This window comes from Macrosteles quadrilineatus, unplaced genomic scaffold (assembly GCF_028750875.1).
Source record: "Macrosteles quadrilineatus isolate MER2022 unplaced genomic scaffold, UCM_ALF_1.0 Scaffold_3__2_contigs__length_128488019, whole genome shotgun sequence".
NCBI classification, from domain to species: Eukaryota; Metazoa; Arthropoda; class Insecta; order Hemiptera; family Cicadellidae; genus Macrosteles; species Macrosteles quadrilineatus.
This window is the reverse complement of record NW_026542596.1, coordinates 98,677,322-98,799,217: the sequence shown is the minus strand read 5'-3', so window position 1 is coordinate 98,799,217 and position 121,896 is coordinate 98,677,322. Positions and strand designations below refer to the sequence as shown.

At 34.0% G+C, this 121,896-nt stretch overlaps 4 protein-coding genes across 8 annotated transcripts; 1 reads left to right on the top strand and 3 right to left on the bottom strand.

Moving 5' to 3' along the window:
• Positions 1-866: 866 nt before the first annotated feature.
• On the bottom strand, positions 867-28,311 carry LOC128988437 (acyl-CoA Delta-9 desaturase-like). 2 transcript variants are annotated; one of them, XM_054409713.1, is made up of 8 exons: positions 28,219-28,311; positions 18,422-18,471; positions 15,439-15,504; positions 12,230-12,380; positions 11,561-11,691; positions 11,116-11,321; positions 6,182-6,367; positions 867-4,511 (listed from the first exon to the last, which is right to left on the bottom strand). In XM_054409713.1, exons 3-8 carry the CDS (start codon positions 15,502-15,504, stop codon positions 4,208-4,210), a joined length of 1,044 nt encoding a protein of 347 aa, XP_054265688.1. In that variant the 5' UTR covers positions 18,422-18,471; positions 28,219-28,311; the 3' UTR covers positions 867-4,207. The 2 variants fall into 2 exon arrangements, with proteins under 2 accessions (XP_054265688.1, XP_054265689.1); XM_054409714.1 differs by lacking the exon at positions 28,219-28,311 and adding an exon at positions 19,505-19,514.
• Positions 22,556-24,280, bottom strand: LOC128989405 (uncharacterized protein K02A2.6-like). Its single transcript, XM_054411294.1, has one exon. The coding sequence runs from the start codon at positions 24,278-24,280 to the stop codon at positions 22,556-22,558; it is 1,725 nt and encodes a 574-aa protein (XP_054267269.1).
• Positions 24,347-25,876, bottom strand: LOC128989404 (uncharacterized). Its single transcript, XM_054411293.1, has 2 exons — positions 25,063-25,876; positions 24,347-24,579 (listed from the first exon to the last, which is right to left on the bottom strand). The coding sequence occupies exons 1-2, from the start codon at positions 25,874-25,876 to the stop codon at positions 24,347-24,349; spliced, it is 1,047 nt and encodes a 348-aa protein (XP_054267268.1).
• Positions 28,312-46,324: 18,013 nt separating the features above from the next.
• Positions 46,325-95,544, top strand: LOC128988610 (acyl-CoA Delta-9 desaturase-like). Of its 4 annotated transcripts, none has more exons than XM_054410060.1 (6): positions 46,325-46,435; positions 70,283-70,567; positions 89,427-89,763; positions 92,036-92,218; positions 92,810-93,080; positions 94,860-95,544. In XM_054410060.1, exons 2-6 carry the CDS (start codon positions 70,300-70,302, stop codon positions 94,938-94,940), a joined length of 1,140 nt encoding a protein of 379 aa, XP_054266035.1. In that variant the 5' UTR covers positions 46,325-46,435; positions 70,283-70,299; the 3' UTR covers positions 94,941-95,544. The 4 variants fall into 4 exon arrangements, with proteins under 4 accessions (XP_054266035.1, XP_054266036.1, XP_054266037.1 ...); XM_054410061.1 differs by lacking the exon at positions 46,325-46,435 and adding an exon at positions 50,894-50,984; XM_054410062.1 differs by lacking the exon at positions 46,325-46,435 and adding an exon at positions 60,020-60,037.
• Positions 95,545-121,896: the final 26,352 nt, after the last annotated feature.

Here is a 121,896-nt window from a genome sequence, read left to right as displayed (position 1 = left end):
TGTGATAGTAATGATAAAGATTCATGTTGTAGCACTTGTTAAACTGCTAATATGATTTACACCAGTGAAACTATTGACTTAATTGCAAAATGCACACTTTGAAATATAACGTTAATTATTGTTAACATCTACAGCTAGAAACATGAAGGTACAGTTATTGTTCCCAGAGTCAGTGGTATCCCCGTACGTACACATATAACTATCAAGAATACAATATATGTTTTGCATAAAAATATTAACGCTAAACTACACTTTAGTGATCACATTTAGAAGGCAATACATACAAGGCTTTTACGCTACCACAACATGTTTTAGCCGGGGGGAGATTTTCAAGTTCTAAGCTAATAAATCTCAGCATTATCACATAGTAAATTAAAATCAGTTATTGATAGGATTTGAAACCAGGATTTCACAGTTAAAGTCCTAGACCAGCACGATAACACAAACTGACTTTATTGATCGACTCCTTTGGTTTCACAACTTTCTTTTATAAATGTTTGAGATTAACATGAGTAAACTTTTTACCACTTAAAAAAGACACATCTATTTTAAATAGATAAATAGAAATAGTTATTTGTGCAACTAGTGAGCAAAGTGAGCAATTGACTCACTCGAGAGAAATCCTTAGGAATGGTTTCTCGAGTGAGGCAATTGCACTTTGCACTCGAGTTGCACATTATATTTTTCCTACAGTTACAATAAAACAAATAAATTAGTAAAGAAACGTGACATATTTTTACACAGAAGTGAACTTTTAATATGACATTTAATGATCAACACGATCAACAACAGTACAACAGTTGACCAGCTGATTTACAGCCAGTCCTGCCAACGTATTTCGCGCGCATACGACCTTGTCTGCATGTTACACACTCACTATTTCGTGCCTTCACGTTGCAAATCTGGAGTGAGACAAAGTAATTAGAGTGAGACAATGTTAACATTGTCTCACTGATGAGCGAATTGGCCACTTTGCTTTCTAAAATCAGTGAGAGAACATGTACATTGTTAGGTAACTGTAGGAAAATGTCTTTAATCATACAATATTCGTTATTTTAGTCGTGGTCCTCTGAAAATGGCCATGTCTCATCATCACTATTCCATGTAGGCAGACTTGACTCCTGCACAGTAAAATCTTAAACTATAAAGTGGTGTTTGCAGGGAGATGTCGTAGATTCTATCTGGTGAGATGGGAGTTAGGATTTCCCTCATCCCCAGAAATGTGCAGTGGATATAACAGGTTCATGGAAAGCCCGACACCCACCCCACCAGATATAACCTACAACTTCAGCCTGCAAACCACATGAAACTTCACTATGCAGAAGTCAATTCCCTTTAAGATCATCCCATTCAGCCTTACATCGAGGCTGAAAAATTGGTTAGTAATCATCTAAACTGTTCCACGGCCATTACCCAAAGTGAATGAATTACAATACATGTCTAAGGAAGGTTAAATGAAATCTGTTCAATAATCTTTGACATGTTGTGGTTGACGTTGCAGTCTTAGACAGGCAAGTAACAAGTAAAACTGGCCAATACTATCTACTACACAAGTTACACTGGGTAACTGGAGCCTGAAAAATAAACACAATACGTTATTTTACCCGTAATAGAAACCCTCTGTAACCCACATGTTCACCATATTGTGGACATTTTTTATGACCTTAGAAAATATTAAGTACTATTTTCTTCTCAAAGAGTAAAGTAACAGTTAATATTTGCATCATTTAAAACAGGTTAAATTTCTTATTTGAATTTGCACATTCCAGCTGTACAAAGTGAGGTAGATGAAGATTGTTAAGGTTTCTACTATTGTTAGAAAAACATCGCTAATAACTGCAGAGCTTTTAATGCTTGGTTAATAGCAAGGCACTGTGAACCCTTTTCACCAACTACAGGTGCCAGTGTAAGGAAACAACTTGTTTAGCAACACGTTTTGAAGGATTTGCCAATCAATGTTCCACTATGATTATCATTATCAATACTTTTGAAACAGCAACCTAGGTGGGTATTTTAAGTTCAAATGAATGCAAGAAGAGTGTAAAATTATGAATGAGATGAGTGTAAACTGACTAAGATCAGCTGTTCCTTCATCCAAAACATTTATTAAAAGCCCGATGTTCAAGGTCAGCTAGGCCCAGTTTGGAACCATCAAAAATCTAACTTGATGTTTTCAGAATAAAATAGACACCCTTCTGATTGATTGTTAAACAAGCACTATAACCACTTAGTTACCCAGCCGCTCAATAACCTTCAGGCTACAACAATTCTGATGCAAGATGGTAAAAAACACAACCTCAAGGAAACGTAAACAATATCTTCACCACACTACAATGTTTTTAGCCGTTTTACAAATTTTAATTGGAGGCTGAAAGCTACATATTGCTGTCCATTCCACGTTATTGTCATTTGGTGACCGAGCAGGTTTTGGCGGCACTAGGGCCGAAAATCAGCTGTTCGCCTATTTACTTAAAAGGGGTTTGCAGCTCTCGATGATCTTGAGCTGGCAAAACCTCATTTTTGGCCCTAGGTATGAAATATACTATTGAAAAAAACTGTCTACAGTAGTGTACTGATTCTAAACAGGCTACACAGTGATGAAGTTTATAAAACTTAACTGACAAACATTTTCAGTCATTAGTTTTTCACGGTTTAAGGCACTGAAAATTTGATAGTTTTAAGGCTCCAGTTTCCCTGCAATGAGACAGATGAAATGTAATAAATAAATTTGTACATGAAATATATAGACGACGACAACAGAACAAAGCTATAGAAGAGTTACACAAGTCAAGAGTTGGCAGTTGCTTTAGAGACATAGCCTTCTCCGGGAAGGGACTAGACTAACATAACAGACTACCAGGTAGCTCAACACTTACAAAATATAGTCTCAAAACAATTCTTATAAAACTATAAAGTTTATCAAACAGTGTGTATACTTGTTAAAATATTTACAAACATCAGTTTTTCATAGGTAAGGCCAGCATTTAAATGAAAAACTGTATTAGCGTCAATTCCATATTGAAAGCTTTAACAGTACTTTTCAACAATTCATCAAGCACATATATAGGCATTTAATGGTAATATTATATGTTTAAATGCACAGCGTTATCCTGTATAGTACGGCTGTTGAATAAAATGTGGATAAACATAAACAATGATTAAATAGTAGTGGTAAAATTACTGATTAAGTAACATCAATCACATAACGTTAACGATAACTATAAAACAAACAAGGTTATAACAAGTTATAGAGGGATTTAACATTAGTTTAAATGCTTGAACAATTCATCAGATTAATTTAAAATTGATTCAATATATTTATTTGGTATATTAGTACTTATTGGTTTGTTAACATACAAGTATTTTAATTAATTTGTTATTTTATTTAAATGCATCATAAATTAAATTTTTCTTTAATTGGTAGACAATAGTTACAAACATAAATATTAATCAGTTGCACATGGTTATAAACACAACAAATTGGAACAGAATGTCTTATGCTAATTCCTAACAATTGTCCCTCACACTGGAGAAACCTAGCCTATAGAATGTGTTAAAAAAATTGAGATAAATATTTAACTGGTATTTTATTATAGAAATAAATAAAATAGGAATGCTTTCTTCCCTGAATTAAAGTGAGGTTATTTACTTCTCTACATTTTCATAAATTAAACCTAAGGAAATCATAAGCCGGGTGTCTACCAGTTCCCTTAAATACAAGATAATGACTTTTCAGGGGCAATTACAGAATTACAATTCAGAACTATCTGTTGTCATTGTTTATCTGCTATAACGAGAAAAAAAACATCAAATGTTAAACTCATGATTTGACCATTCAGTAAATCTTGAAAGAGTATACATGTAGGACAATTTTTTAACAAAATAAATAACATAATTTAAAAACAATCCCACTTTTCAATTGTAGCTTCCAATTTCCATGAATGAAAAATCACATTCAGCCCTTGTAAAATCTGTGATTTAGCCTTTTAAAATAAAATCGCTAAAATCTGTGACTTCTCAGAAGCACCCTTGAGTATAATTAGTCACTTAGCAATGGTTTCTGTAACTGGCAGACTGAACTTATCGCTCTATTGGATACAATGTGTGATTGATAATCTTAATCCATGGCAAGGTGAAGTGACAATGACAGACAATAGAGTCGAACAGTTGTTATACAAGAAACATCTGAGTTACTGCGGTCGCCACTCTACCTGGAGGCGTCCAGTTCCCTGCGGTCAGCTTCGTCCATCTCAGTGTCGCCGTAGCCCCACAGACGACTGCCGTCTCCGCTACGGGCCGCTCGGCGCCTCACCATCGACTCACTCACAGTCTTGCAGTCGTAGGCCCAGCCCAGCCGCGCGAACGCATCTATGAACGCTGTCGTCCAGTTGAAGCAGTACTTGCCCAACTCTGAGGTCTTGTAGTCCCAGGGGAACACGTGATGGTAGTTGTGCCAACCTTCGCCCAAAGCTCCCAGAGACACCAGTACGTTCTCTACGGGACTGATGCTCCTGCAACAGAAACAATGACTGAGTGTAGTGATACACAACATTTATTTGTTCATTGTGATTAGCCACAAAATAAAAGCTTACAATGGTGATTTCAAAGAAAAAATAATATCACTGCTCTAACTCATCCCAGTAGTGGATGATCTAAATGTTGACGTCCATATCAAGTCCAAGTCACTATCTCATCCATTAGTGTCTTAATCTATGTTGTGATTTTCTCAAAAGATTCACATTGGATTAAGTTGAGAGTGACATTTTAATTCCCATTATTAAGAAAAAAGAGGATAATCTTTTAAAACTTCCTATCCGTGAAATGAGAAACCAGCATGTTTACCATGCAAACAAATGCATAGTGAAATAGGCATGAAAAAGGAACTGTCGTACTTCAAATCAAATTAGTCATACTTCAATTTGGTTAAAATACTGTTTAGATATTGATTTAGAAAATTTGTAAAATATTGCCACACTTCAAATATATTTTACAAATAAGAGTACAGCAGATCCTTTATCAACAGAAACACTTTTAATACTGACTAACCGCCAAATGCCATAGAGAAAATTAAAATACCAAAATGTATCTTAGACAAAGAATGAGAAAGTGAAGTGACGGACCAAAGGGTGGCAGAGGGTTGGGGAAGATTGTTGACAGCTACACAAGCTACAAACACACTAACTCCTTGCAACATCTGCCTGCTAGACAGAAACATACTCCAGCTGATTTGTTACCAATGAAGCAGTGTAGGGATATTGCTGCTAGAAAACGGAGTTAAATAGTATATTTCGTACCTAGGGCCGAAAATGAGGTTTTGTCGGCTCGAGATTGTTTTTAAGTTCGAGACTAAGTCGAGAACTTAAAACGAACGAGAGCTGCAAAACCATTTTGGTCCGTGGTACGAACGCTATTTTTCACCACACTATACCCTATTACCACTATTCACCACAATAATAATGCACACTGATAGTCAACGCAATTACAACTTTAAGGTTATGTAAAGAAATAATTTGAGGAATCAGCAAAAATAATAAATAGTTGCTAGGCAGCAGTGACAATAAAACAATTCTATTGCAATGCTATGGATACTGATTGTATATTTAATATGCATTCATGTTTTAAGAAAGTAAGCGGGCAGCTGATTTTGCGGCCATAGGGATGTAAAAACCTGCTCGGTCCCCAAATGACGATGACAGCTGGCATGGCCAGCAAAACGTAATTTTCAGCCACAAATTAACGTACCGTTATGTAAAACAGCTAAAAACATCATAGTGTGGTGAAAAATTAATAATTGATCTACATGTACAACTAATTTGTATACACATACTATGCCTTATTTTTTATTAAAATGTTATATAATCTTAGTGCTTAACTTTGTTTTCTTATTCTCATCACTTTAAATATTGAAAAAAAAAACAGCCTTTCTTTTCAACTGAAAATTTAGTTATTCCAAACTACCTCCACTCTATTTTGGTAAGAAGAGATACTAGTGATCTTCATTAAAAATACTCAGAATACCACAAGCAACACCATTACCAAGACACAAAATTCAATTAAGAGTAAACATCTCACCAAGAACCTTGGGAATATACCCAACAGGTCAAGACTAAATAATAGAATTTATGTTAATGTTGGCTACTAATTCAAACTGCACAATTTCAAAGAAGTTTTCTCAACTTACTTGTCGTAAGGTCGAGAACCCCACATGTGAGCGAAACTGTTTACAGCGAAGGCCATGTTGAGGGTTAGCGAGAAACGGAAGTTGAAGTTTATGAAGAATGAAATCCACAAATCTTCATTCCAGTAATAACATGGGATCAGCACTGGGAGCCCGATGCAGAAAATAGCGAAGAGAGGAATGTAGAGCCTAAAAAAAACACAGAATAATACAGTATCTCTTAGAAATAAATATATAAAAAATTACATTTGTTTTCTCATTCATTTGAGTATTCTTTTCTTAGGAAAATAATCATACACACACTTTTTTACATATGCTAGCTCTAATTTTATGAGACCAACATTACAACCCAGACTTATATCTGCTCCAGTCCAGTATAGTGCCATCATTATCACAATACAATCAACAGCAATAATTGTATTTTTGAAATATTTTCACCATTATTAGTTTATAAACAGGTTATAACATCAGTTTGAGTGTCGTTACAATTTGGGGGTTTTAAAATAAGAAACCATGAAGCCCTGGACTACTGAATCAGATTTCCATGATCGAGGATCAGCAAAGCAAAAGAACTCATAAAATTTGAGTGTAAAAAGTATGGGGAAAAGATATTTGAAAATTTTGCATGTGAAACAAAATTTTTAGGTCTAACCTTGGACAGTCACTAAATTGGACCTCAAATGTCGATAAAACATGTAATAAAATTAGCTACGGTATTTTTACTTTAAGACGACTATATTTCCCCTTTGCAGTAAAGAAATTTTGTGTGTGGTTTATTATTCAAATATATACTCCCATATTTCTTATAACATTGAAATTTATGGTGGAACAAATAAATCTAACTTAAATGAAATTTTACATTTACAAAAAGAGACCATAAGGTGCATCCTGAATTTAAATAATACCCCCGTCGCAGCAAACCTGCATACTAAGCGAATTTCCATTTACCCGGCTTGATTTTTACTAAAATATTCCCTATAAATTTTCAGATTTATTTCCTATTTAAATAACATTAATTTTAGTGAGTAGTTAGGTTTGCTGCTACAGGGAAGATGTTGAGATGTGTTTTTTTCAATTGAAATATTGATAGCTTAGTATGAAATAAACCAAATTGCCAAATTTGATTAAAATATATCCATAAACAAGCAAACTAGAACAGTTTATTTATTCTCCATAAGAATAACATGGGAATTTTAAATTTTCTCCGTAGTCAATGAACATTTAAAAACACTTCAATATACCAAATTATTTGTTTTTTTAAGCTCTTCAAATTGGTCTAGAGAGAAATTTAGAAATTTTAAGTTTTTAGGGTCAAAAATGAGAAAAACCCATTTTTACCCCAAAAAACCCCCCATAAACCTCTGATCCCATGGTCCGATTATGCTGGTTCGCGAACTCGTTCGAATAAATGTAGGTTTACACGTTTGTACCAAATTTCATCAAAATCGGATCAATTTTGCTCGAGTTATCGCGCTAACGGACACATATATAAATATATATATATATATACTAGTGGCCTATAGGGGCCATAGCCCCTAATTTAGACTACAATAAAAAAAACCATATATAAAATGACAAATATTCGAAATAGGCCTATGTTTTTAAAATTATCAATTTTATGTTACTTAAAATTAACAGTGTTTTTTGTTTTATATATTGGTTTTCCTTCCGTTGGAGTCGTATATTAAATGCTCCTGATGTGCCAATGAAATACAATTGTAAAATAATGATTAAATCAATAACACAACATATTAAGAAATGGAAACGTGCACACGGTTTGGCCTGAGCCCGGAGAACGACGAATCAGAGGTGAAATCATACAGCCAAACATTGCACATCTTTTCTAGTTTAAAATTGAAGATTTGTTTTATAATCTTACGAATTCTGTTATAGTTTCCATTTTGAGAACCACATGTAAAGGTCAAAATTATTATTAATTATTATTAAGGCGACTCCCCATTTCGCGGTAGTAAGTCAGAAATATATCTATGAATTTGTCCCTGATTTTTAAGACGGTAAGGCCCATTTCCCGGAATCTCTTTTTGTGTAGCGGAAAGCGATGGCTTTTGCGTCGCTTTCCGCTACACAAAAAGAGAAGGAAAGCGGTGCAAAAGCCATTGCACTGTTGTATTGCCTTATGTTTTTTATGAAGTTCGAATCATGTAAAAACGGTTTTTTTAGTTCATCATTTACTTGTGGTTGTGGCATGTCCATTGTGGCAACATGCGTTGAAATGGCCTCCTCTGCGAAGTGAAATGCGCCACAATGCATGCAAGTGCTTTAAGAGGACCTAGATTGTGAGAAACAACAGTCAACTCATTTCCAGCGTTCTTCTAAAGACAGGTTGTAAAACAGCTTCTGGATTTCACAGTTAGTCCCTATATGACGTTCTCTTTTGCATTTCTTAAGTCTGTTGAATTCCTGGACACTCTTCCACGTCTTGCAGGTCTTCCCCTACCCTGTCTAGTTACTTCACTCATTATAAAAACGGAAAACAAAAAAAATAAACACAATTCATTATGAAACATTATTTACCAACATTGACTTTCGGAATAAATGTAAACATTGCAAATAAATAAGTAACAGCTGATAGAATGCAGACGTTTTTCAGTCCCCATGCATTTCTTATGGTAGATATTTTACGTTATATCTTGTTTTCTGACAACTTTATGGGAATTCTGCTATTTTTCCCGAGTCCCTGGGGTCAAGACCTTCAATTTAAGACCTCGCCCACTTTTCTGCGACTTACCAGACGTCCACAATTTTCTGGTAAAAATTTTGCCTTACAGAATTATATATATAGATATAAATATATATATAAATATATATATATATAAATATATATATATATAAATATATATATATATATGAATTTGAACGGATGGTGTTTTTGGCCTCTGGGGACCTCAAAACGAAAAAGAAAATCGGTCCCGGGTCTAGGTCTTACCATGAGACCTACGGTAATAGCTTATTCCCTATATGGGAAATTCGCTAAAAATGAATCATGAAAAAATTGTTTCAAAGAATTAGAATTTCTTACAGTTTATAGCCTCTACATTATTTATAAGACTATATTATATGTTAAAAGCTGGGAGTCGCAACTGCAAAGACAGCAAGATGTACATACTTACAATACTAGATACAAACAAAATTTTGTAATGAAAAAGCATAAAAAAGAAAAAAATTAAAGAAAGCCCTGATCATATTGGGGTTAAATTTAATAATTCTCACCACCTTGTAGCATCAGAAATGAGGAAAACAGAAATAAGTTAAAAAAACCTTAAGAATTTTCTAATTAGTGGAGAGTTTTATAATTTTGAAGAATTTACTGCACTATGTTCAAATATATAAATAAACATGTAAATATGTAAAAAAAATGGATCCAGAAAATAGTTTTAGTAGGCCTATTAGTTATAGTTTAAGATTAAGACACATTCATGTACACATTGTTGTATGTCTGAATAAAGATTTATTTGACTTGACTTGACTCATAGATTCCACTGTCAACAAGGCCTGACTCCTCCCCCCCCCACAAGTTATTTCCTCCTGAAACAAACCCTTTTAGCAAATTTCCCTATAGGGAAGTAGCTATTACCGTAGGTCTCATGGTAAGACCTAGGCCCAGGACCGATTTACTTTTTCATTTTGATGTCCCAGAGGCCAAAAACACCATTCGTTCAAATTTTTATATATGTATATATATATATATATATATATATATATATATATATATATATGTGTGTCCATCCGCACGATAACTTGAGTAATTTTTGCCCGATTTTGATAAAACTTGGTTTGAAGGTGTAAGGCGGGATAAACTTGAACGAGTTCGCAAACCAGCATGATCGGACTATGGGAACGGGGGTTTATGGGGGGTTTTATGGGGTGAAAATAGGTTTTTCCCATTTTTGAACCAAAAAACATAAAATTTAGCAATTTCTTTCCAAACCATTTTGTAGAGCTTAAAAAAACAAATAATTTAGTATATTGAAGCGTTATTATGCGCCTAATGGTTACGGAGAAAATTCCAAAAAACTGTAAATTTAAAATCCCCGTGTTATTCTTATGGAGAATAAATAAACTGTTGTCGTTTGCTTGTTTATGAACATATTTTGATCAAATTTGGAAAATGTATTCATTTCATACTAAACTATTAAAATTTTACAAAAAAAAAAACCTTTTTACCTTCCCTGTTGCAGCAAACCTAAGTACTCGTTAAACTAATGCTATTTAAATAGGGAATAAAAGTGATATTTTTAAGGAGACATTTTAGTGTAAATCCAATCAGGCAAATGGAAATTCGCTTAGTCTGCAGGTTTGCTGCGGCGGGGGTATTTATGTTTGACACTACCAAGATAGGATCCCATTAAATTCTGTGCATTGTGGTATTTAACTGCTTTAGATTGCACCACTGGTGCTGAAGTTATCAGCGGTTATTTTTTGTGAATATGTCTGACTAACTAACCTCAATCTCTGACCAACAACTAACATGTCGAGTTTTGGTGTGATTTTACTTTATCAGTTTACTCCGTGATTATAAGTTGTAAATTTGTAAATGTTTATTTTGATATTATATATTGTCCCTTGACTGAAATGTGACATTACTTTTAGAAACTTGAGACACTATTTTAGGCCGGTTTTTGTGAACTTTATTGACTGTTTACCAACAACCAATATTGCGGGTGTGACTTTTATCACTTTGGATATTTATTAATTGTAAATTTGTACATATTTAGTTTGTAAACTGTTTCTTATGGATAGATTTACCAAATTTGAGGTTTGGGACATTACATTTAACCCGTTTTTGAAACATTTTGTCATAATGAAAAAACAATTTGATCACCACGTGAAAAAGGTGCAGCAGCATTTTGTATAAAACACTATAAAATATTTATTTATTTATATTTGATAGCAAGCCTAGTGGTAAGTAGGCCTACCTCTTCTGCCACAGTACGATGGGGTCGTTGTCCAGGTCACTCATGTCCACAGCCTTGCGTCTCACCTCCACATCAGGGTGAGGTGTGAGTACGAGCCAGCCTACATGCGAGAACCAGAACCCTCTCCTAGCGTCATGTGGGTCTGAGTCTGTCTCACTGAACTTGTGATGCACTCTGTGGTCAAGGGCCCATGCGTACACGTGCCTCTGTAATAAAATAATCAATCAATAGTACACTACAAAGTACAAATACAAACTTTCGTTTTTGACAAACGTTGTCTCTGACAACTGAGTCAAAAACGGGGGCGAACACTACTCCTTAAAAATATCATTCAGAGACTTAAAGAATCATTTAGTACAGTAATTTTCTGCAATTACTAAGAACTACAATATTGATACAAAGTTTACCACTATAAATTACAAAATTTAATCACGTAGCGGTTTACCTGGCCTGCAATGGTGAACAAGAAGCAGAGTAGAAGCCGCAGAGGCCACTTAGCCTTGTAGGCTCTGTGAGACCACAGCCTGTGAGCCCCAGCTGTGATACCAAACCCTGACGTGTAGACCATTGCGAATGCTGCGGAAAACAAATCAGTTCTTACATCAAACCTTATATACTGGGTGCAAAAACAAAAGTTCTGGATAAAATATAAGGTGGTGCAATTGAAAAGGAATTGGCTCATTTGTTCAGTCAATTGCACTGAACATAATGTGATTGATGTCCATAACAACAGTTACAACTTTTGAACTGAGTGAAAAAGGTAACACCTACTTTGTACTCAAATAAACACTGCCTATATGAATAATGACCAGTTTTTAATCATTTCATGTTTATACTTTACATGAATCTGTATACGAATGTAGCATGAATAATGCATGACATTGTATGTCTGTATGTGTGTTTTTTTTTAACTAGCCTATCCTGATATTCTTGTGATAATTGAATATGGACTTGAGAAGCCTGAAACTATAGTAGTGCACAAACAAACATGTAGGCCTATTGAATTACATAGCAGGTAACCTGAGGTACATTTAAACTATTCCATGAGGAAATGTCTGTATTTTTTTGTAAAGTAACTGGAAAATACAAGGCTTTGCAAAGCACTAGTACCTACCCCAAGGGACAGTGTACCACTGGGCCCTGGTGATCATGAGGTAGAGGCCGTAGAGAGCTCCGCCATGTACAAACAGCTGAGCAGCGAGGTCTGGCCAGCGGATACGAGGAATGTACTCCGGCTTGCGTCCACACTGGGCGTCTCCACCCACCTGTCAAAGCAAAATTTATTTTTATTTTCATTTATTCAATGCTGACACATCATGGTGGGTTCTCAACCGAGAAGATGAGTAAACGAATGAAATGATAGCTTTGTTACTGACTAAGATCGACTGGTTCTTTAGCCACCATTTGAAAGCCCTATGACCCCACACAATTGGGACCAATAACCATAAAACGCATCTTACTTACTCAGGATCAGTCAACCTTCTAACCAAGCAGCACTATAGATAAGCTACCAGGCTATCCATGTCAGAAAAATATACAAGAAAATTATTTTGATGTTTTAGTAGAGGTATTCATACTGTAAACATGTAGTGTTTCCGAAAAAGTTCAAGTTGGCTGAAAGTGTTGTTAACCAATAACTTGTTAATCTGACTGTCAAAAAGGCTGTTCCTTTGAGTAGAAGGTATAGTTGATCTGAGGGACAGTTGGTAAGATGGCATTGTTTGGGTGTTTGGGGAGGACAGCTATCCCACTGGAGGAGCTGGACCCCAAGATGGTCTTGTCAAAATCCCAAGACCATATACTTTAGTCTTGGGCCAGATAAGGTTGTGTGTTTTACTATATAAGAGTTAAGTGTTCTCTCCCAAATATGGGTTTGGATTATAAATTTAGTTTATTGAGGTGAAAGCACTTGCATTGCGAATACATTCAAATCAAATCAAATCAAATCAAAATTTTCTTTATTCATTATGTACACATAGAGTACAGAATGGCGTCAACAAGTACTATTATAAACTAGTAAGTACAAGTATATATAATACAATAATAAATTAAAATTATAATCACTGTAAGAAATTAAATTAACTGTTACAGACGACATATGCTTAAAAAAATTCATTAAAACTGTACAAAGGTTTAACAATAATAAATGACTTCAATTTCTTTTTGAAGGACCCAAAATCAGTTATACATTTTATGTTTTCTGGTAATGAATTATAAAATTTGATGCCTGAATATGTTGGCTTCTTCTCATAAAATGTTCGCTTATGTCTATTAAAACAAAAATTATTCTTATTTCTAGTTTCATATCTGTGATTAAAACCTAGCATACAATGACTATTTTGATTTTTTTTTATCCACAGAATCAGATAATAGATTAATTGGTTGTAAACTGTCATTATTCCTAAATTTGAAAAATGTTCTCTGGCTGACTCAAACCACTTAAGTTTCATTATTATTCTTATTGCTTTTTTTTGTAATATAAGTATCATGTTTACATTTTCATTAGAGGTGTTACCATAAACCAACAAACCAAAAGAGACATGAGAGTGCACAAAAGCAAAATAAACTGCTTTAAGGGTTTTAATATCACAAAATGGTGATAATTTTCTAAGGATGAAAATACCTGTTGACATTTTTTTACAAACTTGAGATACATGAGTGTTCCAGCTAAGAAGTCTATCAACAGTTAAACCAAGGAATTTTGTTTCCTTAACTTCATCAATAAAGGAATCATTAAGACAAACATTCTTTACCACAGACCCACTTTTCCTATTTGAAGCGGAAAAATTAATATATTTAGTTTTTTGTTTATTTAATAAAAGGTTTAAATCAGCTAAATGTTGTTGGATTGCATTAAGTTTTATAAAAGAAGATATTTCTATATCATTTGCATGGTATCCGGATAGTTTTATATTTACATCATTTGCATATAAAGTGATTTTACTTTGATCACTGAAATTAGCTAAACTATTGATGTAACATAAAAAGAATAAAGGTCCCAATATAGATCCTTGTGGTACACCATATTTCAACGGACTGTTACTGGAACGGCAAGATATAAGTTGATTATATTTGTTTACGTATTTCAGTTCAACAAAAGTAGTTCGATTACATAAATAAGATTTGACAGAGGAGGAGCGTTTTAGGTAGTCGATAGTAGATAACAATGTCATGAAAGAATTAATTTGATATCCACTCCTTCAAGAAAGCTTCTTCAGAAGGAAAGAAGAATAACTTTTAGAATAGCCTTGACAACTAGGGAATAAGAAACACCTAGTTGAAGAAATGTGCAGTAAAAACTAATAATCTCAAGGAGCAGTGTAATTCTTTAGTTTGTTCGATCATCCATCAATCAGTTTCTTTTATATAAACATTTTCCATACAAGCAACATACAAAGTGGTCATATATGAAGACCTTAGAATAACTATCAAGAAAGATGTATCTTATCTATTTGTGTTTGTGGTATACAGTTAGGTAACTGTGGTCATAGGCTAGCCAGTGGTGATTGCAGTGATATGACAGGAGCCAATGGCCGCACCTCAAAGCAGCAATGTCCAGTTTGTCAGACACTACCTCCGAGCCATTGTGATTAGTCAACTAGTATCACTGTCATTCACAAGCTTAAGTAAAAGAGGGAACAAGTTCCCTCCGTAAGGCCGTCGACACACGGGAAGACTGTTTTTCAACTGAAATCGGCGTTCCGACCAATGTAGATAGGTGGGACAGTACACACAGTGCGACTGCGATGCGACTAGTTGAGGACCATTCGGCGATCAGTCGTAAGCATCCGGACCTGCCGGTTGGAAGGTGATTTCAGTCGCCTGGTTTTAACAACTTTTCGCTTATTTGTATTGCGCTTTTCAAGGATAGGGCATCCCAACTGCAATAACTCCTCATAAGTACTTTTTGACATCCTGTACATAGACTGAAATTTTGTGTCTGTTTCTTGTAATGCAGCTACAAAGAGCCTACATTGAATATTTGTTTTAACATAAGGATGTACCCAATACCTTCTACATCCTCTACGCTTTCTTGATTGTCTATAAAACACCAGGGCTTCTTCATCACTACTACTCATTTCGAACACCACACACAGTACACAGTATCATTATAACAAAATTAGAACTCATTCACTGTCTCAACTCAACTACAATTATTTCAGTCACGCCCGTGTGCGGATTTAACCAACGCAACTGCAATCGTAATCGCGTCACAAAACAGTTGGTTCAACTTTAGTTCGGTTTCAGTCTTCCTGTGTCAACCGCCTAAGTCCTAAATCTGCCTGAAAAAATAAAGACAATTTAAATTTAACTTTCTCTTACCTCTGCGCTAGTATCATTGTCTGTGATTACTCGGTGAGTCACCAGTGTCTCAGTCCGTGACTCCATCTGTACAACACAAGGTAAAACATATCAAGTTTATTACAAAATTACTATACTTCAGGCACAGATTAGTTCTAAAAAATTGATATCAAACAGCTTACATTGTACCATAGAAGATTTTAAAACATTTCACTAAAGTAGAATCTCTCTTGTTCGGAACCGTTTGGTTAGTGTTTGAATGGTTCGGATCCCACACTCACAGACTCACTTGTCTTTGTCTGTAGCCACGTAAAGAATCAATTTACAACCTGTTCAATGCAATTGTTTTTCATTTAAAGATATACAATGAGTATACATGAATGTTGTATTGACATTTTGTTTAGCACAGCTCAGTACAAACATGTTGTGAACCCCTTTATTGTTCAGTATAACAGCTCGTTTTACTTATTTTGTTAAACGTAACGTGTAATTTTGCAATGTATTTATGTTGTGATAGTTTGTGGTAGTCCACACACTTTTTTGTTCAAACGTTTGAACAAGGGTTTAGAACCAAAATGTCTGAACAAGAAGAACTCTTTAAGTACGGTATTTACAAAGTGATAAAAATTTTTAATTAAGTTTCTTTCAATCCTTTACATTTTTTTCTCTGCAAAATGTCCTTAAAAAATACAACAAAAATATAACATAATCGACGTTTATCAACCAACCATGTACATACATGTCATGTGCATTTTAAAAGGCAGGACACTGTTTGGTGTGTAAATTATTGTCAGGTCTGTAATTTGCTTCAACCTTGAACTTTCAAAGTCGAATGTGTCAATATGTCAGTGGAAGGGAATAGACAATGCGATATTAGAGAGGACCTCAAAATAAACTTTAATAAATTCAAACATGTTTTAAACTAATTATATATTTTGTGTGACTCTGTAACAAATTACATGGTAGCCTATAAACCATTATTCAATACAATGCCATTAGTAAGATAACAAATGAAAATGACTCAGTAAGTGACTCACCCACTAACTGATTCAATAATATCTAGTGAGTCAACAACAGTAAAACATGTGGCTGGCAGAAAATGTTGAATAACCTATACAGTACAAACAGTTTAACTTATAGACACTACGTTCCAAAACTGCAGGCTTCACTAGAGACTTAACCGATCCTAAAACTACTCGACTCATTAATTATTGGATGTGTGGTAACATATCATTCCACTTTGATAATGTCCAAGACTCTGCTACCTACATTTTTAGTTTATAGCTTTGACAATGTCTATTACAAAACTGTCTCTAATGACAATAAAGGATTCTTATTCTTATTCTTTACAGAAGAATTTCAAACAGATTTGAAAACATTGTTTGTAAGTAAATATTTGGATACAAAATACATAAATAAATGTATTTGCTCCAGGCTAAAAACTAATTTTAATGTGATACTACAAAAACTGGAATGTATTTTTTACGACTTTAATACCGTACCACAACTATCAGAGATGGCATAAGATCTCAAAAGAATTGTCAATTTTAAACAACAAACAATAATGTTTGCCAAAATTTAAAAGGTTTATATGTTATGTATATTAACAGAACTGTAAGTTTTGTTCATTTCTATGCAATAGGCCAACTGTTTGATGCATTTAGAGCCCTTATCCAACACTTTATACATAACTAGTGGCTTGTAAGGACATAGGTCCCTATAAAAAGCTCAAATGTAAAACAAATTATTGTAATATTTAAACAAACTCAGAATTAAATTATCTATGTGTCAGAATAGATATCTCTGTACACCATATCTTTTGGGTATAAAAATTTGTTTGTTTGTCTTTGTTTGCTTTTATTGACATTATTTTCAATGACAATAAATAATTTGAATCACTTCAGAGGTTTAACTCTGCCAGAGGCAGCTAATTACTATTTTTGGTATATAAATAATCAAATATTTTTGGCCACGCACTTGTTTATGTTATCATAGAAAATGAAATGTTGTGAGCAAATAAATTATTTATGTCTCAAAATAAAGCTTGACTAAATTATAAGGATCAAAGTTTGATTAAGTAAAATCTAAACATACAAATAGATTATTACAACAAAATTGGCAATTAGTTTGCAAGTCTTATCTGGTGTATTGCGATTGTTGAGACTTGAACACTACCTGGCAAGCTTAAATATTGAAGTACCGATAAGATAGCATTGGCAAACGAAGGCTTGGTTACCAAGAACGGCAAATGATTTATGTGTACTGTACGGTAACTAGCCTGTATTGATCCCTGGCTATTAAGTTCGTTTACATGTTCTCAACTTTTTTAAAAGGGAAAGATTGTTAAGAATGTCCCTAAGCTATTGACAAGATGAAATTAATACTGAGATGCAAGCTCTATTCTAATGACACACAAACGGTATTTAAAAGTAATCCAAACGGTAGATTGTTAGAGTTAGCCTATCTAGATGTAATCGATAAATACAATTAAAAAAATAGTAACTAACTTTATACCAATATCATCAACAAATTTGTTTCTAATCACATACAAAATGATTATCAAATTTCTTGTACTTGTAGGCTAATTAAAAAAACTTTTAGCAATAATATTTTTGTAACTATCAAATTAGTTTATAAAATTGTCTACCGGTACTGGCAATCAGTTTTTAATTAATATTTAAGACCTCTTAAAAAAAGAATATTCCATATCTAACAGTTAAACTTTAATAGCATAATAAAATAATAAATAGAGATTGGAAACAATTTTTCAAACGCTGTATATTGTATAACTAATTTTTATTTAATAACTTGGCGTTTGGGATGTATACAAAAAGTTCCTTCAGCACTTTGGTCAAAATAGAATAGACCTGTTGATAATCTATAAAGTATTTTACCATAACTTCCTAATTTTAATTGTACGTTTCAAACCCAAAATGAAAAATATTTTTGCAGCTAAGCACTATACTTACTGCCAATCGATATTGTCTCCCAACGAAATACTCACATTGAATTGCGCAGATCAATCGTTGACGGAACTAATGACTCATCGGAGACCTAAAACAAAACTATTATCAGTTAATGAGACAGGCGGACACTTGACAGTGACACACAACACACTGGTGCCGCAACTGCTTCACAAAGCCACCGGCCGGTGCTGGGTTACAATCAATAATCTGTTTACACATATCATATCACATCAGAGTCTTGAGTATCAATGTTGCTGTATCAATGATTACTATCAATACTGCTATATCAATGTACCCATATCTAGGTAGTGATTTTGTTTAAATATAAATGTTGCTGTATCAATGCACCTTGTCAATGCCGCTAAACAATTAAGCGATATAATCTTTTAAATTGTTACTGTAGCCTACTCTAATGCAGAATCAATGTTGAAATATAATTAAATGTTGCTAAACCGATTTCGATTTGCAATGTCAATGTTGTTATATCAATACAATTGTATTTATAGATGTTGTTAATCTTATCAATGCTGACTTATAAATGATTATCTAAATCTTTACTGTATTATTGCAGCTTTACCAATGTTTCTACATAAATGTATATTACTATCCATGCAGATTAAAAAAAAATGGCTTTATCAATGTAGCTTAATCACTATAGCTGGCCCACCTATTCACTGATGTTGTCTAAGATTTGTGTGTTCTGTTATCTGATGGTGTGTGCTATTCCAAACAATAACTTGATCTAATTGGCTTTCAAGTGCAACAAAATCTCACAAGACTTAAAACCCCTTTTTAAACTATGATTCAAACTCACGATTTTCCATTTCAATTTGAAGACCTCATGAGTAAGTTTTAAAGCATATTTTCAACCCCATCTATCTTATTTTGAAAACAAATTGATATGCTTAATTAATTATTTGTCATCATGCATAATAATCTATTAAAAAATAAATGCTAAAATTGATAGGATTTATCATTAATTGATAGGAACAAAATCTATAGCCTATAGGCAAGCATGTTTCTTTAACACCTTTTTACTCAGCTCAAGTGCACCGCAGAGAAAATCCATGCATACTGTTAGATAGTATATTAAATTACTAGTCCTGAAAATAGGTGTTTACCGGACGAGTGTGGTCGTTCCCGTGCGAGACTTAGTCGGGTGCAGGATTACCATACGAGATCTGTAAACATATTTTGGACGAGTGACATACGATATTTTACGCCATACCACTTTAAGCTGGCATAACAATAAAAAAATCTGTACAAATCCCCTACCGACTATATGATTATTTTTCACTAATCATAACCCCTCTTTATGTTTTTGCATATAAACCACTCATTACAAAAATTTAATCAGCTGATTGGTGTCCCGTAAAAACTCATTACAATACAGTTAGTACGTAATGAAACCCCATTTGATTAAGCTAGCGACAATCGGCTGTTTTCTGGACTAAATCCTTGCATGGAAAATTTGTTAAAACAGTGTAGTGTGGTGTAAATTAAATTTACAGTTTTTGATCGATTAATACAGTATATAAATGAATGATGATGCTTGATGGCAAATCTGTGTAGGCATACCTTTAATTTAAGACCAAAATGATTAAAAATAGGTCAAGTAGAAGAGCTAAACCGACTCAGAAAATAGAAACCAATATTTTTGAACAAATAGATAATAAATAATAGATAATAAATGGGATGAGTTAACTCGAATTGAAACAAATTATATTCAAAAAAACAACAATTATTGATTAAGATCTATAGAGTTGATAAAGTTATTGATTGTTCTTTATTTATTTGATGATTAAAGTAGATGCTAACACCAACCACTTTCATAGATACACATCTAATGTGTGTCTATGTAGACAGCAATGTCCACCGACAGTAGTTTCGAGCCATGTCTCAAGGGCTGGTTCTGCTTTGTTTTATTTTGTATTTGTATTAATTATCTTGTATGTCCATTTATGGCTCTCACAGTTGCGAATCGATAAAAATGATCCATTTAGGGAACAAATGTAGGCTATATTAAGTGTGAGGTACGGTGAGTAAAATGCAAATTTTCAGGAAAATGTTTCTCCGGCCGGACACCAAGGAAGATAAAAACCCAGAACATTCCAAAGCCATATCCTTCCATCCCAGATGGTCATAATTTTTTTTTGTGAGAGTATATTCATGCCATTCACATTTCTTAGGCCAGGCGCACACAGAAGATTTTGAGTCTAGCAACAGATGCCTGACTAATTGGGGGACTGTTGCGCAACCCACTCGGAGACTCTGAAGTCTTCTAGCGACAGTCGAGCTGGAATGCGCATACAGGCAACTTTTTAGTCGTGAATCGTAAGACGTAAGTTGGACATTACATTCGTTAACAGCGTTATAGTACCGAATGGATTTCAATGATGCAGCCGTAGTAGGTGCTTTGTTGTTGAAGTTTCGCGCGTGAAAGAAGAAGAGAAGATACTGGGGTTCATCCCAAATGTAGTCAGCAGCCTGTGAATAGTCTTTCAATGACTTAAAATACAAAGGCAGCCTCTTCTCGACTTCATCAATTAATTGTTCCATCACGGACACTCATATTTAAGTAATTTTCTAAAAACTTCAGACAACAAAAAGAGAGCAAACACTAGTGACAGTTTAGGCCACGAGTAGCTGAATTCCTGGGGTGAGACTGAGCGACACAGCGACAATTTAGTCGCATATGTGCGCGTCTACCTTTGTTTCAATGGATACCAAACCTGGAGCGACAGTCCCACGACAATTGAGTCGCAGAGCTGTCTCTGGCAAATTGGGTCCGGGAACATCAGTTGCAACAGATGCGCGACTGTCCCTAGACTGTTTCCTTGGTGTGCGCACTCCAATTTAAAACAATGGTGAACATTTTAGTCGCGCAACTGTTGCTAGACTCAAAATCGCCTGTGTGTGCCTGGCCTTAAATGTTTTGAAGGGAAGGGTCCAAACCCTGGTCTTGTTGGGTGTATACAAACGACGCACAATGTCCTAATCCCCGAAAGGGTACCCCTATCAACTAAGCTGAACCCCGCACATGACCCGCAGGTGCCTCAGAATGTCCTCAGCGTCTGCCTCAATGACTCTCTAATGTCTCATTCCCTACATAACAATACATTGGCAATAATAGAATGCTTTAATGGAAAGCAATACTCAACCACTAACTTATTATAAAATACTAGCCGCTATACCCACTAAGTATATTACTAGGATATCTAGTACGATATACAAGTGCCATTAATGCACGTGCAAAATACTATATTATCAGGATAACATTATTGGCACTTAACCCGTTCCACAGTTTCAAGGACCCTACATTTCTTACCAATGATTATAGTTGTACTATATGGAACCTTAAGTTGAAATTATGGTTTGGAGATTCTCATCCTCTAAGCATCATCTCTCGTTCAATAAAGGAATCATGAAAATCACCAGTAGGTGAACAATGTAACGTAATTATTTCTCGGTGTAGTGCTGTGAGTTAATTATGTAAAGTAACAAGACATTTTCGTAAGAAAAGTTATATTTGAAACACCAAGTAACTCTGTTGTTATGTCAAACGTAAACAAACAACAATGTAAACAAAGTATTGAAAACACATTTAAATTGTATCAGCTGATTCAGTACACTACATCGTCCCCCCTTCTTCTAAGAGTTAAGCCAGACGAAGTTGATCTGCGTGGCATCGTCTATTTAGTCCATTTGTATTTACTACATATGAGTAAGGACCATTCACTTTCACAATCGTTCCTTTCTTGAACCCAGCTCCAGATTTGTCTAGTACCCATACATTGTCGTCCTCTTTAAAAACTTTTTCTTTTGATCCAGGTTTTTGTAGCCGCTGTTGAACCAACTCTTCGTCGTTTTTCTGCTCAACGTCAGGAAACAACATGTCTAATTTGGAGCGTAATTCGCGACCAAACATCATAAATGCTGGAGTTTTTCCAGTAGATCTTCTCAGTGACGTTCTGTAAGCAAATAAAAAGCTGTTGAGTTTTTCTTGGAAAGTCCCAGCATTTCCTTTTGAAGCATTCATGCGTTCTTTGAATGTACGAACACATCGTTCCGCTAACCCATTGCTTTTTGGGTGATAGGGGGTGATTCGAGCATGTTTAATGTTTAGGCTCTTACAAAAGGTTTGAAACTCGTAGGATGTTAGCTGTGGTCCATTATCGCTTAAAATTACCCTTTGGATAGCCAAATCTTGAAAATAACTCTTCTAAAGCTTTGATCGTTGACTTTGTTGAAGTTGACGACATCGGGAATACTTCAAGCCATTTTGACCGAGCATCTACTACAATCAACCACATTTTCCCCATGAAGGGTCCGGCAAAATCGATGTGGATCCGTGACCAAACTTCTCCAGGAACAGGCCATGAGAATAACGGCATTTCAGGATCTTTGCTTCTGTTTTCTTGACATCCATTGCAATGTCTAGTGTGTTCTTCCAAGTCCTTGTCCAGTTTAGGCCACCAGACTTGAAAACGTGCCTTCCCTTTCATAGCTACAATACCTGGATGTCCCTCATGTAGTATTTCCATCACTCTTGATCTAAGTTTCGCAGGTATGACCAATCTCCCAAACCAAAGTAGAATTCCATTCTCAAAGGAAAGTTCTTCACGTTTGCTGTAGTACGGTTGTAGGTTAGTGTCTTCATTATTTTCCAAAGGCCAACAACCCCTTTTTAAATAGTTTACTACTTTTGAAAGTATTGGATCAGTTTTTGTCGCTTCTTGCAAACACTTTGTCGATATTGGTAGATCCTGTGAACGCAAATGGAAAAGGTGTGCTTTGTTACTGCCACCCTGGTCTTCCTCTGTAGATTTTATCGTATTTTGCAAGGGAAATCTTGATAATAGATCGGCTGTTTTGTTATCTTTGCCCTGTTGATAGTTGATCGAGTAGTCATAGGCACTCAGTGTTAATGCCCATCTAGCGATTCGATTTGAAACTACCTTCGGAATTGAATCATGTTCACCGAAGACTTTAACCAATGCTTTATGGTCCGTTCGAACTTCGAAATGTCTACCATAAAGGTACTGTTCAAAACGAGTTACTCCAAAAACCAAACCTAACGCCTCCTTTTCTATCACGCTGTATCGGCACTCAGCATGATCAAGGCGCCTTGACGCAAAAGCTAAAGGTTTTTCAGTCCCATCAGGATACTTTTGGAAAAGAGCAGCTCCAACACCAATATCACTCGCATCAGTTGCGAGGATGAGAGGTAGGGATTCGTCATAGTGAGCCAACGTGTCTGTTGTAGTAAGAAGATGCCTCAATTTTGCTGCTACCTGTTCATGGTTTTCGTTCCAATGCCATTTCACGCCTTTCTTTAGCAGTTTGTGTAATGGAACGCACAAGGACTGTAAATGGGGAATAAATTTACTGTAGTAATTGATCGACCCAAGAAATGATCTTAACTCTTTCACATTTTTCGGTGATTGCATGTTTTTCACTGCTTCCAGATGTTCTGTCGTTGGATGTATACCAGCTCTATCAATTCTGTGACCCAAATAGTTAACGGAATCTTGAAACCATTTACATTTTGATGTCTGGACACGAATTCCAGATTCTTGAAAACGTCTTAACACTTCTTTGACACGTTCGATATGTTCCTCTCTCGTTGGGGCTGTGACTATGACGTCGTCAAGGAGACAAGCGACTCCATGTAAGCCTGCCAGTACTTGATCCATCTTGCATTGAAAAACCCCGGTGGCAATTTTGATTCCGAAGGGTAAGCGTTTGTACTTGAAAAATCCTTTGTAAGTAGAAATAATCAGGTACTGTTGTGCCGATGGTTCGACCTCCATCTGCAGATATGCATCTTTGAGATCTATGACGGAGAATTCCTGGCCACCTGTAAGTTTTGAGGTGATCTCTTCGAATGTAGGCATAGGATATTTATCGGGGAGCATATGTTTGTTTATAGTATTTTTGAAATCCGCGCATATGCGGATAGCTCAAGACGGTTTTACCACTATTACTATGGGCGAAGCCCAAATGATAGGTTCATTCCTGGCATCGACTGGTTCTAAAACTCCACTGTCTACTAATCGTTGAATTTCATTTTCCACAGGTTCCCGTAAAGCAAAAGGAACTGGCCGTGGTTTTGAAACTACAGGAGCTGCATTTGAAGCCATGTGAAAAGATACCTTGTGATTTTTAATCGTACCTAAAGAGGGACTGAAAACTTCTGGAAAACCGTTAACAATGTCATTAACAATCTGTTCACTTACTTGTTCTGTTTGCTGTTTGGACAATGTACATATTTGAGCCCCAGGTGGCAGTGGTAAGTTAAAATCAAGAACCCAGTCTAGGCCGAACAAAGGTATATCGTTTTTCTTAACAACAATTACCGGTAACTTACGTTTGGAACCAAAAGCTTCAACTGAAACATACGTTTTACCCATAGTTTCAATTAGAACTCCTGTATATGCATTAAGATTTTCTGTGGGAAATAGTTTAGGAGTTCCTAGATCTCGCCATATGTTTCTGCTAATGATACTGAACGCTGCACCTGGGTCATACAACATTGAAATTGTATGATTGTTTAACTTGACTGAAAGCATTACTTTCGACCCTTTATTAATCGCTTGGATTTGATCTGTATCAGAAAAAGATTTAACACTAGAGTTACAAGACGAGTTTTTTGCCTCTAACATGTTAAGTCGCTTACCTTTGATAATGACTGCATTACCCACTTTAAGACAAGTGCGTGCAAAATGATTCAGTCCTCCACAGGCGTTGCAAGTGGCATCGACAGCGGGACAGCTCGTTCCTTGTGTATGTTTCTTGTAACCACACCGAATGCAGTCAGTTCTCTTGTTAAGATGTAAGATGTTTTGTTTCGAAGTGTTTCCTTTTGTTTCTTGTTTCAACGGTATCGTTTCGAAAGCATTCTTCTTGTTCCTGTTGCTTATTCTGTTGACTGAACGTGTATTACGGAATTGTGACTGTTGATTGTCAACATTTTCCAATAAAGTAGCAGTGTTTGTGACTTGTTCAAATGTAGTATCTGTCGTAGCATGTAAGCGCAAAAGTTCAAGTTGCCAGCGATCATTGTTGATGCCCAGAACAAACTGATCTCTCAGCCGTTCGTCTAAGTTGTCACTAAAGTCACAGAGACCTGCAATTTCGCGCAAAGCAAATTCAAAATGACTAACAGATTCACCTTCTTGTCTGAAACGGCGACTAAAGATAACCCGCTGTGATAGTGGTGCGGATTTTTGTGTGTAGTATTTCTTAAGTATATCAATAACTCCTGTAAAGTGAAGATTACTGATGGGATCAGGTCGTGCGTGGTCAAATACTAGCTTGAAGGGTTGAGGTCCAAGGTTCCCTAGCAACAAGTCTCGTTTTGTATCCTCATTCTTGATTCCTCTGTTTCGTAATGCAATCTTGAAACGTTCGAGCCAGTAAGTCCATTCTTCAGAATGACCATCAAAAGCATCTATACGTAAATCGTCGGTCCGTTTAGTAGACTGCGCCATTTGTAGTGCTGTGAGTTAATTATGTAAAGTAACAAGACATTTTCGTAAGAAAAGTTATATTTGAAACACCAAGTAACTCTGTTGTTATGTCAAACGTAAACAAACAACAATGTAAACAAAGTATTGAAAACACATTTAAATTGTATCAGCTGATTCAGTACACTACACTCGGTAACCGGGTAATACCACACTCCGTTGATCTAGTGAGAATTTTATAACGTACTTTGCACCCGACCAGACTAATCACCAATAACCAGGAAATTTGACTTTTATGTGTCAACATTATTCCTCAGTTACACTGGACTGTCCTTCAGTTGCTGCTTAGAAGGCTAACTGTTAACATAAATCGTTACTTTCAGTTTTATAGGTGTATTTCCATTTGTAATTTTTGAAAAATAATCGATTAAGTCAGACAAGTAGTGCGGCTTAACACAACAAAAGTCCCAAAGGGCAGGAGGAAAACTAACGAGATTGATTAATTAAACAACGACAAAAATAGGTTAGTAAAAATTTTTTTAATTCATAGGATACAAAAAATACTACACTACCGTAAAGGTATTAAATGTATAATGACAATAGTTTTTATTTAAATCAATCATGAGATTTCTCAGGAGGGTAGATGTGCGTAGTTTAAGGAGGCGACCTGAGGGCTATCTCTACCCCATGTGCACAGTTTATATGTCGACCTCCATTTTGGTGCGTGATTTGAGTGCGCCTCTCTTGTTACTACATTGGCCTTTTGTTAGGTAAGTAAACAAAACAATCTCTAAATATGCCTCGTGTTGGTGTTGTGTCCTATCAAGCATAGCCTACACACGTGTGTTGTATATTCAGAAGCTTTATAATGCATGCAGCAGCAAATCTGATTCGTCTATTTCCTGTGGTTACTGGTTGGCTTGGAATGAACCCAAGTCGGGTAAGTTCTATCCTCAGGATGTCATTTGTCATTTGCGTACCAATTACTTAATGAGGTAAAAAAAATTCTAAAACAAGGAAAAGCTTAATATTTATGATTAGGCCTAGATGATTTTTTTAAATGTATCGCCATGTAGCATCAAAAGTTTAAACACATCTGATTTATGAAGGTGGTAAAGTTTAGGGTTGTGGTGGAGCTAGGGCTATCCTTTTTCCAAAAATACTAAATACCAGCAGGGGACCTGTGTTTTTTTTTCAAGATGGTGGTGAACAATTATTGATCTTGACATTAGTCTGGTAAGTAGGCCTAATGTTCATAAAGTAACTTAGAGAATCAATCTTTTAGGCGTAGCTTAAACTTAATAAGCTACCTAATTTGTCATAAGTTATTACTTACATTGTTTAAATGGTAATAAAAATTGTTAGGGTAGGCGTATTAGTGGTTATAGTACCCGCCTTATCATAAGGGAGCTGGTTCGATCCTTTTAAGAAAGATCCATTGTGAAACCAGATGCCAATAAGATTATAAACGAAGGGAGTAAATTTTATGCTTAATCTATAGTCATACACAAAATTAACTTATCCCTAACCTAAAAGTTTGTTCTCTTTTGATAAAGATGCCTAGGGTAAAAAACATTAATTTACCACAGGTAATTTTATGTTAGGCTAGTTAAGTATAAAAGAAAACGTTTGATAACTTTATATAATACTTTCTACAATCAAGGCATTTTTGATATTTTTATCTGCGGTATGCTTTAATGATATTAACTTAGGTACCATCTTATTGGTACCTAGGCCTACCTAACATATTTGTAGCCTAAGTTATTCTTTTTGTTATTTGGATAGACATCATAGTCTCCTAGAAACAGTATACAAAGATAGACATTTCAAATTAATGTATTAACTAGGTAGCCTATAGGTAACATTTCATAAATGTTCCATAGAAAATCCCTCTTTGTAGATATGTTAACTATTTTGTGAGGAAAGATTCCATGAGCCTAAACCTAAAGGCATGCAAAAAGGCATTGACAAAATAAAAACAGTGCAGATATTTTCATGCAAAACAGTACAATCTGCCAATGTCTTACTGTAATAATGGTGTTTCTGTATGAAATAAATAAATAAAGATTAATTTTTACTTCATGATTTAGTTACCTAACTTTAAATAAGGTGTACAAAATTTATCACATACATTCTATTGAGCAATCAGGATTAAATAATTTGTAAAAACATCTAGAAAATGTGACAACACCCGTGCACCCCCCCGGTAAGACACAATGTATTTGTCAAATTTGTCTAGGATTAAATAAGTAACATGGTTAACTTATCTTAAACACTTACTTATTAAATATAAAACTAACGAAAGTAAGTCAAAAAGTTTGACGAAAGGTTTTAGTATAATTGTTTCTTGATCAAACAAGACTTACCAAATAAAAATAGCATAACACAACTACTTATCCACCATTCGTTTAGCGTCTTCAGTGTTTTGGTTTTGGACGGTTCGGTTCGGTTGATGTTGATAAACTTCTGAATTGACTGACAGACAGACACGGGCTACGGGCAATGGGGCAATCTTCCTTCATTCGTCACTCAATCAGCTGGAGTTTGAAACGTCAGTGCTATTTAGATCTAGAAAAGTGTGTCCATGAGTAAGACACCAGTACTATGTAACATTATCTTGTTAAACACGATTTTTTCAAAACAACTTTTCATCATCATACTACGTATAGATTAAATATACTCCTTTATAGATTGTCATCCCTATGGATCCCGCCCTTATAGACCTCCTCTTTATGGATCAGCTGAAGACGATTGTAATGTTAGTGCAGTCCGGTCTCCGGTGTCTATCGGGGGGTGTTTTATTTACATTTTGGTCGTTGTTATTTATTTTATTTTAATACTAATTTAGCAAAATAACTCGACCTAATTATAAACAATTGCTCGCCCTCTGGTTTCGTAACAAAAAGGTAGAGCACAAATACAAAATACAAATCGTTAAGTGAAACCTGTAATGAGAGGAACAACATTTTGTCGACACTAGCGCTCAGTGTCACCAACTTGAACCAGACATAATAAGCTTCAGACATAGATCATAGATGTTTCAGAATTTACAGTGGGCCGAGGAGTCCACTTGAATCATGTATACGTTGGATCATGTTGGACCTTCGATTCAAAATGCTATCATGTAGATTAGTAATAATTTTTTTACTCAACCAATTTTGATCATAGATATAACATTATAACATATTCTTTTAGAATTGTGTCGGTTTGTCTATGTTATGATATTGAGTTATGTTTCTGCCCGGTATTTGTAAGAAGCACTTTATTGCTCGATATCTATTTTCATTTCAACGACTTTAGATAGGTACGTTTTTACAAACTAAAACAATTTACAAATCATTCCTCGTCCTGCAACATTAAAAAGAAAATAGTAAAGGACGGAACTAATGGAAAATATGCCCAAGGGAAAAAATGTGTACCTGCTAGATATTCGGCACTCCAAGGTGCCAATCAATAATAAAAACAGTCCTCAAATTTTACAGCATATAACATTGTTTACTTTCAGAACAAATACAATAAGTTTACTTTTAGTACATGCAAGGTCAACGACGAAACAAGATGCAGCATCCCCGACACATGTATAGTAATACAGTAAAGAATAATCCGTTTGACTGACACATATAAAGACAAACACTATTTGACGTAAGGACATGTTGACAGATTGTAGGCCTACTCTGCTGTTGGTTAAGATTTAGGTTGCTAAGTGTGTCCTCCGGTTGATGATTAAACACGTAGTAGAAATCCCTATTTATGTGTATTTCGTAAAAAATATATATCTCGTTCAGAAGTAAAACGTTGAAATAAAGAAAACTACTAACACTGTAGACAGTTTTACCAACTGACACCCCAGATTTTATGTTATATAGCCCAAAAAAATATAAAGGACTTGGATTAATCAAGGCTCAATGGGAAGCATATATTCAACAACTTAATTCTATACAAATACTCAGACGGGTTAAAAATTGTTATACAATAAATGAAGACAAATTTAAACGGATAGAAACAATTTGTTTAAAAAAATTACACCTAGAAGAAATTGATCGTAATCAAACAATAAATACCCAAAAATTAAGAAATGACTTAAGAGAAAAAGAGTTTGAAAATTGGAAAAGCTTAAAACAGAAGGGTAAAGGTGTTGAACTTTTCAAGGACTATACTCCGGGAAATAAAAGTATTAATAATAAAGAAGGTTTGTCAGAATCTGAGTGGAAAGACAGTATAAAAATGATTGCAAATGTGGTGTCAGTGCGTGTTCTCCACGGCAGAAGTCAGGGCAATAACCGCTGCAGGCATGCCTGTGGTGAGATTGAAACCCTTGCACATGCCCTTGGCTTCTGTCCGTTTGGTGAACTTCTAAGAAACACAAGGCACCACAAAATAAGAAGTATCATAGCAAATGCCTTCCGAAAAAGGTATAATACATGGGAAGTGCAAGAAGAAGTACACTGTCTTTCTTCTAACGGAAGCACCAGAAGAGTTGATATTTTATTGATTGAAAGAGAAACTAACAAAGGCATAATTCTCGATCCTACAATTCGATTTGAAATAAACATAAATCAAGCTAACGAAGTAAATGAAGAAAAGAAAAAAATTTATGATTCTACCTTTGAATATTTCAAGCAAAATTTTAAAATTTCGAAAATTGAGGTGATTGGATTGTTTATTGGTTCTAGAGGAACATTATCAAAATTTTTTGTGAACTTTTGGAAACAATATAATTTGGACAGATCCTTTTTGAAAATTATTATTCATGAAACATTAAGAGGTTCATTGGCCATAATGAGAAATCATCTATATGGAAAACATCAAAATTAATCAGTCTTATAGCTGTATAATCCTTCGATATTTTATGTTTACTATTTTTCTGTGTCTTTGGCAACCTTATTTTTTAAGGCAGAGGTATTTATTTTTACAAATAAATTCTTTTCTCTCGTTTGATAATATATCAGATTTGATCCCAAGTAAGGTCAGTATATCTCAAGGCGTTGAGTATATCTATTTGAAGGTTCGAAACTATACCCAGCTGTCCTTATCGATGGTTTTTTGGGGGCCGTGGTCTTATAACAGCTGAAGGTTCCATTTAATCGCAGGTTACGGTGGATGAATTTTACTGTGTTGGTGATTTCTCTATATCTATCTATCTATATATATAATACGTGAAGCCGTTTTTTGTTAACGCAACTCCTCCCTTATTTGTGGACCAATTTCAATGTTTAAGGTGTCAAAAGATTCGTCTCAATATGTAGTTTTGCAATAAGGTTTTAGAATTTTGAAATTCCCACTCTTAAGGGCGTGAGACCTTCCCAAAGGTCGGATTTTCCCCATAAGAAATACATGGAACAAATTTTAAAACAAAAAACAGCTGTTTATAAAAAGAAACTCATTAGCTTTTTGGGAGTAAATATTAATGTTTGTAATATTCAGGAGGTTAAGACCAAGTAAACAGTTAATCAGTTTTGTTGGAAGAACAGAAAATACCTCAAGTTCAAAGAAGAAATATTTAAAACGGGAGAATGAGACAATTAATAATAAGATATCTTATGCATATGAAGAGAGTGGAAATAGAGAGGCGGCCTGGTCTAACAGATACCTATCCAGATATACATTCACTTGGTTAAAATAGTTAACCAACTTTCAATGGTGTTGCTTTTTTAGCCTATTCAAAGCAGATTATGGCTGTCCAGTTGGTAACCCAGAGTTTGTAAGTAAAAAATGGAGCACATGAAATGGTTGATTCTGTATCACCCAACTTGTTAGGATTCTCTAAGGAGAAAATTTGTTTTATTAGGAGGATGTCTCAAATCAAAGAAATAAAATAACCCAACTTAAATTACTTAACACAGGTTATCAGTAAGGCAACAGTTTTCTTCAATTCACAATGCTGGAAAAACTTTCGCATCATGTTAACTCGAATTGAAGGAGATCGTTTAGTATTCATTAGAAGTTATTTATCAGTTAAAACTGAGAGCAGAAATAATGTAGGTGAACCTTGACGACGCAAAATATAGATACCTATTTAAAATTAGTTTCTAACAAGTGTTTAAACAACTCTAAGATTTAACTAGAATTACTCTAATTTAAGCATAACGTTAACGTTTTCCTCGGGATTATGTTTCATACTATGCGGCTCATTGAGCCGCACGGGTTCTCTAGTCACTAATAAACCTTGTTGGTTGGGGGTTGTCGTAAAAAATACAACACACCCGTAAGTTTGATCTCACACAGCATTGTGTTTTCTGGAAATCAATTACGTTTAAGGCCTCGTGGGGACAATTGTCGATATCAAATATCGCGTGCAGGGAACGAGGCAGTTGAAGACGTCCTCCATCGGGGAATAATACATGATCGGCGGCGGGCGGGAACGGCTGTTCATCAAATAACTACCCTTCAAGAACGAAGGAGAATTACAGTAAATTATACATTACAAGAAAATACCAAATTTTACAACTATTTGTGTAAAATATTATATTTAATTTCTTTATATCAGCTGTCTGAAATTGTGAAATATGCAATTTGGCAGTTCAAGCTTGTTTACATTGAACTGTCTAACCAAAAGTACCTAAACATTGTGAGTATTCTCTTTGCAGCCATGGAGACCAATCCAACTTACTTTTAAAATTCTCGCCTCAGGACTTTTAAAGACAAAGGAGCAAAGCCCAAGGTCAGTATTGTTGTGTTTTTTATTACCATTCAAGCTATATTTTTGTAAAATTTAAGCTCAGTCGGTTCAGTAGTTTTTGCGTCTATAAGTAACACACATACAGACAGACACCATTAGATTTTTATATAATAGGTAGTATAGATTACTACCTATTCGAGATGGGACACTGCTAAGGCGTATTTCAATCTAAATGGCAATGAAATATGTATTTGCAAGCCAAGTAGTAATAACGTCACGGATTTCTGTGCAAGAGTGACGGGTTCGATGCCCGGTATCAACACAAACATTTCAGGGGTTCGAACAGCTTATAGCCCTTAGGGTTTGCCATTCTGCAATACAACATGCCAATGGCGTAGAAATGAGTGTGGTTTGAGTAAGATGCCTTGCGTAGCTTTGTTACTAAAATTAACAGCTTAGCTATATACTAAAAGTTCATTAAGAACAGCTAAGCCAATGTTTCGATCATCAAAAAGTGAAACTTTCTATCTAAAATTTTGGTACCTTTTTCAGAATAAATCCGGTAACCGTCAGATTCTTAGGAGAGCACCACAAGGCTATTGGATTCTGAAGTATTCAATGGTTAAATGAAAAAAATTCAGTGATGTTATTTAATATTTTTTGGTATTTTATGACCAAACAAATATTATCATACGTATTTGAAATATACTAAAATAAATACAACGTTTAAAAATAAACACTCAATTTTATGAGACCTACGGTAATACCTTATTCATTATATGTAAAATTAGAAAAAAAAGATACACACATACAAATTGTTAAATTCTTGGAAAATTTCCTTCATATGTGATTCCTGTGCATGCGGAAGGAGTTAATCATCAAAAACATAAGCTTGATGGTGAATTAAATATGAATACAAGAAATCAGACAAGTTAAATAATTATTAAAATAAATATTAAATACAGAAGAATCTGTAAGAATCAAATGAGTAATGTTTAGCAATTTCACACAAAATGTTATACTTTGTGTTATACTTGAGATAATTCACTGAGAGGAACCAGTGAGGGTTAAAAATAGTTTTAACCTACATAGATACACTCTCACTACACACCCATACACATGATTAACATGGTTAACTCACAGAGGCTCTGGCTGATATATAAACACATCTGATAAAATTCTAGCACTATACATACCAGTAGTATAGTTGGATAAATGTGTACGAAATTAGGCTGTATATCCACTATACAAATGTTTCTAATGCCAAGTTTCTGCTCGATTTCAAACTTTGTGCCTACTATATGTACTTCCATTGAAGTATGCGTTGGTAGTTAAGTAGCAACTCACGTGTTCAGTGATCACATGTTACACCTAGCTGAATGTCAAGGTCTTCTGGTTAACCGCCATAAGGGTAGAAAACAATCTGTTTATTGTACCTACCTTGAAAACACTAAAACAAGATTCTAGAGATGAAAACATCACTAAGCTATTAACAAACAGAAGAAAACATGATAAATTTCATTCATTAAACGTGATGTATAAATATATATTGCTTAACATGTTTCAATGCTAACACTATTTTTGTATTAACATTCTTTTTAATAAATTAATAAAACTGTTAAATCATCAACCATTTATATCGTAGTTGACTCAATGTAAATATAACATCAACAACTAAATTTTAATTTATAATAAGGTTTTTTGTAAATCGTTGTAGTAGGTACTTGTGTTATAATTTATAATCACTTTTGTATTTTTAAGACATTAATTTAGTTACCACATAGCAAATACAACGGACGTGAATATGTGAGCCATGCGAACGAGCTCATCTTGAAAATAAACGAGCATTTGACATAAAACCACATTAGGACAGGACGACGTCTGTCGGGCCAGCTAGTGCTAAATAATTGACAAAAAGAGTCCCGACGACCAATAAAGTAATCAGCGTGTATTTGAGAAAGATGTTGATGATGTGATTTTTGCTGATTTCCCCATGAATAAAGCCAATATAACCACAGACTTAATGGAAATACAAGTTGCATTTTATTTTAATACCCTCATAGGGTTCTGCCCTGACAGCTTGCAAGGTTTCTATGTTATTCTTATAATTACACTTAATATTAGAATTGCCAAATTGATTTAAACCACGTTTTTGAAAATGATTTCGATGCCTGTTGATGCTTTATCAAAATTGTGGGAATCTATTTATGAATTAATTCACATTTATAATATTAGTAAGATAGGACTTTCAGTTTATCGGGAGAAGCCCGCGGGTAACAGCTAGTATTCCATAAAAGATTTTGTATGTTAGTCTCTTTAATCTTGAACAAAATGGTAGGACCACTAACACTGTAAACTTTATGGTTCAAAAGTTATTACCATTTTTGTGATTTTCCCCACGAAACCCTCGGCTTACCCATTATAATTATCCTGATGGGATAAAGAATGTATCAGTTTGCTGATACAGTTTATTTTAAATTATGGATCAACAGAATTACTTTATCCCAACACACCCTTACACACTAACATACCTAACAATAACTTTATATGATCAATTTAGGGACAGAAAACCTGTGTTCCCTGAACAAAACCGATTCATCAATAGGTAGTTGGTTTCTAAGATGTGGCCAACTTCAAGCCTATTGTTAGTCACGTGATGTGGTCCACTGCCCCACAATGCAATGCGAGCTCCAGATGCGTGTAATGTGGTATTGTACGAGTACGAGATATGTTTCATGGGGTGACTGGCACTTGTACGTCCCACTGCCTCGCTTTCCCTGGGAAACACTCAGGGAAAGTGTCATCAGTCAGTGGAATCAGGGAGGATAGCATTGGAGTTGGTTGCCAAAACGCTTCATCCACTTGTTTTCTTTTACCTCTTATCACTACTAACTACAGCGTTTGTGTAACTAGATTCACATGTAAAAGATGTAGAAACTTAGAGAACAAGAAGGCTTGTTGTTTTCTGTCGATCGTTCATTTGAACCAAGCCAAATTTATAGGATAACTACTTATAGTAAACTATATCATATTAGATAGGTATAATGTTAGGGATCTCAAACCTTCGGATAGCTTGTGTGAAAGCCAGACGTGCCGCTATGAAAGCCAGAAGATTCCCGGCCTACAAGGCTGCAAGGAAAGCTAGTCTGAACGGCTAGACACGGAGTAAGCCCTTTTGGCTTAGGCAAACTCGGCCTAGTTCTGACGAAGTGCGACAAGTGTTCCCAGGCTAGTGTGCGAAAAGTAGAGGAGGTTTTTAGTGGGTAGTCTCTGGGCCTTAGTGTTGGAGTCCCACACTACAGGCTAGCCACCTGGGTACGTAAATGCATTTTCCCACCTCTCCCTAAAATATAAAATTTAGGGTAGAAATACAAGGTTCAATCTAACATGTTTTATTTCAATAGAGAGTTCACTGAATCTGGTTCACTTAAGTTGGACAGTCAATTCGATAAACGCTACTAGCCTGATTTCGCAGATTAAAAGTCCGCTTTACACGTTTGAATCGGCTCGACGTAGAACGGCAGGTTTAAGCAACTGAACTCCCACACACACTATCAGATGTATGGCTTTATCTCACACCTTTTGATCAAACTTGTGTATACACACGGACAGTTTGGCCTACGTTAAACAGATTAACCGAACTGAACGCGTGTAGTAGAAATTGCAAAAGAAAATTCAAATCACCTTCATAACAATACAAAATAACCACAACAACCATATAATAAGAATCGACAGCTAAAAGTGAAACACCTTGAGCACGTCTAGTTATAGTAGAGGAACTAGTGCTCAGTGTTGTGTGCTGTGTGCCTGTTGAAATGACACGTAGGCAGGTGCAGGGTGACTCACGTAAACTAGACGAAAACATATGCGTTTATATTCAATGGCAGTTGCTCAGACACTGGCAGTTTAACTATATGTATACATTACAACTGTATAACCACATCCCCTTAAGCAGCGTAATAATGATGTTATCTATATATTAATAGGCAAGCATGTTTCTTTAAAACCTTTTTTCTCAGCTCGTGTGCATTGCAGGGAAAATCTACGCATACTGTTGAAAAGGTATTTTCCTGTAGATGTGCAGAATCCCTTTAAAAATTAAAATAGGCTTAAATATAAGCACGAAAAATAAATTTGAAATTTAAAAAAATATAACATGGGCTTTACGCGTTGCCATGCTGGTGACGAAAATATCAACGAAATATAAACAGAAAATGAAAACAAATGGAAGAAATTACAATCACATGTTTTATTTACAGCGTGGGATAACAATAGAGAAGCATGTACCTTTGAATTACAACTAGACATTCTTCCCCATGTTAAAGTTGTCGCCAGTTCGTTTAATCATAGATAAAACATACTGTGTTGGTTAGTCTATGGTTTAATTGAATTAGTCGTAGTTGATGTGAGCCACCAACAGATTGCGCTGATCTAAATTACCATTTTTTGTCAAATAAACGATGTTTTTACCAATACATGAAATGACTTATTATGATCATGGCAACTGTTATGACCCATCAACTTTGTCAGCAACAAAAAAATAAGGTTGAAAATATCATTTTAGACATGCATTCTGTTATAAGCTCACATAACTGCAGGTTTTTTTTTTATAAAAAATTGCGACAGCTGGTCCATTTAGATGGGATGTCTACTTCAGTATCCAATAGTCAATGCGTGTACATTACATATTTTTGGTCGATTTACGACCACTGGACGACCACTAGTATATATGGATATATGGATATGGATATTGCGCCAAATGTTTTTTGAGAATATATAAAATTAAATAAGGCTTGAATTTCAGTACTTTGGGAGAACGCTCGCAACTAAAACGTCAACGACGTGACGACGTCAAGGATCGTTAGTGAAATATTTTGATTTTAGGAAAGGTTATATAAAGTAAGTTAGCTCGAGGAAACGTTAGATTCCAATTTCCATCAAAGTTCGATCACAAACAAGGTCAAAATATAAGACAAATTGAAACTTGACGCTCTAATCCCATGGTAATAGTCCTGTGCTTACTTCTAATACTCTTTAAAGGTCCATTCCCATTGAGGATTACAATGTTTGCATGAATCAGCTCCCGGAATAGCACGAGGTGACAGGTGGCGTTATATAAGTAAAAGTTAACAAAACAATCATATAGAGAGCAATCAATTACATTTCATTGAAAAGTATCAAAGTATTAAGTATTAATCGCTTTTTGAACAATCGAGTATAGTATTTGATTTAAACCCGTAAGATGCATTGTGCATGTATAAGAATATATTTTAAGTGTACTCTCAATGGTGACATAAGTTGTGGGAAGACAAGTATATATACAGGGTGGTCAACTCATGTAGGCCACCATTGGGATATCGGAAACGGCAAGAATTAGATTCTTAATTTTTTTTGTGACAGTTAAAAATATGGATTTAGTCCAATATGGTGGCCAACTTTGGCATTTCTTATGGAACACCCTATATTGTATCATGTTTTCAGATAGAACAGAATTTTAAGAATTTTTTATCTAAGAAATCTTTTTTATAAACTTCAACGTATACCTGATAGGAGTGCTAAAGGTTTTCATAATTTTTTAGATCAATAATTTTATAGTTGTGTTACCAAGTACGTATTTCAACCCAAAGACTTAATCATTCATATTCAGCTAAAAATACCATCAAAAGAGTGGCCCGTCTCTATAGGGTATGTACTATTAAAAAGGATATTACAAAAATACTGATCGTGCCAATTATGTGTGAATGCAAACCACATGGTTGCTAGGCAATTATCAGCAGTTTCATTGTTGTATTTTTCGCTTTTGTTTTTCCTTTTCCTCCTACACCATAGCATATAGAGAAAGTATTCTTTTCGTAAATATTTTTGAGCTCAATAATTATATCCGGTTTTGCCTCCCCCCCCCTGAACCCAATAAAGTAATTTTCGAAGTTATGTCTAACTGCCTGTGAGTGTGTCTGTATTTGTATTTGTTAAATTTGTATAAGTCAACAATAGGTTATTTATTATGTACTGGAATCACACCGGGGAACTTAATTTCAAACCTTTTTTGGCATAAAACCAATGATTTATCATATGGGGAACCCCATATTGTGTCTTATTTACAATAAATTCCCAATAGCACTAAACCTCAATAATAATAATGCAACCACCCATGTTGGCTAATCAGCAACGAAAGTATCAAAATATAAGGAAGTTTTGTCAATAAAATGTGTCTCGCAGTAATTATTATTTGGGTTGCGCTTTTAAACAGTCTGAACAAGGAAATCTACATCATATGTTTAGAATACTATCATTGAGTTATTCACGTATAGAGGTTGCATGTGAACCAACTAAAAAAATGGTCCTGATTGAAGAATCTTACAATAATTAAGAGTACAGATTGGTAGCCTACAATTCTCTCTGATCTAAAGCTCCTATGAATTGAAAAACCTCCATAAATGTGTGAAAATTTGATCTTCTATACCTTATGATTTTGATGAAATTTTCCAAATCTCGCTATTGTACGTAAAACAGAACTATACGCTTCAATACAAATCATGAGATTGCAAGGTCTTTACGATAGTCCCTGGCTTCAGTTCCACAGGAAATTCACTTAAACAAATAGATCGAATTTGTAAACACTCAATACTTCCGAAGACATCGCCAATATCCTCGTATTGAGTTTGTTGTCACATGATTGGTCACCTGTGGTAGCCGTGGCTGAAGTGTTTGGCGAATCTTCGCTTTTACCATTGAACATCGACCACGTGACCGACGTAGAAGAGTCACTTCGGGCAATAAACAAACATGAAGATGAGGCAATATTGACTGTCAACCTTCCAAGCCATCGGGAGGTCACCTAGCACCGACAGTTCAACACGAACACGACAAATGAACATGACAACATGAACATGACAACATGAACATGACAACATGAACACTTCGACTTGCCACGTTTACATGTATAAGTTTTGACTTATGTGTATCTATGAACGCGTTGATTGTACGAGTTAACATGAACATATTTATATGATCACTTCCACATAGTATGTTTGCATGGACTCGACTTAGAACGTTTACATGTTTTTCCACACTACACATTAAGCAGCTGGATTCTGTACTATTTTAGTCCAGATAGTAGCTGTTTACGGAAATGGACCTATAGAGCCAGCTGGGGTACGGAAAATGATGCTTAATTACGGTAAAATCAGCTGGAGTACGGTAAAATTTACCGGTCAGTTTTGCAATAGATACGTTTGCGTTAGGTCATAAAATCAGTTGTAGTGGATCATATTAAATTTGCTTATGGATGCGTTATTGTCAAAAATATCCGGATGTATTCATTTAATTTGAATTGAAAACTTGCTATTGTTGATGGTAAGTTGCCTTTAACCACCCAAAATAGTCCGGAGGAATTTGCAACATCTATTCATAACTACTATTGTATTCAATTGCAGATTTGACTATAAAGCAGACTCGTGCTATGAAGTTTGTTTTAATGTGTGTTTCGTGTTGGTGACGTTTGAGTACATTGATTTTTATTTTGAAAATTTCATAAGTTTGTTTTATTTAAATAGATAAGTTAAATAGATCCTCAAATTAAATTTTCCAGGAGTACAAAACAGTATTGCTGGAGTCGTATTAACTGTAAAAATAGACGCTTCATAAACCCAACAGTAATCTATCAACGCCAATGGACAATCGGTTTACACTCTCTAAATCTAATTGACCTTAGATCAATCATGATTAGGGTTTAAACCGTTCCCTCTTGAATTGTTCACAATAAAACCGGAGTAAATAATAACTTCACCGAGCAACAGACAACAGGAAGATTGAGTGTTATTATTTTCGGCTGTGACAAATTCTATGAGAGTACAATTTAATTTCTTATGTAAGTATTTTTATTTACACTCCATGAGACTATGTTACTGGCTAAGAACAGCTGTTTATTCAATAAGGATGTAGCCTAAATTGACTATACACCGAGATCCAAAGTAAAATTTGAAGCCAAGAAAGTGGAAGTGAAGGACCATTTCACCAGACCAGAGTATACCAGCTTTAATTATTGATAAAACAGTTTCCAATAGTCGATGATACTGGGTTGAAAGTTAATTAAAATCAATGCAAACAGCTGATTGATCACTTGACACAGAATATTGTCATTATATTGTTGGTAGAACATCTGAACAGATTGCACCACATTTTCAACTTCAAACTTTTGGATGGTGATGTGGATTATATTTAAACCAAGAGCTTATAGACTATTTTTCATTTCAACTTAATGATTTGGAAACGAGAAACCCCTTGCTTCGCATCTTTTATACATGCGTGGTTAAAAATGCATGATATGTTTCGTGATATACCACAAATAAAATAACAAATTGACTCATTTTATATACGAGATTATCACACATGAATGATTAGAAAATTATTGTAACACATCCTGCAGGTTAATTTTTTCACATTTTGTCCTAAGATGTGTACGTTTACATTGTAATCCATGGAATTAATTTCTAACCTACTGTATAATATAAAGTAAAAAAAAACAAACAAAAAAACATTCTAGGTATTTCTGTGAGTGATTGTTATGTTTAGATTCTGTGACTAAGCTATTTACCTCGTCTCAACAATTCCTTTCCCTAATAAGTCACATTTTCCACTACTGTTGTAGAATCATCAGAGATGACACATTAAAAAATAATTAGCTCGTTTAACAATAAATTATAAACCTATTTTATTTTATTATTGAGTGTTGAAGCTACTGTTGTAATTATGTAAAAAAAAAAAAAAAAACACGCTAAAGAAAAGTTAAGACGATATATTATATCAGTCATAAATAATACAGTTCATATTATAGGATGTTAAATTCTTTTTTATTTCATAATCCGTCAAATTTGTTAAGTCCTTTTTCAAACACGCCGTATTTAGTGTGATTAGTCGAACTTGACCGAAAATTCAAGTGTTTGGTACACCTTGCCAATTACTGTGGCCGTGAACAGCCGAAGACGTACAGGAGAATCTGCAAGGTCATGCTAAGAAGAAAGTGGCTGGCAGAATTCTTGATGTGCATAGAGTAATGTACCTTAGGTGTACACTACGCCTAAAATACACCTCAGTCAACAAGACTTGGACTTGGCTGTTATACTAGATGAACTATAAATATAACTTTCGTCGTATTAGACATGAGAGTATTTTCATTGCCTTATAAATTTACGCCACTTACACAAATAAATCGGGAATCCTTAAAAAGAAATAATATCAAAAAAGACAACTAATACAACCACTATTATTAGAACAGAAACTGTATAGTAAAAATTAACGTCACTGGCCCGAATGTGTATACTTAGCCGTACCAGCTGGTTTGAGCGTTTTTGACAGTTGCGTTAAAATATTAATCAAACATATTGTTTACTTTCGGGAAGGGTGATTTCATATGTTTGTTTTGTCCGTTTCTGTTCTAATATTTGTGTAAAAAATACACCAACTCTAAAATTACGTCTCTGAATGATTTTGGGCAGGAACTAAGTCTCTGCATGATAAAAAAAAATGTACAACACGGTGATCCATATATTTTTACAAATATTCATAATGATTTTTATCCCCTGCAAAGAGAAAGAACCGAATTACTTTAACAAATTTAATATATTTATTTATTGTATTCATACGACTTTGACACACAAGGGTGTGTATTTAATGATGGAGAATAATAAAGAATGATTGTGGAATTGATGAGATGACAGCTGTGTCTTATCAGCTGGTTCTGTAGCCAAAGCCATTAAATAGCCCAAAGAGCAAGGCCAACTAGGACCAATTTCGATCCATCAAAAAGCCTTTAACTTTTCTTTGGATTGAATAAGTAGCCTAGTGATTACCAGACACTGTATAATAGTGCAGTAGAAATAGGGTTTGAGGTGGAACTAATTGCAACAGAAATTATTCCAGTTAGAAATGGTAGGCAATACACTTTTAAAAAACATACTAAAAATATACATTTGTACTGTTACGCAAAATACGGTTTTTTGGTCGCCATTTAAAAAAAGTGTAAAATTGTAAATTATTGTTAAAAAATCTGGTTTGGTATCAAATTATAGAACATTTCATGCTGGAAAAGAATATAATGGTTGAATTTAAAATATACTGTTAATGGTGATGCACTATGGGCGAAAAAGGTACGTTTAAAAACGTGGCATTTGAAAAGTTTTTTATTTATAAGTTATTTTATACTTTTAAAATTTTTTTTTAATTTTTGACCCTTAAAACGTAAAATTTCCCAATTTCTCTCTAGACCTTTTTAAAGAGCTTAAAAAACAAATAGTTAAGTATATCAAAGGGGTTTTGTACGATTATTGGTAACGGGGAAAATTCAAAAAATTGGAAATTTAAAATCCCCATGTTATTCTTATGGAGAATATGTTAAAAAGTTGTAGTTTCCTTGTTTATGGATATATTTTGATAAAACTTTGAAGATTTATTTATTTTATACTAAACAATTAATATTTTACTAAAAACACACTTAATTGGTTTCCTTGTAGCAGCAAACCTTGGTACTCGTTTCGTTAAACCTAATGTTATATTTATTTAATAGACTAGCAACAGAGCCCATTGTGGTTAAATTAATGCAACGGTCTCTAGTAAAATAGTGGTTATGAAATCCATACACCACTTTACTCACTAATATTTGGTACATATTAAGCTCATAACATTAGAATCACACTCTTAACATAAGAAACACACTTTAAACACAAATGCAAATTGTTAACAACAATATTTAATCAAAGAAAATTTAATTAAATAACAATATAACAATAAGCTGTTAAATTATCAACTCATTTTTCGTATAGTTAGATTATGCATACTGGTAAATCAATTATTGCCATCTATAAAAATAATTGGGTTTTCTTTTCCGAGTCGGGTTAGCTCTTCTACAAGACCGATTTTCATAATTTTGGCCTTAAGCCGGGTTTACACTATGTAGCTAAACCTGCTATATTGCAGATTTGTGTAACATCTAGCAATGTTATATAACATTTGCTAGAAGTAGAAAATGTAACTTTACAAAAGTGCTATATAACACTGCTATATGTAGCAGATCCTGCTATATATAGCTAAAATTGAGCTATCCATCGGGAGTCGGTAAATATCAAAAGAAATACGTGCTACATCTAACATTGCCATATGTAGCAATGATATACATATATTTTTCGTCTAGCATCTATATGTAGCGCTGAACGGTTTAGCCACAGAAAACGTACTACTATAACCCAGAATACCATGCGGTTGGCATTCTGGGTTATAGTAGTACGTTTTCTGTGGTTTAGCTTAGCGATCTTTGTTTACAATGGGTGGACTGGAAACGGAAAGTGGCAGTGCCTAAGATCGGGATGATATTATCGGGGCTATTGCTCCCCTTTATTCAATTTATACAGGTGTTTGTCTTTTTTTTAATTTCTAGTAGATGTAGGTAATAGCATAGAACAAATTTTAAATACTTTGTATATTGCCTAACAATGGTTTACAAGAACTCTTCCCCCGATCACAGATCAACAGTCTATCCGGAGGAATAATTCCATGTAATATATTGTTCTATTATTGTACTGTTTAATTTTTGGAATAAAAGTATTTTGATTTGATTTGATTTGATTGATATTATAAACTTAATTGAACTGTTCCGTGGACAACCGGCGTTGTGATCATACGTAAAACGTTTTTGAAGTTACCGTCGCCTTATTTAGCGTTTTAATTATGGATTGTCAGGTTATTCATAATCATTAAGGTCCCGTAGTAAATCTGCTACACTGTACTTATTTCAAGCGGTCAAACCTAAAACTTGCTAAAATCTTCGCTCCTGTCTGTCTCTCTCTCTGACTTCCAAGATCACCACGATAGCTGCCACGAACAATGTCTCTTCAGCGCACATTTCGATACGGAATGCGAATGAGGTTGTGCTACATATAACATATAGCACGAGCACCAGAATCACAAAAATTGTTTGTAAATTTTTCATACAGCAAAAGTTATAAAGCAATGTTATATAGCAAAAGTTATATAGCAGGTTTTGCTACATAGTGTAAATTCGGCTTTAAACTAAAGCTATAGACACACCATAGATTTGCTATTAAGCATCAGCACTCTTTTTGACGTATATTTTGAGCTATGCACAAACTGCCTCCCTGTACATTACTTACTGGAGTTAAATTTGTTTTTTTCGAGTTCGTTTGGCTCTTCTACCAGACCGATTTTCATAATTTTGGTCTCAAAGCTTTGCAAGCACATATTTGTCATAATTAATCTATCAAATGTATAACCCTACGAAAACAATTAAATTGAATGTTTTCAATTTATACTTCAATTAAAAATGTATTCCAGCAGTTACATTATCCTATATGTTTTTATCTAAAAATCTTCAGTGAAATACCAGATTCCATTGGAATTATTGATTATTGAGATTGGACGTACCTAAAGCACACTGCTAAATTATTATAAACGACCCAAATTGTTTAAAAATGGAGTTATCTATCATCGATTTATAGTTAAAAGATCTTACTTGCAAACTCAACAGTACCTAAGCTAATTGTCGACGTTGACGGGTTTCACCAAGCAAATCTTAAAAAATCAAACTTTAATAATTATTTGAAAATCTACACGAATTCCTTTCCAATGACCCATTAGGTTATAAAATCGGTCCAGTAGAACTCTAGATTTAGTTGTATGAAGATTTTTAAAACTGAATTACTAGATTTAATTGAAAATCAATTAAGACAAATGGAAATTCGTTTAGTCCGCAGGTTTGCTGCGGCGGGGGTGTTTTGTACTACGATCGTATTTCTAAATAGTGCTTATAACCACTATTATAACATTTTTCAGCATTAAATTTCCTATAATTTGATACCCAAAAAGTTATTTTTACGAATATTAAAATTTTGACACTTTTTTCAAGATGGCGGCCAAAAAACGTATTTTGCGCCACAGTACGGATGTATATTTTTAGTTTGTTGATTAGAAGCATACTACCTACCATTCACAGTAAGAATCATTTGTGTTGCAATTAGTTCCACCTTAAGCTATATTTTCGATTATTTCTACTGCACTATAAGTAGAGAGAAATTTTCTTATAGAGTAAAATGAATTAGATTTTTGTATACAGCTATAAAAACATTACAAAAACTACAACCAGCTACCCAAAATTAAAATACATTCCTTATGAAATTTTATGTTAATATTAATTCATATTTACATACACAAGAATGAGAATATCAAGAGCCAGATTAAACCATGGGATTCACTTATTCATTATTATATTTGTGCCATGTTGCAGCATCATCTAACAAGCTAAGAAAACGAAAATACTTTTCATATAAAGGTAACCTTCTGAAAACTACTTTCAACTTATTAGAATTTGCTAATGCAAACTATCAGCTGTTTAGTAAGTGATTCAATCATTTCGTCTATAAAGATTATGTTAGCGTCAAAAATTCGAACTATTGAAGAATCCAACAATAAGATACAATAGATTAAATCAATCAATATATGCAATTATTTCAACTGACTTTTACTCCTTAGTACTAAAAACGCCCTTGACTCCCTAGGGAGCACAATGAGCTACTTTAGACCCGCAACGCATATATAAAACTGATGTTTTTGCTGCACTATGACGAAAAATAGATGTCTATTGAACACTGCGCGTGACTACAGCCAGTCCACATTGATGGGACGTATACTACCCAAAAGTCAATGCTAATTAGTAAACTCAACACTTTGGTGCTAATCGTACCCCGTAGGATGAGTCGGCTCCAGGCAAGGAATGTGCAAGTCCTCGACCTTGGAGTGCGGAGATGGGAGAGGACGGCAAACGGCACCCGCTACATCGAGGTCGTGGAGTACAGAAGAGAGTGGAGGTAGAGACCCCGCGTGGAGCTCCGACAGCATCAGTCACTTGTGAACACCGCGGAGTTACGGAACACCCTGGATCTGTAGCTGATAACCAGGTAACTACACGTGTACTGGGCGATGGGACATTCAATGATTTTGTATATTAACATTTACATTTTTGTTGGGATAAAAAATTGCTCTTGAAGGGCTGGTGTATTAAAAATAAGTCGACTTTTTTAAATTTTGTAGGAGAGCAAAAACAATGCTCTTAAACAAAATATTTTTTTTTGTATTTTATTTAAAATTTGTTAATTTGTTTAGTGGTTTTACGAATATACTTTTAAGATTTGTCGTCAAAAGTACAGTAAAACAATGCTATTCGGTATTTTCTTCCAAAAATGGATATAAACTGCAAGATTTTGTGTGATGGAGGTAATTGGTACGTAGGACTTATCACCTTTATCCCACTAAGAGAAATTATTGTAAGGGAATCTTTGTACTAGTTTTCTACTGAAACAAAATGGGCTGATCTCGTTCTTCCCCAAATAGAAATTTTTTCAGAACTGGTCCCATTTATTGTCCAACCAATAACACTTTTTTTTAAATACATTGGTTAAGTATATAGCTGGGCATATAAACTTCCATTTTGAGATTTGATGGACTTATCCCTAATATACCACCAGTTTTTTATTTGATTTACTGGTCCCATTTATTGTCAAACCAATAACACTTTTTTAAATACATTGGTTAAGTATATAAGTGGGCATATAAACTTCCATTTTGAGATTTGATGGACTTGTCCCTAATATCCCACCAGTTTTTTATTTGATTTAAAACAATTCAGCAAAAAGTATTAGTTCAATCCACCCTTTGAAAAGAGATTGTGCCTTGGATATTAGTTAAATGTTAAGTCTGGATCCAAGCAAGCCAAGTCATTGGCACTCATTCATATTATTAAATTGTCATAAGCATTCCAAAAACTTCGAATCCGATTAATGAATTAATTTAAAACCAGATACGGTAACTACCACCAACACACACGTATATTGGTAAGGGAATAGTATAGATAAATAAAAGATTTCAATTTTTTTATTGCTATACCGAGGGTTTAACAATATTTAAGTTTGAAACATTGTGAATATTTTTGGCTGTTAAGTGTTAGCCTATTCAACAGGGTAGCTTATAATCAGGTAACTACCCTCTTATATTACATACAGGCCAGTACGGTAAAGGAATATTGGCTTGTAATTGTTATGTTCTGTAATACACTTAGGTTACAAAAAATAATTTGGACCACTTCATTTCAACCAGACAGAATTCAAGAATTCTCTACGGGTTTACCGCTAATTAGACAATATTCTTAGATATATGATACTATAAAATATTGGGCGAGGAGTAAATTTATTTAAGATCATTGAAATACGTTTTTACTTAAATTGCTTAAAAGGGTCTTGAATACACACTCATGTTTAAAACATGTATTTTGGATATTTTTGCTTAGCCGGTATTACGTCCTCGTCTTAGATATTTTTAAAACTTTGAATTAATCAACTGTGTGAATAATTTTATAGGAACAGGCTAGTAACTTGGTACCACAGTACCCTCTTGTTGGTTAGAAACAGGGTAGTGAGATTGTATAATCATATGGTTTATTGGGAAATGAACTGTTTGATCTTAGACCATTTATGTCTTAGGAATCAAAATAATTGTTGCTTACTTAATACATTACTTGTACATGGTGTGAATATATGTTACTTGTACATACAAATTATTATACAAATTATTATAATACAAATTATTATTACTTGTACATTGGTCGAAGGGTAAAATAGTTACTTATCTAATACTAGCTGTTGTACCCGTGCTTTGCAACGGGAAGAGGACACAAAATAGAAACATTTTAATCATTATCTCTTGCAGATAATATGAAGTAATAGTTACAGTTACATAGTAGTTACATAGTAATAGTTACAGATCCGCCAACGCTTTTAGAAACAAAATTCAACTTTTATAGCCTTAATAGAAACGTTTAAGTTGTGACTTTTAAATCTGGTAAGTAGTGGATACCACCATTTTGGTTTTGATTAAATCTTGTGGAGGCTGATATGAGAAAAACTGACCAAATCTTCGAGTAAAACTTGAACATGATTTACCAGATTTACCTTCATCTCCCTTAATTACACATCTTTTAATTTATTATTGACATTTTAAATTTCAATTTTGAAGTTGCGAAAATACTAATTATTAAATTTAAATATCTTTATGTTAAACTCTTCTTTATATTAAATCGCAAATCCTTTCATCTTCAGTTTTTCACTCACAATAAATCATTAGCAAAACTAAGTCAGCTGTTATAAACTTTAGAAGTATTGCTGTGCCTTATCAATACAGTATTTTGAAATATTAAAGAAACTATATCCATAGGTACTATAAAAAAATTCAAACAAATAATTTAGCATTAAAGACAGCAGACAAAACTAATATGATTATCAAAGCATCAAGGACTAAAAAATGTAATAGCAAATACAGAATATGTTTCATTGCATCTCTGATTCTACTATACAAAAATATCAACAAACAACTTAATATACAAACCAGTTCTTTTAATCATTTCCATCGTCCATTGCCTTTACATTTTCACACTTACCATTAGGAAAACATAGTAACAGATATTTCATTGATTTTAGAAACAAAAGAACACTGTGTACTGCTTAGTTTTATGATATTTTCCTTGGTTTAATTTAATCAGTGGTGTGGCAAAACACAAACAATAAATTTATCAAATAAAGTAAAATTTGAACTGAAAGCTATGTTAAGATAAAATAAGAGTATTTTGTATTACCGCACATATACAACAGATTTTAGAAAACAAAAATCAAAGACGATTTAGTTATTGATGGTATTCTTTAGTTTAATTTAAGCATAGGTTTAGCAAAACACAATAACTTAATTTACCTAAATATACATATAAAAAACAATGTGATGTGCAAATTATAGTTATAATCTAACACATGTGAAGCAGATTGAATTTATTTAAAGTAGCCTCCAAATTCATACAAAACATCTATACATTGTAATTTTCATACTGTTTCCATGAAAACATATCAATAACATTATTTTAACTTAAGATTATTAACTTAAGACGCTTTAAAAAATCCAAAGCAGAGCCGGAGTTGATACAGCAACGGTTAAAAAATCTTTTTTTTCTATAATCATTGACATAGTTTTAAAATAAATAATCCATGATAAAATGTTAGATCAAAATAAACCTACCTCATATTTATGGAAAATATTATTTCTTTGTATCAGCTGTCTGAAATTGTGAAATATGCAGTTTAGCAGTTCTTCTTGTTTATATTTAAATGTCAAAGCAAATGTAAACAAACATTGTTAGTGTTCTCATCACAGCCATGGAGACCAATCAATATTTACTTTTAAAATGTTCACCTAAGAACTTTTAAAACCAAAGGGGCAAAAGTCTACGGTCAGTATCGAAATGTGAATAGTCCTATAATGGTCCTTGGTATGGTAACTATATTTTTGTAAAATGTAAGCCCAGTTAGTTCAGTAGTTTTTGCACCTATTAGTAATACACATACAGACAGACACCATTAGATTTTTATATAATAGTATAGATAACAATTCTAACGCACCCTAATTATAATAAATATGCACTTGTATCGTGTGTGGGCTAAGATTAGATGTTTTCCAATGTGTTAGAATGGTAAATAAACATACCTTAAATAAATTTACCAAAATCGGCAATGACACTAACCTATAAACAATAGTGTGGATGAAAGTTAAATGGATTGATTGTAGACCATTAAAGGATTTGATTTTTATCCATTTTAACAGTATTGAATGCGTGTTTATTTGATCTTTTTCTGATTCGATCCAACTAGTATTGCAATATATGTTAAATTCAATTCAGAGTGACCACTACGATTCTAAAATAATAAACATAAACGTATTAGTATCACAATTTACATGATTCATCGATGTATCTTGGTGGAGAGTGCGTCGTCGGTTAGAACCATAGACTAAGCATACTTCCATAGATAAACTACAGCATGGGGACAATGACTCGTTGAAATAAAAATAAATATTACAGTATTTGGAAAGTCCCGAGACCGTTTCGTAGTTTCAATATAGAATTAGACCAAACTACTGTACCGAACCTAACGAAAATCTTTGTTGAACTAATCACAAACTGTACCAAGTTTAGTTATTGGCATCAAACAACATTTTTATGAGTACACACAGTCATATTTTCACAAATTTTTATTTTACTTTCTAAAACACAAATATTTATATTGGTCAACCTTACCAGACATCGAATTAAAATAAATTGCTTGAGGAAAATCTATTAATATGTTGATTGGGTGATTTCCAAACCTTTTACCCCATTGTTGACCCATTGTGTTTACAACCTAATTAGTTCACAATTTTGGAGTACGTGGCTGTTCTGGGATGCAAATAATATGCAGACGTGGGTCTATTGCCCTCTCGAGGCTGCTAGTTGCGACAATAGTGGTGTAATTAACATAACTAGATTACCAAAATGTAATGTCGTGCAGGCTACAGTCGTGAGCGAAACTTGGTACATCAGCTTAGGTGAAGTGCCACGTTGTAGGGAGCCGATTTTCTCACTGGAACTGTCTCAAGGTATTCCTACAGTAGTTTATGTTAAATATTTTGCGCTTTAGGAACTGTTTAAATTTAAGTTCCTTTTATGTTAGTGTAGTGCTTGTTTCAGTTGCAAGCTTTGATAATCCTGTCTTCACAAACATGTAAGCTGTTCCAACTAAACAATCCTTGAACTATTTGACGGATTTAAAGTTTAACATATTTTTGGATGAACAAAATTGATGGGTCAGAAACATGAATTTGTATTACAAATATTGTAAAAATTTGCACTCACACAATTTAATTTATGAACTGTAATTAAAAACCATACTTGTAATATAAAAATTACTAACAATGAAAAAAATACAATTGATTCGTAATGTTATATATTTTATTTTTTATCTATGCGTTTTTATCTCACCCACCTCACAAAGTCCATGCAAATAGTGGTTTGGAGGGTGGGTTTGTGAACATTTAGTTGCCTAGCGGGGAATACTACCACTTTGACCGTTCTGGATAAAGCGCAAAAGAGGTGCAGGATTAAGTATCCCTTGCAAACCCTCTTGGAGGGACTGGAATAGGGCGCAAAAGAAGTGCAACCTGTAAAGGTAAAAAATAATAGTGTAAACAAAGTTGTTAGATTTTGAGCCAGAACCAGTGCTTAAAAATCCAAAAATACTATTAAAAGTCAGATTAGTTTAATTTGTTAACAATAATTTAATCTGATGGTGGCATATAAATTTGAGTTCCATTTCATATCTTTGATCACGATATAGCTATCTTAACCAAACTTACCTCATGCATTGCATTTTAAGTGATAGCCTAGTATTAGTGGTGAATAGTAAACTGGATGGGGAGGGTGTTGTAGTGAAACAAAAAACATCATACAGTAGAACCTTGATAAGAAGACCCTCAATAACAAGTCACCCTTGATAACAAGTACAATTTTCAAATCCCCTTGAATTTTTTTACCCCTAATCACATGTTATTACGAGTACAAACCTCAATAAGAAGTCAACCTTGATAACAAGTCTAATTTAATAATCCCCATGAGAGTCTTGTTATCGAGATTCTACTTTATATAAATATAGGCATTTATTCATAGCTACATATTCAAAGCTAAATCTTTCTATCACATAATGCAGTAATAATCACTTTTCAGCAGAAGACAATATCATTCATTATAGTGATGGGCGGAAGCGCTCTTGAACGTGAATTAAAGGCAAAGGCCATTCAAACTATCGTATCAATGGTAATGATCTCTCCATTGAAATGCCTTCCTATTGTTCAAGTCACTGTAATGTATTCTTTAACCGGTGATAAGTTAATTAGGTGAATCCAACCGATTTTATTATAAATCTTAATCATTCAGCTCAATAAACCTCCTCTGTGAGACGGAGATGGGTTGTTAAATTCGTTGAAGTGGAGGAGGGAGGAATTAAAACTAAAAAGGGTCTTAGGGGGGGGGGATTTTAGGTCTTAGCCCCTTAGCGTTGGATTTATTTCACATTCAAAGATTCTGTGACGATGATCCTCTTTCTTTATAACAGTTTATATGGAAATTGCTATTTAATAGATGATTCTTCAGTTGATTTTTTTTTACCTCAGTCAGATAGTAAACAGGAGACCAACTTTTTTAACATGGATTCTAGGCCTAGGCTACGTTTTTGATAGCTGAGGCGAATCAATTCTTATGGTGTCGATCTAAAATCAACAAATTTAATTTATTGTGAATTAATAGTTTTCTTCACTTTGAAATGCAAAGGGATATTATTCGTTTTGCCTCAGGAATACGTTTTGACCCTAATTGAAATGCGCAGTTTGCACACGTGTTCCCACGCATTAACTTAACTGGAAAAGTTTAAAATGACGGCAAAAATATCTTGAAATTAATTAAAAACTTTTTTTATAAAATGGCTACTTTTTAAAATGGCAAAATTTCTTATCATAATCCATACCAGTGTACCTGTTGCTCGAATTCGAGCAATTGCGAAGTCATTTTAAAACGAATAACAGTCATAATTTCCGATGACTTTAAATAGTCGACTCAAATATTGTGGAAATACTCATGATGTACATAACAGTTCGATATTATGATCATTCCTTGTAAATATTTTATTTTTCAAAAACTGATCTTGTTTTTTTGTGTTTTTTAAGAATTTTTCCCACTCATAGCCACAATAGGTTGTCCATAATAACGAATATAAATTCTAAAAAACAACATTATTTCTATTTCTTCTAATTGGTGGTGTTCTAAGACTTTTCTATGTCTCCAAAGTTTTTATATAGGCTCTTTCAATGATTGCTTAAGAAATGCAGCACAGTGCTAATCAGTTTTCTTTTTGTTCACTGCGACGGGGGTATTTTTATATCAAATTGTCCAGGATTTCTCACTTTTTTCCATTGCAATATTTACACCAACCCAAATTCAAATAGAATATATTTTATTTCAATCAAGTCAGTAAATGTTTGTAGCACAAGATTCCTTTAATTGCAACTAAAATATTAACAGCAATTAAATTATCCATTAGCTCATAATGTAAACAAATATACTTTTCATAAGAATAACATGGAAACTTTAAAATCCACTGGGACAGAGCCCAAGGGACTTAAAAAACCTTTAGGTCAGTTTGAATTCCTACACACCTAGACGAACATTTTGGTATACAATATGTGGGGTTAAATCTTAAAACAAAAAAGCCTCATTGTTTATAAGTTTCCTGTTGTGTATTAAATTCAATCTACGAGTTTTAAGAGCATAAAACCCCCCATGGGTTTGTGGTTGTTAGTTACATAAGTATAGAAAACAAACACTCTTGCCAGCTGTCAACGGTGCTGCAGCGAGCGATTCATTCTCTGTTAGGTCATGATACAAAACAAACACTCTTTCCAGCTGTCAACGGTGCTGCAGCGAGCGATTCATTCTCTGTTAGGTCATGATACAAAACAAACACTCTTTCCAGCTGTCAACGGTGCTGCAGCGAGCGATGCATTCTCTATTAGGTCATGATACAAAACAAACACTCTTTCCAGCTGTCAACGGTGCTGCAGCCAGCGATGCATTCTCTGTTAGGTCATGATACAAAACAAACACTCTTTCCAGCTGTCAACGGTGCTGCAGCCAGCGATGCATTCTCTGTTAGGTCATGATACAAAACAAACACTCTTTCCAGCTGTCAACGGTGCTGCAGCGAGCGATTCATTCTCTGTTAGGTCATGATACAAAACAAACACTCTTTCCAGCTGTCAACGGTGCTGCAGCGAGCGATGCATTCTCTGTTAGGTCATGATACAAAACAAACACTCTTTCCACCTGTCAACGGTGCTGCAGCCAGCGATGCATTCTCTGTTAGGTCATGATACAAAACAAACACTCTTTCCAGCTGTCAACGGTGCTGCAGCCAGCGATGCATTCTCTGTTAGGTCATGATACAAAACAAACACTCTTTCCAGCTGTCAACGGTGCTGCAGCGAGCGATGCATTCTCTGTTAGGTCATGATACAAAACAAACACTCTTTCCAGCTGTCAACGGTGCTGCAGCCAGCGATGCATTCTCTGTTAGGTCATGATTACACGCTTGCACCACATGCAGTTTTACCACAATATCTTCACACCACGTCATTTTCATTGGCTCCCCCTTCACCATCTTACCAACGTCATAACAGTAATTACTACCACAGGCCGTTAAAACAGATTGTATGTTAACTAGGTCAATGGAGATGTTATGTTGTAAAACGTTTAGGGAAAAGTAAAGTTGATTTTACTCGAGTTTTTTGTTGACAAGCAAAAGAGAAAGAGGCGCTGCCATACGGAGAAACAGCAAACAAACAATGTTCAAAACCAGTTAGCCCCCCTCCCCCTAGTTTAAGTGCAAGTTAGGTCAGGGTCAAATTAGGTTAGGATAATTTTCACTTCCGTAATTTCCCAAAAATTAACTTTTTATTTCCTCTCCAAAAACAATATAAAATATCATATCCATTCAAATTTCACATAACCTGACCCAATTTGCATTCAAAAGGTTTGAGGCAGCTGCAGAATTTAAAAACTACACCTTTTTTGTGTCTGTGCACGCTTTATCTTTTATTTTTACTTAATACAGTTTCATTTCAAACAAAGCTTTTTCAATATAAAGGAGTTAAATTATAGTTTTGACAATTTCTGTGTCAGTATGAGTAGGCAAATAGATTAGTCAGCCCAGTATTTGGAATAACTGTGAGTTTAATTTTTTTAGCGTTTAAGAAAAATGTTACTGGGACTCATTTCAATGATGAACTTGAAAATCAAATAAGAATATTCTTTAAGTGGCGTTTTTTCTCTTATTGAAGAATACCTTCAGCACCGGTGCTACGTATTAAAAAACCATTGGATGTATCATTCTTGCCATATGGTATTTACTCCAAGCATATACGTTTTTTTCTCTTCAAATCGTTCTAATTGGAACTTTTTTTAGAAATACATGGGTATTTGATATTATTTTGAACACCGTTGAGTTGAAAATACACCTTATAAAACGTTGTAAAAATACTAAGACCTAAGAACCCCATTTTGATGGATTTTAAAAAACAAGTTCACTTTTTAGTTTTGTATAAACAATAAGATCTAACAACGATAGACAAACATTAATATAAATCAACTGTACTTCAACGTTTCCACTGCTTAAGTTCTCTCTGGTGGTCCTTGAAAGAATGAGTCAGAAAACCTCCAAATTTCGTAATTACAACAATTTATTCTTGTACGACAATTATCCCTCGATGTAGTGGTGGGTGTTGCGTCATTATTATATCACGGAATCACGTCTTTCCCGGGTTATACTAACCGCAGCTGTCAGTTTCCCGCGGTTTTGTCATCAGCATCAGAGACTGTTGCGTGACATCTTCAGTTCTTATAAGTGTCCTGTGATATCTGACCCATGGGGGTCGCGTGCCAGGAAGGATATCCTAGGGAATGTGACACAGGTAGTTCATTACAGTTTCAACCATTAAATCCGTTAGGGGTTGATCTGGTTTGTTAATAGATTTCCTTGTGCGGTCGTTTAAGAGTTATGTTGCATTACATTGTTGATTTGTTGGGGTGTTTCTCGAGATTTACCATATTTTTAAACTTTTTTAGTTTATACTGAGGAAAAAGGCCTTTTATTCGTAGCAATTATTTCAATTGTTTTATAAATTTACTTGGTTCTATTTTAGGCACAATAATGGTTCTAAATTTTGATTACACAGGTTATTGAATATAAATAAAAATTAAGGTAGAATGGTTGCGGCAAATATGTATAATTTTATTTTTTGCATCACATAGTTGGATGTTTATTAATTTAATATCTATATATAAAAATAGTGTTTTTAGAAATTATGAAAGTAAAAAAAGCTGCGGATTGTGATAATGGTTTAAACTCGTTCACTACCGAGTGTAGGGAGATCATGTACAGAGTGTGACAGCCGTTAAGGAACCGGTTTGGATATTTACCAATCATACAATCAAATTCAAAGGTTTGGTAGTTAAAAAAAAATCTTTCTATATACATACCTGAACTGGTTAAACCACGTGCCGAACTAAACTTTTGGCTTACCTACATTCGTATGGTCACCATTTCAGATTAAAATATTTAAGTATTTTTATTTACATTTAAATTCAATTTAAACCACTTTAGAATGCCATATTTGGCGAAACATATGTAGTGGACTTTAAACACTATATTTGAAATGCAAGACGAGGCACGTAATAGCATTGACTATTGGATACTAAAGAAGATTTCCCATCTATATGGACCATCTGTAACCAATTTTTTACTATGAAAGAATGTAGTTGTGTGAGCCAGTCACAGAATGCTCTAGTGTCTAAACTTCTATTTTATACCTTACTAGCTGTAACCCGCGGGCTTTGCCCCGTTTAACTTCTTAATTTTCAAGATGATCTCGTTCGCATGGCTCAATCACGTCCTGGTTGAAGTTCGTTCGCTACGCTCACTCACCTTTAGGTTGGAGCTCGTTCGCTACGCTCACTCACCTTTAGGTTGGAGCTCGTTCGCTGCGCTCACTTGCCTTCAGGTTAGCTCGTTCGCTACGCTCACTTGCCTTCAGTTTAGCGAACGCAGGTTAGCTCGTTCGCTACGCTAACTCGCCTCCAGGTTGAATATTCCATGACATTCTACACGTATATACCAAGTTTCGTGGCAATCGGTTCAGCGGTGTCTGAGTTTATCACTGCCAAACAAATATATATACAAACATCCTCTTTTATACTTATAGATTTGTTGTATTGATAGTCAAAGGTATAGTTTAGTCATTAATTTTGGTTGAAATCTCCCCCAGCTAGACTATTCAAAACAAATTAAATTTTACATTTAATCTAATAAGCTGTTACTAGTGTTTTTCTGTCAAGAAGTTTCACATTCAAGTTCAAACAATCGCCAATACATATTATGCGATAAACTGGTGACATGGAGGGTCGGAACCCACCCTTTAGCTGCAGAACCATTTCTAACTAAAACTGAAAAAAACTAGACCTAATCGGATAGAGGGGGGGGGGGGGGGGGGGTCTACAGTTGAGGATAACTTCACTTCCATTTTCAAACTACCTCTACCTGGTTCAAGTAATAATTCCCCAAAACGATTTTGATTTAAAACCAGCAACAAGTATAAAATGAGATTGGAATGTCTAAGGTATTATTAAGTGGTCCTGTACATTTCCACCTACAATGCAGTAGTGCCAACATTCAACCCCTAAACAGTAATACACGTGAATGCTATTTTCGGTCTGTATGTGTGGCAACCCTTACGACTTTCTCTGTTTTCCAATTTCTCCGAGAATTCTTACGTGTCTGATCCACGACTGCGGTGTTCATTTCCTAACTTTTCTACAAGTCGAGTTGCCTAATGTATGTTCACGATTTTATTTAAACTCGAGGCGAAGTGGATTCGAATAATGTTAAGGATTGTGTTTTTTTTATGAGAATGTGCAATGCCAATTCTATTTCATTAGTGAAATATAGTTAGTAAAATTATTTTAGTAAATTTCTATCGATTGAGAATTATGAATACCATAGAAATACAGTATACTAAATTATTTTATGCAATTTCGTCGTTTCGTTTCAAGTCGTTGAATTAACATTTCAATTTAAAATCAAAAACGTTTAAAAGCTATTTTAGCTGAAATTTATTTCAAGTGTTAGCTAGTGGAAACTATAGGGTGGATTTATAAAACGCGACCGAAATTAAAAATACCACGAGATACATTTTAACGACAAAACAAGCTCATGTGTTGCTATTCCCGTTTTCTTTACTTTATTGCCGATCAGCTGATATGCATTGTTGCATAGTTATCTATTAGTTTTAGTGTTATTGGGAGTTTATTGAAAGATTCAATATAGTGATTTAAGCTCGAAGCCTTAAACGAATAGGTTCAAAATTAAATAGTTGGTGTTATGCCAAGAACGGTTTGAAAAAAGTTTCCTGATGTGATTCCAGCAGGCTCCCTAATAAATCAAATTGACACGTACAAATTTAAGTGAACCGGATCCTTAGTAAAACAAAAACTTTGTGTATTTGTGGCACTTTGTGAACTATGTGGCAGTCTCAAAACTATTATAATAGCTTAATTAAAATAATGCAAACATATAATGTAATGAGAATCAAAAGATTAACACAGGGAAAAGTAAACAAACATACTAAAAACAAAAACAAATCTAACAGCTGGTGCTTCTTCAATATTTTAAATGTGATACAACCCTTTGAGGTTCGTGCCCACAGCAGAGGATTTGTCAAAAAAATCTAACATTTTTCGGGGGGAAGTTTCAAATCAAGACCTTTCATTTCAGTATGCAATTAATATGTGTGTGGCTTAAGGTTTTCTCAAAAATGTGTGACCCTTATTAGCTTTATGATAGATGCTAACAAAGTAAATGTACATACCGGTAGTACATGCAAACATTGTGGTTTCTCTTTTTGTTGTCATGGAGTCCAAACAATATTTACTTGTTACAAAGGTGTAAGTGCACCTCCAAGCTTTCAACGTCAGCTTAGCATAGCTCGAGGAGATTTTAAGGCAACACAATTAGGCCTAAGTTGTCCGGGTACACGATTTATCAGAGTAAAATTTCAGCCAAAGTCGGAACAGTAAATTTGCGATTACTCAAAACAAACAACCAAATCTTACAATATTAATGATTTCACAATGCAACATAGTTATTCATTTGAACGTAAAATGAGGAAACTACTTTGTAGAGAAAACATTCCAACTCTAGCTGATAACATGTTCGTGAAACAGACAGTGCCATAAAATGAAATGAAACAATTATCGTCAAAAGAGCATTTAATGTTGCGGTTAGTTACGTCAGCTGTGGTCACGACAGGTCTACCAACGTATGAGTCAGCTGGGTGGTGTACTCGGCAAGCGTGGCTCACCTATGTCAACAAAACATAGGGTTGGCAACCCTGGATGTATTGTAAACAATGCAGTGTACAGGTTAAAAATTAGGAAAACTGCAAAAAAGAGTAAAATTCTGAAAACCCCCGAAAAACGTACGAATGATAATGTTTACTTAGTGTAAATGATGCGATATAAAGTAATTTATCTCTGAGATATATGTCTTAAAATTTTAAACCTTAAAATAAATGATCTTACAGTCTGATCTTAGTCAGTAACAAAGCTACACAGGTCATCTCACTATATTCTACACTTACCATTCACTCATATTTAAGATGAAATTCCCATCTCATTTGATAATGAATATTATAATGATACAATGAAAATTTAGGTAGACTCCATTATAGATACACATCCTATTTTGTATTAGCGAAGACAAATAAATGTCAACCACCACACCATCGAAATCAATTCCAATCTGTTTCACATAATCAACGAACAATCCAGCCTAATATTGCATGTGATTGTTTCTCTGAACATTCTCCTAGATACAATCATATGTTTATACCTAGGTTGATACATACACGTAAATATTTCGCAATTGGCCGGAACTACCCAGGGTAGGTTGCAAGATCTGAAATACTCCAGTTGAAAGTTAGTTCCTGAAGATTAGAGTAGTTTAGTGCTGAGAAGCAGTTGGAAAGTGTCTTCTGTAAGGAAACCGGTGAAGGTTAGTCTTCAAATTGAATACAACTTTTTACATTTAAGATTTTTGAACCTTTTTTGCGAACTTATCATGGGAAAATTATTGGATGATAATTATCAACAATCAAATAATCTAATTATCCTCAAAGTAATGGGATTAGAAATAAACCTTTCTGTACTTGATGTGATCGAAACATAAAAAAGTATTTGGTTCCTCAATGGGTATGTAGGTGTTATTAGTGTTATGGATTGGCAATTAGTTGAGTTTGTCGGAGGAAATACTAGTTTACAGCTAACTAAAGTTCAATTACTTCAGAATTAGGTACAATAATCTCAGATAGTAATATTAAATTATAACAAGCTGCTATACCCGTGCTTTGCAACGGGAAGAAAATGTGACCGAGAGAGCTATTAAAGTGATGATGATGTGTGTTTTAAAATACAGCAACTCTATGACTTAGTCTTAAAATATAAACTGATTTATAAGCGTAAACCTACTTACTTTCAAACCCCTACTATTGATGTTAATAGATCCTTAAGAATATGACAACATACCTTAGTTTAGCAATAGCATCAAATGCTTCATATTGATGCTTCATGAATGACATGTTTTACCATAATTCTTAAATGTTAGTCAAGCCTCTTCACATGTAGCTTACTACATAAATTTAAAAAAATGAAACTATAAACAATACTTTACAAAACGTAGGCTATACAACCTCACTTTAAAACCAAACATAACCCTCCTCAATCTACATAAAGAGTCACAAACATATTTTTCGAGTAAATAAATAAACACCAGTTCCTTGTACTGACCAGCTGTTTCATTAACTAAATTAAATTAAATCATTTAAACATTGGAAGCATGCCAGGCGTAGCCCTTTAGAAATCAGCCTGTGCCAGGCGTAGCCCTTTAGAAATCAGCCTGTAGGGCAGAGCCCTTAGGAAATTCGTCCATATCAATACTTTTCGGCAAATCTACTCAATCCAAGCTTCATTTTGATGTGCCATATGCCTATATTTTTATTTGGTAAATTACCTTAACCGTTTACATAAAATTTGATTGTATAACTTTAATAATATAATAGATAATTTTGTTGTATGTCTTAAAAAATACTACAACTCGCAGTCAAATAGTCATTCCGCAACTCAACTTCTGCAAAAATAATCTCGACACAAAAAATTTAATTAATAGTGTGGGTATTCGAATGTTTAGATTTATTTAAATTTCAAGTTGGATAGAAGACCACTTAGGTTGATAATTTTCGTACTTATCACTTATTGGTCAGGGCTATTACTTTAAAACGTATTGATGTTTGGGTCAATGTATTAGTTGTTGTCAATGTAACAGATTTTTGTGGAGGAAACGTTTTGGTGATCCTGCGTCAACTTGTATATTATTTTTGTCATTGTGACATGTCTGTTGATAAATCGTGATAATTTTCCCCTAGTAAAGAAGCATTATATTTATAAACTGTTAATATAATTTATTAGAGAATAAACGGGTTATGTTTCACATAACTAACCATAGTTATATAATTCCATTGAGTGAGTCCACGATTACAACAGCAGACTCAAGGACTGGGTGAAAGACTTGTTGACGAACCCCCGAGCTATGTATCATACTTGTCTACTTTCTTTGATGAATAAACCTCAGCTTTTGTCCAACTCATAGTATATAAATACCACGGTAAACTCAAGGTCTGGGTATAAGACCTTGTAAAATACTTGGAGGTCGAACTCTTCGAGCTGCGTTTGATAACTTTTGATTGGAAAGATTTTTTAATTTATCAATTCAATCAATTAGTTAGGACTGCTTTACACTATTTAAGCGAAATATTATTGAAGGTTGTGATGCTTGCTGAACAATCCCGACTGGTTGCTTACTGCTCTTGATAAAATCTCAATTACAAAAAGACGACTTGGTCTAGTTTCGAAGTATCACCTAGCTGTTGCTTCCCGGGCTACTTTCTAACATAGATTAGGGATAAATTGAACGTAATTTTAACGTATATTTATGCGATATGTCAAGGTAGTTTTATTTGTCCATTTGTCTTGTTATTTAACAAACTTTAAAATTATTTAAACTAAATATAAGGCTTAAGTTAAGTAAACAAATTTTTTGTGTTATTTTTAAAATCTCAAATCGAAAATGTATACATTTGACAAGTACAAATTACAGTAACTTTTTCAAGTTTACAGTTCAAAAATATGTCAAACCAACTCCTAACTCTTATAAGTTGGAGACATGTATATAGTTATCTATATTAAACCCTAAACATAGTTAACTACTATTATTAACTGTGATAGCAACGTATTTATTGATCTTAAAAATGGAAGTATAACACAATGACGGCATTGCAAGACTTTATAGGACAAAGCGCGAATATATCGAGTGGTGAGGGGTTTGGGAAGAGTTTTTAATCAAGCGTATCTTAAATCTTATATCGGCACCATCACGTACAATAACTATCGAGAATTTATGTAATTTTTTTATGTAGATTTAATTTCAAACGGATTGGTTGAGTTTCAAACCTCTACAAGTTGTTTAGTTGGTTTGCTGATTGGAAACGCTTACAACTCGCCGTTCTGTAATTTCGGGACTCTTCGATATATTTGAAAGAATAAATAAATAACGGATTATCTTAAATTACATCATTTACTTATTGCTCAGGTAGGGTGAGTGACCCTCATAATGGACAAACGCACGTAGGCTTAACCACTGCAGATTGCAACTTTCACCCCAACTGTACAAGGGTTAGTTGAGGTACGTTAGTTTGTGTTATGCCCTCTACGAGGACACCTTAGAGCATGGGGTTTCCTATAGAAGACACCATAGACCACTGTAAAGGTATTAATTTATCCTACTAGTAAACATACTATTTTTGGGTTACTACGTTACATGTTAGTAAATTTTATAAGTTTAACGATGCTATATTGTAAAAGATTGAACAGGTTGCGTCTTGAAATAGATTTGGTATAGGCATTCATTTTGTGAATGGTAGAAAATAATCTATTAGGTATGTTGGGTTTTGTCTGATCACTAAGATTATGCGTGAGTAAATATAGGATACTATACTACCAGAAATGGTTGAAAAGATCCTCGAGAGAAGGGGAATGACAAAGTACTTGGAAGGATGGGTTGGGGACAGATAAGGGGAGTTAAACAAAATAATAGCAAACTTTTAAACTTTATGTTTTTAAGAATATATTTCAATATAGATTAATCAGCTTTTGAAACTTTTTCATTCAAATAAAATCTATTTGAACTACCCCCACCTTCATACTGCCAGATTCTATCTTCTCTTATAGTTTTAGTAGTATAGTATTGAGACATATAAACGCTAAAGTTCACAATACGTGTGTCAGTTTGGCTTTGAAAGTTTGCGTATTCGGCAGTAAATTGACAACAGGACAATCTGTGGCAGAACAGTCTAACAATTCGATAAAAAACTACATATTTCACATGCCTACATGTATCAATATTCTTAGACAATAAAAAGGACTATTTACATTTTACTATTACAAAAAGTGTATACTTTAATATTGTAAGAGCAACATTTTGACTATTATGTAACTCATTCCCTTTTGACCTCACGCCACACAAATCGCCTGCATCCTACTAATATTATAAATGAGAAAGTTTGGATGTATGGATGTATGTTTGTGACAAGTAAACGCGAAAAATACTGGTCGGATCGGACTGAAATTTGGTGTGATGATAGCTCACATTCCCGATTAACATATAGACGCATTCTTATCTCAAAAGACCTTTCGGGCTCCACCCCAGTGGCTCTGGAGTTTCCCATGTTGACCTTATGAGTAATCTATCTATCTATCTATATATTAATAGGCAAGCATGTTTCTTTAAAACCTTTTTTCTCAGCTCGCGTGTATCGTAGGAAAAATCTACGCATACCGTTAGAAAGCTATTTTCCTGTAGGTGTGCAGAATCCCTTTATAAATTAAAATAGGCTCAAAAATAAGCACAAAAAATGAATTTGAAATTTAAAAAAATTAACATGGGTATTATGGGTTGCTATGGTGATGACGAAATAACAACACAATATAAACAGAAAATCAAAACAAATGGAAGACATTCCAATCACATGTTTTATTTACAGTGTGGGGTGAAAATAGAGAAGGTTGTACAAAACATACTTTTGGTCGATTTTTCGACCACGGGGCGTGCTCTCGTCATATTTAAAAGGAATAAAAGAATTTTTTCAGCTGTTTCAACTACACAAGTTGGTTCTATGATATTAAATAGCATTAAAAAGTAATAAGGTTTACCAACAGGGTGCAGTACTATTAACTTTTTTGCATTTTGTGTCCTCTTCCCGTTGCAAAGCACGGGTACAATAGCTAGTACTCTATATAATAAGATTTGTACTAATAATCCTATAAAAGCATAAAGGTAAATTTATGACAAATTCATGAGTTTTAACACTGTTATGTACTATGGGAGCACTATGCTAAACACTGTATTATGCTACAGAATCCTTGGAAGTCACTCTAATGGGTTGATCGTGTAAGACCGTGACACCGGTGCTCTTAAATGACGGAACTGTGATGAGTGCGGTGGCATCAGGAAAACTATATAAGCTTTGTTCGCAAATTGTCTCATTTTCGTCGCGAAGCCTTGGGTTTAGCTTGCAGAAAGTGTGCAAATATTTCAGTCGTCATGAAAATTATGTGGGCAGTAAAAATAAAACTAGAACCTCTGCATTTTTACTTGTAGCGAAACTTTGTAATCACGTAAATCAAATTCACGTAGCATTCGTAAAAGCTGACGGTGTAAGGTTGATATTTGAACTTTAAAGTACACACAATTGTACAAATAAATACCCCCACCGCAGCAAACCTGCTGACTAAGCGAATTTCCATTTGTCTGAATTAATTTTAATTAAATCTATAAAAAAAAAAACATTAGGTTTAATGAGTGCCTATAAGTTTGTTCTATGAAATGGAAAAGCATTAAAAAGTTATAAGATTTACCAACAGGGTGCAGCACTATATATTTTTTGCATTTATGAAAACAGCTAATTTGAACTAAGCAGCAACAAAAAACTGTGATTCGCAATGAGAACTGTCAAAGTAGGATTGTTTACAGTTATGTTTATTTTTTTCATTTCATGAATAATTTGTGATATTTTGCGAATTGTTGATAATTTATTTTTCTCTATTGTTTAGGTTGAAATTTGGACCTTTTAATTTTTTTGGAAATTTGGACCCTGATTGGAGCTTTCTCAATCTCGTAATTGGTAGAACATTATGGCTATGGTAGATGTATAATACTATAGAATACTGTAAATTTAAAAAACCAAATTTTATCAAACTGTGTCCTTCCTTATTGCAAACGCAAAGCTTGAGTATAACTGCAATAAGCATTTTATACTTATATTCCAACCCCGTACGAAGGACGGGTACTCTGCTAGTATATCATATTGCTTGAGGGTACGAAGGTACATTCCGTCGCTTCTCCACCAGTAAAGAAAGTGTTACCGTATGTTCCGTTTCGGCCGTTCCAATGGCAATGGCAAACAATAGATCATAACGGCACTGGCACCATGACTAGCAACCTACTAACCTATCTTCCTTCTCACTCTCATCGCTCAATCTCTCATTCTTCATCTCGGGATTTACTTTCTTCGGTCGCAAAGCAGCCAGTCATCGACACTGCTGATTCCCTCTCTGTAATGAGTGGCAACTGGTGGACTACTTTGAAACTGTGGATATTTGGGTTAAGACTTGGGGTGAAATTGTGAAAATTAGTCAACCTGTGTGGAATCCCGCACTGCACGCCAAATCGTAGAATTATTAGGTTGACAACCTCTTTGTTCTAGGTACATTTGCTTTTCAGCAATAGTCTCAAGCTTGTGTCTGGAAGTGTAGTAAAGCAAGGGGTGAGCCGGTAGTTGCGGTAAAATCCACGACAATCGCTGGAATCAGTTGGAATCAGCTGGAATCATAGACCATCATGATTCCAACTCCGTCGCCGATTCACTAAACATCTTGTATGTAGTTATCAGGTACAAGCCGCTCCCATGCCTTTCAAAGGGATCAAGATGCAGAAGAGACAATTTTGGTCCCTTTAAAAGCCGTTAAATGGTTGTTTCATCCTCAATTTAATTTAGAGTGGAAATTCAACTTTACCAATTAACTTGCAAATAGTCAGTTTATGTAAATGTTCATTTACAAATATCTTATAAAGAGCTGGTTATTGGCAAGTCGCAAGAATCACTTTGCCCGTTCCAAAATTCAAGGCCCTTAAATTGACAATTGATTTTACCCCTGAATTTAGCCTACACCCTTAAATTTACCATAGATTATAGAAAAATAACATAAACACCTCCCAATGATTTGAGAGTTAAAAGTATTTTTTGGTCAGCTGAACAAATGTTAACATGTTTACATTTTCACTTCTATCAAAACAAACAATTCATCTAAATAAGGTTATGCTACATTAGTTTTATAGAAGTAAGAAATATAGTGAAAAAAAACAACAATAATCGATTAACCATCCAGTTAAGCTTTCTTTAATCTATTTGTGGATAAGGGTATATTTAAAAAATACGAAATTATTGTATTGCAAAATATCCCACTAGAGTAAAACGTTTAAGATCAGGATTAGGCTCAACTTATATGAAAAATGCTCTTTGTGGCACTTGCATGTTTTAACATTTACGTCACCGTATTACCTTTTCTGCGAAGTTGTGCAATTAAATAACGCTTCCGGTGTTGCACTAGAGATTCTTTTGAGTTTCAAAAAATGAATCACGGAATAACATCCCTGCCCTCTTCCACAGGAAGTGCAAATTCTTAGAGTTTCGCCCAAAGGCTTCTAGTGATTTGCCTAACGACTTATCATTTCTTCCCCAGTTCAGTGAACTAGAGCTAGAGTCTTTGGCCTCTCACTTCCTCCACCTCCCATTCATCCTGCACCCTAAGTCGTCGTTTCCGCCCCCTAGGCACCAGGTCATTAGAACAATCACTAATCGTCGTGAGTCCGTTAATGGTGACCTCGTTATTGTCTGGGATGTGCGATTACTACTTTTTCATGGTGGTTTAAATAACTTTATATTTATTGCCAATGAAATATTTCATAGCGGAAGAGAATTTCATATTGAAAAACATTTCTTAAACAAAAATAGTTATGAGTATCAGGAAACTTAAAAATTATAAAAATGCTATATATTTTGACATAAAAAAGCTTTAATGTGGGGAAAACATTGCACAAACATCTAAGTTTACAAAATAATGAAGTCAAGTATGTAATTAAATGCAATATATAAAAAAATTTTCTGCGATGAATGTAAATTATATTGTTTATAGATTTAAGTGAACTATCTGGAGCGAGTGAAGCTCTTATGTACATAGACTCTAATGCGTTTTGTCATACAAATAGTCCTTCTAGACGGCTGAAGCAATCATTTTCAAAATTTTCTACGTGTATATTTGCTAATCTTTACGAACTGTACAATACTAGGGAATTTCTCTGATATTTCCAAACCTTAACATGTTATTACCAAACTCTAGAATATAACATTGTACATTTAGGGGAAAGTTTCACTTCTAATCAGATTTTGTACAACATTTCAACCTGTGGAACAGATTATTTGATATAGTTGCAGTATCATTAACTCCTTACTTGTAACTGATAAACACTTCTTGTTGTGCCTCTTGGACAGTAAAGAATAATATTTTGTTGATGTTATTTCAAAGTTCTATTGAGGCGGTCAAGGTTGTCGGATTAGTTGTTGACGGTTGAATTTACTTGTACAAATTTACCAATTAACTTTAATGAGTAATTGATTAATCTAAGTGTAATTGTTATTGGGAATCGAATTATTACAGTACTGGAAATCCACCGATATTTCTTCAGGCTAGTTTAGTCACTTGTTTCCCCTTTCAACAAGAAGATTTTAATTCCCCACAAACAAAATTATTGGCACTGCAAATTAGTGGATATTTCCTCTATACCAAGAGAAAAATATTTTCCAGTTGTCCTGCATTTCTACGGTATCACTCTTAATCCATTAAGCCCAAAGTACCCATGAACTTTTGAGAAAACTACAAGTCACACCTTTATAAACAATATACTTAAAATGTTCGTCATGACGAGAAACCTTGCGCAAAACTATCCATTATTTCATATAATATATTACATATCCTTTGGTTAATAATTAATATTTTAATTACGTGATTACCCAATACTCTAGACATTTTATATGACATTGTTTGTTTATTATTTCTAACTAATTATTGCCGACTGGCAATTAACGTTGGCAAAAATCACCGGTTATTTCCTTTTGACCCTAGGAAAGTTTTAGTAATTTGTTTCAAGTTAAAGGGATGATTTAAATACAAAGTTAACAAGGCTTTGTCTGCAGTACATGTTCGTTGTATGTAGTGGTTACATGTGTAATGTTGTGTGTTTCCCTTGCAACGATTTCATCTATAAGTTTCATGACTAGGTAACTATTTTTGCATGTAATGACAAGCAGTTTTTGAATTAAAATTACAATGTTCTTAGCACTGTTTACCTTTACAATAATGTCCTTGAACAATATTATTGAGAGTTTTCGTTATTTTGTTTGAACCATAATGATTATGAAGCAAATATCTATTTTACAACAATGTATTTGCAGATCCTGTCCAAACATAAAATAATAACTTACACAATTTTCAAATTTTTAACTATTGGCGATGCAGTTATTCGAGAAGAGCTCGTTTTATTAACTTTTCACAGCATATAGGCTGAATGTTTTAATGACTCTAATTATTACCTTTTACATCATCAACATGTGTTTTAGCAAATGCGGTTGAGTAGGGCCTAAATTTACTTCCATTGTTCGGTATCGCCGTAATGTGGTCTGCGGTGTGGTCGGTACGGGGATTCTTTCGTCGATTATTTTCTGGTATTTTTCATTATTCTCAACAGTAATAGTAATAGTGCTAAGTAATGATTGTAAATATTTATGAATGCTCTAAAGTCATAAAGATGTACAGTACCAAAGTTATTTTTATCATATGGCATGTATTATATAATTAGAACTACGCTACTGAATTTAAGGCACAAATTTAAACAAAATATCTTGCTATATAGTCAAAAAATGTCAGTTAATTCAAATAGTTTGTTTTATATTTCCCTGAAAATATGTGGCCAACTTAATCTACGTAAGCTTCAACTTGAAGATTTTTTTTACAACATATAATTCCAGACCGTAATAAATTCTTAAAGTTTACTTAGGTACTTGATTATGTAAACTGTTTTCCTTATTAACTAATCTATGAAACCCTCGTAAAATTTTATCAGACTGATTTTCCCCACAAAATTTAATGACATTAAATAATTTACATGAACTTTGTTCGAGATTTTTTTTACTTTATGTATTTAATTGTTTCTCTACGTTATGACATAATATTCATAATGGTTTAAATAATGTTTTCAATTAAAGAATATTTTGAGGAAATTGTATACATCTCGCAAATGTTGAGTATATTTAATTGGATTTTTTCGTGGTGTTTCCTTCCGTGAATTTATTTGTCATACTAAAAAAGGTTCACACACCTTGAGTGCGATCATGATTTTGGTTTTGGTGACGACCGATATCCCTGTACGGCCTAAAATGGCAACGATTCGGCGCTGAACCTAGTTACTAAGTGTGACTCAAATTGCTATTGATAGAGTTTCAGGTACCTATAAATAGCTTCTTACAGAAGTAGCTATCTAAACAAATTTTAATACTCGTCGGTAAATCGGAGGCATTAAACACGATCCTGAGAAAAGTGTAGCGTTTTGATGGTTCGAAATCGAACCCAGCAGCTGTTCCTGATCATTGGGCTTTAAATAAATGATCCTGACTGATGAAACAGCTGATCTTCAGTAACAAAGCTACAAGGATCAATTAATCAATCAAACATTGATCATTATACACTCATCATCTACTCATATTTTGGTTAAGATACGCACCCAGATGGTGGTCCGGGAGAGAGGTGGGGTTAATTGAAGTCCCCATCTTAATTTATAACGCTAATGCGCGTTATAACGCGTTAATCCACACAATAATCCACACTGAGCTAGTAATCGTAAAACGCATATTTTTCCCTTCAGTATGATAACTACTCAACGTTTTGTACGTATTATCATTGACTATTTGATACTGAAGTTGTATTAATAGTCAAAGGTTATATATTGTGTATACGAGATTTCGAATATAGGAAACTCTGGTTATTTAATTTTAAAGTTTTCAAATTATTGTTACAGTGAGCGCATTGAGCAGTATGGCGCCAAACGTAACAGGATCGCCAACCTCGCTGTTTTTGGCGGGGGCGGAGATCTGCCCTGAACAGAAGATTGTTCCTGAGAAACTCCGCATCAAGTCCGTGCCCACCCCCGCCCCTACATCCACCCCCGCCGCCCCCAAGTCAGAATACCACTGGGAAATAGTGTGGAGAAACGTGGCTGCCTTTATCTACCTCCACGGAGCCGCCGTGTATGGTCTGTTGCTCCTCTTAACTGGGAGAGTACATCCACTCACACTACTGTTCAGTAAGTATAAAAATACATTTGTCAATACAGTCTGTTTTCGATTATAGTGGCAAAGAAAACTAATGACAGAAACATATGGAGAGTTCAAAAAACAAACACACAATTCCAAAACAATCGCCACTATTGTGGGGACAGGTATCGTCCGGCCCATACCATAGGTATGGCGAAGCACTATTGCTTTTAGGCGACTTGCATCACAAACACAGCCCGATCAAACAGTTGTTGTACAGAAGGGAGACGCTCTCCACAAATATTACTCAGTGTTTGAACTTGGGAGACAAAACAGAAAACTCTCTCGTGTAAATAACATTACACGATCTTGAGAAAGCGAGCGTTTCTTTATGTAACCAAAGTTAAAAACACTTGATAGCAATCCCGTCATAGATAATATCAGAAAGCATTGAGGATGAAAATAATCTGATATGCTGAAGTGTATCACGGTCTACAAAATATAAACAATTATTTCTTCACAAATTTTGCGTGTTGTTGATAGTGTTGAACTTATTTCCAATGCATGTATTTTTATTCGTTAAAAATGATTTTTTTCATTCTTCTAGGTTTTTGCCCGGAATCGTTTTCAATATTACTTGAGGCTAGGTCTGAGGGGGGTCGCGATGCACTTAGGTATAAAATCCATTGGTGATTGGCGGGATGTGAACTCGGGGCCACAGGTACCGAGGTCCCGCACTCTACCACTAGAACAGCTCGCTCCCAATACCCGTAAAAATACACAGATTCATTTGTTAAAAGTGGGGACGCGGAAAGGTCGCCCCCGGAAACATCACCCCCCTACGTCATATTGACGTCAGAGACCGGGGGGTGATGTTTCCGGCCGCGGACACTCAATTTCAGTTGCAGCATGCACTCGTCGATATGACGAGTTATTTTTGAGTTTGCGTATTAATTAGATAATTATATTCACTTATCATATACAGTTACCAGATTTTCTAATTACAAATTTAGGTTAACCGGATACGTTACCCCCGATCGTTTTCAAAATGCACACCCCGGAAAGGTCCCCCCCTGCCATGATCACCCCCGGTATACCTGCTTTAGGGCTTGGGCTCGTGACTCGAGCCAGCTATTGTTCACAAGGGTAGAAACTGTCCCATATTACCACCGCTCGACTGAACTCGCAAGAATGGGAAGGATTTGGTATTATTACGCAAATGTTGTGGATATTAAGATAAATACTTGATATATTAGATAAATAAAAGAGAAGCAAGCAACAGTGTCACATTCACTTTATTTCATGATTTCACACTGCTGATATTAAATAACTAAATTGACATTGAAGTAGTACAGTTATTCCATGAACGGTCGCCCATTGTTTTGAAAGTTACACATTTAAATCTACCTGTAGTTCGCAGAATATTAATACGTATAACTTAAAAGTTTGCAAGAGAACATAATCCTAAGTATAGTATCCACTATTCTCAGAGTATTGATTTATGGAATTCGTCTGTAATTTGCAGACTATTAATTCGTAGAGTACAACAGTATTTATAGCGGGAAGTATTTTTTGTAAAATAGCTTAGACTTCCCCACTTCAGGTATCCCTCCCAAGAATACCTGACCCAAATACGTTTGTTTAACATAGTCAAGGAAAAGTTTAGTTAGTTATTTACTAAATTCTGTTTCATCTTTTACCATAATTCGTACATTAACATAATTCATAATTATCAGTGTTATCTAGCCTATGTACTTAATTAATTTGGAAGGGGCTAATTTGTGAACAGAACGCCTCATTGAGTTTTAAACAGATTTTGAAAATGTTAATGTAATTTGTAAAAAGTATACTCTGAAGTTGCACTAACAATAAAATCAGCTCAAAATATGGTAGGGGATTTCCCCCAGTGTTTTATAGAGACCTGCTACACCGGTTCACATTTTTATAACCCTCGAAATTTTGGTATATCGATATAGACTACACACATTCTACAAACATGACATAACTTTCATGGCAAAAACTTATAGGCCTACTTACACAGATTTGATTTTAGACAAATCTTGATTTTACCCAAGGGTAGAAGTATTAGAGATGTATAGTTCAAATCTACAGATTTCCTGAATACGAAGATCCGTTACGGGTGGAAAAAACAACATTTAAAATTGAAACAGTATGCTGGCAAACACCGACGATCAATATTTAAGTAAACTACTTGTAACATAAAAACGTCAATGACAGTTTGAAACCAGCTGTTAGTTAAAACTGCACTGAAACAACTTTAAATTATTAGCGTCGGCTGCTAGTCAAAAAAAATTAAACTTAAAAAAATGAAATCATGGCATTGACATTCCCTTCCTTAGAAAATTATATTTATTTCAACACAAAAATCACGAAATCGCGAAAGTGGTTGATTCAGAATCCTGAAATGAAAAAAAAAACTATGTCACGTTTAAAAATATAATATATCACAATTAATTGCACACTCTAGTGGAAATCGATGAAACCCACCCATATGAATTCTTGCTTATCCGTTTACTTTCCCACTCTTTGCGTTTTTGTACATGCCAAGTCAAGTCTTAAAACATTACATTTAAAACAATTGTATTAAATCTTCCATAAATTACAAGAAACAGTGACTCATCCATTTTCCCCGATTCCGAATATTTGTGCGCAATCTTGGCGACTTATATTCAGTCTCCAGCATTTTGGAGGTCTTCGCAATTCAGACACACCCGTTCCCATAGTCCGATTATGCTGGTTCACGAACTCGTTCTAATAAAACTTAGGCTTACACGTTTGTAACAAATCTCATCAAACTCGCAGCGTTGTTGCCCGAGTTACCGCGCTCACGGTCACATATACAGGGTGTATTTATAAAGTCCCGCATGGGCTTAATATTTTCAAAACGGCAATAGATAAATCAATAAGATTTGGTACATAAACACCACACCTAAAAACAACGTTTTAAAGACTGTCAGTTTTCTGTCATATAATGGGGACATCCCGCAAGGAGTCAGAAGGAAATCTTAAGTAAGAGCATAGGTTGATATTTACAGATAACCGTAGGCATATTCTACAACTTAGTAAAACGTTATTTTTTGTATTAAAGCCATTTTTCATTTAGGACACAAATGATTTTTCTTTCTGCTTTCTTTATTTGTTGTGCTCTTGGTCTTTAATTTTTACCAGGTTTTTAATGATTTATTTGTTGCCAAAAACAATTTAAGAAAATATATTTAATTATTTACTTACATTATTTTTTACGTAGTTAAAATGACTAAGTATTTGATTTGATAATTTGAAATATTATCAACATATTTTTCAACCTTTTCCCATATAAGAAGGTGTCCAAACACTACCAAATAGGTAAAGGTACTACAGTAGCAAAATGTGTATTTATAAAAAGAAATAAAAATAAGAATAAGAAACGAAACACACAAATTTAAAGTGCGTAACACAAAAACTTATCTTTATGCTTTTTTCTTCTTTTTGTGCTCTTGATTTTGATTTTCCTATATTTTATTGTTTTTAATTATATTGTAAATGAAGTTTGTACCGGTACTGTATAAATTCCTTGACACTTTGTAGAATATTAAATTGTTATTCAGTTATATTTTTGTATTTTCTTTCCATAATTAAAATGTATAGGCCTAAGGGTAAAAACACAGTGGAGCAGGGCAGGTAGCTGGTAGCCTGGCGGGTCGCTTACTCGCTTACTGCGATGTAGAATTAAAGGGGTGAGGTTCATAATGTCCAAATTTCACAAACTCCAACGTCTAAAATATTAAATAAACAGTGTGTTTCATAACCTCCAAACTTCATAAACTCCAAAACTATAACTTTCAAATAAGCACAGTTTCACAATGTCCAAATTTCACAAACTCCAACTTTTAAATATCAAATAAACAGAGCGGTTCATAACCTCCAAGTTTCACAAGCTCCAACGGTACAGTCTCTGCCATAAGTCAATCGAATTGGCGAGATACCGAGGCGGACGGGCCGAATGAACCTCTCTGTTTTACACAAACATACATTCACTCAACCTGCTCTGCTACACTTATTTGTTAACATACAAATTTCAAATTGATATATTATTTTTCTGGAAAAACCAGTGCTCATTACTATGTAGCTAGTTTTTACCTTAACATAATTTTTGTAATTTATTTAGGCAAATTAAAACAGATGATTGTTTTTTAACACCATAAAAAACGTGAAAAATGTAGTAAGCGAGGAACTTTTTTATTTTTTGGTCAGGAAAAAAATTCCTGCGGCAAAGTTTTAGATCAAAGTATGAATTTTATTTTTTATTTGAAGCTTTTTTTTATACGGAGCCTGCTTGTATCATTTTTAAGCGATTAAGAATAGGCATAAAATCGTTTGGCGCGGCATTGGCGCTAGGAGTTTGGCCGGCTCAGCATCAGTTTACGGGATATAGAAACTGAGTTTCTAGCATTTAATTATCATTATATTACATCAAATATGTCATTACATTACGAAGAATGGTAACTTAATTTACAGGCGTATGTTTGTGCATTTTAATGAATGCTTACCGGTAGTCTATATTTTACAAAATTCTTTGATATAAATGCTTCCCCGATTGTAATTTCGGAAATTGTCTTCGTGAAATATGAAAAGGCATATAAAGATATGGAGATAATTTAAGTTCTTGGTAAAACCCACTGAATTAGCTACCTGGCCCAGTTATTATTTCTACTTTTATTCTCCTTTCGTTAAGGTAAACTAAATTAGTGTAAATGCATCCCTTTGACTAAACTTTACCCTAGATTTGGTTCTGGTCAAAATAATATAAACAAAAATAGAAACTACTCTTATTCTAAGTTTATGTCGTGGAATTCCTGCTAAAAGTGCGATTGACTTTACATTCTATCGAAATAGGCCTATTTAAAACGTTCAGCGGGTTCATAGTTGAGACCATGGTTGAGACCACATTACAATACCTATTTATTTGCTTCTTCATCCTCTTTAGCCATTTAGTTGTTAGATAGTATTACATGTTATATTCAATGGATATATTATGATTTTATTTTAAAACATTTAACGAGTTTATATTCATCTATATTTGAAAAAGCTAATGAACGACTCACGTCTAACATTTTTGCCACTGCAGTGCATGGTTAGGGTTTGATTACCCATTTGTCGAAACCAATCACGAAATTACGTTTCTCCAGCATTGACAAGCTGACAAGCATATAAAGAAAAGGAATCTACCTCAAAATATTACTGTTATAGGTTTTCCCTGTACTTTATTCATACTATGCATCCTAGTCTATATGATTTTAACCCCTTTTCCTTTGAGAAACAGAATGTACCTAGTTAAAACCTTCTCCAAACAAAATTAATAAATCCCGCTCACTGGAACTTGTCATAGTAATTGCTTTAGTGAAAAAATAAAGGGTGTCCCAGTAGGGAAACGGAAGCCTGGCGAGCTCTGGCCCTAATCCGGGGTCGAACCCTTTTACGCTTCATTAGGCTTCAGTTCGCACACCAACTAGCTTTCCCCCCAAGAATACCTCTCTCCCCAAAAAGTACCTGACCCGTGGGTAAGAGGAGAGGATGACTTTGGTGCCCCGGTGGGGGGAGGGGTGCAAAGGGCAATGGCTCTGGGGAGGAAACACTTCCGTTACTGAGAGGGCAACTGATGGGATAGTGACCTTCCTTGAATTGAATTCTTATTGTTGAGATATTAAGTTAAACAAAATGTATTGCAGCCAATTCTTTGAATCGGAGAGTAATATCATAAAGACGATTCAGGAAATGAGCTAGCTATTTCCGTCTTAAATTAAACTTAAGCATGAGTAATATATGGACGGCTCAGGAAATTGCCAAATAGTTTCTAATACATAGTTGTTTCTAGCCTTTATATTTTCTGCTCCCTTAGTGCACTGTTTTATTTTACAATAAAAACCAAAAACTTAGCTGTGTTTTTTGGGGAATTTTATTATCACTTCTTTATTGTTGTATATTTGTTATTGTGAATATTGTTTCATATAATCTATCATCTAATTAGTCAATCAAATTCATAAGAACAATAAATAGTTTTATATACCTTGTTGAGTTCACAATAAAAGTATCTTTAATTTTGACCGTATTTAAATAATGATGATTAAATTTAAAACAATAACGTAGGCCTAGTAACTATACTGTGAATTGTCTTGTGCTTTGCCTTGAAACAAAAATTAGTTATATATGAGCGGTCTCTGGAAGATCACGCGGGTTTGGATGAATAGTTTAATGATGCCTATTGATTTGTTTCTATTGTACAGATTGTTTGATTTGTGATTTGTGTTCAGTACAAATTGATCAGTTTGTTAAACGAATTTTCTATTCAAAGGTATAGGCTACTAGCTATTACTGGAGATCTCGTTGTAAGACTCCCAAGACCGATTTACTTTTTAGTTTTGAAGGGTCATAACAGCCAAAAACACCACCCGTCCACATTTTTAAATATATGTCCGTCAGCACGATAACTCAAGAAAACTCAAGAAAATATAATCTGATGTCGATGAAATGTGGTATAAACGTGTAAACTTTCGTTAAATAATAAAATAGGGATTTCCCATTTTTGACCCTAAAACATACAGTTTTTCTATTTCTTTCTAAACCATTTTGTAGGGCTTATAAAAAAAATCATTTAGTACCACAAAGCGTTGGTTGTACGCCTAACGGGGAGATAAAATTCAATAAAAATGGTAAAGTAAATATTACTCTTTGTTATTTTTATTTTTTTAATAAACTGTTGTAGTTTGCTTGTTTATTGACGGATACTAATCGGGGAAATTTGTTTATTTCATACCAAGCTATCGACATTTTAACCAGCAAACACACCTCTTTACTATCACTTTAGCAGCAAACTTAGGTAATCATTAAATCACTATCATTAGACAGTTTTAAGGGAATATTTTTGTGTAAATCTTGCTAGGTAAGCGAAAATTAGCTTAGTCTGCAGGTTTACTGCGGCGGGAGTAGGTTATTTTATTATGAGATTGAATTTGTCTGTTGAAATGACATATTATGGAAGTACGTTGTTCATACAATTGGAATTTTTATAGTATTACATTTCATACCATTCGTAAGGTAGTGTTAATTTCCCCATTATGTGTAATTTTAATATTTAATTCCCTTATTAAATGTTCCCTACACTTAATTTGTCCTCACATATTTGTAATTTGTAAATAAACCTAATGTTGACAAATATTCTTTTCAAGCCAGGACAATACCAACTCCCAAATATAATTATTTTAAGAACCACTGAACATCTTAGTAATAATCCTACAGTATATTAATTACTAGCAGAGTACCTGTCCTTCTTACGGGGCTGGCGTATAAGTATGAAATGCTTATTGCAGTTATACTCGTAAATAATATACTACAGTATTTCGTCAATTCGGTAAATTCCGAATAGGTAGGCCTAAATATAATAACAGTTAAAGCAAAGTTGGAGAGGTTAAATTATAATTTATTTTTTACATTTTAAATTGACATGTTTGCTTTAATATTACGGTTTAAAATTCCGCGAGGGCCACGTACATTTCCTAATCATGTACTTTTCACTGCCTTCGAAACTGACCAAAGTATACATTTCATTATCTAAATCATCGTATAACATCATAGTAGCCACTAGTACTCTCTCCCGTGAACTTATTTTACGCACCAACCATGTATATTGTACGCAGTCTAGGAAACCACTCACGGCAGCTGCGTTTTGGGACCTGGACAAAAGCCGCAGCGCATCTTACGCGTCTAGGAAACCACAGCTTACGACTACGATCAGAAGGTGCAGCGTTTCCCATTTCGTTCGATGTTTGGATTTAACTTAACCTAAAAAAATGTTTGAAAGACTAACTATTTATATGATTTGTAGGGAAAATATAAGGTATTTACTCAGGGGAGGTATAGAAGAGGCTACGATGACAGCTGTGGGCTTCTTATTAGCTGAGGGAACGCCATTACCGTAACAAAACAATCAGTAGTCATCGGCCTCGGTGGTCTAAAGGTTAGCGTGCCGGGCTGATATGCTGAAGGTCCCGGGTTCAAATCCCGCTCGTGGCATTAACTTTTTGTCCAAGATTTTTTTATTATCAGCAAGTTTGGTTGGTTTGGTTCGGTTATGACAGTTTAATTTTATTATTAAGTCATTATAAAATTTTAGTAGAGCAATTTCTAGTTTTATTTAATAAACAGAATTATTTTTCCTATTAATAAACTTTTGTTATATTATTTCATTATCAGCAAGTTTGGTTAGTTCGGTTAGGTTATGATAGTTTAATTTTATAATTAAAAAATAATAAAATTGAATTTGAGGCATTTATAATTTTATTTTATGAACAGAACTATTTTTGCGATTAGTAAACCTTCTTTGCCAAAGTACTCTCTCTACTACAGCGCTGTTCACGGAGGAATTTTGAACTAATGCCTCATTCGTACCTCCCCTAAGTCAGACCCAAAATATAATGTGTAACACGAGTGCAAACTACCTCTGCCGCACTCGATAAACTTTCAACACTCGCCCACGGAACATGCGTAAACATTTCTCTCGTGTGCAGCAATGCGCCACTTCGCCCACTAGTTACACAAATAGGAATAATAATAAGCCTATAAAATGATCTATCATCATGCGAAATTTCAAACCCAATTCGAGTCATATCTTGATTGAGTCCCAAACAAATAACGAACACACACACTTACAGCTTTATAATATTAGTACGGTTTATAATGATGTTTCGATTGCCAATGGACTAATGCTGCCCAGGTTCTTTAATAAAGTCCTATAACAAGTACAGTTGGATTTTTTAGCTAGAAGCAGTTAAGGTGTGGTGGAATATCTTTGAAGATGAACCTATTTGGCAGTAGTGTGATCATGTGTTCAGACCTGTCAAATTTTGAGGTTAAATAAAAACAAACAAACTGACACAATAATTCTTGGAATTGACAATAGTTAAATATACTTTAAACTTACTCTAGCCTACTTTTATATAACTACTTGGCAATATATAGAATATTTACTGTGAAATAGAGACGTGATTCCTAATTCCAAATCAGCTAATGAATAAGTTGATACTTAATTATTTTCTCCAAATTATAGGTGATGGTTGCTTTGATAATAGTTAATTATATGAGTTAGTATTAAAATACTGAATCTTCTTGCATAAGTTAATTAATTTCGATCATTATATTAATAGAATATGGTTGCTGTGACTGGGATACACATAAAATAACTGTTGGGACATACAGTAATGATTATTTACGTTTAGTTTTGAAATATCTTAACATCTAAATATAGACTCGCCTTTTGGGTTTCATGTTAGAGATCAGAATTTAATACTCTTGAGATGACGAGATGAACCTTTATAGACTCACGTTTTGACCCATATAAATTATAATTAACAGCTAATTGTATTGCTGATAATTCATTAATGCAATCACTAATCAAATAAGTTCACCTCATACAAACAGGATAACATTATACAATAGGCCAAGGAAGCAAGATTCGAGTTTGGTTTATAAAATGCAGTAGCCTAAAAACAGATTTTTTCTTATAAATTAAACAATGAAATATACTAAATCATTTCATTTGATCTTAAATGGCAATTCTTTCGTAAGTAATACAACCCGGCCTCTAAACGCTTAATTATTGATTGCAAACATGCCTGTTTGTTTGTTTTGATTTAACCTCAAAATTTGACACATATAAACACACTAGCTGTACCCGCGAGCTTTGCCCCGTTTTACTTCATAAGTGAGCTCGTTCGCATGGCTAAATCACGTCCCGGTTGAAGATCGCACTACAGCTAGATAGGTTCATCTTCAAAGATATTCCACCACACCTTAACTGCTTCTAGTTAAAAAATCCAACTGTAGGTAAGAATATTTTTGTATATATACGCGTAATAGGCTACACATGTATTTTTAAAATTATATAACAAAAAAATGTTCTATAATTTTAGCATTAGTATTGACTGTCAAACGCCAATCAATAGATACTTTATTGGAAGCTCTGTTTCCTGTTTAGAAACTACTTTGCACCTACTTGTAGTGCATACAACACACGGCCACGCTCTCGTATTGTTCTCCTCTCGCCACAGATCACATTCACTTCACTCTCCTCACCCTCTCTCTCCTTCTCCCGCCCCTCTTTACTCGACCACCCCTTTCTCCCAGCGAAATACCCGGTATAGTACTGTTGGGGAGAATAGGCTTATGTCAGGTAGTCTTCTCCACTCGCCTCGACACTCTAATGACCCATTAATTTACAAGTTCGATAAGCCGGGTCGCCAGCGCCCCTACACTCGTCCCAGTAAGAACGCCGGATTTGAGGAGCGTCTTATCCTTATCTGTATTTCAATAGGAATTCCCAAATTATCAGCGATGTTATCAGTATGAGGCCCCATTTGTAGTCATGAATCGCTACATGACGGATCAACGCGTGGTCATAGATAAAGTGCACTGCAAGCACGGAAGCTGCGCACTATTTACGGCCGGGACAATGCACCAAATGAGCCATCTGTCCGAAGATTGGTTTATAAGTTCGAATAAATTGGCTCAGTTCTATACTGGGGATATTTAAAGTCGCTTGTTTCCGCCAATAACCCTCAAACAATCCAAGACTTGAAGGAGGAAATGATTCGTGCCATTAATGGAATTCAACAGGAAGTGTGTGAAAAAGTGATGGAAAACTTTGTCAAGAGATGTCGAGCTTGTCAGTATTCAGCAGGTTGGCACTTACAAGACATAATACTCAATTACTAATCGGAGATATTATGCTTTAAGATTCATGTTTCATATTGTAAATTTAGCGAGAAAATATATGGTTTGTTAATATTTCAAATCCGGCGTTCTTATTGGGACACCCTTTATATTGTCTCTACGAACTTTTTTAGTTTAATTCTCAGGTTAGTTCCAGAGTAGCCGTTGAGGTCGTTCCACTTTAAACAAAATATTGATTAAACACTAAAGTAAGCGTCAAATGTTTACAGAAACGTTTAGAATATATCATCTCATTATAATGTTTTTGAAATAAAAACAAAGCAGGAGTTTTCCATTTGATATTGAATCCATAATTAATTAGTGAAATTAGTGATTTGTGTTAAAATTTTATTTGGCGTTTTCTGGTATCTTGGTTTTGTTGTTAAAGTTAGTGATGGTAAAAGGCCTAATTAAGTTCGTAGTTTACATGCCGATTTTGCAGTTTTTTTTAAGTCAGTAAAAGATAAATTAATTTTTATTTTGTCCTTAGGTAATTAAACATTAGTCCATACGGCACGCGTACGATATAGTTTCTTTCTACACGTTGCAAAATGCTGAATTGCCCTACCTGTTTAAGCAATCTACAGAAACATTGTTTGTAAAAAATTAAAAAATACAGGCTATTTTATGCATTAAACTATTGGCTACAACTTAGCCACAGGCAGAACCTCTCTGACCAAAACAAAAAATAGGCCTATATATTTTTTTGCAAAGTATGGTGTTTCCTCTTGACGATAGCTTCCCTCTTGACTGCAACGCCAGCAAGGCCGTGGTGCGAAGTTTTTGCTGGACTGTACTTTTTCTTATCCAACCTATTACCTTATCCAACCCCTAATCAATTCGAGCTAAGTGCTGCATACATTTTAATTTATATTCACTGAAAAATTGAGATTCAGACTAGTTAAAGTTAAACTGTGTAATGAAATGTAAGTGATAATTTAAGGTAATATATTATAAATAATATTACAGAAACCCTTACAGTTAATAAAACACTATTCTACAAATTCTCTCCAGAAAGTAAATCTCATGAATAATTAACCACCACGGAAATCTATATATATAATACGCTAAGCCGATTTTTTGTAAACAGACCTCCTCCCTCATTTTTGGACCGATTTCGATGATTAAAGTGTCAAAAGAATGGCCCTGATCTGTAGTACACCAAAACTGTTACTGTTAACACGCATAGATTTTTTACTAAACTCTGTACTACATTAACATTTCACTTCATGACGGTTACCCCTATTGTAATAAAAATACTAAACGGCCCAATCCACTGTCACCTTTCGTATGTTGTATAATACCGATAATACATGTAATACATGGGATGGAATACATGGGATGGATTGGGCCGTTTAGTATTTTTATTACAATAGGGGTAACCGTCATGAAGTGAAATGTTAATGTAGTACAGAGTTTAGTAAAAAATCTATGCGTGTTAACAGTAACAGTTTTGGTGAAAACGACTCTTTGACATATAAAAAACTAACAGTAAACCGTATATCGATCCTTATTTAGTCCACGCAAAAACTACTCGGATTAAGGATCACCCTACTAAAACAAAGGTTCTACTTACAATTTTATCATTTGTAATCGTTAGTGGTTATTGAAGAATATATTTCCCTCGGAAAAACATAATATGTTACACCGAGTAGTAACTATGTTACATATACTTTTTATACATCGAGTTAAAAGTCGTCCAAAACCCGAAAGGCAAATCACAGAATAAATATAAATTCACAGTAGGCCTATAAATATCTTGACGTAATAATTAGTGTTACGTAACCATTAAAAATGTACATGTATACATATTGTCATTTCTTGTGTAATTTAAAACAGATTCTAAGCAATGCGTTCACCTACGATGAAACTTAGCAGCATTTAATTATTGCAATGGTTCTACGCATCATAGACTGTTTTTAATTATCCTAAAATCGACGCACGGCTCGAGTAAATACGGAGTGAGGAACTGCTACCAGTGCTACCCGGCCTCGAACGCCGGAAGTGGCGCGGAGGGGGGACGGTCGGTAGTGATATCACTGAATCTAAATCAATTCGATTTTAAGGAGTTTATTAACAATCTGTTTTCAATTAGCCAATTTGATATCTTGTCTAAATCTTTTCTTATTTTTTAGTTTCAGCGACCTTTTATTGAAAGCTGAGCACACAAGAGCTGTGTCATCAGCATAGGCAAATATTTTTGAACATAAATCAAGCTCCAGCAAGTCGTTTATATATATCAAAAAATAATTGGGTCCAAAACCACTCCTTGAGGGTTGTCAAATTGCAAATCAAGCACTTCACTCAAAACATTATAATCAATCACGAGAAAATTTACAAAATGAATTTAATTTATTGTACCGTAAACACCCTTGTTTGTATAATTGTTTTTGCAGTTGTATTGAAGTAGTAGAATATGTTAAATATCTAGGATTGTTTGTTGATCATCATTTAAAGTGGGAGCAGCATGTAAAACAACTTTCAATTAAATTAAGGAAAATAAATTATGCTTTATATCACTTAAGAGACAACATTAGGAGTGAGCATTTAAAAAAGGTATACATCTCCTGGTTTGAAAGTGTGATGAGATATGGAATAGTACATTATGGGGGTACTTATCCTACCATATTACAACTTGTCATCACGAACCAAAGACATGCACAGAGGGCTGTTTTTGGATTTAAAAAATATGATAGAGTAAGTTATCTTTTTGAACATGAAGAGCTTTTAACCTTCAATCAATTGCTTGTATACTGTTTGATTATGTTTGTTTTTTAATATCCGTACATGTTTAAAATGAAACCTGTCAATAGAATATCTCGATCAGCACAATATTACTTGTTAGCAGAAAGCTTTTTTAAAAAGGAAACTAGTAGGCATCAGTTTTGTTGTCTTGGTCCAAAATTGTTTAATGCGTTTGTAAAAATGTTCGGTAATGAAGTTTATAATGATAAAAGGTCTGTGATAAAGTCAAAAGCTTTGTTTTTTTCTATCAATCATAATATATAGCATAACTAATCTGTAACTTATTTTTAGCTTTGTTTTAGATAAATAACTATTTATATTTGCATGTTGAATTTATTGTCTTTCTAAAAACCGTGTTCTTATTAAATTATTCTAATTTGTCTAAGTGTTATTTATATGATTAAAACTGTTGCAATAGGAAATGTCTACTCACTGTTCTGTTAAAGTGACAAAGAAGGAAAAATGAGTTTTTTTCTGCCACAAACAAGACAATGAAATGTATTAGTAAAAATATGTTTTTCATCCCGCGCGTGCTTTGCATGTCACAAGGGATTATGTATTTAATAAAAAAATTGCATTAATTAAAATTGTTTGAATTGAATTGAATATATACATATATAAAAATTTTAACGAATGGTGTTTTTGGCCTCTGGGGACATCAAAATCAAAAAGTAAATCGGTCCCGGGCCTAGGTCTTACCATGCCACCTACGGTAATAGCTACTGTACTTTCTTATAGGGAAATTTGCTAAATAGAATCTAAAAACTATAAAAGGTACCTATCTAATAACTTGTTGAATTATACATTGAACACTATTTTTAAATAGAATAATGCAATAATCGTTACAACAACAACTTCATACCTTAATATTTTATACGACAGTCAAAGACTCCACTGTTTGTGATTACGCATTTTTATTGGTAAATAAAAGGTATACAATGCTTAGCTCTCCACTGAAAAGGCAAATCAAAATATAAATTATCACCTTGTCAAAACTTTAACATTATTGAACTAGCCACATTGAGTTGCAAAGAGAAACGAGACTGCTGTCGAGTAAAAAAGTGTAAATACTCGAGTATGAGCTTTTATTGAAACGTGACCAGTATACCTACAATATGATGTATAAGTTAAATCCTACTTATAAAAATGTATATCTGCGTTTATGTATGCTAGTTTCTACCTTTTTATGTAGTTTAAACTCATCCTTTTAGTGGGTAGAATGAATAAAGTACAAGGTTTTCGGCACTTTTCTAACAAAGGGCTATTTTTACACATAACAAAAAAACAACTGATGTAATCATTATGAAATTTTAACAGCTATTAGAAAATATACTTATAAAACATATTTATATGTTTTAAAATTTTTCATCGGTAAAAAAATCTCTTACGATATTTGTAATGTAATAATTGGCTTTTTAATTGAGAGACGGAACAGTTAAGAAACTCAGCTGAAAGCTTGAATTAAAGGTATTAAAAATGTAAAAATGTAAATTTGATTTGCACATTGTGTGCTAACACATATTTGAGTCACACAGCTGAGTGTTCTTCAATCATAAAATGCACGTATAATCAGTAGTTGAGCGCTGGCGAACGGTGCCTGCTAGTGGCAACCACTGTAGAGACTTCTGGCTCAGACTGTACCGTTGGAGGTTATGAAATTTGGACATTATGAACCGCACTGTTTATTTGGTATCTTAACGTTGGAGTTTGTGAAATTTGGACATTGTGAAACAGTGATTATTTGAATGTTATAGATTTGGAGCTTATGAAAATTGGAGGTTATGAACCGCTCTGTTTATTTAATATTTTAAGCGTTGGAGTTTGTGAAATTTGGAGTTTATGAAACGCTCCCAATTAAAGCACGCGTTGTTATGGGTACGCACACAGTCGCTTAGCAGGTAGCCGAGAGGGTAGCAGTAAGCTAGGCGGCAAGCTATAATAGAAGAATTGCCAAGTCGATTGTTTGGGAGCTTCAAGCGGGGAAGGCTCGACTGGGGCATGCGCAAATAGCAGAACTTGACAGCCACGTGTTCTCCAGTTCGCAAGTTCCACGCGGGACCTTTCACTGCGCATTCTTTGTATACGTTGTGTTGTTTGTTTTAGTTGATTTATTTGGAAGTTTTTTTGTTTACATGAAATAAAATAATGGATGTAGACCAATTAATATCAGAGATTATTACCCGTTTGCCATTGCGGAAACAAGCCCATTCGGACCACCACAAACGTCACGTACTCAACGATCTGTAGAATGAAATAGCGAATGAACTAGGATTCAAACAAAAGTTTATCCTATACCACTTAGTATCGGCGGCTGACAAGCGACTGTACTGAGCGCCACTGTGTGTATGTCCCAGCTACCCTCCAGGTAACCAGCAGTTAAGCGAGTAAGCGACCAGCCAGGCTACCAGCTACCTGCCCTGCTCCACTGTGTTTTTACCCTAATAGACGATTTAGTACTCATTGTGTGTATTTATTTCTCAATTTAATTACCTGTCTTCCAAACTTTGTTACAAAATCCTAAATTTGTGTTAGCAAATTTTCCCTATAGGGAATAAGCTATTACCGTAGTACTCATGGTAAGACCTGGACCCGGGACCGATTTACTTTTTTCATTTTGAGGTCCCTAGATGCCAAAAACACCATCCGTTCAAATTCATAAATTTGATGAAATTTGGTACAAGCGTGTAAACCTACGTTTATTCGAACGAGTTCGCGAACCAGCATGATCGAACCAAGGGAACGGGGGTTTATGGGGGGTTTTATGGGGTAAAAACTGGGTTTTCCCATTTTTGACACTAAAAACTTAAAATTTAGCAATTTCTTTATAAACCATTTTGTAGAGCTTAAAAACAAATAATTTAGTATATTGAAGCGTTAATTATGCGCCTAATGGTTACGGAGAAAATTCCAAAAATCTGTAAATTTAAAATTTCCATGTTATACTTAGAATAAGTAAACTGTTGTAGTTTGCTTATTTATATACATATTTTAATCAAATTTGGAAAATGCATTCATTTCATACTAAACTATTATCATTTTACAAAAAAAAAAAAAAAAACACCTTTTTACCCTCCCTGTTGCATTGAACCTAAGTACTCGTTAAACTTTGATGGTTCAAAACTGGACCCAGCTGTTCCTGATCATTGGGCTTTAAATAAATGGTCCTGGCTAATGAAACAGCTGATCTTACTAGTCTGTAACAAAGCTACACAGATCATCTCACACCATTCTATACTCATATTGGGTTAAAATACGCACCTAGGTGGCGTCCCCATATCAATTGATATAGATATTGATATATATTGAACTAATGTGATTTAAATAGGGAATAAATGTGATATTTTTACAGAGACATTTTAGCGTAAATCCAATCAGGCAAGTGGAAATTCGCTTAGTCTGCAGGTTTGCTGTGTCGGGGGTATTTTTAATTATAATTGGCACTTTGTGATACATTAATTGGAGTATATACGAATGTTACTGTATCGTTTAAGCGATGTAATGCAAGTTTACAGCTCAACATTTCAAATTTTGATTACATATTAAAAATTTGAACTCACGTCTATTTTTTCCTTAGTAATTTTGAAACATAATTTTGCAAACTTCAGTAGCAAAAAGGTTTTCTAAACATATACATCTTATAACAAAACTAATTTATTGGTATATCAACACTGATTGCATGTCCTCTTCTCGATTTAAAGTGATTCTGATATTTTGATTACACTTTCATTATATTTTGACTCTATTCCAGTAATATGAAACTAGCCTAGGCTGTTTCTGAATTAAGGCACTTTTTGGCATAACCTTTAGAATAAATTTACATATTTGTAATTACTAACAATTAATTATTTCGATAAGTTTAAGGGATTAATCCCCTAAAAGATATTATTATGTTTATTCTTATTTAATAATCTGTTTCTAATTTTCAAATTATTAATTAAATCGGGGCCAAACCTAAAGCAATGCGATTCATTTTTAATACATTTAGAAATTATTCTATTTTTAACAAATGTGTTGCTTAACAATTACCATAGGGTGTAAGGTAAGTTTACTGATGTTGATAAGTATAACTACCATTTAATGCAACAGAAAAAATGCATACTTTACGCATTATCGTTGGTTATGAATTAAGTATAAAAGAATCATTTTTTAAAGTCAATCTTTGCTCGCATTATTTAGTTGTCTTAGAAGTTCATACACATCTAAATCTACTGATTGATATTCCACCACAGCGTCTGCAATTTTCTTCTGTGGAAAAGCTGTTGTCCAAGCGAAAATAATAATGAACGAGCGGCCGACCCTCAGAACAATGGACTGAGGAGGACGGGCAGCAGGTAGGCTGCTGAGCAGCCCAGCCCTACTAGGGGTAGCGTTTCAGGGGGGGACGATTCCGGGGTGTACATAGGTGATGCCTTGCCGGGGAAGACCTTTCCGTTTCTACTTGTTTGAATTAAAATTAATAACATAATTAGTTCATATCAACTAGATTTTGATAAATTACTTGTCAAGCCCTTGGGGGGGAACGATTCCGGTCGCGGACATAGATTTTATACCAGCTGGTTGTCTGGTTTCGTGACGTCACGTTTAGCCTGGGGGGTGATGTTTCCGGGGGCGACCATTCCGGCGACCCGTTAAAAGTGAAGACATCGCTTTCAAAAAATATAATGGCTTGGAAACAGGCAAATTTCGGTTGTGCTAATTGAAAAAATGTCCTCTACCGGAAGTGACTAAATACCAGTACGAGAGAATGACGCGCCAGCCTCCCTAACCTCTTTCTATATTCTAATGGGAATGATTCATGGAATTGCCACTGATTCAGGAATGAGCCTGGAATAACATGTCAGGTGGAAACGTGCATTTGTAAAGGAGTAAACATTTGAATGTCTTCCTGTCTACTTTTTAGAAGTATTAAATAGCTAAAAATGTAAGCATCAATCTTTTTTCCAGGTAAAAGGAAACATCTATTGTTATTTGATTTATTGTTTACACTAAAGCGACATTTAATTTATTTAGCTGTGAATCATTTTTGTTGAAAAAAATCACAGTTGAATGTGGTGCTGTCAAAATTCTATTGTCCCCCTCATTATTTGATGCTATGATCTAGGTGCTATATAAAATATGTTGTATTTTACAATAGGTATTTCCCCCAGTCCGGTTTGTCAAAAAATGAGGTTTTCGTCAGCTGGCGGCCTCAGGCTCTGCTACGCTAATGTTGATCCTAAAACTGGAAACAGATTTAACATGAAGATGCAATGGACCTTTGCCTTCATACAAAGGGCAATTGAAAATGTAAATATTGTACTAGCAACCAGAACCTATCATTTCTGGGCAAACGAGACTTACAAGTAGCCTCAACGCTGTTATTGTACAAAGTAGAGTTACAAATCCTGATCTCTGTTGCAGGCATGTCCGTCGGCTTCGTCTGCGGCCTAGGCATCACAGCAGGCGCTCATCGACTCTGGGCACACAAGGCCTACAAGGCCAAATGGCCTCTACGTCTGCTGTTGGCCTTCTTCCAGACAGTGGCCTTCCAGAACCACATTTACGAGTGGGTTCGCGACCACCGTGTTCACCACAAGTTCACCGACACCAACGCCGACCCGCACAACTCCAGGAGGGGGTTCTTCTTCTCACACATGGGCTGGCTGATGGTCCGCAAGCACAAGGATGTAATTGTCAGGGGCAAGACGGTCGACATGACCGACCTGGAGAAGGACTGGGTGGTGGTGTGGCAGAGGCGGTGAGTGCTATACACCTTGCTGTACAGAAAATACTGATTAAATAAAATTAAATTATTCTACAGTCAACCGGCTATAGTGCTGTCTTCGAAATATATGATGACAGCTGGTTCCCCAAATGGATAAGATTCTGGACCTATTTACCATTGGGCTATCGAATTATGGTGTGTCAAACAAAATATCAAATTAGATGGTAACAAGATTTGGAGCGATCTAGTTTCAAAACTATGTAAAAACACCAATAACGTAAAAAAATCTAAAAATTACGACTACAACTATAAAAAAGGTTGAAATATAAAAACTCCAGTGCATATAAATAAAATATACGCCATTAAAATAAAGTAATTTAGCGGTTTCTTTAAGTCTTTTGTGGTACATCACAATTTTGGAGATTACTATAATACAGTAAACTCTTGTCAAAACACATTGTAAATTAACAAACCGTACTACGTAAGCATTACTGTATACATTGGACATATTTTTACATTGTGTTTGTCAACGCCAAAGTCTTGAACATGTTTATAAATTAATGTAAGGTTTATTTCCTCCAACTCTGTTGTTTAAATCGTCGATAATTGATACCCCAATGATATTTAAACCGAGTAGAGAAATCAACCTTTACAGAATCAGCTTGGTCTCCTTTATTCAAAAACTTTTTCGACGCAAACTCTTTAAAGTTGTACCATAGATCCTTGAACATCCTTTGTTGTATTTTAACTTCAGGACCTGCAGCGATTACATAAACCCGACTCGCTAAAGAAACATCCTTCAGATTGTTGACCCATTACTTAAACGAAAGTACTCCAATATCTCGCACTTTGGTGAAAGGGCTCCGTAGCCAAGGGTCAAACTGTTTACTGACTTCCAAGGCCTCATTATTTATAACTAGAGCCATCCGCGAGAATAACTCGACCGGGAGCTGTAAATACTTAACAAACATATGCTGAGGAATAATCGCTACGAGTTTAACTTTTAATGAGTATTACGAATAAACATAGATTTACCTTGATCTAATGCTATTCAACCACTATCAATCTGTTGGCGATAAACATTTTAAAAGATTGACGATTGAGGTTTTTAAATATTGGTGGAATAAATTAAATTTTTCTTACAGTCACCCGACAAAGTTGGCTTCCTTGTACTGTTTATAGTACAGAAAGCTGCTAATTGCTGCATTTACTTACTTGCCGCATACCTTTTACTTTGTAGCACACCAGTATTACAACCAAACAACAAAAACAGCGAGCTTTTATTATGCATGTAATCCATGTACGCTTGGAAATAGGTTTGCAACTCCAATACTACGACTATGATCAGCTGGTGCATCGTTTCCCATTTCGTCCAATGTTTGGATTTAACCTAACCTAAAAACTTGTCGTACAGTGTTTGAAAGACTAACTATTCATATGATTCATAATAACTGTAAGAAAAATATAATGTGTAACACGAGTACAAACTGTTTTTGCTGCCACGTTGGCTGTTCGTTACTAAGGTGAACCCATTAATATTGAGGTTTCTAATTTTTTTCCTTTGGATCCATCACCGAACAAATCTGCTGAGATTAGGTCTAAAAGTGTGTGTAAAATTCAGTCTAAGATGACTTTTTATGAATAACGATTTTATAAAGCTGTTGGGAATTCGCTTAGTCTACTTGGTTTACTTGGTCGCTTGGTTTACTTTTGTGGGGATATCTTAAAACTTTACCTTTCCTCCGAACACAGTGACTCGCTTTAACACAAATAATCATTATAAAAAGTAGTTGAATCTTGGCCGGCGATCCAAATTATCTCAGTAATAAATATTGAGAACTTACTCACTTTTGAGCACTTAACCCCTAATAGCATTCATAATCTTTAACACTTTTTTCAGACTATTCTTTCCATCCTTATGTATAATTTTCTCGTTTTTATACACTTTATTGACACTATCTTTCCAATATTTAACACCCTTGCTTTCCTTTTCTACATTCCTTCTAATTTATTTACAGCTTAGTTCCAATCCATCCTTGCTCTCCTTACTTACTTGTCCTTGCTTTCTCATTTACTAGCTTTGTTTATAGTTTCACTTCCTCTCCTTATTAAATTTCCTTATTGAAATATTAAATTTCATTACGTTTTTATGTACATTCATTGTAGGATTGCTTCATTCTTCCTATTCACTTCATTACTGCAGATTATTACAATTCTTTTATGCAACCCCTTATATAAGCCATTATGAATCATTTAATGCAATACCCTTTGCAGATTACCACGAGTAACTTTATTCATGTTGCAGATTATATCTGCTCCTGCTGCCTATTTGCTGTTTCGCGCTGCCCACCTGGATACCCATGCATTTCTGGGGCGAATCGTTCTGGACGGCATGGAACCTCAACATCTTGCGGTACACCCTGAGTCTTAACGGAACATGGCTTGTCAACAGCGCTGCTCACATCTGGGGCATGAAACCTTACGACAGGTCAGTCGTTAAAGAAAGTAAAAAAAAAGTAAAGTAAAGTCGCCAGAAAGTTTAGGATGTTCAATAGTTGGCGTGGTTTAATGTGGATGTATTGGGATTTATTTCAAAATTTATTGTACTTGGGTTTATTGAGCTATACACGTGGAAAATGTGTACATAGCAAAAAATATTGATGAACATAAATTTAAAATAAAGGGTTACAATAGGAAACAATTTTTTTTTTGTATTTTGAATAGGTATTTATGTTTGAAGCAGCTTGAATTTAGCATTATTGCATTTGCTCAAATAATTTAAGTTGGTGTTGAACGTGGCCTCTTTGACTATGATCTTTGTGATTTAGAATTGGGATAAATATTCAGATTGATGTTAAAAGGTAGGGATACTCAAAACACCTCACTGTACACTTAGAGCTGACTTAAGCAAAAATAAATAGATCTAATGAATCCTATGGTATCAAAAACCTTTGTCAGATCCCTATCAAATTGAGAAACTTTCAAGCTGTTCAGGTAGTTAGGACTTTTAACCATACTAAAATTGTAAGACTACATCACACAGTAACTCTTCAATAACCGATGTGACTTTTCCCTCCAGAACTATCAGTCCGACAGAGAACGCGTCCGTGGCTCTGCTCGCTCTGGGTGAAGGATGGCACAACTACCATCACGCGTTCCCCTGGGACTACAAGGCTGCCGAACTGGGCAACTACACCCTCAACTTCACCACCATGTTTCTGGACGTCTGTGCGAGGCTGGGCCTGGCCTACGACCTGAAAAAGGCCTCTGACGAGCTGGTGAGGAAGAGGATCCTGCGGACAGGAGACGGCAGTCATAAGATCAGTCATGAGCACAGTCATGAGGGCGAGGTGAGGATTGGGTAGTGCTGGGTGTTGTGGATTTGGGGTATTTGGTAAATAAGTAGAAAATTGACTAAGTAAAAAGAAAAGTAATTAAAAAATCACATTTTGGATCCAAGTATTACGAAAGACTTAATAGGGAATAGTGGTCGAAGTAAGGGGACAAGCTTGTCTAGTATTAAAGCTGGGACTTCAGTTTCTGAGGTCGCGGGTTCAAATATCGCAAATCACCAATGGATTTTATCTAAGTGATAATGCCACAACCCCTCTACGAATAGCCTGAAGTAATTTGTAAAATAGATCCGGGTTAGAACCTAGCGTCCTAGGATGCCCTTACACCCCTAGTGGGACATAAAAAATTGGCTAAGGGTGGTCAAAATAAAATTGTTTACTTTGCAAAGTAGGCTCTACTGTTTAGTAGAGTACATAGTATTCTATAGTCCCGGGTTCGGCCCCTGGCTAAAGCTGTTAGCGAATCGATCTTCAACAAACAAAATCTTAAAAAAAAAAATAATTAAAGACATCTTTATACTGTATAGAGTTTCTTTGTAAGATAAAAACACTCAACGTACATGTCTTAAATATAATTTTGCTGGAATATGTCATTGTTTGGAGTATAGCGATCTAGTATCATGATTTTAAAAAATTGCTTTTAACAATTTTTTGTGAGTAAAATTCTTAGTTAAAAGTTCAACTACAATTTTTTCCAATGTTTTATTAAAACTCATGAAATGAAATGAAAATCGTCTTTAAAAACTCATTATGCTGAGTGGATATATTCGTTTTGGGTCCCCCTGGACCCAAAAAAGTGGTTTTCGAAGTGATGTCTGTGTGTGTGTGTGTGTGTGTGTGTGCGTGTGTGTGTCTGTGTGTCTGGATGTGTATAGAGCTAGAGACCACACCTGTGGTCCGATTTTGATGAAATTTGATAAGTAGGTTCTAATCCATGGTATCTCCAGGCGTTTTTTCATTTTTTTGAAATTTTTATTTTTAATGGGGATTTTCCCATAAAAAACTGGAAAAATCGAATTTTCTCAAAAACGGCCCGAACGATTTTGATAAAAATTTAGTATGTTGTAGCCCTTTTAAATCTGAACTAAATGGTACAAATCCCATATCTGTAAAAATTATGGTTCAAAAGTTATGGTCAAATATGTTATTTTCCCATAAAAACCCCATAAAAAATTAAAAATAGGATTACAGAAAAAAAATCCAGCTTTGATTTAACATTGTATGTTATAGTCCTTACAGTTTTAATAGTCTTTTTTAATTTTTTAGAAATTTTTATTTTTAATGGGGATTTTCCCATAAAACCCCATAAAATAACGGAAAAATATGATTTTCCCAAAAATGGTCCGAACGATTTTGATAAAAATTTAGTATGTTATAGTCCTTTATATTCTGAACAAAATGGTACAAATCCAATTTCTGTAAAAATTATGGTTCAAAAGTTATTGTAAATTATGTCATTTTCCCATAAAACCCCCCATAAAATAACAGAACAATCGGATTTCCCAAAAATGGCCCGAACGATTTTGATAAAATTTAGCATGTTATAGTCCTTTAAATTCTGAACAAAATTGTACAAATCCCATTTGCGTATATTTACTCTCACTACTGACACATGATAAAGGTTGTTGACAAACTTATGGGAGAAAGTATGTGTCAGAATGCTGATACCGTTTATTAAACATCATTTGGATAAGCATACTTAACCAAGCCTAGTTTAGTATGTTTTTGTAATAATTTCTTCCTGAATGCAATATTTTTATTCGGTGTTTTTTACAGGTTTGGGGATGGGGAGACAAAGACATGGACGAAAGTGAGAAAAACCTCGTCGACGTGGTAAACCCGGCAAAAGAAGAATAAGAATAAACAACACAACGTGTAAATACGTCACCTTGGCAGGTCGACACCAAATCTAAGTCAAACTTGGAGAATTCATTTCGAGAAGTTCGGTTTTCCAAAGTTTTTCAACTGGCTCTCAAATTGTGTGTTATGTTTCAGTATTGCTTAACTGTTAGATTAGTTTTAGAACGTGTACATATTTTGAGACTATGGGCAAGATATTAAAATTTATCTATTAAAATCTACTATATCGTAATACTTTTCTCAACTTGTTTGAATTTTGTAAATATTTAAATTACACTGTCACAATCACTTTCTTAATATTTCTGAAATGTTTATTGATTAATTATTTATTTTTGTTGATGAGTTAATCTTGTTTAAACTAGTTGTATAATATCTCCAATGATATCGGAAAATAAATGGTTACTTATTGTTTTAGGAAGAATCACTCCATAGTGATGTTTTCACTTTTGTCTTATTATTTTCTTCTTTCGGGCATTCATAATTAATTGCCAGCTGTTATTTATTGCTTTAAGTTTATTTCTTGTCATTATTGGTATTTTATTTTCAGCCTTAAATATGCGAGCTGATGTAATAAGTGTGAATTATTTTTAATGTTGTAGTTGTAGTCTGTTTCAACTGTTATTTAAATAAACTTTTTCGTTTTAAATGCTGTGGTGTTTTAAGTATTATTATTATCCTTGCAAGCAATACACTTGTTTTTAAATATCAATCATTGTTTTTAGGAGAAAAATAAAATATTATATTATTTATTTACCTGAGTTTCCTATATCAAATAACATTTTATTAGCTGCATAAAGTTTTTTTTTTATTTATATATTGAAGATCAACAAAAGTCAAAGTTTGATTTCATTAATTGACCACATTGATTTTATTTTATCTTTTATTCCAACCATAAATTAAAAATAGAATGTTAATAAAGCCTTTGACTATTAAATTAAAACAACAATATCCAATATATATATATGTATAATGACTTTATACTTTATCGAAAGATGTACATCTATCTATATATATAATACGCTAAGCCGATTTTTGTAAACAGAACTCCTCCCTCATTTTTGGACCGATTTTGATGATTAAAGTGTCAAATGAATGGCCCTGATCTGTAGTTTTGCAAAGTTTTTTTTCGTTTTTTGAAATCTATATTAGTTTGGGCAGGATCTTCCATCAAAGTTGGATTTTCTCCCATAAGATTAACATGGGGGAATCTAAATATTTAATTGGAAACTTTGTCTCCATTAATTTGAGAGAACGACTGGGCGTAGAAACTTGGTAGAGGTGTCCAAAGAAAGGTCTTGGTCTCTAGATGAGTTACCTAAAGAAAAACTAAGTGAATCCCGTTAGGGCTCTGCCCCAGAAGCCCTTAAAGATCCCTCCACAGATTTGTTTACATTTTGTCCATGTGGATAATACTTTTTAATGAAACAGCTGTTAATTTTTGAATTGTATTTTAAACAACACACATTTATTGGGAGTTACTGAATTGTCCAAAAGAAGTATTTGCAATGTTATTTTCTGATTTTAAAATTGATTTTCTTCTGTATCATGTCATATTTTGCAATATAACGTTCCATTACGAAATCAATGGAAAATCCTTTTATAACAGTAACTCTTATTTAAAAATAATTATTTCTTATTGAACTATCTTATATCTATTGTACGGGTTGGTGTCTGCCTTTTTCACCACTTTTGGCTATATTTTATCATATTATTCTAGACAGATCATCATAGGTTCGTTAGATTATTGACATACATGTTTTCAATCATTGGAAAAATCTTCGATTGTGTAATACAATACAAAATAATACAAGTGCAGAAGTGTCTTTTAGCTTTAACATAACCCCACAACCGATTTCTCGAAACTATACTAGAGGGTAATACAATGGCACAGAAGAACGATATGAACTGATGCGACGTGACGAAGGAAAAATCAAACTTACACTGTGACGGATGGACCTCCCTTTCAAGTTAGAACGTGTTTCCTCAACAAGAAGATATTTTCTCTCAAATAAAATTATAGATTAATCTTTATTACACTGATGAAATCGGGGAAGTTTTTAACTACTAAAAAAGATCCACCAATACGGTTTTAATACTATTTAAAGGTTCTTCCAAAGTATAGGAAATATCTTATTTGTTGAATGATCTACCATATTTGGTAAACAACGCAATTAATATTATTATTGTTTTTACACTTATTACTCTTTAAACAATGCTAAATGCTCAAAATATGTATAATTTCTCTCAATTTATCGCAGTTAGATGAATTAGCGTAAGCCTTGAAAGTAACCGTCGATTTCGACGGGTTTTACCTAGTCATGTATAATGACTCCAATCTATACTATTATATAATAATCTAATGGTGTCTGTCTGTATGTGTATTACTAATAGGCTCAAAAACTACTGAACCGACTGGGCTTAAATTTTACAATAATATAGCTACCATACCAAGGACCATTATAGGACTATTCACACTTTGATACTGACCATGGGCTTTGCCCCTTTGGCTTTAAAACTTCTGAGGTGAGGATTTTAAAAGTAAATATTGATTTGTCTCCATGGCTGCGATGAGAACACTAATAATGTTTGTTTACATTTGCTTTGACATTTCAATTTAAACAAGAAGAACTGCTAAATTGCATATTTCACAATTTCAGACAGCTGATACAAAGAAATTAATTATAATATTTTCCATAACTATATATGATGTATATTTTAATCTTAAGTTTTATCATGGATTATTTATTCTAAAACTATGTCAATGATTACAAAAAAGATTCTATAACCGTTGCTGTATCAACTCCGGCTCTGCTTTGGATTTTTTAAAGCGTCTTAAGTTATGAAAATAATGTAATTGGTATGTTTTCATGGAAACAGTATGAAAATTACAGTGTATAGATGGTTTGTATGAATTTGGAGGATTTTTTTTATGAATTCGAGCTGCTTAAAATGTGTTGGATAAACAACTTGAACTTCACATAGATTTTTTTATATTTAGGTAAATTTAGTAGTTGTGTTTCACTACACCACTGATTAAATCAAACTAAGGAAAATATCATAAAACTTAGCTGTACACAGTGTTCTTTTGTTTCTAAAATCAATAAAATATTTGTTATTATGTTTACTTAATGGTAAGTGTGAAAATGTAAAGGCAGTAGACTATGGAACTAAATAAAAGAACTGGCTTCTATATTATGTTGTTCGTTGAATTGTTTTTAGAGAAAAATAATAGATGCAATGAAACATATACCTAATGCCTATTACTATTAATGTTTTTGTCCTCTGATGTTTTGATAATAATTAGTTTTGTCTGCCATCTTAAACGCTCAATTTCATTTGTAAATTTTCATTTTCATTTTCATTTTTATTAAACGGCAAACACCATTTTACAAGTGGGTTTAACAAGATTACATTATACATTGTGCATTATACATACATACCAACGACAGAGCCATTTGAAAATGAGCGAAAAACAGTTTCCAGCTTGATGCTGAAATTAAATAATATGTACTAAAGATATAAAACAAATGTGTTAAGAATGTGGATGGGTTTGTTTACTTTGGGGCAGAGCTGAATAGCAAAAACACTGTTGCACAAAAAATCACAAACTGAATCATGGCTGGTAACAGAGCCTCAAATCCAATCTGATGACCCCCAAGACAAAGATGAAGGTATTCAAAACTCTAATTAGGTCTGTTGTTATGTACAGTGCAGAAACCTGGTCCCTTTCCACATTGAGCACAAAGGCCATTAGGGTTGAATTTTGTTGTAAAAGCATTGGCGGATGTGTATATTTTATACAACAGATTTTAAAATCAAAATGTTTATATTTCAGGTCCTCTTCCCGTTGCAAAGCACGGGTACAAAAGCAAGTATATGTATAATGACTTTGTTAAGACAGCTGTGTACATTGTGTAAGATCCATTGTTGTGGGATACAGTATTTTAAGCTGAATATGAAAAAGGGCTTTTTTAATTGTTACTGACTAAGGCCATCTAATGTAAGCCATTTAACTTTTATCGTAATGTGACTTTTGTTAGATTCATTGAACAGTTGTATTCAAAATTATTTTCAAATCATTGCTTTATTCGCTCTCCACTTTACTGACTGTAGGTGATTGTTGTCTGAAGACAGCACAACGGAAGCTCGTATGCGGGTTGCTGTTTTGTTTGGCTGGTTGAATCTCACTTTTTACGTTTCCTTTCTCACGCAAGAAACAAAAAAATCATGGTAGGTTTCGCAATTTAATATGGAAACAGGAACGGGATGCTTATATTGACAATCGAGAAGATTGATTAAAAAGTCTAGTGGAAAATAGAGAGACATCAATATACTAAGATACCAAATATTCATAAGCTACGCTTTAGAAAAATATGAAGTAACAAAATGTGTTGCTAAATTATACCTTTGACTTTGGCATACTGAAGTTGTATCAATAGTCGAAGAATTTTTTCTATCAAAACCAGCGTCTGTTAAAGACAATGATACACTAGCTTATTAAAACCACAACTGTAAGAGGGTATCTAGAAAAGAATGATACAGGAGTTTGGTATTGTGTGGTGAGCTGTCATAACAAAAATATAAAACCCCCGCCGCAGCAAAACTGCAGACTCATTACAGATTATTTTCTATTTACATATCATTCATTTTGATGAGTACTTACGTTTGCTGCTACAGGGAAGAAGATAGGGGGTTTTATTGAAATATTGATAGCTTAGTATGAAGTAAACAAAATTTCCAAATTTCATTAAAACATGTCCATAGACAAGCAAGCTACAACAGTTTATTTATTCTCCATAAGAATAACATGGTATTTTTAAATTTACACTTTTTTGAGATTTTTCCGTAGCCGTTAGACATACAACAATGCTTCAATATACTAGATTATTTGTTTTTTTAATTGTACAAAATGGTTTGGAAAGAAATTGCAAACTTTTTAGTTTTCAGGGTGAAAAATGAGAAAACCCCATAAACCCCCTATGAACCCCTGATTCCATAGTTCGATCATGCTGGTTCGCAAACTCGATCGAATAAAAGTAGGTTTACACGTTTATACCACATTTCATCAAAATCGGACCATTTTTGCTCGAGTTATCGTGCTAACGAGTTATATATGAATTTGAACGAATTGTGTTTTTGGCCTCTGGAGACTTCAAAATGAAAAAAAATTAATCGGTCACGGGTCCAGGACTTACCTACAGTAATAGCTACACACCGAATTCGAGTAAAATTGTTAATTTATAAATATCTACATACCAAGAGAGTCAACTGGGGTCTGCTGATATAATTTTACAATTAATTCAATTAGGTTCCTAAACAGTAAAAACCCTACTAGTAACCATTAAAGAAATTCAGGATCCATCAACATGTAATTATCTTTCTATGAAAACTACTTAAATAAAATCCTTTGGGTTAATTGTGTTCAATACCAGTAAAAGCTATTCAAAAGTGCTAAAGATTCTCGACTCCCTTTAAAATTTATTGGAAATCATAGATTATACATGATTTCGCAATAATAAACACAATTATTACAATAAAATTCATATTACAGAAGTAGAAAGAGATTATATAAGAGACCAAATCTTTCGGTGGACAATATTATCAAGGTTATACTCCAAGTGAATTTAGATGTGCAAACGTCTAATCAGTGGCTTTATGAGCCTTTCTTGGAAATAAATCCGTCAGAGGATGTGGCTCATTATAACCTCGTACGCAAGTTTCTACTTCGTACTATTGTAGCAGCTTCCAAGAAATGTAGGCCTAACGTTGCGAAATAGCTGGAACCGATTGCAAATTAATAACTATCTTGGATTAAGATATGGTTAAATATGTATTGCAAAGTTTTGTTTTACAAACGTAGGACCGTTTGTAAATTTGTAAACGTTTGTAAATTTGAAGCACAATTTCCTAACATAATGACAAATTTTAACTAACAATTTTATAAAATATGAACAAATTTGAAGTGTCCCTCATCACTAGGGCGCAATGTCTCTTTTCGAATCAAGGACAAACTTATTTAGAATCAAAAATACACTTTTGGCCTGTGATATGGAACACTGTATATTTCTTTTGAAACTGCACCACTCATTAAGCTAATTTAACAATTTACTAAGCTAATATTTTCAATCGTGTCCCTTTATAATTTTTAACTCTAAAAATAGGAGGATATTTTTTTATATACTGCATAACTATAAACAAAAAGCTGTTTACTGAGGAATGACACTATTTTGTTAGTGACAAACGTCTAAAACCAATGTTATCTTGGCTGCACTTTTTAGGTCCTACGCTCGTTCGAATGAAAATGTCGATCAATATATCTATTATTCGATATATCGTTTGGTTAGTTAGGTAAGGTTAATCTAACCTAATTAACCAAACGATATATCGAATGAAACAATCGAATACGAATAATCAATATTTTCATTCGAATGAGTGTAGGACCTAAAGTAAAGTGCAGCCATTCTTTCTTTTCAAAGATAATGTTTTGTTGAACAGTATTGGGTGAATAAAATCAGGGTACTAATTTGCAAACTTGATTATACTGTAAATCTACAGCTTAAACAGTGATATACCTACCTCAACAAGGACACGGTCATCAATAAAAGAAGCCTGTTTCAAACTGTTTTGTCTCTTGTTTACAACCTATCTGTGGTTAAACATTCAACCGAACGATCAGCTGATTACATTTCACAGCTGACCCCGTTATAAAGAAAGTCGGCCAGCATCAATGGATCTTTGAATGTGAACTATAGAAATCAACCAAAGGCTATGGGGGGGGGGGGCGAAGCCCTAAACTAAATGACTTAGCAAATTTCCATATACGGAAGTAGCTATTACCGTAGGTGGCACGGTAAGACCTACGCGCGGGACAGATTTACTTTTTACTTTCTCCCCCTATACCATAGTATATGGAGAAAGTATTGTTTTCGTCAAAAATTCGAGTTTGAGTTTTGAGTGGATATATTCGTTTTGGGTCCCCCTGGACCCAAAAAAGTGGTTTTCAAAGTGATGTCTGTGTGTGTGTGTGTGTGTGTGTCTGTGTGTCCGTGTGTCTGTGTGTCTGTGTGTCTGGATGTGTACAGAGCTAGAGACTACACCTGTGGTCCGATTTCGATTAAATTTGGTATGTAGGTTCTAATTCATGGTATCTCCAGGCGTTTTTTTCATTTTTTTGAAATTTTGATTTTTAATGGGGATTTTCCCATAAAAACCGGAAAAATCAGATTTTCCCAAAAATGGCCCGAACGATTTTGATAAAAATTTAGTATGTTATAGTCCTTTATATTCTGAACAAAATGGTACAAATCCCATCTCTGTAAAAACTACGGTTCAAAAGTTATTGTAAATTATGTTATTTTCCCATTAAAACCCCACAAAATAACGGAAAATCACATTTTCCCAAAATTGGCTCGAACGATTTTGATAAAAATGTAGTATGTTATAGTCCTTTAAATTCTGAAGAAAATCTTACAAATCCCATTTCCGTATATTTACTCTCACCGCTTACACATGATAAAGGTTGTTGACAAACTTATGGGAGAAAGTATGTGTCAGAATGCTGATACCGTTTATTTTATTTGGTTGTCCCCAGAGGCCAAAAACACGATTCGTTTAAATTTGTATATATGTTGTACATATACACACATATATATAGATGTCCGTGAACAAGATAACTTGAGTAAATGTTGTCCGATTTTTATGAAATTTGGTTTTGAAGGTGTATAAGGCGGGATAAACTTGAATGAGTTCGCGATCCAGCATGATCGGACCATGGGAACGGGGTTTTATGAGATAAAATATGATTTCTCATTTTGACCCTCAAAACATAAAATTCCCCAACTTCTCTCTATACCTTCTTAAAGAGCTTAAAAAATAATTCAGTACATCAAAGTGTTTTGTACGGTTATTGGTTACGGAGAAAGATCCAAAAATTGTTAATATAAAATTCCCATGTTATTCTTATGGAGAATATTGCAAAACGTTGTAGTTTGCTTGCTTATATATATATATTTTAATAAAACTTGGCAAATTTATAGATTTTTTACTTAGTTATAATTATTTTACTTAAAAACACACTTTATTAGTTTCCTTGTTGCAGCAAAACTAGGTACTCGTTAAACCTAATTTATTTAAATAGATTAATTGAAAATCATTTCAGGCAAATCGAAATTCACTTAGACGGCAGGTTTGCTGCGGCGGGGGTATTTAGCTACCGCTTGTCCCTCCGCTAGATCATAAGCTATAAAATTGCATCAAAATCGTAAAAATCAGTGAAGTAGGACGGGTGAAAGGGATGTTACAGAGGAAATATATCTTGTTTAAAGTTTATAGATAAATATATACTGTATATATTTTGTCCAGAAAAACCTTTAAGCAAAATTAAGTGGAATCGTCTTCAACAAACGAACAATCTCCAACAAATAACAAAAACATTTTTCAGACTATTAAAACGTTTTCAATTACTGACGTAGGCTAGTTAAACGAATATGATATTTGGAAAAAAGTAAGGTCCTTATTACTTAGGAGGAAGCAATAAGATATTTAAAATAACAGATTAGAATGAATTCCAATATTATCATTATTAAATTTTGTGAATTACACAATTCACCTAAACCAAAATTATAATTTGATTGCGTAGGCCTAATATTTTTGTACAAAAAAGTGGAAAAACTTTACAAGTACAGAAATGAGCAGTCGATGCCCTTGATTCTGATTCTAGTTTATCCTAGGGATAAAGAGAACCTTCAATAGTACTGCAACGCATGTGTTTCCAACAATCGTTTAGCAGGAGGATAACGAAAATAATTTTGAAATTTGGTAAATCAGTAAGGAGATTTCTTCTCATTAGGTTACTTTTGTTCGATGATAACTTTCGATGATAGCATTCCTACTTATATCCTATATATTTCTAACAATTATCTCCATCCCTCCTAAAGTTTGTTAAAATTATGTTCACCTTAAAAAAAATTTAATTTTTTGCTTGGTTAAATGATTATCAACAAACTTGTTGTTCCACCCCTACGTTTTCATCCCTTGTGAATCACCATGTTCTGAGGCCTCTGATTGGCTGGCGCTAAGTGTCGGTGAAGGGGGGAGGGATGACAACCCCGTAGTACGATGGTCCATTCATCAGTTCATTCATCCGTCTCTCGTAGTATCGTAGTAGTGAGTTGTGAATGAAAATGTACAGACCGATAGTGATGTGTGCGCTTTACGCGAGTTTCATGGCCAACGCCAAGTCCGGCCTTACATGGTGAGTCTTTACAAGCTATTTATTTTATTTACCTTCCTGTGCTTTTGATTTATGTTGAACTAGCAGAGTACCCGTCCTTCGTACGGGGCTGGAATATAAGTATAAAATGCTTATTGCAGTTATACTCAAGCTTTGCGTTTGCAATAAGGGAGGACACAGTTAATTAAAATTTGCTTTTTTAAATTTACAGTATTCTATAGTATTACACATCTACCATAGCCATAATGTTCTACCACTTCACTAGCTGAACAATAGAGACAAATAAATTATGAACAATTCGCAAAATATCACAAATTATTCATGAAATGAAAAATATAAATATAACTGTAAACAATCCTGCTTTGACAGTTCTCATTGCGAATCACAGTTTTTGGTTGCTGCTTAGTTCAAATTAGCTGTTTTCATAAATGCAAAAAAATATAGTGCTGCACCCTGTTGGTAAACTTATAACTTTTTAATGCTTTTACATATCATAGAACCAACTTTTTTAGTTGAAACAGCTGACTAAATTCTTTAATTCCCTTTAAATATGAATACTCATAAGGTTAACATGGGGATTACAGAGCCACTGGGGCGGAGCCCGTAAGGATTTTTGAGATAAGAATATGTCTATCTGTTAATCGGGAATGTAAGCTATCATCATGCCAAATTTCAGCCCAATCCGTCCAGTGGTTTATGCATGATTGAACTTCAAACACACAAACAAACAAACACACAAACTTTCACATTTATAATATTAGTAAGATTTGTGAAAATCTTCATTGCAGAGCTGAAAACTAAATATTTTATGAAGTTTTAATTGTGTAATAGTTGGTTTAGCCATGCTTTACTTAAGGCTGAAGACACAATACATAAATATTTAGATGTTTAAAGTTTTCTAAAGAAATTTAAAGAAACGACAAGTTAACGATACACAGGGTTAAAGTTTCTTAAATTACCGATGTCTTAGAATCACGATTCATTATAAAACTGTGGTAATTTGAATTAATGCTCATAGCCACTAGGATTTAACTGTGATTTTGTTGGATACTAAAATAGGCCTACTTTGAAACTGACTCACGTAAATATCTGTATCTGTTTTAATATTATTATTACAATTAATGAAATTAACCGAAAGAAATCGTAGGATGTTTTTGGGTACTGTAGTAGCACGAAGTATAAGTTTATTTGATGCGTTATTTTAGTTCATTGCGTAAAAAAAAGTTTAAAGCATTCCCATATCATTGAATGTCTTCTGATCTAATATATCATGTACCATAACCTTAACACACGGATATTAGAACATATCACGAACAGATAAATGAACAAGTAAATCGGTCCTGGGCCTTCCGTTCCCTTATTTAATCTCTAGTGCGCCAGGTGGTTCATAAACTTGTTTAATAAAGTTTGATTTTATTTTGATTTATTGTAATAATAAATGCACTTAAGGTGACCAGGACTGCTTTCATAGCAGTGAAAGCCAGTTGAGCGGAGCGATCAGGTTTCATGGATTTTAATAAAGCAATAAATTAAAACAATGTTTATAGATATAGGCTAATACAACTATTTCACCAATTAAACTTATCAGTTTGTCTCAGAGCATCAACATCTATAACAAGTTTCATAGTAAAGATGTGGACATTACATATCTTTTGTATTGATTTATTTTTGCTTGGTAATATCATCAAGCAAAATATTATCAGCAAGCTTTGGTTGAAAATGACCAATTGACAGATTTGGCAGTTCAGGCAAAAATAATCCTACATGGATCGATATGTTTAGCATAGATATAATTTTGAGAATTAAAACTTGCCTGCTTTGAGAGAATTTAACGAATAGTTTTCACCATACCTTATAAGGTATGTTTTCTTTAATTTTGTACATATGAAAAGCATTGTTTTCAATTGTGTCGAACGGATCTAAAATGTCACCAGTGCAAAAATGGGAAAACATAGAAAAGTCATAAAACTCATTGACATGGATCACAAAAACTTAAATATCTCATTTCTTTATGAACCAATTTATCAATATAAATACCATTACATTGCTAAACTAAACAATCAAACGAAATTGAGAGAAACATATTTTAAAACGTTTTTATTAGCTCACTTTCTTGTCCGGTACAAATTTTGAAATCAATATTATACTAACTTCCTGATGAGCTAGAGACTTGAAACTTGAAACATAGCTCACGGATGGAAGACAATGCAATATTATATCATTTAAATTTCATATTTCCCTTGGGCTACGCCCCATGGGCTTGTTTTTATTAAATCGCTTTCTTGCAAATTTTGATACTTCCCGATGAGCTAGAGACTTGAAATTTGAAACATAGCTCATAAATGAATGACAATGCAATATTATATCATTTAATTTTCATATTTCCCTTGGACAACGCCCCCTGGGCTTGTTTTTATTAGCTCGCTTTCCTACAATTTTTTTATCAATTTTAAACGAAGTTCCCGATGAGCTAGAGACTTGAAACTTGAAACATAGCTCACAAATGGATGACAATGCAATATTATATAATTTAGTTTTCATATTTCCCTTGGGCTACGCCCTTTTGGCTTCCAAATTTTCCATGTTTACATTGCAAAGAATGTAAACATATAAATTAATTTAAGTCAGCTTTAAACACTTAAATTTGACAGTTAGAAGAGCAGAGGTTAAGAGGTACGGGTTCTGCTCCCGAGATATTCTAAAAATAAACAATCATTTCAAAGTAAAGATAAAAAATCTGATTACAGATCATAAGTTTTTGGGTTTGGTTATGTATTAAGAGGCTATATAAAATAGATTTAACATATTTACACATTAAAGACTAAAAACTATATAACAATTTATAAATAAAAATACTTTTTAAAAATGCCACGTTTTTAAACGCACTAAAAAGTATAAAATAATTTATAAAATGTTGAGAGGATAAATACTTGTAAGATTTAAAACGAAAAACGTGGGGCGCATGCAATAGATCATAATAGTTCAATAGGTGAAGTTAATTGTAAATCAGCATGCGCCCCACGTTTTTCGTTTTAAATCTTACAAGTATTTATTCTCTCAACATTTTATAAATTATTTTATAGGGGAGACTGGGGTAATGGAGGTCATGGGGTAATAAGGGTCACTCAAATATTTGAAAATTTAGGTAACGTAGATTGCTTCCAGCAGGTGCTGCTCCTTGGTGGCGGTTTAGGTAACTACTGCCCCGATTCCTGTCAACATACCAGTAGAGACTCGGCCATTGTGAATTAAAAAGAGATTTTGCTCTGTTTCTTATAACTTTTAAGCTGTTTTAAATCAAGTTAATAACTATAAACTAGAACTTTCTTCGCTTGGGAGTGATCATTTTCGAACAAAGGTATGTTCCACTATCCATTTCTGTAGTTGTACGCTTAGGATTAGCTTTATGTTAGTATTTGAGGTTATGTTAAAGAAAATCATGCGTTCGGGGTAATGAGAGTCAGTAGCTTTGGGGGAATGGGGGTCATTAAATTATTATGTTAAATTATGTTAATGTTAAATTATGTTAATTTTGAAAACTTTGACGTTTGATTTTTGTGTTCTAACTGTTATTATGAATTAAATACTTATAAACTGCATTTTTATTCATTATTTTCCATTTTTCCTGTTATGTAATGCAAAATACATTGAATCAAATACTGACTCTCATTACCCCATGAGTGGGGAAATGGCGGTCAAATACATTTTTTTTGTTTATGTTATTTAACTTCAAACATTATTAATCTAGGGCACAATTCTTAGGTTTATGTTGTAGAAAACAATATTTGGAACGTATATATATAACAGTGAAAGCCAATGGATGAAAATCCTTCATCAGTCATACAGCGATTCTCCCTTAGGTGACTCCCATTACCCCAGTCTCCCCTACTTTTTAGTGCGTTTAAAAACGTGGCATTTTTAAAAAGTATTTTTATTTATAAATTATTACTATTCAGGGTGGCGGTTCATCAGTGATAAAATTTTTTTTAAGTACAAAGTGTGATGATGCATTTAAGAGGTTCCAAGTCTAAAAATGGACTTCCCAAAGAATTATTTTTAATTTGTTCTGAAATAACGATGTTTTAAATACAATACAGCAAATTTCTCAAATATCTACAAACGGCTTTGAGTAGATGATGCCATTTTTGTGTTCTACATTAAATTTTGAATGAGAATTTTTGAAAATGATGAAGGATTAATAGTAAAAACTCTTTTGTAAATAGTTCAAAAGATTAAAATGAAGGTATTTTACAAAAATTTTGAAAAACATTCAATCTATTGCATTTTCTACACTCTGTATACAAGAAGATAGAAAAATATGTTAAAAACTGCGGCATTTATAAGGTTTCCAACCATCTGCTTCACCTATAACCATATGTTATGGAGGTTTAGATATGCTTTTTCATCATAATGTCTGGAAAGCAGCCGTTTTTAGTTCTCTGTCAGCAAAATCATCGTATTCGGGTAACTTCAAATAGGGAACAGAAAAAACATAAATTTTGTAGGAAAAAGGTAGGCTTCATAGCTAAAAAGGCTTTTAAGGATTCATTTTTAGGTTAAAGGTTCAAGGATGGTGGGGAAAATATCAGAAGTGTCAAAAATTACCCCTGCTCTGCCCCACAGGCCGTCAAAGATCCAGTCATTTTCTAATGGAAGTACTGCTACAGTGTTTCTATAAACTGAGTTTGAAACTCTCATTTTACACAGCTTTTTGTTGCTATTTGGTCCAAATTGGATCCTATTCCTAATAATATAATTGAGAAAAATTGGATGTATAGCTGGATGGATGTATATGGATGGATGTGACAAGTAAACACGAAAAATAATAAACCGACAGGGTTGTAATTTGCTATGATGATGGCTCACATTCCCGATTAACATATAAACTTATTCTTATCTCAAAACCCTTTCGGGCATTTCGGGGTATACTGTAAGCCTATTCTGCTATGGTCCAAGGGAGACGGGATGGACAGTCGAATGAAGGGGTCCATCATTAGTTGTTTTTTTTTTTTGTAGAGTTCAATTGTAGTGTATATTTTTCATTGATTTATTTTATTTTTTATATTTTTCTAATAAAATATTGTTTTTTTTTTAATTATAAATTAAAATTCCAACTTCAAAGTCTTATTTCAATTTCTGCCTGTCTGTCTGCCACGGCCCAGAGGCATTTTACAAAAATTCGGTGCGGCCTTCCCCTGAAAAACAAGAGCAAGAGCATCAATCGGGATACAAATAGTTCTTTTGTACTCACTGGATTGGCAAAAGTATCTTTAGCCAATAAAATATGACATTACTACTTTTGAAATATAATAATGTATGTTCAAAAACCTAATTTTGGGCGATTTTTGTCAAGATTTCTCTTAATGTTTACCACATACGTCATTAATAAAATACTCATCTGTTTGGAGAATCATCTGTGACAGTAGGTAACGATCAGCTGTTTGGATGAATACCAGAAATTGAATTTCTATGCATCATTCGGGTCACTAACCGGAGATTCTGTGTGTGTGTGTGTCAAATTGTACTTGAGTTTTGATAACCGGGAAACAGACCCTGAATCAGTGCTGTATACGGAGTTTTGCCTGCATATCTTGAAAAATGCACACTAAATATGCCAACTGCTGTTTTGATTATAAGAAGGTTTCAACTGACTAGCTAATTACTAATATTTACTAATATTTATACAAAGGCTCTGTTTTAGCGAATTTCCCTATAGGGAAGTAGCTATTACCGTAGGTGGCATGGTAAGACCTAGGCCCGGGACCGATTTACTTTTTCATTTTGATGCCCACACAGGCCAAAAACACCATTTGTTAAAATTTGTATATATGTATATATATAGATTTATATATATATATATGTGTGTCCGTGAACACGATAACTTGAGTAATTTTTGTCCGATTTTGATAAAATTCAGTTTAAAGGTGTAAGGCGGGATAAATTTGAATGAGATCGTGGACCAGCATGATCGGACCATGGGAACGGGGTTTTACGGGGGTTTTTATGGGGTAAAAATTGGGTTTTCTCATTTTTGACCCTCAAAACACAAAATTTCCCAATTTCTCTCTGGACCTTTTAAAAAAAACATAAAAAAACAAATAATTTAGTATACAAAAGTGTTTTTGTACGGTAATTGGTAACGGAGAAAATTAAAAAAAATTGTAAATTTAAATTTCCCATGTTATTCTTATGGAGAATATTGTAAAATGTTGTAGTTTGCTTGTTTATGGATATATTTTGATTAAACTTGGCAACTTTATTTATTTCACACTAAGCTAATAATATTTTGCTAAAAAACACACTTCATTAGTTTCCTTGTAGCAGCAAACCTAGGTACTCGTTAAACCTAATGTAATTTAAATAGATTTAATAGAATATCACTTCCGACAAATGGAAATTCGCTTAGTCGGCAGGTTTGCTGCGGTGGGGGTATTTACTAACTATAATGTAGAGGAGCTGATATTTGACATAACGTCATTTTAAGTCACCGATATTTTTATATTACAGTACTGGTTTTATGAGAAAGCTCCTGCCGTAACTCACAGGCAAAACAAACGCTGTATTCGTTTTGCATATCTGCGCCGTTTTAGCCTTTCATCCTTTGATTTCGGTGTAACGTATATACGATTGGGATGCAAATTTTTTTGGATATCACTCTGCAGAAAACGATTTTATTTGTAGACGGACCACCTACAGTACTTCCACAAAGTGTCACCTACGTGTTTAAAAAATAGTTTTGTAACAAATTAAACGTGTTCTATCCTATAATTATTTACCAACATAAAGACTTTTTAGATATTCCTTCGTTAAAGTTATGTTTTTAGTTGTCATTGTCCATTATGCCTTCACCTAATGCCTTCTAGTACAACCTGTCTAATTTTGTAATGTTTTGCTAACTTTTAAATGGTTGTTTTTACTTCTCGATAGTGATAAACTCTGTGATATTAGTTTTAGACCTAAATAACTTAAACTTTTTTTCTTCGTACACTTAAAAGTATACTTTGTAACGTACTTCTCAATTTGACAACTGTTATGCATGAAAATGTTTGACTCTTCCAATACATTTGTAATATGTCAACTGGAAATAAACATGTCTTATGCCTTAATCTTGTACTGTATGAGCAAAGTTTGTTTGTATGCTTGCATAAAGATCGCATAAACGGCTTCAATGATTTCCTTCAAATGTTGTAAATAATTTATTTCTGGCCTAAAAACATGTTTACTGCAGATAAAACTGCCAACAATAATCTAATTACGTAAAAAAATTAAATGAAAAATCCTTAAAATTGGCCTTATGGGTTGCCAAGTTACCATGTTGGTTGAACAAAGTAACAAGGAAATACCCTTGCCACAGCAAACCTGCAGACTAAGTGAATTTCCATTTGCCTGGATCGATTTTCAATTAATCCATTAAATTAACATGTACGTTTAACGAGTGCCTAGGTTAGCTGCTACAGGGAAACTAATAAAGTGTGTTTTTTATAAAAATATCAATAGCTTAGAATGAATTAAATAAATCCGCCAAGTTTGATAAAAATATATCCATAAACAAGCCAACTACAACATTTTATAATATTCTCCAGAAAAATACTATGGAAATTTGAAATTTACATTTTTTTAAATTTCCTCCGTAACTAATAACCGTACAAAAATATAGTAGTGAAAAGTTGGGAAATTTTGTGTTTTGAGGGTCAAAATTGAGAAAACCCAATTTTAAACCTCATAAAACCCCCTGTAAAATTCTGTTCCCATGGTCCGATCATGCTGGTTCCCGAACTCATTCTAGTTTATTCCACCTCACACCTTCAAACCAAATTTCATCAAAATTGGGCAAAAATTACTCAGGTTATCACGTTCACGGACGTATATATATACATAAATATAAAATTTTGTATATACATATAACAGACTAAAAAAATAGCGTTTTGGCCTCTACGGACATCAAAATGAAAAAGTATATCGGTCCCGGCCCCAGGTCTTACCGTGCCACCTACGGTAATAATAGATACTTCCCTATATGGAAATTCCCTAAAAGTAAACAAAATAATGTAACATGTTTTTATAAAAAGCCAGCCATAGTCTAGTAGAAAATTACAAAATACAGTACAAAGTGAAAACATCAGTTGTTACTATTCAGAAAATATTCCACTGAAGATTGATAATTTATTACTTACGTGAAAATAGTTCCCATCAAATACTGTTTATTTTACTTGGCTCTCTTCTACCAAAACTCTCCCTGAAGTACTGAAGGATATTTTAGCAAACTTTGGTTTTAACAATGAAATAAATTTGTATTGGGCTATATTTATCTTAAGTAAATTAGAATTTTAACAAAAACTTTCAATCAGCTTTCTTAATTCAAACAAATTGTCAAGACAATGTTTATGCAAGTATATGCTCTTAATAATACTATCATTAACGAGTGATTTTAACCATCGACTGAAAAATAAATAAATTAATGTGTTTTAGCGAATTTCACTATAGGGAAGTAGCTATTACCGTAGGTCTCAAGGTAAGACCTAGGCCCGGGACCGATTTACTTTTTCATTTTGATGTCCCCAGAGGCCAAAAACACCATTCGTTCAAATTTTTATATATCTATACATAGATATATATATATATACTAGTGGCCTGTAGGGGCCATAGCCCCTAGTTTAGACTACAATAAAAAAACCATATATAAAAATACGAATATTCTAAATATGTTTCTAAAATTATCAATTTTATGTTACTTAAAATTAACAGTGTTTCTTGTTTTATATCTTGGGTATCTTTCCGTTGGAGTCGTATATTAGTTGCTTCTAATGTGTCAATGAAATAGCCTACAATTGTAAAATAATGATTAAATCAATAACACAACATATTACAAATGGAAACGTGCACACAGTTGGCCTGAGCCCGGAGAGCGACGAATCAGAGCTGAAATCATACAGCCAAACATTGCACATCTTTTCTAGTTTAAAATTGAAGATTTGTTTTGTAATCTTACGAATTCTGTTATAGTTTCCACTTTGAGAACCAAATGTAAAGGTTAAAATTATTATTAATTATTATGAAGGCAACTCCCCATTTGGCGGTGGCAAGTCAGAAATACAATGTACATATTACAATGTATATATATCTATGAATTTGTCCCTGAAATTTAAGGCAGTAAGGCCATTTCCAGGAATCTCTTTTTGTGTAGCGGAAAGCGACGCAAAAGCCATTGTACTGTTGTATTGCTTTATGTTTTTTATGAAGTTCGAATCATGTAAAAAAAGTTCTTTTAGTTTGTCATTTACTTGTGGCTGTGACATGTCCATTGTGGCAACATGCGTTGAAATGTCCTAATGTCCATTTATGGCCTCCTCTTCGAAGTGAAATGCGCCACAACGCATGCAAGTGCTTTAAGAGGACCTAGATTGTGAGAAACAACACTCAACTCATTTTCCAGCGTTCTTATAAAGACAGGTTGTAAAACAGTTTCTGGATTCCTTTCACAGTTAGGCCCTACATGACATTCTCTTTTGCATTTCTTAAGTCTGTTGAATTCCTGGACACTCTTCCACGTCTTGCAGGTCTTCCCTGATAGAAGGTTTTTTTTTTGCACATTTTTCGTTTTATTTCTACAGAATATAATTTTTCTTTTGTTATCTAGTTAGTAATGTTTGCTGTATTATATTTAAGTAAAAAAAAAATACAATGTAATTATATGTATATAATTTATGGGAAATAAAATATTATTTCATTCATTCATTCATTCATTCATTCATTCATTCATTCATTCATTCATTCATTCATTCATTCATTCATTCCCCTACCCTGTCTAGCTACTTCACTCATTATAAAACGGAAAACAAAAAAATTAAACACAATTCATTTCAAAACATTATTTACCAACATTGACTTTAGGAATAATTGTAAACATTGCAAATAAATAAGTAACAGCTGATAGAATGCAGACGTTTTTCAGTCCCCATGCATTTCTTATGGTGGATATTTTACGTTATATCTCGTTTTCTGGTAATTTTATGGGAATTCTGATATTTTTCCCGAGTCCCTGGGGTCAAGACCTTTAATTTAAGACCCCTCCCACTTTTCTGCGACTTACCAGACGTCCACAATTTTCTGGTAAAAATTTGGTCTTACAGAATTATATATATAGATATATGTGTCCATCCGCACGATAACTTGAGTAATTTTTGTCCGATTTTTATAAAATTTGGTTTGAAGGTGTAAGGCGGGATAAACTTGAACGAGTTCGCGAACCAGCATGATCGGACTATGGGAATGGGGGTTTACGGGGGTTTTTATGGGGTAAAAATAGGTTTTTCCCATTTTTGACCAAAAAAAACATAAAATTTAGTAATTTCTTTCCAAACCATTTTGTAGAGCTTAAAAAAACAAATTATTTAGTATATTGAATTGTTATTACGCGCCTAATCGTTACGGAGAAAATTCCAAAAAAAATTTAAATTTAAAATTCCCATGTTATTCTTATGGAGAACATGTAAACTGTTGTAGTTTCCTTGTTTATGAACATAATTTGATCAAATTTGGAAAATCTTTTTATTTCTTACTAACTGTTAACATTTTACAAAAAAAAAAAACAGTTTTGCCCTCCCTGATGCAGCAAACCTAAGTACTTGTTAAACTAATTCTATTTAAATAGGAAATAAATTTTATATTTTTAAGTAGACATTTTAGTGTAAATCCAATCAGGCAAATGGAAATTCGCTTAGTCTGCAGGTTTGCTGCGGCGGGGGTATTATATTTCCAGGTTTAATTCCCATAGTAATAAATTGAAATCAAAATGGAAGTTAAATAATATAAAAGCCAAAATTAGTTGTAAATAAAACGTGAGTTTCCTTTATATTGCTTTTAAAATGGAAATAAACTATAATGAGCCATGGCTCGGTCCCCAGGTACTATTTTTTTAATAATAATGTTAAAAATTAGTTTATGTAGCATTTTACTTTATTGATAAACATATTTACTATATTGCATATAGATAGATCATTATTGAATATTGGTTATCCTCTCTATAGTTAAATACAAAACGTTTATGAATATTCACCCTATATAATTATTTAACAATTAGAGATGTAATATATCCAATTAATTTTATTATATGGAGAACGCTACTTCAGGTCTCCTTATTTTCTTAGCCATTAGAAACATGGCAATTCGTTATCTCCCAATGACGTTCCATATAATCTTAACTGTTTATACTGTATACCATCCCACAACCTTAATAGAAAGGTTAGGTAAAAATATTTCCCAAAACCTGTGTTTATACTATGAAGTACTAAACATAGTTGATCATATGATAGTTTTAATTATGTTGTAGTAAACATCAAACAAACTTAAAGTAAACAGATTACCACCTAGGTTATAAATAAATTTAATCTTTTTGAATAATGTACAAAACATAATAAAAGAACGTAATAAAAACCATGGCATCAACTAAAACAAAAAACACAAAAACTTCCAAAGCAACTGCAAAAAGCAAAAGGAAAAATAAAAGTGAAACACAACTTTTCTCGGGTCCAAATCCATGGATGGATGAACTTGCCAATCAAGAAGTTAATGATGATGACTGGACATGCAGCGTTGTAATGATTGCAGAAACCTGTGCAGACACTTCGGCTTACATTAATCTGTTCAATGAAATAGCAGCTGGGGGCGACAGACTGGCTGTGAAGACAATCTCTCTGTTAGACGTAAAAGAATTTGTAATGAAAAGTATTTTAAAACAGCAAAGTAACCCAGCGAACCCATATGATCATCTGTGTAAAGAAATATACTCTGAAGTTGGTCCAGACTTTGAGAACGCCATACCAACTTCTTTGCTAGCACACTTGCTTAAATATATAATTCTAAAGTACAAATCACTAAATAAAAACATTAGGAACAATATAGTTAACAAAACCAAGTCACTGGAAGATTATCATAGAAGTTTATGGCCTGCTACAAACATGAAAAGTGCATCAGGAAAATCTGCTAAAACCGGGAAAAATAGTGCAGTTTCAGGAAAGAGTGGGATGAGCAAACCTAAACTCAAAACATTCACCAACCTGAGGAAAAGAGGAGAAGAATGGATGGATATGTTGTGGATAGACGACGCCCCAGTCAACGGACCGCAACTATATGTTGCAATAACTACATTTTATGATCACTTCTTACCAATAGAGCTTCTTAAATTAAATGTGCTGTTGGACGCCATAGTTGAACTTGACATGGGTTTTACAAAAGCTACAGACAATTTGACATCTTCAATGAACAGTTCTCTGTTGGATTTGGGTAGGAAAATGCACATTTCATTAAGGAATCAGACTCTTCGGGAAAAGCAAACGATCAAAATCTTAGAATTCTGGAAAGAAATGGATTCTTTAAAAGACAATCTTCCAACAGCACTATTGTTCAAAAATATAATGTTTCTTCGTTTGGTGCCCAATCAGTCTCAGTCTTATAATAAAGTTGAAGAAGAAATATACAAAGAAGTTTCACATTTCTTGTATGACATTTTTGAGAACTATGAGCTCTACAAGTCTTACATGAATGTGCTGGACTGTGTAGATGTTTCTGATGACTGTATACTTGAGCCACCCAGAATGGAAGTTTACAACTCTATCTTAGACAACATACCTCATGAGATTCTCACAATCCCTTGTATATTGGACGCTTTGTTGACTCAAGTTTGCAGCGTAGAGGTTTGTGCATCCAATGAGAGTGGAGTACAAGTGGAGAATCTTCCAGATGAATCTAATGATTTGGATTTATCAAAACATCTTCAGAGATTAAACAGAGAGTACGATTTATTTCAGGAGCAAAATACAAAATCTAGTAACAATGATGACAATCAACTCCAGAATAATTCTCCTATAAAAGAGATTTTGACTTACTCTGATTATGTTAGTATTAAAACAATCCACTTGGATAAAGATATTGCATGTTTGGTGAAAAACCAGACTAGAAGAGTTCTTCAAAGTGCTTGGAAAGACTTCTGGACGAGGTATTTTGTTCAGCGAGACAGTGACTGTAATTTTATCAGGTTGTGTAATGCAATTGTTCAGTTGGAGAAGGAAAATGATGATGAAAGTTTGCATTACTACATATATGTCATAATATTGAATTCTATCCTTGATTCTCTTTTGATGGGAAAAGATTGTTGTCATAAACATTCAAGCTACTATGAAAAAAGGGTTTTTTCTAAAGAGAATACAAGATCTAATTCAAGTAACGATAGCATACATAATATTGTACCAGAACCTTCCCAAGATTCTGTACGGTCAAGTGAATATTTTAACCCTTCAAACAATGTGTCCTCTTACAGTTTGACTGGTGAAATAATAGGAAAAAATAATTTCTACGTTGAAGAAATGCCTTCTGATATTATGCTTCAGAACATACAGAAGGATTTTACCACATTCAGCAAATTTGAGACAAGATATTCTCCTTTTACTGATCAACTTGTAATAGTATTCCATGACTTTTTATGTGAAGTTCCGTCAGAAGACTCTTGGATCGGCAAGTTGACAACCAAAGTCCCTCCCAGAGATTTTGTGGAATATATTATTGAAGAGGAATATCCTTGGTTTGAAAACCACATTAAAACTTTACCAGTACAAACTGTTGACACGAAGATCACCAGTCTAACAGTACACAACCTGGAAATTCCATCAATATATTTGTTACCTGATTCAGAATTCTTTTCACATCGGTCATTAAAGTATCAAAAGTTAAAGAAGGCACAAGACACAAAAAGATCGATAAAGAGTACTAAGTCTAAAGGCAATGGTTCTCTGCTAACAGATAGAACAGAGGATTTTCACAAAAAAGATGATGAGAGTATCCAAGGAGAGGCAGGGAGTGATGAAGAAGTGTTTTTAGAACCAAGGATACATAAGAAAATCATCGGATACCAACTCGGGGAACCACAGAGGATTCATTTTACAGGTTATGTGAAAGAAAAGTTGTTTGAAGACAACTCTAAAATCACAATACAAAAATTACAAAAGTTATATGGTGATTCATCACATGTGGTGACGGTTAAACTTAATGAACATAGTTTTTATTACAGCTATCAGCCAAATTTATTGACAAACTCACAATTTCATTTAATGTCATCTTCAGGTATAACTTTGCATTTTAGAAATGCAAACATTGATGTTGAGGATCTTTATAAACCGAGTAGTGCAAAGGAGGAGCTAGCATTAGAAACTTTGTCCAAGATAAATGATGAGGTCGGTCAACCAAATACAGACACCTTACATTCAAAAGATTCTACTGAAGTTCCAGGTTTTGATGGGAGTCTAGGAAGATGTAACACTTCAAATATATTTCCTCTTGAAGTTAAATCAGCATATTTTCATAAAATACCATTAATTTTTGATTTGAAAATATCTACTCCAACAGGATTGCATGTTGAGATGGTAAGAGTTGAAGATAAAGACTTAATGTATATAAGGCAAGAACTGCTTTCTAAAAAATGTAAAAACGAAACCGTACATGGTGAAAAATCACGTTGCTATTTAAGTTCTGGCTATATTATCAAATTCATGGTTGACGGTGGAATTCAAATTATCGGAGGAAACGGCAGCATTTATATATTTCAAGAAATTAAAGAAAATGCAGCAGTCGTAGTAGACATACAACCCGATACAAATTATGACTTAGAAACAGATAAATTTCCCTCAGTTGAGGTACTGACAAAATCTCAAAAGAAAAATAAAGGAAAAAAGAAAAATAAAACACAAGAAACTGCTAAGAAAACGTTATCTGTTAATTCAGAACGGCTATCGAAGAAGCTGGAACAAGAGTTAAACGAATTTAGTTTGAATTTATCTAGATACGATTATATTTCTTCGGATGGGAGAAAATACATTGTTAAGGGATCAGTCAGTGAGAGAGTAGATGATATTTTGATGATCAGCTCTATTGAAATAGATAAAAATTGTTTAAACAGTGAAAGATCAGATGGGTTGACCAGTGTCCATAATGCTGACGGATCGTTGAAGGTGAACTATCCTGACGGCTCTTGTATAACATCTGTACCACTAGAGGCTGGTGAGGTGTTTTGTCCTTGGAGCTCCTCAGAATTTGATACCTGGTTTTGTAATTCTAAAACAGAAAGCTCGTCTTTAACAATTTTGTCAAAAACAAAATCTCTTCAGTCAAGTAAAAATCAAAGCAACGATTTTGCAGCAAATGAACACCAATCCTCAGATTTCAAAGACAGATCTACAGTCCATCAAAATATAAGTACTTTTATTGAGAATAAATCGTTATCGAGCGCAGTTCATTCGCTTTCGGTGAAATCTTCAAAAGATAAAGTTAATAGTATTAATGTCTCAGCAGAAGATGTCATTAACAAATCAAGAAAGAGTAATAAAATAGTATATTCAGAAGATGGTTTTGTTGTTTACACGTTAAACTATTTAATGGAACATCCTGATTACACCTCAGTTCATTATTACCATGACAAATGTGAGATTGAACTTAATCTTCCGTTTTCAACCTCAGTGAGTTTGAAAAGTGATGGAAGTTATAGAGCTTTTTTTAAAGGAGTGAAATTAATGGTTGAAAATTGTGGTGTTTATTTAAATAGTCTGAGTGAAAATGGACAGGTAAAAAGAACAATATGTGTTAACACAAAGAGGCAAAGTGATAAATCTAATTTCCAAAGTGAAGAAAAAGTCCCTGAAAATTTTGATGAATTTGACATCAAGTCACTCATCTCTGAAACACAGAAAAAGTTGTTTGATTTTCACAGTATGAGGTCGAATCTTATTTATAGTTTAGATGCTTCAGGAAACCAATTTTTGGTTGACTTTGATTTGAATATTAATGAACAACTTGAGTCCAAAATGTTGCAAAAGCTTAACGGAAGCGAATATAGCTGTTATGTAATTAATAGAGACTTGAGTGGATTCAAGATACTGGATTCTCTTCAAGTCGATCAACATCTGCAATCGATTTATGAACATAGTGGATTGGTAAGAGAAAACGACAACAATGTAAAACATAGTGAAATCAGCTGGTCAAATTTACTCACTTGTCAACCTATTTTTCAATCTGAATTCGAAAAGTGGAACCCAATTAGACAATGTCCAACTACAAAACCCGAGGAAAAAACAAATGTTTCAACTTTTGGCAGGAGGGGGTCTTGGACAAAGCCTTTTGCTATCCAAAATAAAACTGAATCAAATTTATTCGAATCTGAAATAATGATATGTAGAGTTCTCCATAAAATACCCAATAAAAAAAGTGTTGTGTCAAAAATAAAAAAAGCTGTAGAAGATTTCAAACACTGTCCTAAAAGTGTAAATCCAATTATCATAGCTATTGAATCAGTGAAGGAAGGGTTGAAAATGTCTGAAATCATTAATAATCCAAGTATTTTATGTCAGATTTACGAAGAGGAAAGAAGAAGAGTTGAAAACTCTAATGATCAGTTTAGAAGTTATATAAAACAATCATTTTTATGTTCTTTAATACACCAAGCATGCATTAAAGCTAGGAAAGCAAGGCAGAAAAAGAAAGTTGAAGAGTTAAAATACATGTTAAGGACTAAAAATATCCCTCCTTATCATCTTAGTTGCTTTGGACAGGTTCATAGCATTTTAGAAGAAGTTCTGGAAAATGTTGGCCGAATTCGAAAGGTCCCTTCTAGTTATGAAAGAGTTGTCAGTATTATTGATGAAATATTAAATTTAGTCATAGCAAGACCTAACACTCCAGATGAACTTGAAAGTCAGGATAGTAATACAAATATCAAGGAACTGATAAATGAAATCTTTGAAAACTTTTGTGATCTATCTAGGAAAGAAAGTCACCTGAAATTAATAATGTTAATACTCGAGAAACCGCTTGCTTTGGTGACTGCAGAGGAAATACAAATTTTGTGTAGAACCTTTGAATCTGGAGAAGGAGACTGTCCGATCCTCTATGAAGAAGAGTTTATCTTGCAAGATGTCCTTGAAGCAAGACATCATCTTTCACATTATTTCAGTAACTTAAAAGAAATGTTAACATTTTACCGAGAAAAAGTTGCAGCCAAGGATTTTTTAAGAATTTAAAAATATTAGCTGTTTCTAAAAATAAAACTTTTTTAAGATGCATAATGTTTTAACCTCCATCATTGAAAGTAGCCAAAATGTGGTTGATAAGTTTAAACTGATTATTACTTCAAAAACTGGTGAAAGCTTATAAAATGTCATTAAACATATTTTTAAAGCATTAAAGGTGTAAGTCTTTATTTCAAACGAGAGGACCCGTGCACAAATCGAACACTTTAACAGAATTCAGAACTCTTTCCGATGCATATCACCTTAACAAATACTGTAATGCTCAATATTTTATGTTTTAAATATTATGTTTACTTAAGACAGTTTTTAGGTGAATAAAGCAACTGATTTAGAATAAATGTAATCTGTTTATTGTAGATCTATACCATTAAGATTGATTTACCTACCTCAATCAGGTTACAATAGTCACTAAAAATAGCCTCGGCCACCGATAAACCATGGCTATAGTTTTGTAAAGTGCATTTTCAATATTTGCATAAACTGTTTCATTTCTTGTTTACTATCTGACTATGATTAAACATTCTATTGAAGGATCAGCTTCGTCCCCCCCAAAGATCAGGTTTAAAATGGAAATTTGGTTCCATAACTCGTAGGACTCGCAGAAAAGGGATGTTACAGAGAAACACATTATTGTATTTGGTATATAGATATT

Excerpts from the sequence above, each read along its gene's own strand:
- LOC128988437 (XM_054409713.1), bottom strand. The coding sequence starts at position 15,504 with ATGGAGTCACGGACTGAGACACTGGTGACTCACCGAGTAATCACAGAC. Across the intron at positions 6,368-11,115 it reads ATCGTACTGTGGCAGAAGAG|GCTCTACATTCCTCTCTTCG; the intron begins GTAGGCCTACTT and ends TGTTTTTTTTAG. Across the intron at positions 4,512-6,181 it reads GGTTCTCGACCTTACGACAA|GAGCATCAGTCCCGTAGAGA; the intron begins GTAAGTTGAGAA and ends TTTCTGTTGCAG.
- LOC128989405 (XM_054411294.1), bottom strand. The coding sequence starts at position 24,280 with ATGCCTACATTCGAAGAGATCACCTCAAAACTTACAGGTGGCCAGGAA.
- LOC128989404 (XM_054411293.1), bottom strand. The coding sequence starts at position 25,876 with ATGGCGCAGTCTACTAAACGGACCGACGATTTACGTATAGATGCTTTT. Across the intron at positions 24,580-25,062 it reads TAATGCAGTCATTATCAAAG|AAGTTTTCAGTCCCTCTTTA; the intron begins GTAAGCGACTTA and ends ACGGTTTTCCAG.
- LOC128988610 (XM_054410059.1), top strand. The coding sequence starts at position 68,882 with ATGTGGTCTGCGGTGTGGTCGGTACGGGGATTCTTTCGTCGATTATTT. Across the intron at positions 68,934-70,282 it reads CTTTCGTCGATTATTTTCTG|TGAGCGCATTGAGCAGTATG; the intron begins GTATTTTTCATT and ends TTATTGTTACAG. Across the intron at positions 70,568-89,426 it reads TCCACTCACACTACTGTTCA|GCATGTCCGTCGGCTTCGTC; the intron begins GTAAGTATAAAA and ends TCTCTGTTGCAG.